Consider the following 144179-nt stretch of genomic DNA (forward strand, 5'->3'; position numbering starts at 1 on the left):
TGCACTTTGACTCTTTAACGATAATTCCATCTTGTACAAAATAACAGTTGTAAGTATCAAGTACTTACCTTCTTACAGGCACTAACATTTTTATGTATAATGCCTCATTGAACCCTCACAGTAACTTTATGATTTAGACACTAATATCCCCATTTCACAGGTAAGTAAACTGAAGTGCAAAGAGGTTATGTAATTTAATCAAGATTACTTAGCTAATATATGAAAAATTAATATGTAAGAAAAATCTTTTAAAAGTTAAGATACATATTTAAATTAGAGCCATGTCTTTTGTTGCAAGTGAATTGAGTTTTGGGGGGGCACACCTTCTTTTTCCCCTAATTATTAAAAATCTGAATTTTTAATCATGTTACCAAATAACTCTACTTAATTTGGGGGTGTCCATTTTTTTTATAGACTAAACATTCCGTTTTACCCAGACTCTTTTCCATCACTAATGTATCTAAGGAATTGATTGTCTACACCTGCTTCATTTATTGGTAAATATTAATATCTTTATTAGCTATAACATGCTGAAATAATTAAACTGACCTCATCATGACACAATTATTTGGTTTTAATAATAAATGCTTTGTACTTTAAATCTTAGTCATTGGTCAAGGTTTGTGTCTTTATTTGGAATCATTTGGAACCAGTAAGTTATTAACATGTCATGCATTGTAGGGCTTTCTATAGTGGTACTAGTTTCTTTGGAATATATTTCACTGTGCTAGTGTGGATATCATCTTGTTCTAGTGAAAGGGAAGCAATTGGTATGCTTACAAGTATGCTCAATTCAAGTTAGATAACACATATTCCATTCTCTGCATGACAAGTTTACAAACCATAGTTAAGTTATCAAAGGCTTCTTCCGGGAGAATTTCTACTCAAGTGGAGAGAGCATTAATCACACTGAGGAGGAGAAGCCCTCAGAGTAAACCAAATGAAATGTTCACTTAAAGCTCTTCATCTTCTAAGAGCAGAATCTCAGGAATAGTATTTCTTCCTATTGCTTTAAGCAATCTCCCAGTAGATGTAATGCACCAAAATATATTTCATTTCTTTTCAAGTCACCTTTAATTTTCTATAAAAGACTTTAAATGTCTACAGTTTTCATTGTAAGTGTTTGCCTTCTAGGAAAAAAATAACATTCTAAGAGCTTTTAGAAAAAGTAATAATTATACATCACATGTGATGTTTTTCTCCTTCCCTGTTTTAACAATAAACACAGCACACATAGCATCTACATCCATATCACAGTTAAAAACAAATGTCTTCTTTGTTACTTATATTTTACTTAATCATATTTGATGTTTTACACTGTTTGAACTCAACTCTATAGCTTAGGCATCTTTTAATATTTTAAATTTTATTTTAGTTTTTTAGATTTTCAGACTAACCCCTGTTTGTCATCCTGGGCCTGGCCTCTTCTCCCCAGGCTCCTTGCAGTCTCATACTTAAGAAACTCCTCTGCCCTAGTGTAAGTAGTCTGAATCCAAGAGTCTATAAATGTCAGTATTAGTTCTGGCTTTATTACTGGTCTTCAGTTTTGCCATCTGAAAAATGAGTGCCTACTTCACAGTGTGTAGTTGTGGTGGTGGTTTTTTTTTGAGAAAGCTGCATATGGCAGTTAATGGACTTCACAGATATGAAGTAGAGATTTTATTACTTAAACTCTATTTTGAAGACTGGGAATATTTGGAACTCGCTTGTACTTGAATAATCAGTCTGAAAAAGCTTGAAGTGGATTAAAAGTCCTCAGCCTCAAGGAAAGCCTTAATCTTGCTTAGTGTCTGTTTGTTTTTCTACCTCCATTTTACTCCCTTTCATTTTTAGTTTTAAGTATAGTTGATTTACAATATTATGTTAGTTTCAGGTGTACAGCATATTGACTCAGTATTTTTTCAGATTATATTCCATTATAGGTTATTATAAGACAATGGCTATAATTCCCTGTGCTATACAGTATATCCTTGTTCCTTATTTTTAATATATAGTAGTTTGTGTCTGTTAATCCCATACACCTAATTTGTCCCTCCTCCATTCCCCCTCACCATTGGTAACCACTAGTTTGTTCTCTTTATCTGTGAGTCTGTTTCTGTTTTGCATATACATTCGTGTTGTTTTTTAGATTCCACATATAAGTGATACTATGTAGTATTTGTCTTTCTGTGTCTGACTTGTTTCACTAAGCATATTAATTGTTAGGTAGGTCCATCCATGTTTCTGCAAATGTCAGTATTTCATTTTTTAATGACTGACTAATATATATCTATCTATCACATCTTCTTAATCCAATTGTCTGCTGCTGTGTGCTTAGCTCACTTCCATGTCTTGGCTGTTGTAAATAGTGCTGCTATGAATATTGCGGTTCATGTATCTTTTTGAAGTAGGTTTTTGTTTGTTCCAGATATATAACCAGGAGTGGAATTGATGGATCAATTCTATTTTCAGTTTTTTAAAGAACCTATATAGTGTTTTCCATAGTTGTTGAACCAATATACATTCACACAAACAGTGCACAAGGGTTCCCTTTTCTCCACATCCTCTCTAACATTTGTATTTGTAGACTTTTTGATAATAGCCATTCTGACTGGTGTGAGGTGATATCTCATGGTGGTCTTGATTTGCATTTCTCTAATAATTAGCAATATTGAGCAACTTTTCTTGTGCCTGTTTCCATATTCTTAGGAAAAATATCTATACAGGGTTTCTGTCCATTTTTTGATTGGATTATTTCTTTTTTCAATATTGAGCTGTATGAATATTATTAAACTCTTGTCAGTCATATCTTTGGCAAATATTTTCTCCCATTCTGTAGGTTGTCTTTTTGTTTTGTTAGTGATTTCCTTTACTGTGCAAATGCTTTTAAGTTTAATTAGGTCCCATTTATTTATTTTTGCTCTTATTTCTTTTGCATTGGGAGACAGACGCAAAAATATTGCTACAATTTATGTCAAAGAATGATATGCCAATGTTTTCTTCTAGGAGTTTTATGGTTTCAGGTCTTATATTTAAATCGTTAATCCATTTTGAGTTTTTTTTTTTTGTATAATATATGAGGAAATGTTCTAATCTCATTGGTTTACATGTAGCTGTTCAGTTTTCTCAGCACCACTTACTGAAGAGACTGTCCACTCTTTGTTGAATAATCTTGCCTCCTTTGTCATAGATAAATTGATTATGTGTGTGGGTTTATTTCTGGGCTCTCTATTCAGTTCCATTGACCTATGTGTCTGTTTTTGTGTCACCATGCTGTTTTTTTTTTAATTTTTATTGGAGTATAGTTGATTTACGTGTTAGTTTCAGGTGTACAGCAAAGTGAATCAGTTACACATATAGATATATTCACTCTTTTTTTTAGATTCTTTTCTCATATAGGACATTACAGAGTACTGAGTAGAGTTCCCTGTGCTATACACTAGGTTCTTATCATTTATCCATTTTATATATAGTGATGTGTATATATCAATCCCAATCTCCCAATTTATCCCTCTCCCCATGCTGTTTTGTATACTATAGCTTTATAGTATACTTTTTAAAATTTTTCTTTATTAGTTTTTATTAAAGTATAGTTGATTTACAATGTTATGTTAATTACCACTGTACATCAAAGTGATTCAGTTATACATATATATACTTTTTAAAATATTCTTTTCTATTAAGGTTTATTATAGGTTATTGAATATAGTTCTCTGTGTCATAGAGTAGGACCTTGCTGTTTATCCATTCTATATATAAAAGCTTACATCATCTAAACTGAAACTCCCACTCTATCCCTACTCCAATCCCCTCCCCCTTGGCAAACAAGAGTCTGTTCTCTATGTCTGCAATTTTGTTTCTGTTTCATAGATAGGTTCATTTGTGTCATATTTCAGATTCCACATATAAGTGATATCATATGGTATTTGTCTTTCTCTTTCTGACTTACTTCACTTAGTATGATCATCTCCAGTTGCATCCATGTTGCTGCAAATAGCATTATTTTGTTCTTTGTTATGGCTGAGTAGTATTCCATTGTATATATATACACCACATCTTCTTTATCCATTCATCTGTTGATGGACGTTTAGGTTGTTTTCATGTCTTGGCTATTGTGAATAGTGCTGCTATGAACATATGTGTGCATGTACCTTTTTGAATTATAATTTTGTCTGGATTTATGCCCAGTAGTGAGATTGCTGGGTCATATGTTAATTCTATTTTTAGTTTTCTGAGGAACCTCCATACTGTTTTCCACAGTGACTGCAACAACTTACCTTCCCACTGACAGTGTAGAAGGGTTCCCTTTTCTCCACCTCCTCTCCAACATTTGTTATCTGTAGTATTTTTAATGATGGCCATTCTGATTTGTGTGAGGTGGTACCTCAAGGTAGTTTTGATTTGCATTTCTCTAATAATAAGTGATGTTGAGCATCTTTTCATGTACCTATTGGCCATCTGTATGTCTTCTTTGGAGAAATGTCTATTTAGTTCTTCTGCCCATTTTTGGATAGTGTTCTCTGTTTCATTGTTGTTGAGTTGTATGGGCTATTTATATATTTTGTAAATTAATCCCTTGTCAGTTGCATCATTTGCAAATATTTTCTCCCATTCTCTAGGTTGTCTTTTCGTTTTGTTTATGGTTTCCTTTGCTGTGTAAAATCTTGTAAGTTTGATTAGGTCACAGTCATTTATTTTTGTTCTTGTTTCTATTGTTTTGGGAGATTGACCTAAGAAAATATTTATGTCAGAGGATGTTTGGTCTTTGTTCTCTCTTAGGGGTTTTATGGTGTCATATCTTATGTTTAAATCTTTAAGCCATTTTGAGTTTATTTTTGTCTGTGTTGAGAGGGTGTATTCTAACTTCATCAATTTACTTGTGGCTGTCCAACTTTCCCAACACCACTTGCTGAAGACTGTCTTTTTCCCATTGTATATTCTTGCCTCCTTTGTCAATGATTAATTGACCCTAGGTGGGTGGGTTTATTTCTGGGCTCTCTATTCTGTTCCATTGATCCATATGTATATTTTTGTGCCAATACCACATTGTTTTGATTACTGCAGCTTTGTATTATTGTCTGAAGTCTGGGAGGGTTATGCCTCTTCCTTTATTCTTTTTCAGGATTACTTTGGCAATTCTGTTTTTTTTTTGTGTGTGTGTGTGGTACGCGGGCCTCTCAATGTTGTGGCCTCTCCCGTTGTGGAGCACAGGCTCCGGACATGCAGGCTCAGTGGCCATGGCTCACGGGTCCAGCCGCTCTGCAGCACATGGGATCTTCCCGGACCAGGGCACGAACCCGTGTCCCCTGCATCAGCAGGCGGACTCTCAACCACTGCACCACCAGGGAAGCCCTACTTTGGAGATTCTGGATCTTTTATGGTTCATATGAATTTCAGGATCATTTGTTCTAGTTCTGTGAAAAATGTCATGGGTAATTTGATAGGGATTGCATTAAATCAGTAGATTGCTTTGGGTACTATGGCCATTTTAACAATATTAATTCTTCCAACCTAAGAGCATGAGATATCTTTCCTTTTCTTTGAATCATCTTCAATTTCTTTTATTAATGTTTTATGGTTCTCAGTTTATAAGTCTTTCACTTTCTTGGTCAGGTTTTTTCCCAAGTATTTTATTTTTTGTGGTGTAATTTTAAACAGTATTGTGTTTTCCATTCTCTTTCTGATGCTTCACTGTTGGTGAAAAGAAATGGCACCAATTTCTCTATGTTAATCTTGTATCCTGCTACCTTGCTGAATTCTTTTATCAGTTTTAGTAGTTTTTGTATGAAGTCTTTAGGGTTTTCTATATAGCATAATATCATCTGCATATAATGACAATTTTTCCTCTTTCCTTCCAATTTGGATACATTTTCTTTCTTTTTCTTGTATGATTGCTGGGGCTAGGACTCCCAGTGCTATATTGAATAGAAGAGGTGAGAGTAGGCATCCTTATCTTGTTCCAGATTTTTGTAGCTTTATAGTATAATCTGAAATCTGGGAGTGTGATACCTCCAGCTTTGCTCATTTTTCCCAAGATTGCTTTGGCAATTTGGGGTCTCTTTTGGTTTCATATGAATTTTATGATTATTTATTCTAGTTCTGTGAAGAATGTGTATTTTGACAGGAATTGCATTAAATCTTTAGATTGCTTTATTTGTTTAGAATGGCCATTTTTACAATATTAACTCTTGCAATACAAGAACACAGTATATCTTCTTTCCATGTATCATTTCCAGTTTTCTTCATTAGTATTTCATGGTTTCATAGTGTAGGCCTTGCAGCTCCTTGGTTAAATTTATTCTTAGGTATTGTATTCTTTCTGACACATTTTTAATTGGATACAATTTGACTTTCTCTATCTGATAGTTTATTATTAGTGTATAGAAAAGCAACATATTTCTGTATATGAATCTTGTATCCAGCAACTTAACTGAATTCATTTATTAGTTCAAATAGATTTAGGTAGAGGCTTTCTGGGTTTTCTAATAAAAATATATGCCATATGCAAATAGTTACAGTTTTACATTTTCCCTTCCAATTTGGATGCCTTTTATTTCTTTTTATTTTCTGATTGCTGTGGCCAAGATTTCCAATAATATGTTATATAGAAGTGGTGAAAATGGGCACCCTTGTCTTATTGCTGAATTTAGAGGAAAGATTTTCATCTTTTCACCATTGAGTATGATGTTAGCTGTGGGTTTGTCATAATGTCTTTTATGATGTTGAGATATGTTCCCTCTATACCAACTTTAATAAGAGATTTTATCATAGCTGGGTGATGAACTTTGTCAAATGCTTTTTCAATTTCTTTTGAGATGGTCATTTGATTTTTACCCTTCCTCTTCTTAATATGATGTATTTTATTGCTAAATTTGTGAATATTAAACCATCTTTGCATCCCTAGGATAAATGTAATAAATACAATCATGTTGTATGATCCCTTGTATATATTGTTGGATTCTGTTTGATAATATTTTGTTGAGAATTTTTGTATGTACATTCATCAAAGATTCTGGCTGGCAATTTTCTTTTCTTGTAGTTTCTTTGGTTTGGGTATTTGGTGACCTTGTAAAATGAATTTGGGAGTGTTTCATTCCTCTTCAATTTTTTGGAATACTTTGAGAAGGATAAGTATTAGGTCTTCATTATATGTTTGGTAGAATTCCCCTGTGAAACCATCCAGTCCTGGACTTTTGTTTGGTGAGAGGGTTTTTTTTTTTAATTATTACAAATTCAATTTCACTACTAGTGATCATTTGTTCTAATTGCCTGTTTCTCCTTGATTCAGTTTTTTCAGGTTATATGTTTCTAGAAATGTGTCCATTTCTTCTATCTTGACCAATTTGTTGGCATGTAACTGTTCATAATGTACTCTTCTGATTTTTTTTTTGTTTGCTTGTTTCTCTATGGTATCAGTTGTTATTTCTCCTCTTTCATTTCTTATTTGGGTCCTCTCACTTTTCTTCTTGATGAGCCTGGCTAACGATTTACCAATTTTGGTTTTCTTTTCAAAAAATAGCTCTTGGTTTCATTGATCTTTTCTGTTGTTTTTGGTTTCTATTTTGTTTACTTCCTTTCTGATCTTTACTATTTTTGTCCTTTTGATGACTTTGGGCTTTGTTTATTGTTTTTCTAATTCCTTTAGATGGTAGGTTTGGTTGTTTATTTGAGGTTTTCCTTGTTTCTTGAGGAAGGCCTGTATAACTATAAACTACACTTTTAGAACTGCTCTGGCTGTATCCCATAGATTTTAGTGTGTCATTTTCCCCTTTTCATCAGTCTAGAGGTATTTTCTGATTTTCTCTTTGATTTGTTCATTGACCCATTGTTTTTTTAGTAGGATATTGTTTAGTCTCCATATGTTTGTTCTTTTCCCATTTTACTTTCTACAGTTGATTTCTAGTTTCATACAATTTTGTTTGATATAATGCTTGATATAATTTCTATCTTCTTAAATTTGTTGAGATTTGTTTTGTGGCCTAGCATGTGATCTATCCTGGAGTTTCTTGTGCAATTGAAAAGAATACGCATTCTGTTGTTTTTGGATGTGATGTGCCATAGATATCAATTATGTCCAACTGTTTTATTGTGCTGTTTCAGACCACTGCTGCCTTACTGATTTATGTCTGGATGATCTGAGCACTGATGAAAGTGGGGTTTTAGAGTCCCCTAGTATTACTGTATTATTGTCAATTTCTCCTTTGATGTCTGTTAGTATTTGCTTTATATACTTATTTACTCCCATATTGGGTGCAAATATGCTAATGAGTATAATATCCTCTTCTTGTATTGATTCCTTTATCATTCACTGATCCATTTATCATTTTTAAATTTGCTTTTCTTTTTGCTGTTCTGATTGGGTGATATCCATTATTCTATATTCCAGGTCACTTATGCATTCTTCTGTATCTCTTTGTCTGCTATTTATTCCTTCTAGTGTGTGTATTTCAGCTATTGAATTACTCATTTCTGATTGGGTCTTTCTTATATTTTTTTCATTCCTTGTTAAAATTATCATAGTGTAGATCTATGTTTCTCCTAATTTAGTTAACATTTTAATCACCAATACTTTGAATTCTTTATCTGGTAAAGAGTTTATTTGTTTCATTATTTAGTTTTTCAGATTTTTCCTCTTGCTCTTTCAATTGAGAGAGGACTGCTTTTACATTGTGATTAACTTTCTCTGCCTCTATGAATTTAGGTGAAAGAGTTACCTTTTGCAGTCTTGAAAGAGTGTTCTTATGTGGGAGTGTCCCCATAGAGACTGCATGGGTGAGATAAATTTGATGTGAATGCAAATCTTGTGTTTTCTCAGGGTTTTCTGGCAGTTAGCACCTTGGTAGGGAGTGCAGTTGGAGATGGAGGTGCTCGACTCGAGCTGGATGTGATGTGGGACTTGCCCTCTGCTCAGTGGCTATCAAGGCCCTTTTAGAGTTGGTATCTAATACCATGTAGCTTGTAGCTGAAACCCTGAGGGTTGGGTATGAGCTCATTGTGTTACCTTTAAGTGTGTGTTTTCCTCTGTCCCTGCAGAGGGACTTATGCCCCAAATAGGGGGGGGGTAGTGCCAAAGCAAATGGAGCCTGTGTGGGGTCTTGGCTCTATTTGGCCACAAAAAGAGTATTAGCTCTCTCTGATGCATTGCTGTGGCAGGTGCCCACATTTCCTCTTTCCACTCAGACACAACTTTGAGTGTGAGTCCCCTTTTTACCCTCACAACTGATCACCATCCCCAGCCTCTGCTGCTTCCACCTTATTGTGGAGCCACACTGCAGGGCTGGGGGACTCCTGTGGACTCTTGGTGTGTATCAGGAGGTGATCTTTTGTGGAGCAGCTACAGTTACCCATCTGTGTTACTTCTGATGTGCTGCTTGAGTAAGTTTCAACAATGGCTGCAGCCAACCCACCCAGGTTCCACCCCAGGACCAGGTCACCTCTGTGTCACACAGTCAAGTTTTCTCCCTGGTTTTGGCAACCCTAGATCTAGTGCCATGCTGTGATGTGGAGTGAGTAGGGCTGGAGCATCTGCTCTGTTCAGGCTGGGGTAGAATCTGAGGCAATGGCAGGAAACCTGGCTGCCCTTAGAGCAGACCTCTCTCTTCCCTGCCTTGGGGGCACAGCAGTATGCAGGATCCTCACAAGTGGAGTCTAGGCTTCCCACAGCCCTCCATTTAGTCCCAGTTGTCCTCCAACCAGCCAACTGGGCTCATCTCCCCCACATAGAACCCTAAGACTGGGGCACCAAATCTGGCTCTCACAGGTAAATTGCCAGGGTGGATGTCTGCCTGTGTATTTTCCCTTTTCTTTTGAGTTCCTTCCATGGGCACAGGCCCTGACCTTATTGATTTTCTTCCATTCCTACCATATTATGTGTCTCTTCCTTACAGCCTTGGTTGTACAGGAGTCTTTCTGCCAGGTTCTAGGTAGTTTTCAGTAAGAATGGTTCTACATATAAATGTATTTTTTAATGCATTCATGGGGAAAGGTGAGCTCCACATTCTCTTATTCTGCCATGTTGATCAATCTCATTAGGGCACTTTTTAAAAAACAACTTATTTGGAAATAATGAATAATAAAAACATCAAAAAATTCTTATTTTATCATCATGCTCCTTGTTTGTTCCTCACTTTCCTTTTATCATGATTTTATTTCCTTCAATTTCTGTATTTATTGTATATAAACTAATGCATAGTTACACACTCTGTTGCTAATAATTGTTACTTAGAAGTGTTGTCAGTTTCTCAAATGAAAATTTCAAAATGGCGCTGCCTTGTATTTAGTGATAACAAAGAAAACTATTTATACACAACATACCTCGACATTTGCCTTTACATGCTGGCATTTCTGAATGGGGTCTCTACTTATGGAACATGCTAAAGAGGATAACTGACGTGGCTTCTTTTGCTGGTTGCACTAGTTTGTTCCCATTGATATTTGCCAATTTTATTTGCAGACCAGAGCTGCAAACTGAATACAAACTTTGTAGAATAAATAATTGTCCAGAAATGAGTTCCATATTTATGGAACATACCCCCACTCTTTTATATACATTTGAATGTTCTATGATCAATCTGAAGCTTCTACATATTTTATAAAAAAATATTAGAACCTAAAAATAGGATATTGCTAATGTCAATTTTATGCTACTTACCTTTCAAACTTTAGGTCCCCTAAAACTCCCAGCATTGCTTATGGAAGCTACTTCAATTGTCCTAATCATTCTCAAATAAAACTTCTGATAAGAACCCTTCAAAATAACAGAGGAGTAAAATGTGGAGATCACCTTCCTCCCCACAAATACATCACAAATACATTTACCTGTGGAATGACTCTTACAGAACACCTACTGAACGATGGCAGAAGACCTCAGATTTCCTAAAATTCAAGAAACTTCCCATGTACCTGGGTAGGGCAAAAGCAAAGAGAAACAGAGACAAAATAATAGGGATGTGACCTGCATGTCTGGGAGGGAGCTGTAAAAGAGGAAATGTTTCCACACCCTAGGAAGCCCTTTCACTGGTGGAGATGGGGGTGGGCATAGGGGGAAGCTTTGGAGCCATGGAGGAGAGCACAGCAAAAGGGGTGAAGAGGGCAAAGCAGAGAGATTCCTGCACAGAGGATCAGTGCTGACCAGCACTCACCAGCCTGAGAGGCTTGTCTGCTCACCCACCAGGGCAGGTGGGTGCTGAGAGCTGAGGCTCAGGCTTCAGAGGTCAGACCCCAGGGAGAGGACTGGGGTTGGCTGCATGAACACAGCCTGAAGGGGACTAGTGTGCCACAGCTAACTGGGAGGGAATCTGGGAAAAAGTCTGGAATTGCCTAAGAGTCAAGAGACCATTGTTTAGGGGTGCACAAGGAGAGGGAATTCAGAGCACCACCTAAACAAGCTTTAGAGACAGGCATGAGCCACAGCTATAAGTGTGGGAACCAGAGAAGGGCTTGAAAAGCTAATGCTGCTGCAGCCAACAAGAAGCCTGTGTGCAAGCACAAGTCACTATCCTCCCCTCCCCTCCTGGGAGCCTGTGAAGACCGCCAGTGCCAGGGTCCTGAGATCCAGGGACAACATCCCTGGGAGAACACATGGCATGCCTCAGGCTGTTGCAACTTCATGCTGGTCTCTGTCGCTGCAAACTCACCCCACATTCTGTACCTCTCCCTCCCCCCAGCCTTAGAGAGCCAGAGCCCCCTAATCAGCCGCTATCTTAACCTTCTCCTGTCTTGGTGAAGAGCAGATGCCAGAGGGTGACTTACATGCAGAGGCAGGGCCAAATCCAAAGCTGAACCCCAGGAGCTGTGGGAACAAAAAAGAAAAAGTGAAATTTCTCCATTTAATCCACTCCAGAAGCAGCGGATTAAATCTCCAGAATCAACTTGATGTACCCTGCATCTGTGGAATACCTAAATAGACAATGAATCATCCCAAACTTGAGGTGGTGGAATTTGGGAGGAACTGTAGACTTTGGGTTTGCTGTATGGAACTGCTTAGTTTCTGTTTTACATAGTTACCTTAGTTTAGTTTTTAGTGCTTGTTATCATTGGTGAATTTGTTTATTGGTTTGCTTGCTCTCTTTATTTTTTATCACTTTTTAATAGTATTTTAAAAGTTTTTATTTTAATAACTATTATTTAATTATATATTTTTCTTTCTTTCTGTTTTTTCTACCTTTTCTTCTGAGCCATGTGGCTGACATGGAATTGATGACGCGTCTGGTGGACAGGCCTGGCCTCTGATGTGGGGAGCCAAGTTCAGGACATTGGACAACAAGAGACCTCCCGACCCCACATAATATCAGTTGGTGAGAGCTCTCCCAGAGATCTCCAGATCAACACTAAGACCCAGCTCCACTCAACGACCAGCAAGCTACAGTGCTGGTCACCCCATGCCAACCAAGTAGCAAGACAGGAACACAACCCACCCATTAACAGAGAGCTGCCTAAAATCATACTAAGTTCACAGACACACCACCGGATGCATTCCTGCTCACCAGAAAGACAAGATCCACTCTCATCCATCAGAACACAGGCAACAGTCCCCTCTACTAGGAAGCATACACAACCCACTGAATAAACTTTACACACTGGGGGCAGAAACCAGAAAAAAGGGAACAACATACCAGCAGCCTGTGAAAAGGAGACCACGAAGACAGTAATTAAGCAAAATGAGAAGACAGAGAAGCATATAGCAGATGAAGGAGAAAGGTAAAAACCCACCAGACCAAATAAATGAAGAGAAAATAGGCAGTCTACCTGAAAAAAATTTCAGAGTTATGATAGTAAACATGATACAAACTCTTGGATATAGAATGGAGAAAATAAAAGAAAGGATTAACTAGGAACTAGAAGAACAAACAAACAATGATGAACAACACAATAAATGAACATAAAAATTTTATAGAAGGAATCAATAGCAGAATGACTGAGGCAGAAGAAGGGATGTGTCCTGGAAGATAAAATAGTGGAAATAAATACCAAACAGCAGAAAAGAAAAAAGAATGAAAAGAAATGAGAGCCTCAGAGGTCTCTGGAACAACATTAAACTCACAAACAGGTGAATTATAGGGGTCAGAGAAGAAGAGAAAAAGAAAGAGACTGAGAAAATATTTGAAGAGATTATAGTTGAAAATTTCCTAATATGGGAAAGGAAATAGTCAGTCAAGTCCAGGAAGTGCAGAGAGTCCCATATAGGATAAATCCAAGAAGAAACACGTCAAGACATATATTGATCAAATTATAAAGTTAAATACAAAGAAAAAATATTAAAAGCAGCAAGGGAAAAGCAACAAATAACATACAAGGGAATCCCAATAAGGTTACCAGCAGATCTTTCAGCAGAAGCTCTGCAAGCCAGAAGGGAGTGGCAGGACATAATTAAACTAATGAAAGGGAAAAGCCTGCAACCAAGATTACTCTACCCAGCAAGGATCTCACTCAGATTTGATGGAGAAATTAAAAGCTTTACAGACAAGAAAAGCTAAGAGAATTCAGCACCACCAAACCAGCTTTACAACAAATGTTAAAGGAACTTCTCTAGGCAGGAAACACAAGAGAAGGAAAAGACCTATAATAACAAATCCAAAAGAATTAAGAAAATGGTAATAGAAACATACATATCAATAATTACCTTAAATGTAAACAGATTAGGTGCACTAATCAACAGACACAGACTGGCTGAATGGATACAAAAACAAGACCCATTTATCTGCTGACTACAAGAGACCCACTTCAGACCTAGGGACACATACAGACTGAAAGTGAGGAGATGGAAATAGATATTCCATGCAAATGGAAATCAAAAGAAAGCTGGAGTAACAATTCTCATATCAGACAAAATAGACTTTAAAATAAAGATTATTACAAGAGACAATGAAGGCCAACACATAATGATCAAGGGATCAACCAAGAAGAAGATATAACAGTTGTAAATATTTATGCACCCAACAAAGGAGCACCTCAATACGTAAGGCAAATGCTAACAGCCATGAAAGGGGAAATTGATGGTAACACAATACTGGTAGGGGACTTTAACATGCCACTTTCACCAAAGAACAGATCATCCATAATGAAAAAAAATATGGGAAGAGAAGCTTTAAGTGACATATTAAACAAGATGGGCTTAATTGATATTTAAAGGACATTCCATCCAAAAACAACAGAATATACTTTCTTCTCAAGTGTTCATGAAACATTCTCCAGGATCAGTCATAGCTTGGGTCACAAATCAAGCCTTGATAAATTTAAGAAAATTGAAATCATATCAAGTATCTTTTCCCACCACAATGCTATGAGACTAGATATCAATTACAGGTAAAAACTGTAAAAAATACAAACACATGGAGGCTAAACAATATGCTACTAAATAACGAAGATATCACTGTAGAAATCAAAGAGGATAACAAAAATACTGAGAAAAAAATGACAATGAAAACATGATGACCCAAAACCTGGGCTTCCCTAGTGGTGCAGTGGTTGAAAGTCCACTTGCTGATGCAGGGGACACGGGTTCGTGCCCCGGTCCAGGAAGATCCCACATGCCGCGGAGCGGCTGGGCCCATGAGCCATGGCCACTGAGCCTGCACATCGGAGCCTGTTGCTCCGCAATGGGAGAGGCCACAACAGTGAGAGGCCCGTGTATCGCCAAAAACAAAAACAAAAAAACAAACAAAAAAAACCCATGATGACCCAAAACCTATGGGATGCAGAGAAAGCAGTTCTAAGAGGGAAGTTTATAACAATGCAATCTTACATCAAGAAACAAGATAATCTAAAATAAAAAAAAAACTAACCTTACACCTAAAGCAATTAGAGAAAGAAGAACAAAAGACCCCAAAGCTAGCAGAAAGTAAGAAATCATAAAGATCAGATCAGAAACAAATGAAAAAGAAATGAAGGAAACAATAGCAAAGGTCAATAAAACTAAAAGCTGGTTCTTTGAGAAGATAAACAAAATTGATAAACCATTAGCCACACTCATGAGGAATAAAGGGAGAAGACTCAAATCAATAGAATTAGAAATGAAAAAGGAGAAGTAACAAATGACACTTCAGAAATACAAAGGACCATGAGAGATTACTACAAGCAACTATATGCCAATAAAATGGACAACCTGGAAGAAATCGACAAATTCGTAGAAAAGCACAACCTTCTGAGGCTGAACCAGGAAGAAATAGAAAATATGAACAGAACAATCACAAGCATTGAAACTGAAACTGTGATTAAAAATCTGCCAACCAACAAAAGCCCGGGACCAGATGGCTTCACAAGCTAATTCTATCAAACATTTAGTGAAGAGCTAACACCTATCCTCTTCAAACTCTTCGATAATATAGCAGAAGGAGGAACACACCCAAACTCATTCTACGAGGCCACCATTACCCTGATACCCAAACCAGACAAAGATGTTACAAAAACAGAAAACTAAAGGCCAAATTCAATGATGGACATAGATGCAAAATTCTTCAACCAAACGCTAGCAAGCAGAATCCAGCAGCACATTAAAGGGATCATACACTATGTTCAAATGGTGTTTATCCCAGAATGCAATGATTCTTCAATATACACAAAACAATCAATGTGATACACCATATTAAAAAATTGAAGGATAAGAAATATATGATCATCTTAATACATACAGAAAAAGCTTTTGACAAAATTCAACACCCATTTATGATAAAAACCCTCCAGAAAGTAGGCAAAGAGGGAACTTACCTCGACATAATAAAGGCCGTATATGAAAAACCCACAGCCAACATCGTTCTCAATGGTGAAAAACTGAAACTATTTCCACTAAGATTGGAACAAAACAGGGTGGCCCATTCTCACCAGTATTATTCAACATAGTTTTCAAAGTTTTAGCCACAGCAATCAGAGAAGAAAAAGAAATAACAGAATCCAAATTGGAAAAGAAAAAGTAAAATTTTCACTGTTTGCAGATGACATGATATTATATATAGAGAATTCTAAAGATGTTTCCAGAAATGTACTAGGACTATTCAATGAATTTGGTAAAGTAGCAGGATAAAAAATTAATGCAAAGAAATTTCTTGCTTTCCTATACACTAATGATGAAAAATTTGAAAGAGAAATTAAGGAAACACTCCCATTTACCACAGCAAAAAAAAAGAATAAAATATCTAGGAATAAACCTACCTAAGGAGACAAAAGACCTGTATGCAGAAAATTATAAGACACTGATGAAAGAAATTAAAGGTGATACAAATAGATGGAGAGATATACCATGTTCTTGTATTGGAAGAATCAACATTGTGAAAATGAATATACTACCCAAAGCAATCTACAGATTCAATGCATTCCCTATCAAACTACCAATGGCACTTTTCACAGAAGTAGAACAAAATATTTCACAATTTCCCAGTAAATACAAAAATATTTCTGAGTAAATACAAAAGACCCCGAATAGCCAAAGCAATCTTGATATAGAAAAAAGGAGCTGGAGGAATCAGGCTTCTGGACTTTGGAGTGTACTACAAAGCTACAGTAATCAAGACGGTCTGGTACTGGCACAAAAACAGAAGTATAGGTCAATGGAACAGGATAGAAATCCCAGAGATAAACCCACGCACCTATGGTCACCTTATTTTTAAGGAGGCAAGAATTTATAATCAAGATGAGACTGTCTCTTCAATAAGTGGCACTGGAACTGGAGAACTACATGTAAAAGAATGAAATTATAACACTCCCTGCCACCATACACAAAAATAAACTCAAAACGGATTGAAGACCAAAATGTAAGGCCAGATACTATATAACTCTTAGAAGAAAACCTAGGAAGAACACTCATTGACATAAATCACAGCAACATCCTTTTGGCCCACCTCCTAGAGAAATGGAAATGAAAACCAAAATAAACAAATGGGACCTAATGAAACTTAATAGCTTTTGCACAGCAAGCGAAACCTTAGACAAGACCAAAAGACAACCCTCAGAATGGGAGAAAATATTTGCAAATGAAGAAACTGACAAAGGATTAATCTCCAAAATATACAAGCAGTTCATGCAGCTCAATGTGAAAATAACAAACAACCCAATCTAAGAATGGGCAGAAGACCTAAATAGACATTTCTGCAAAGAGTATATACAGATTGCCAACAAACACATGAAAGGATGCTCAACATCACTAATCATTAGAGAAATGCAAATCAAATCTACAATGAGGTATCACCTCACACTGGTCAGAATGGCCATCATCTAAAAATCTACAAACAATAAATGCTGGAGTGGGTGTGGGGAAAAAGGAACCCTCCTACACTGTTGGTGAGAATGTAAATTGATGCAGCCACTATGGAGAACATTTTGGAGGTTCCTTAAAAAACTAAAAATAGAGCTACCATATGACCCAGCAATCCCACTACTGGGCATATACCCTTAGGAAACCATAACTCGAAAATAGTTATGTACCACATTTTTCATCGCAGCACTATTTACAATAGCCATGACATGGAAGCAACCTAAGTGTCCATCGACAGATGAATAGATAAAGAAGATCTGGCACATATATACAATGGAATATTACTCAGCCCCAAAATGAAACAAAATTGAGTTATTTGTAGTGAGGTGGATGGACCTAGAGTCTGTCATACAGAGTGAAGTAAGTCAGAATGAGAAAATCAAATACCATATGCTAACCCATATATAAGGAATCTAAAAAAGCAAACAAAAAATGGTTCTGAGGAACCTAGGGGCAGTACAGGAATAAAGACGCAGATGTAGAAAATGGACTTGAGGACAAGGGGAGAGGGAAGGATAAGCTGGGACGAAGTGAGAGAGTGGCATGGGCTGTTATATACTACCAAATGTAAAATAGATAGCTAGTTGGAAGCAGCTACATAGCACAGGGAGTTCAGAACTTGGTGCTTTGTGACTACCTAGAGGGTTGGGATAAGGAGGGTGGGAGGGAGACACAAGAGGGAGAGGATACAGGGATATATGTATACGTATAGCTGATTCACTTTGTTATACAGCAGCAACTAAACAATGTAAAGCAATTGTACTCCAATAAAGATGTTAAACAAAATTATGATAATTCAGACTCTTATGTTTTAACTACAATTAAGTCACCTCTTTTAAATTCTATTTTTAAATAATGGATAGGTAAGACTTGGAATAGCTAATTTATGCACCATAAAAATAATCTCGGTGGCTTGGAATTTGTTCATTAATAACCAATTCGAGTAAGAACTCTCTTTTTACTGTTCCTAATTAAATATATGATTATATCAGCATCTTTCATAGTCTCAAATTTCATTCTACTTAAAATATTCAGAAACTTGAATTTTTAGAAAATTTTCAACTGAAAATATAAATCTGTCTTTAACATTTCCAATTGTTGAGATTCAGACTCAATCATTAGAATAAATAATGTCTTTGTAATTTTTTCAGCCTGCAAAATGTTAGGCTTCATAAGTATTTTCAGGCATATCTGGTGCTGTCAATTAAAATACCAAACACCAGATTTTTGCAGTGAAAATGTTCAAAGACAATCATTGACAACTCTAGTGAGAGGTCTTTCTCCCTCATAGCAAACACCTGCTGCTGTCTCCAACTCTCGCCTCTTTCTCAGGAGTCCAAGCCACCTAGTGTGCTTCCCAGATGACACCTCCCCCTCATCAACCACCTGCAGCTTATGCCAACTGCCTTTTTTTCTTTTTACTCCTCCTTGGGAGAAGCTACCTGCTGTCACAGAAAAAAGAAGAAAATTTAAGTGGGTACGTTTTTTCGGCTAATAATTCTTCCTGCCTTTATAAGGACATAAGTGCTGGACTTTAGTCACTTCAGAATGACTTGATATTTAATGAAAATTTTCTGTCTGAGAAGAATGTGCATTAGCTTACATAATGCTTGATTTTCAAAAGAAACTTCACATTTTATTTAATAACTTTTCAAAAGTAACCTTTTGTAGTTGATTGAGCCAATAACAAAATTATATGCAAAGGATATTTATGAGTATTGGAAATAGAACAGAGTCACCTTGATATTACTTTTATTCATAATTAGGTTTCAAATGAAACTTCAGTTTAAGTATTTATTTTAATTCAGAAATAAAACGTATTCATATAGTTAGACTGAAGAAAGGAAAGAGTTGGTTTACCAAAGAGTTATATGAAGGAAGGAAAGTATTCTGGAGATTTTCTTGTATTTCTATATTGATACTTACTGTGAGATATGTATTAATTTAACCTAAAATCTAAAAAAACACAATTTATTAGTTTAGTAAAGTTGATTATCAAATACTGGATAAAATATTAATACATGCATCAGCAGAGGTATTTTACCTCCTCAGTACTACCATAAAATTTTAAAAACATTTTTAGCAGACATTACAAAACAAAATAATATTATTCTGATTATAAACTGATATGATACCTTTGGTATCACAGCTTGGAGATTTCACATATTATATTGGATATTTTTCCATGTTGTTCAAATTTCTGAAGTCCATTTTATTGGCTATATTTTTGTCAGCTTAATTTATATCAAGTTTGTAACTGTTAGAAAAACTTAATAGATTATACTTGCTTCTGCAATATTTGTTTTGGCTTATATCCCTCAAGGACACTAATTATCCATAGACTGTATCTCTGTTTTTTTGTCATATTTTCTCTTGTAATTTTCATTGTCATATTATCTCTTGTAATTTTCATTATCTTCCTCTGCATTCGGAGAAAGTATCTCTAGTTTGCACTATGTCACTGTATAGAGGTATACTTATTATTTGACTCTATTGATTAAATTCTCAGGTTTACACTGGATGTATGACTTCAGGTGAGGCATTTAACCTGAACATCTATTCCCTGCTCTCTGCCAGATTATTTTGAAGTATACCTCAGATGCCATATCATTTCATCTGTAATTATCTCAATATGTATCTCTAAAATAAAAGGATTGTTAAAATAAATAATCAAAATGTAGTGTTACCACACCTGAAACATTAACAACAACTTCTAAATATTAACACAATCCAGTCCTTCTGCTCATTTATCTCATTGAATTTTAATATTTTAAAGGTTGTTTTTTAGTTCATGTTCAAATAAGTTCATCCTATTTTGACTGGTGGTATATATTTTAAGTTTTCAAAAAATATATAGGTTCTCTTACCATCTCTTTTTCTTGCTCCTTCCTTCACTCCATCCCTCTTTCTTTTTATCTTTATTGTTTTGCTGAAGTAACCAGGTTGTTTTTGCTGTTCAGTTTCCCAATGTCTGAATTTAGCCTCCCCATAATATCGTTTCATGTGTTTCTTATTATAGTCTTTTTCCTGTAAATTATGTGTGTGTGTGTGTGTGTGTGTGTGTGTGTGTGTGTGTGTGTGTGTATATATATATATACACACACATACGCATATATCATATGTAGCTTTTTTCTTCAGGGGAGGGGCAAGACTACCTCATAGGGGCGTTAAATATACACAGATTCCTCAACTCATATTTGGTAATACCGAGATGATGGAGGGTGTATAGAAAAGGCAGAATAAATGTCTTTATTTATTTACCAGGAATCAGGATTTCAAAATAATGCAGTGGTGCTTAGCGTCCTCCACAAGTGATCAATGAGGCTTTTACTTGTTTTTTAAATATAATTATAAACATGACAATATTTGACATATTTAAATCTTTTGTAGTTATTACTCTTATTGATACTTAAATGAGCTCCTCATTTTTGCCCAATTGGACTTTTTTCAGGCTGACTTTTAAGTTCTTTTTTGATATCACCCTAGTAGCTTTTGATAAATTTTGTATTTTATGGAATGACAAGGTATTTCAGGCTCATCTTGTACAGCTGAGGCCCAGAGCCTAATTATTTAGAGCCTATGAAATTCACCTATGCTATCTTCTCTTAATTTTGCTACCATAACTCAACGGTCTGCTATGTATTCTTCTGTTTCTTTAATGACTTCAGAATTCTTTCTATGTTCTTACTTTATCCCTTCCCATGTTATTATCCTTGAGTACTACAACATATCATGTGCACGATCCCAATAACATTTTTACCACATACTTCTTTTCTATTTTAAGTTCCAATTATTCAAATAGAGCTACTACTTAGATTTTGTACCATTCAGCACCTCTTTTCTTTAACAATTAAAAAAATATTCTTCTAATACATCACTAACTTTATGGCTTTTCTTGTTCCATTCCCCATAGAGATTTTCCCAAAGCTTTTCCTGTTTTAAAAAATCTCCAAGCTAACCAGTCTCCATCATAAGGAAGGACAAATCTGACCCCATATTAGGTCTGTTCTGTTCATGTGCTTAGTCATGATGGCTCTGCACCTTTCGTAAAAGAATGTTGCTTATAACCTGAAATATACAAGATAGTTTATCCTCAGGGCTCTGACCTTTAAGAATCCATTCATATAGAGATAAAATTTTCAGAACAGAGAATAACATTTGTTTTATTGGAGGTTTACAGGAACATCATGACCTGACCTACATAGACATCTACAAAAACAAAGGATTCCGACACCAAGAAGTCTGAAACAACTAACCACGCCGCTCCTTCACCTTGCCTTTAAAAGTGCTTTGCTAAAACCCTTTGAGGAGTTCGGGGTTTTGGGGGCACTAGCCATGTGTCTTTTTGCATGGCCCTGCAATAAACATTTCTCTGCTCCAAACTTCAACATTTCAGTTTGTTTGGCCTCACTGTGTGTCATGCACAAGAACTTGCGTTTGGTGACTATATTAACAGATGATTTTTCCTACAGCTTTTCTGACATAATCAAGACCTTTGTACATGAGTCTACTTGACACTCCTCCATTACAATATTTCTGAGCATTTTCCCATAATACTCTTATTTTTCCACCTTCCCTGTGTCTGAGGAATGATTGGCCATCTACATTTAGAACACTGATTCTATGGTCTTGTTCCTCTTCCTTTCCATTTTTTTCCAGACCTGTTTTACTAATTAAAAACTGTTTTTCTGGCACTGTTAATCTCTCTCAGGTACTGATTTTTTTTTTTTAAGAAACATTTCCTTTGGCTCCACAACATTATACTAGCCTGGTTTTCCTCCCACTTTGCTGATTATTTCTACTTTGATGTCTAGTTCTTCTGCATTCTAACTACAATTATTAACAAGGATTTAATTTGAACAATTTATCTTCTTGATATGTTCTATGTTTCACAGTTTCATCTCGGAAAGTAAATATTTTATACTGGTTAACAGAAGAGGCTTTGGATCGAAAGTGCTTGAGCTTGAATGCTTGGTTTCATTGTTTTCTATACCTGAAATATTGTTTTAGTTACTTGTTTTCTCTCTGCCTGTTTTATACCAAGTGTTAACTGGAGATAATTATTACTAGCTTAAAGAGTTGTTTAAAGTTAACATTATATGAATTAGTACATGTAAAGTGCTTAAAGTAATGTGTTGAAACATAGTAAATTATACGCTGTTATTAATATATAGTCCTATGGCTTCAACAAATATTTTTAGGGTACTACTATGTGATAACCACCGTAATAGTCAGTGTAAAGAAAGAAATTAAGAAGAGTGTAATGAAGGCAATATCATAAGTATTAAAAATGGTATAGAAGGGTAAGAACTAGAAGAAGAATGAACTCTGTGTAGGTAGGCTAGGGAAGATTTTTCAGAGGATCTGATGTATGAACTGATGTTTGAAGAATGGATGAGGATTTTCAGTTGGATAAATGGATGAAAACTATTTCACAACGAGAATAGAGCATGTAGATGAGCACAAGGTATTTAAACTGCTGAAGACAGCTTATGCTTATTGGAGCATTACGAGGAACAGTGGAGGGGCAGAAGCTATGCCTAGTGAGATAGGCAGGGCCAGGCCATCTTGTGCTTTGAATCTATATGAAGATAACTCACTAATCATTATCTTTAGTCTTGATCACTTTTTATTCTCACATTTCAAGCTTCCTGTTCCAGGCCCTTAATCCTTCATACTTCAAGTATTTTATTAGCCTGATTATCAGTCATACCTTGTTCAACACCTCTCCATAACCAATCCAGCTCTCTTTATTATTCTTCCATGTTTACAAACATTCAAATCTTCTCTTTAACAAATTAGGTCCAAACTTCATGATCTAACTTCAATCTAACTATTCAATTTATTTTCCCAGTCTCTTATTCATAGCCTCTATTCAAGTCTCTCAAACATCCTAAAAAGGCTGTGTTTTTATAGTTTTATACCATTCCACATGCTTTTCTCTTAATGCAGAACGATATTCTCTTAACTCACCCTGAAAAAATTCTTATCTATCATTCAGATGATATTTTTCTAAATGCTGATTTCATCTACTGAATATGATGTCTCCCTCAGATTCATCTGTATTTATTAAGCCCCTTCTCTGTGCCAGGCACTGTTAGATATTTCCATATAGTATATATTTTAACATCCACATAAATCATTTAAGGAGGCATTGTTGTCTCTCTTTTACATAATTTAAAACTGAGGACCAGAGAAGTTAAAATTAAAAACAAACATAAATTCACACAGTTAAGTGGCAGAGTCCATGTTTAAATCCAAGCATTGCATTATACATCGCTGTTGCCCTACTTTTGAGCTTACCTCTGAATTTTGTTTTATCATATTCTGTAACATGTTATTATTTAAAAATATTCTTATTTGCGTCTAGTTCTCTTTGGTGTCTATCAGAATACAAAGGACACTGTTTTGTACATATTTCTATTCAAGATGAATTGTTGAATGCAAGCATAAATTAATAATGAAAAAAAATATAGCTCCCCAATTTCATATGACCTTGCTTTCTAATAGGCTAAATGTAAGGAAGAAGGGGTAAAACCAGTGAACATTATAGTCCCACCCTCAGTTCAGCACAGATCACATTTTCCCCTGGGAAATTGTGAAAGCAAATTAAATGGTGTCTAAAAAGTACTTAAAGCTTTTTTATTTGAATGGTACTATATACATACAATGATTTTTAAAAAAATCATTGTAGAAATTAGTTAAATCTATTTTGAGAAGTCTTTACTGAGGAAATTAGTTTCATGATCTAGTGACACATGAGTCAATTGGCTTATGAACCAATATTTAAACAACCAGGCCCATTTACTGGACACGAGGGTACCATTGACTTAAAGACTATATTTAGTAAGTACAATATCCTTAGAATTAGTGGCTATTATTTTCTAGAGTTCATAACATTTCATTTGGTCAATACTCAAGCCTAAAAGTATGAGTGTATGTGTTTAAGTATGCTGGACCAGTAAGTCAGCATGTCTTCACCAGTAGTTTCTAATTTTACTCTCCTCCCCTTATAGTTAAACTTCCTTTAAGCTTAATCATTTGATTTAGCAAATTAAGATGAAACATTAAGAGGTAGAGTCAGCATTAGGATAAAATAATTCTGATTCAATTAGAGCATTAGTTTGTCTCTTAGAGACAATTAAATCAGCTACTGAAAACTTTTAAAACAGCTAGAAATCAAACTTCATATTCAAATCCTGTGGGAAAAACCACTATCATTATTGTATGTATGATACACCTCGTTTTTCCCCCCGTTTTCAACGTGCTCCTTTATTTCATGCTCCAAAGGCTTATACATAGTATGATGATTTTTTACAGTTGTCAGGCATTTAATATTAGTCCTTTTACTTTTTGGCTCTCAGGATGTGTTTGAAGACCATTGAACTGTATATAATATTTAATTGTTTTTTCTCCCAACTGGAGAATAGATAAAAGTTATAGCAGCATATTTAACCTATGAGTTCTGACCTATATTTCTGACTCTGTGTGGTACAAAATATTTTGTAATATGTCCTCCAAATCTCATATGTGATTAGAAATGATATTATGAGAAATGCTATTAGTGGTACATTTTGTTGAACTCTGACTCATAAGTGGACAGATTCATCATAAAGGTGAAAAGAGTAAATGGGTGGGAAATATTGAAATATGATTCTGAATGGCTGAGAATAGAACTAGAAGAGAAATAATGGACTAATAAAATGGAACATGAGAATATATTAAAAATGGAAGTTAAAATGTTAGAGAGAAGTTCTTTGACCTAGTTCAAGTCATTTAAACTCTCTCAACCTCAGTCTGCTCATCTGTGGGGATAATAATTACTGTATCACAAAGATTTGATCACTAAATAAGAATGCTGGGAAGGGCTTTGGAATTGGGTTTAAATAATGACATAAGCTTATCTGTTTTTTAACTTTTGAAGTGATATATAGTTCATTTTAAAACTTTTTATATCAACATGTTCTGTCATGGTCAAGTAAACTTTATTTAAATAGCTCCTTTCCATTTATTCTCAAGTATTTTGTTGAGTAATATGGTTACTACTATTAATACTAGCCAACATATTACATTTGACATCCTTTATAAAATCTAAATATTGATAATACCATAAAGAGTTTTTGTGACGATTAAATGAGATATTCAATGTAAAGGACTAAGAACAGAATCAGGTACAGTATAAGAACTCATTAATGATTAATTATTAGTATTACTACTTTCTTCAGGTTGCTGTGAATTTTTTTAACTATAGATCATAAATGCTGTTTGAAATACATTTAAAATAATAATATCTCTAAAAGATTATAATTGGTGAGTTAATAAGAGACATTTCCTTGTGATTTTATCAAGTTTTAATTATACAGGCTATAAACAATTTTGGCAAAGAGTGAAGTGAGGAAGTTGACAATTATGAAATTTTAGTGAGATTTTCCTTCTTATCACCTTATATTTTTACCAGAGATGTACTTTATTTTGTTTCTTTATTGAAGTATAGTTAATTTACAATGTTGTGCCAATCTCTGCTGTACAGCAAAGTGACTCAGTCTTACATATATATATATATATATATATATATATATATATATATATATATACACACTCTTTTTTCAATATTCTTTTCTATTATGGTTTACCCCAGGAGATTGGATATACTTCCCTGTGCTATACAGTAGGACCTTATTGTTTATCCATTCTAAATGTAATAGTTAATATCTACCAACCCTAAATTCCCAGGCCACCCCTCTACCCCCACCCTCCCACCCCACCGGCAACCACAAGTCTGATCTCTATATCTGTGAGTTTTTTTCTGTTTTGTAGGTAGATTCATTTGTGCCATATTTTAGATTCTGCATATAAGTGATATCATATGGTATTTGTCTTTCTCTTTCTGACTTACTTCACTTAGTATGATAATCTCTAGTTGCATCCATGTTGCTGCAAATAGCATTATTTTGTTCTTTGCTATGACTGAGTAGTATTCCATTGTATATATATATATATATATATATATATATATATATATATATATATATATAGTACATCTTCTTTATCCATTCATCTGTTGATGGACATTTAGGTTGTTTCCACATCTTGGCTATTGTGAATAGTGCTGCTATGAACATAGGTGTGCGTGCATCTTTTTGAATTATAGTTTTGTCCAGATATATGCCCATGAGTGGGATTGCTGGATCTTATGTTAATTCTATTTTTAGTTTTCTTAGGAACCTCCATACTGTTCTCCATAGTGGCTGCACCAACTTACATTACCACCAACAGCATAAAAGTGTTACCTTTTCTCCACATCCTTTCCAGAATTTATTGTTTGTAGACTTTTTGATGATGGCCATTCTGACCAGGTGAGATGATACCTCATTGTAGTTTTGATTTGTGTTTCTCTAATAATTAGTGATGTTGAGCATATTTTCACGTGCCTATTGTCCATCTGTATGTCTTCTTTGGATAAATGCTTATTCAGGTCTTCTGCCCATTTTTTGATTTTTTTTTGTTGTTAAGTTGTATGAGCTGTTTGTATATTTTGGAGATTAAGTCTTGTGGTTTAACATTGACTTTAGAAGAGAAGGTATCAACTCTGGTACCACTAATTTTATGTCCTTGGCAAGACACTTGTCTTTTTTTAAGTTTCTGTTTCCCTTACTTCTAAAATTTAGGACATTCACAAATGTCATTAGGTTGCTATGAGAGTCAAAAGAGATGGTGATTGTACATGTATTTTGTAAGGAGTAAGGTCTTATTAAAACAACTAATAATGTACTTAATAGAATATAGATCTATATATTTCTCTTAAGTATGGGAGATCAGTTTCTATTCTCAAGGCTGCTACTAAACTAACTGTAATTGGGAACAAGTAGTGCAGAGTTTCAGAACATATTTCACAGAGCCGAGACATATACATGGGATAGAGTAAATTCTTCAAAAAATGGTTCTGAGACAACTGTATATACACATGCAAAAGAAGCAGTTAGATTCCTACTTCACACCATAGACAAAAATTAACTCAAAATGGATCCAATCAAAGACATAAATTTAAGGGCAAAAACTATAATACTCTTAGAAGAAAACATAGTTGCAGACACTATAGAAGAAAAAATAAACCTGTACATCAAAAAAATTTTAAAAATTGTGTTTCAGAGGACACCATCAAGAAACTGAAAAAACAACTCACAGAGTGGTAGAAAAATTTTGCAAAATATGTATCTGATAATGGAGTTGTATATAGAATATATTTTTAAAAAACCCCTAAAGCTTAACAACATAAAGACAAACCAATTAAAAAATTGACAAAGGACTTGAAGAAACATTTCTGCAAAGAAGATAGGTAAGTGACTAATAAGCACATGAAAAGATACTCCATACCATTATCCATCAATGAAATTAAAATCAAATAAAAAATAATGTACCACTTCACTTACACTATGATGGCTACAACCAAAAAGTCAGATAATAAAAACTGCATGTGAGGATGTGGAGAACTCAGAACCCTCATATACTGCTTCTTTGGATTACAATCTGGCAGTCAATTGATTAAACATAGTGTTACCATATGATCTAGCAATTCCACACCTAGAGAATTTAAAACATATGTCCACACAAAAAGTTGTACGTGAACATTCTTAGCAGCACTATTATTAGTAGCCAAAAGGTGGAAACAGTATACATGTCCATCAACTGATAAATAAAATGTGATATATGAATATGATAAATAAAATACATATCCATATAATAGAATATTATTTGACAATAAAAAGAAATAGAATACTTATACATGCTACAACATGGATGAACCTCGAAATCATTATGTTAAGTGAAAGAAGCTGGTCATAAAGGACTATTAATTCCATTTACATGAATGGTATAGAATAGGCAAATATTTAGGGTTATAAAGTAGATTAGTAGTTGCCTAGGGCTGGCGGTTGGGTGGAGGCATTTGGCAGTGTTTGGTATTCTTTTATGAGATAGTTAAACATGACCACAAGAAGAGACAGAAGATAAAGCATAGCTTATCATACTCACAGGTTCTAGAGACAGGAGGTATGATATGCCAGGCAGAGCCACATGGGATAGACACCAGTGTGGTCAGGAGGCAGAGGTGAGGGGAGTTTCCCAGAAAGTCAAGGTGGTGCAGAGTGAAGAGATTAGGATTGGTTATTCTGAATAATTTCCATGGGTTTTGGGCAACTTGCCTGGTACCTAGTCCCAGAATGAGTAAGGCAGAGGTATGCTGCCTCCTGGGGTACAGAGGCCAGCTAGAGGAGGTATGTCCCTGAATTGGTTAGTTTGCATATCAAAAGCATGCTCACAACTGGGGTCTGGGCCCTTTGTTATCTCTAAGAATTGGCTAACCCAGGGAGGGGCAGTATCTTCCTAGACATAAAAGATTTATTAAGATGTCAAAATATCATAATATACAGAGAGTTACATACACACACAAATACAATACAGGGAGTAATCACTAATGGGTATAGGGTGTCTTTTTAGGGTGAAGAAATAATTTAAATTTGATAGTGATGATGGATCATATTCTGTGAATGTGCTAAAAGTCATTGAACTGTCCATTTTAAATGGGTGAAATGTATGGTATGTGAATGATATCTCATGCAAACTGTTAAAAAACAAAGAATCTATGCCACAAATCTAAATAGTCTTGGTTTAAAACCTGGCTTTGTTACCTAGTAGTTTTGAACAAGTAACAACCACTCTAAGCTTCAGCTTCCCCTTTATGAAGTGAGTATAATCATCATCATCATCATCTCTACCACATGTAATTCTTATAAGTGTCATTTGACATAATGTTTGTAAAGTGCTAAGCATGATGTCAGGCATAAAGGTTAAGCAAACTAAACAATTAACAAGGTATTTGCTTTGGACATTAGTTTCCTTATCTGTAAAATGAAAGACTTGTGCTAAATAGATTCTAAGGTTCCTTTAGAGTTCTAACAATTACATGATTCAAAGCATAAATATCCTATGTTTATATAAGAAAGAATGTCATTGATCAATATATTTCCCAAAGTGATATATATATATATATATATATATATATATATGTTACTGAAAATTAATATTTTAGTCCAATAAGTCATGCTCATGAAAATATGTTTTTACTGCTGGACTTCTCAAGACTACAGAGCATGTATCATTTCCAAATCTGAAATATTACAAAGCTGCCATTTAGGCAAGTAATGATCAGAAGTTTATTCTCTGTTTTGCTACAATCACCACTGTAGACACCATCATCTTGTAATTACTATTAGTAGTAAATTTATTATTATTTTACTATTTATAAAAATTTGTCTTCAGAAAATGCTTAAACTATAGATTCTGAAAGGAACATACTATTATTACATGAAAAATATTTATTTACCAAATATGTAAAAAGCAAAACAAAACATGGAGCATGTGTTAATTTAAATTGCTAGAATAGTTTGAGTCCCAGGGCCATAGGTGTAACAGGGATTTCTAGGCAGTAATAAGAAAATCATTGGAAAGGGCATCTAACACTGAGGCATTTGGAATTAGTCATCATTTTGTCACTTTGAGATGCAGGGAGAGGTTGCTCAACATCCTGTGACCTAAAAGCAGTATTTCCCATAATGCAATTTGCAGTGATTTTAGATGCTTACTTAGTAGGTACAAACTGGGTCAAGGGAGAGATCAGAAAGCCAGCTGCACAAGAAATATAAACACGTTTTCTGATTGTGCTACACAGGATTTCAGAGTTCCAAGAGTACTTGACAGGGGAGGAGGCTCTTTGAAGAAAGCATTGCTCACAGAGGAGAGATTTAATATCTTTCTCTCTAGGTTCCAGAGTATCACATTCTGGGGCTGGAACAATAACACAAATCAGAAGTAATAAATCACGGTAAGAAAGACAAATTATTTCAGGCTTGAGACAGGTAAATGAGTAAACCTGGCAGGTTATAAAATATTAGAGAGTGGTGATGAAATTTACATGCACCATGTAAAGGTATTCAAATTCTAGGGATTTTTTTAAAACACCATGGGGCTGGGGGAGAGTGGCAGGGGAAGATGGCAGAAGAGTAAGATGCGAAGATCAACTTCCTCCCCACAGATACATCAGAAATACATCTACACATGGAACAACTCCTACAGAACACCTACTGAACATTGGCAGAAGACCTCAGACCTCCTAAAAGGCAAGAAACTCCCCACGTAGCTGGATAGGGCAAAAGAAAAAAGAATAAACAAAGACAAAAGGATAGGGATGGGACCTGCACCAGTGGGAGGGAGCTGTGAAGGAGGAAAGGTTTCCACACACACTAGGAAGCCGCTTCGCGGGTGGAGACTGCGGGTGGAGGAGGGGGGAAGCTTCCAGGCCGTGGAGGAGAGCACAGCAACAGGAGTGCAGAGGGCAAAGTGGAGAGATTTCCACACAGAGGCTCAGTGCCAACAGGCACTCACTAGCCTAAGAGGCTTGTCTGCTCACCCGCCAGGGCGGGTGGGGCTGGGAGCTGAGGCTCGGGCTTTGGTTGGAGTGCAGGGAGAGGACTGGGGTTGGTGGCGTGAACAGAACCTGAAGGCATTAGTGCATCATGCTTAGCCAGGAGGGAGTCCGGGGAAAAGTCCGGGCCTGCCAAAGAGGCAAGAGACTTTTTCTTCCCCCTTTGTTTCCTGGTGCGCAAGGAGAGGGGATTAAGAGTGCTGCTTAAAGGAGCTCCAGAGACGGGCGTGAGCCGCGGCTAACAGCCCAGACCCCAGAGATGGGCATGAGATGCTAAGGCTGCTGCTGCTGCTACCAAGAAGCCTGTGTGTGAGCACAGGTCACTATCCACACCTCCCTTCCGGGGACCCTGTACAGCCCGCCACTGCCAGGGTCCCGGGATCCAGGGAAAACTTCCCAAGGAGAATGCACTGCGCGATTCAGACTGGTGCAACGTCACACTGGCCTCTGCCACCACAGGCTCACCCCACATCATGCCCCTTCCTCTCCCCGGCCTGAGTGAGCCAGAGCCCCCGAATCAGCAGATCCTTTAACCACGTCCTGTGTGAGCAAAGAACAGTCGCCCTCCGGCGATCTACATGCAGAGGTGGAGCCAAATCCAAAGCTGAACTCCGGGAGCTGTGAAAACAAAGAAAAGAAAGGGAAATCTCTCCCTGCAGCCTCAGGAGCAGCGGATTAAATCTCCACAATCAACTTGATGTACCCTGCATCTGTGGAATACCTGAATAGACAACGTATCATCCCAAATTGAGGCAGTGGACTTTGAGAGCAAGATTTATTATTTTTTTCCCCTTTTCCTCTTTTTGTGAATGTGTATGTGTATGCTCCTGGGTGATTTTGTCTGTATAGTTTTCCTTTCACCATTTGTCCTAGGGTTCTATCCATCCGTTTTTTCTTAAATTTACTTTTCAAAAAAGTTTTTTCTAATAATTCTTTTTCATTTTAATAACTTTATTTTATTTTATCTTACGTTATATTATTTGTTTTTATCCTCTTCCATTCTTTCTACTTTTTCTCCCTTTTATTCTAACCTGTGTGGATGAAAGGCTACTGGTGCTACAGCCAGGCGTCAGTGCTGTGCCTCTGAAGTGGGAGAGCCAACTTCAGGACACTGGTCCACAAGAGACCTCCCAGCTCCATGTAATATCAAACGGCGAAAATCTCCCAGAGATCTCCATCTCAACACCAACACCCAGCTTCATTAAACGACCAGCAAGTTGCAGTGCTGGACAGCCTATGCCAAACAAGTAGCAAGACAGAAACACAACACCACTCATTAGCAGAGAGGCTGCCTAAAATCATAATAAGTCCACAGACACCCCCAAACACACCACAAGACGTGGACCTGCCCAACAGAGAGACAAGATCCAGCCTCATCCACCAGAACACAGGCACTAGGCCCCTCCACCAGGAAGTGTACACAACCCACTGAACCAACCTTAGCCACTGGGGACAGACACCAAAAACAACAGGAACTACGAACATGCAGCCTGCAAAAAGGAGACCCCATCACAGTAAGATAAGCAAAATGAGAAGACAGAAAAACACATAGCAGATGAAGGAGCAAGATAAAAACCACCAGACCTAACAAATGAAGAGAAAATAGGCAGTCTATATGAAAAAGGATTCAGAATAATGATAATAAAAATGGTCCAAAATTTTTGAAATAGAATAGAGAAAATGCAATAAACATTTTACAGGTACCTAGAAGAATTAAGATGAAACAAGCAATGATGAACAACACAATAAATGAAATTAAAAATACTCTAGAAGGGATCAGTAGCAGAATAACTGAGGCAGAAGAATGGATAAGTGACCTGGAAGATAAAATAGTGGAAATAATTACTGAAGAGCAGAATACAGAAAACAGAATGAAAAGAGCTGAGGACAGTCTCAGAGACCTCTGGGACAAAATTAAACACACCAACATTCAAATTATAGGGGTTCCAGAAGAAGAAGAGAAAAAGAAAGGAACTGAGAAAATATTTGAAGAGATTATAGTTGAAAAGGTCCCTAATATGGGAAAGGAAATAGTTAATCAAGTCCAGGAAGCACAGATAGTCCCATAAAGGATAAATACAAGGAGAAACACGCCAAGATACATATTAATCAAACTGTCAAAAATTAAATACAAAGAACACATATTAAAAGCAGCAAGGGAAAAACAACAAATAAAACACAAGGGAATCCCCATAAGGTTAACAGCTCATCTTTTAGCAGAAACTCTGCAAGCCAGAAGACACTGGCAAGACATATTTAAGCTGATGAAGGAGCAGAACGTACAACCAAGATTACTCTACCAAGCAAGGATCTCCTTCAGATTTGATGGAGATATTAAAACATTTACAGACAAGCAAAAGCTAAGAGAGTTCAGCACCACCAAACCAACTTTACAACAAATGCTAAAGGATCTTCTCTATGCAAGAAACACAATAGCAGGAAAAGACCTACAATAACAAACATAAAAAAATTAAGAAAATGGGAATAGGAACAGACATATTAATAATTACCTTAAATGTAAATGGATTAAATGTTCCCACCAGAAGACACAGACTGAATGAATGGATACAAAAACAAGACCCATATATATGCTGTGTACAAGAGACCCACTTCAGACCTAGAGAAACATACAGACTGAAAATGTGGGGACAGAAAAAAGATATTCCATGCAAATGGAAACCAAAAGAAAGCTAGAGTAGCAATTATCATATCAGACAAAATAGACTTTAAAATAAAGATTATTAGAAGAGACAAAGAAGGACACTACATAATGATCAAGGGATTGATCCAAGAAGAATATATAACAATTGTAAATATTTATGCACCCAACATAGGAACACCTCAATACATAAGGCATATACTAACAGCCATAAAAGGAGAAATCGACAGTAACACATACATAGTAGGGGATTTTAACACTACACTTTTGCCAATGGACAGATAATCCAAAATTAAAATAGATATGGAAACACAAGCTTCAAATGATACATTAAACAAGATGGACTTAATTGATATTTATAGGACATTCCATCCAAAAACTAGAGAATACACATTTTTCTCAAGTGCTCATGGAACATTCTCCAGGATAGATGATATCTTGGGTCACAAATCAAGCCTTGGTAAATTTAAGAAAATTGAAATTGTATCAAGTATCTTTTCCGACCACAATGCTATCCGACTAGATATCAATTACAGGAAAAGATCTATAAAAAATACAAAGACATGGAGGTTAAACAATACACTACTTAATAACAAAGTGATCACTGAGGAAATCAAAAAATACCTAATAACAAATGGCAATGGAGACACAACGACCCAAAACCTATGGTATACAACAAAACCAGTTCTAAGAGGGAAGTTTATGGCAATACAATTCTACCTTAAGAAACAGGAAACATCTTGAATAAACAACCTATCCTTGCATGTAAAGCAATTAGCAAAAGAAGTACAAATAAACCCCCAAAGTTAGCAGAAGGAAAGAAATCATAAAAATCAGATCAGAAATAAATGAAAAAGAAATGAAGGAAACAATAGCAAAGATCAATAAAACTAAAAGTTTGTTCTTTGAGAAGATAAACAAAATTGATAAACCACTAGCCAGACTCATCAAGAAAAAAAGGGAGAAGACACAAATGAATAGAATTAGAAATGAAAAAGGAGAAGTAACAACTGACAAGGCAGAAATACAAAGGATCAGGAGAGATTACTACAAGCAACTTTATGCCAATAAAATTGACAACCTGGAAGAAATTGACAAATTCTTAGAAATGCACAACCTGCCAATACTAAACCAGGAAGAATGAGAAAATATGAACATACTAATCACAAGCACTGAAATTGAGACTGTGATTAAAAATCTTCCAACAAATAAAAGCCCAGGACTAGATGGCTTCACAGGCGAATTCTATCAAACATTTAGAAAAGAGCTAACACCTATCCTTCTCAAACTCTTCCAAAATATATCAGAGGGGGGAACACTCCCAAACTCATTCTACCAGGCCACAATCACCCTGATACCAAACCCAGACAAAGATGTCACAAAGAAAGAAAACTACAGGCCAATATCACTGATTAACATAGATGAAACAACCCTCAACAAAATACTAGTAAGCAGAATCCAACAGCACATTAAGAGGATCATACACCATGATCAAATGATGTTTATTCCAGGAATGCAAGGATTCTTCAGTATATGCAAGGCAATCAATGTGATACACCATATTAAAAAATTGAAGGAGAAAAACCATATGGTCATCACAATAGATGCAGAGAAATCTTTCAACAAAATTCAACACCTATTTATGAAAAAAACCCTGCAGAAAGTAGGCATAGAGGGAACTTTCCTCAACATAATAAAGGCCATATAGGACAAACCCACAGCCAACATCATCCTCAATGGTGAAAAACTGAAAGCATTTCCACTAAGATCAGGAACAAGACAATTGTGTCCACTCTCACCACTCTTATTCAACATATTTATGGAAGTTTTAGCCACAGCAATCAGAGAAGAAAAGGAAATAAAAGGAATCCAAATTGGAAAAGAAGAAGTAAAGCTGTCACTGTTTTCAGAAGACATGATACTATACATAGAGAATCCTAAAGGTGTTACCAGAAAATTACTAGAGCTAAGCAATGAATTTGGTAAAGTAGCAGGATACAAAATTAATGCACAGAAATCTCTGTCATTCCTATAACTAATGATGAAAAATCTGAAAGTGAAATCAAGAAAACACTCCTATTTACCATTGAAACAATAAAAATATCTAAGAATAAACCTACCTAAGAAGTCAGAAGACCTGTATGCAGAAAATTATGACACAGATGAAATAAATTAAAAATGATACAAATACACGGAGAGATATACCACGTTCTTGGATTGGAAGAATCAACATTGTGAAAATGACTCTACTACCCAAAGCAATCTAGAGATTCAATGCAATCCCTATCAAACTACCACTGGCGTTTTTCGCCGAACTAGAACAAAGCATTTCACAATGTGTATGGAAACACAAAAGACCCCAAATAGCCAAAGCAATCTTGAGAACGAAAAACGAAGCTGGAGGAATCAGGGTCTCTGACTTCAGACTATACTACAAAGCTACAGTAATCAAGACAGTATGAAAAAAAAAAGACAGTATGGTACTAACACAAAAACAGAAATATAGATGAATGGGACAGGATAGGAAGCTCAGAGATAAACTCACACACAAATGGTCACCTTATCTTTGATAAAGGAGGAAGGAATGTACAGTGGAGAAAGGACAGCCTCTTCAATAACTGGTGCTGGGAAAACTGGAGAGGTACATCTAAAAGTATGAGATTAGAACACTCCCTAACACCATACACAAAAATAAGATGAAAATGAATTAAAGACCTAAATGTAAGGCCAGAAACTATCAACCTCTTAGAGGAAAACATAGGCAGAACACTCTATGACATAAATCACAGCAAGATCCTTTTTGACCCACCTCCTAGAGAAGTGGAAATAAAAACAAAAATAAACAAATGGGACCTGATGAAACTTCAAACATTTTGCACAGCAAAGGAAACCATAAACAAGACCAAAAGGCAACCGTGTGAATGGGAGAAAATATTTGCAAATGTAGCAACTGACAAAGGAATAATCTCCAAAATTTACAAGCAGCTCATGCAGCTCAATACCTAAAAAACAAAGAACCCAATTCAAAAATGGGCAGAAGACCTAAATAGACATTTCTCCAAAGAAGACATACAGACTGCCAACAAACAAATGAGAGAATGCTCAACATCATTATTCATTATAGAAATGCAAATCAATACTAAAATGAGATATCATCTCACACTAGTCAGAATGGCCATCATCACAATATCTAGAAACAATAAATGCTGGAGAGGGTGTGGAGGAAAGGGAACACTCTTGCACTGTTGGTGGGAACGTAAATTGTTACAGCCACTATGGAGAACAGTATGGAGGTTCCTTAAAAAACTACAAATAGAACTACCATATGACCCAGCATTCCCACTACTGGGCATATACCCTGAGAAAACCATAATTCAGAAAGAGTCATTTACCAAAATGTTCATCACAGCTCTATTTACAATAGCCAGGAGATGGAAACAACCTATGTGTCCATCATCGGATGAATGGATAAAGAAGATGTGGCACATATATACAATGGAATATTACTGAGCCATAAAAAGAAACGAAATTGAGCTATTTTTAGTGAGGTGGATAGACCTAGAGTCTGTCATACAGAGTGAAGTAAGTCAGAAGACACATATATATGGAATCTAAGAAAAAAAAAATGTTATGATGAGCCTAGCGGTAAGATGGGAATAAAGACACAGACCTACTAGAGAATGGACTTGAGGATATGGGGAGGGAGAAGGGTAAGCTGTGACAAAGTGAGAGAGTGGCATGGATATATAATATACACTACCAAACGTAAAATAGATAACTAGTGGGAAGCAGCCACATAGCACAGGGAGATCAACTTGGTGCTTTGTGACCACCTAGAGGGGTGGGATAGGGAAGGTGGGCAGGAGGGAGACACAAGAGGGAGGAGATATGGGAACATATATATATTTATAACTGGTTCACTTTGTTATAAAGCAGAAACTAACACACCATTTTAAAGCAATTATACTCCAATTAAGATGTAAAAATATATATATTATAGATGCACTGAACATAGTTTAAAATTTACAGAAAGAGTTTTAGAAGGAAATTAAAAGCATACAATCGAACCATAGGTAACTATTACTTTCTATGTGTATTATTTCATAAAGAAGACTATTCTATACGTAAAAAAACCAAACAAAGAAACAAAAAAGAACACCGTGGGGTCCAAATTAATAATCTGAATTTAGTTCTTCTCTGACAATAGAAACCTCTATTAACTAAATAAACTCATGGCTTGATTGTCAAATATGATTTAGTTTGACCTTTTTCTGGTTAAACACAAGAATTTTGAGAAATGTAAATAACAGAGTGAAAATTAATATGGGTTTTTGGGCTTGTGCTAAAAACAGGAGATACTCTTATGCAAAATTGTGAGATAGGATAATATTCTTTTTTTCCCTTTATCCTCCTTTCTTTTTCTTCTCTAACTTTCTTCCATTCTACACTTTTCTCCTCACTACCTCTCCTTGTTACCTATCAAAACCTATTTTCATAGGCAACCTCCATGTCCATTCCTTTATTTCTCTTTTCCTCTTCCCTTTACTCTTAGAATCTAGTGGGGGTGGCTTGGCTAGTTAGTATGCAAATAACACTACCTCTCTAGCCTAAACCTTTGATGTCTTATACAAGAGGAGTGAGTAAGTTGTTAAAATTCTGGGCCATGGAATAGATATCTTTAGTTAGAGGAGTGTTTTTTAGTGTTTTACAAGGGTCATTCATTTAACCTGTGATGATGGGTAGAATGCCACAGGAGGTGGGGGGGATTGAAAAGGCATCTTCTCACATTGCATATTATGCTCTGCATTATTTTTAAATTCACTTACTACTTATCTATCCCAAAGCTAGAAAAACTTAAGAGAAAAATGGAGAAAGCTTAGGTTAAACAATACGTTTGAGAGGTAGAAAACATGTAATTTTCACTTTTGTTTTTAGAAGTCTACCACTCTTTGACACAAAGATAAACTAAATAGTTGTTTGCTTGTCATATGTTACAGGGTAAGTAAGATCAAAGTTCCATAGTGAGAAAATTGTAATTCATAAGATTTTTATTCAAAAGTACAAAAAAAGTAACAGATTAGAAGATCCACGTACACAATGTGTGAAGTGCAAAAAACCAATTTGTGGCCAAGTGATAAATGTCATAGTTTGCCTATAGACTTGGGTAACATTTTAACAAAGTCCTTCCTTGTACGTTTCTACACTTTATTTTTCATATCACGTGTCCTGAGATAAAATATTATGTCTGTATTGTCTTAAGTAAATTATACAATATAATAGCTGAGCATTTCAGAAATTAAGTCAATTTTAACTTAAATAGATTAATCCTCAAGGAAATGCTTTCTTTGCATTTTTTTATTTTAAAAAAAACTGAAAGGAAAAGATACTTTGTTGCCAGAATGATCTGGATCAGTTGACATAATTTTTGTTATAACAAAATTAAATTTAGGAACTTAGTCAAATAAATTTTACTTTATAACTAAATAAAATTTGCCTAAATAGCAAATTTTAAAAGAAAGAGAACAGTGGAGAGAAAATACCCTTTATGAGTCAGCAAAATGATGTCTCTATGACAAATTACTTGGTAGCTATTTTGTACTAAGTGGATTTGAAAAAGGTGGCATAAATGTATAGTTGAGTACATGCATATATGTATGTGTGTGGACACACACACACACACACACACAGAGAGAGAGAGAGAGAGAGAGAGAGAGCTATTTTAATAACAGTTAATTGGACTTTTTGAAAAATACTGGAGAGGCCCATATGATAGATTTACCTATGCAGTTAGTAGTCATTATGTTTTATTTTAAAATATTTATATGTGTAAGGCAAATATTTTATAGAGAGAATTGCCAGCTGAGATTTTGTTGTGTGTTCATTTCTGCAGGCATCTTTCTGACATACAAATACACTTCCTTCAGAAGAGCTGTCAACCTTAGTTCTGCTATGATATTTGTTCTTATACAGGATTGCAAGGTGGTGAGAGGCAGGTATTATAATAACTCTCTATTATAATTTATTTTCACAGGTGTAATAAAAAGACAGACTAAAATAACATGGAGAATGATAGTGAAATTGTATATCAGACAGAGATTTAAATAAGCCAAGATAATTGGTTTTATAGATCTTGAATCTAGAGAGTTTTCCATGTGACACAGACAAGCGTGGAAACCAGCAGAAATGACTTCCTAAACACACAGTGTTTAATCAAGAACATAGGTCAGATGCCCTGACATTATGTGCCAGCTTTTAACCACAAGGCTCTTTGACACCTAAAACAAACATATGGTTTTAGCAACTTAGAAAATTCCTTCAAACACACACATTAGATTGCATTATTTTGCAATCTAAAATAATTCTGTGAAGAGTATGACTTTATATAAATTCTTTAATCACTTTGGAATTTTTAAGGAACACAAACAGGCCTGACCTTTGAGCTACTTTTACATTGACCTAGGAAGAGTACCCTATCACTCTGTACAGATAGAACTTCTTCCCCAATGAGAAAGAAACATTGCTTCATACATTGTACCATTTTAAAACCATTTAGGAAGAACAAGGGCATTAATCAGAACAGAAGATTTTAAATATTTATGAACTGACTTGGAAGGAGCAGTACAACTTTTTAATTAAGCATTCTTGTTCAGTGAGTACAAAATGTCCCTTTCATGATAATATCCCACCATCTCTGCTGTGAGACTCTTGCTTCATTGCTTATCATATTAAGACCTACTCCTAAGTCTAGTATTCAAGGCTTTTGATTTACTGACCTACCCATCCCATCTCTCACTATGACCAGTGAAAATCCTTTGCTCTAGTCAGACAAAATATAATTGTTATTAACCAAACTCTTAATTTTTTTCAGAATACATTTTCCCTCCTTTGCCCAGCTTTTCTGTGGTATCTTCATAACTCTGCGTATTTCTTAATTTCACTAGTGCTTGTATTATGAACTTCACATTCAAGCACTGAATGAAATACTGCATTCTAGGACACATATTATTTTTAATAATTATGCTTGTTTCTATACATGTCTTTTATAACCTTGAGACAAGTGTCCTTGTATTATATTTATATTTTTTCTCCCATCTTCTACCATAGTGATCATTTTATAAATATTCAAGATCCTTAAACTGAATCTGAATTCAGCATTTGCTTTATGAAATATAATCAATGATTTGGGGAGATTGAAATTTACCTAACTCAGAAATCAGAAATACCTCCATAAGTGCTTTGTTCACTATGTTATTAACATGACAAGCTTGTTGGAATAGTAATGCTGAAACTTTTAAACTAAATCCCCTCTATTTCAGATCAGTGCTGCTTACTTAGTGGGGTTGGACATGATTTTATATAATATATGCAGATAGAATATGACCATTTAAGAATGGGCTCAGCAAAAGCAACAGTCAGCAATTGGGGCAAACTCTCTTAAGTTTCTGCCATTCCTTCAACAGCTGTTCCAGTGTCTGACTTAGTTCATCAGTTGGAGATGACCAGACATGACTGTTCAAACTCACAGTGGTATTATGTCAACATCTGGAAATTTATAATGTTCACTGTTTTGACTAGTTTTAAGTGTTAGAGTCATTCTGCCTAGAAAATGAGTTATTCCATTATTAAGATAAGAATGCTTATGATAAAAAATAGTTTTCTGACTGATTGCTTTTTTTCTGGGATGGATTTAAAGGGGCATTAAAGTCAGTTTTAATCTATTTTTTAATTTGCCTTAAGACTTCAATGTAAGGAGAGTAAAGGAAGCCACCAAAATGAGAAGGGTTGGAGTTGGGCACACTAGCTCTCATTTGTGGTTAAACCAGCAGAATGGGAAAGTGTGTCGAAATTAAGAGTGTAAAGGTTTGGAAAATGGTTTATTGTACAAATTAATGCATAGAGAGGGCAATAGAAAGATATTAAAAAGGAGATATCAACACATATTGAAATATTTCAATTTAAGACAAAAAAATAACATGATTAAACAAAGAATTTAAGTAAATGAAGCAAAGAGTGGAAGTCTTTTTTTGTGAACTTTATGGTAAATTTTGCTTCTCAAACATGGTTCACAAAAGAATAGATAGATGAAGCGTGGACTATTACCAAGCCAAATAAGCAAGGGGGAAATTATATCCATAGAAAGAAAATAGTTAGTTTGGAATGTGGCCTGGGCAGTGAGGTTATATCTCCTCTTATGTGAAGTTCTGGTGTAATTTAATGCTTAGGAGGAGTTCAGCCATGAAAACATTTTAACTTATTTCGCAGACTCTAAGAAAATCATTATAGGACTAACTCAAAGGGAAGGGTAGTCTTTATATTTAGCCTCCTCAGCAATTGGAGACAAGGTATTTTGGATTAATTGATGCCATTATATGAATATATGATTTTGTGCTAAGGGGAGATTAGATTAACATATAACTGATAGTTGAATAGCATAATTTTACTTATTAAAAAATAAAATAAAAAGGAAATAAAGCATTTCCCTTTTGTAGTGAAAAATAATCATGGGATAAAAAATAGTTGTAAAACAGTTTTGCAAGATGAAGTCCTGGAGTTCTGTTGCACAACAATGTGAATATACTTAACACTACTGAGCTGTACACTTACAAATGGTTAAGATGAAAAATTTAATGCGACTATTTTTTTACCACAATAAAAAATATATATATATTAAAAATAAATATTAAGGTTGCTGAAAATATTGGAAAAACTGAAAACACAAGAAGAGCTACTGTAGGCTGAACATAGCTGGGAGCAAACTCAGGTATGGTCTTTCCTATTTGAGTCAAATATTTGAAAATAAATCATACAGAATGATACAAAATTATTAAAGACAAAAGAACTTTAATAATGAACTAACTTTTTAAAGGCATTTTTGTTCTGCCACTCTTAAATACATTTATATAAACCCCTGATCTAAATTTATATAATTAAAACTGCTAACTATAAACTATAACTATATAAACTGCTATCCATCTGTTTCTGTAATAATAACCTTTCTGAAGGCAAGAAAATACAGATTAAAACTGTAAACTTTACTTTTTCTTAAATTTTATTGAAGTATAGTTGATCTACAATGTAATAAGTGAGTTAATAAGAGATATTTCCTTGTGATTTTATCAAATTTGAACTATACAGATTATAAACAATTTTGTCAAAGAATGAAGTGAGGAAGTTGACAATTATAAAATTTTAGTGAGATTTTCCTTCTTATCACCTTATATTTGTACCAGTGGTGTACTTTTTTTTTAATTGAAGTATAGTTGATTTACAATGTTGTGCCAATCTCTGCTGTACAGCAAAGTGACTCAGTTTTACACATATATACATTCTTTTTTCAATATTCTTTTCCATTATGGTTTATCCCAGGAGATTGGATATACTTACCTGTGCTATACAGTAGGACCTTGTTGTTTATCCATCTTGTATATACTAGTTTGCATCTGCAAATCTCAAACTCCCAGCCCTTCCCTCCCCCACCCCACCTCCCCGCCTTGGCTACCACAAGTCTGTTCTCTATGTCTGTGAGTCTGTTTCTGTTTCATAGATACGTTTATTTGTGTTGTATTTAGATTCCACATATAAAGTGTTATATAAGACCATAAATTTTAAGCAGGTTTCTAGGATTGTTGGAATACAGTTACTTTGAATTCATTTGGCATTTGCTTAAAAGAGACAGTGTTTTATATTTTTAATGTAGTATATTTTAAACTAAGCAATGATAATTTTGAGCTTTTTCATAGAAATTACATCACTGTTTTATTGTAGTAGTTTATTGGTAACACTATATGTTTCCATGAAATTAAATATATACTACAGAGATGGAAGAGTGCTGTTTGCCAATAACATATGTGAATGATTTTTTTATGATGAAATTTCACACTATTTCTGAAATAGGTTAGTAGATTGTATAAGCAGGCCACAGTTGATATCTTCATCAAAAAAAAAAAATGTCAGGGTTCTTCCATCTCAGTCTACTAGGAATTTTTAAGAGCAAGTTTCTTTTAATGATAATAGTTCAGGGGTCAGAAACCTAGAAACCTGATGTTACTTTGTGATTAGAGTAGCCATGTGTTCACCTGAGACGTAGCTCTCACTGTTCAAATATTTGCAGAGGAAAACAAGTCTACCTATCTCTATAGGCTAAAATTATAGAAGCTTACCCTTTAGACCAATGCAATTCAGAGGGAGAAATAAGCAAAGCTGTTTTTTTGGAATCACAGTAGGCCTTAATTGTTCCTGGAAGAATTGCCTGGGGTAAACATACTTCAACCCATCCTATGGCATTTAGACAGGAACTTTTCAGCAACATGTAGTATGGTTTGAATATCATAGTAAGACATTGGGGAGGACAACTTTTAACACTTATGCATTAATGAAAAGAGTTGTTCACTGAAAAAACAGTATTCAGTGACCTGCTTTCCTTTGAGCATGAACAAAGGCTTTTTTCATCTCTGTCAAGGAAAGTGGAAACAGTGTATGTTAGCTTGGAAAAGAAATGTCTTTAAGGAATTTCACAAGCTCATAAATCTGGAAGTGACCTTGAGAGTTCAGCTGAACTTCACTTTTAGACCACACCTAAGCCAATCTTGGAGAGATGAGACTCTGCCCAGACAAATGAGTTCTTGAAATTCTTTGGCAATAGAAACTAAATGAGTTGTGAGATCTTTCTCTCCAAGAATAATATCTCTTGTTTTGAGTGTGGATACCTGGTTCCTTCTTAGGAAATCAATGAAAATTCCACATGTGTTAAGATTTTATCAAACACAAAGTGGGTAAAATATTAACCCATATTTCTTAAACATATATTGTAAGAGATTAACTATTAAGAGTCTTTATATGAATACAATATTTAGGGGAAACAATAAGGAACATAGTATTGTTTTTATCTTCTTGCCTCAATTTTGTTTTTCATTACTCAATGCTAATTTATAACATATTTACATTGGGAATAGTGAATTTTTTTTGTATTTTTCTCACTTTAGCTTTAAAGTGATTCCTTAATAATATTATTGCCATTATAACATTCATGTGTGATTTTTACTTCAAATATATATTTTTTAAATATGATGCCATTATTTTCTCTTAAAAATACAAATCACATGTTCCACCCATCAGTAGAAGCACCGGTTTGGGGCCAATGTTTCTAATTCCCTACAACAAGCCTGCCACAATGCTTTCTTTGATTCATTACTTGCTTTTATACGTTCTGAAGTGAGAATTCTTTGGGGTACTTTAATGTTTTAAGAAATCAAAGGTATATTTCATTTAAGCAGCAAGGATTACAATATTAGCATATCATTTTACAGTTTTTACAAATGAGTCTCCTTCAATGCCCATTTAAAAAAATTTTATTGAAAAAACTTTAAGTCAGAGGGAATTTGTTGTCCTATTTGAAAACCATCTAAGAAACTTTTGTTTACTGTAATGCAAGTTTTATATATTAGGCCAAGTTCAGAAGACACTAACATATACACATTTGTTATGAAATGGCTAGAAATTCCTTATCATGGTAATACTATATTTACAGATTAACTCATACTTAAATTCAGTTAAATCATAATGTTGCAGTGGTTAGTGAGTTTCTTGATTTATAAATTCAAAATAAATGGATGTTGAAACAAAGCCACACATACATATTATATAGTTTTTTTAAATAGGAAAAAATTACAAAAGAGAAAGTAATTAAATCTATATTGGTATTTTATATCATTTACATAGCAGAACTTACTCATGGTACAAAATTGAGTTTAAAATCGTTATGAAGGAAACCATAAACAAAGCAAACAGACATCCCTCAGAATGGGAGAAAAGATTTGCAAACAAAGCAACTGGTAAGGGATTAATCTCCAAAATATACAAACAGTTCATGCAGCTCAAAATCAAAAAAACAAATAACCCAGTCAAAACATGGGCAGAAGATCTAAATGGACATTTTTTCCAAGGATGGCATACAGAGGGCCAAAAAGCACATTAAAAGATGCTCAACATCACTAATTATTAGAGAAAAGCAAATCAAAATGACAGTGAGGTATCACCTCACACCAGTCAGAATGGCTATCATCAAAAAATCTACAAACAATAAATGCTGTAGAGGGTGTGGAGAAAAGGGAACCCTCCTACACTGTCGGTGGGAATGTAAATTGGTAGAGCTGCTATGGAGAAAAGTATGGAGGGTCCTTAAAAAAACTAAAAATAGAACTACCATATGATGCAGCACTTCTAATCCTAGTCATATACCCAGAGAACACCATAATTCAAAAAATACATGCACCTCAATGTTCATTGCAGCAGTATTTACAATAATCAGGACATGGAAGCAACATAAATGTCCATCAACAGAGGAATGGATAAAGAAGATGTGGTACATATATACAATGGAATATTACTCAGCCACAAAAAAGAAGAAAATAATGCCATTTGCAGCAACATGGATGGACCTAGAGATTATCATACTGAGTGAAGTAAGTCAGACACAGAAAGACAAATATCATATGATATTGCTTATATGTGGAATCTAAAAAACAGGGTACAAATGAACTTATTTACAAACAGAAGTAGAGTCACAGATGTAGAAAACAAACTTATGATTACCAGGGGATGGAGGTGGGGAAGGATAAATTGGGAGATTGAGATTGACATATACACACTACTATATATAAAATAGATAACTAATAAGAACCTACTATACAGCACAGGGAAATCTACTCAATACTCTGTAATGGCCTATATGGGAAAAGAATCTAAAAACAGAGTGGATATATGTTTATGTACAACTGACTCACTTTGCTGTACAGGAGAAAGTAACACAACATTGTAAATCAACTATACTCCAATAATTTTTTTTTAAATGTATATAGATGGTGCTTCCCTTGTGGCGCAGTGGTTGAGAGTCCGCCTGCCGACGCAGGGGACACGGGTTTGTGCCCCGGTCCGGGAAGATCCCACATGCCGCGGAGCGGCTAGGCCCGTGAGCCATGGCCGCTGAGCCTGCACGTCCGGAGCCTGTGCTCCACAACGGGAGAGGCCACAACAGTGAGAGGCCCGCGTACTGCAAAAAAAAAAAAAAAATATATATATATATATATATATATATATATATATATATGGATGGATATTTTTATTACTGAAAATGAGAAATTTTCCATTTCACCAGGCAGAAGAGGAAAATAGCTACATGACACAGTGTAGCTACTGTGTTCATCACTTACTAACATAAAAATAAAATTATATTAAAATTCAACTCCATATCTATAATCTTTAATCCACACTTAGTTGCTGGTACACATATTATTTGTATCTAAATATGACTTCTTAATTAATTCATTAATTAATTCCTTAAAAATGTATTTTGTGACTGCAAGCATTGTTCTAGCTCCTGGAAATAGAGAGGGAAAACAGACAAAAATTCAAATCTTTATGGAGTTACCATTGTAGTACTTGGTTGCAGACAGTATACTGGTAAGTGAGTAAAATATGTAATATGCTTGATGGTCACAAATACAATTTTAAACAGGGAACTCCAGGGACAATTAGAAAGCCTCATTGGAACACAGATTTGAGTGAGAGGAGAAACTGAGCCATGTAGATATCTGAGGGGTGAAAGTTCTAGAGAGAGGAAACAGTCAGCACAGGGAATCTGAGACAGGAGTATGCCTGGAATGTTCAAAGGGGAGCAAGAAAGCAGTATGACTGAAGTGAAACAAAGTAGGAGAGTAGCAGCAACTGAAGTCAGAGAGAAGATGGGTTGAAAGAGGAGCAGCTAATGTAGGATCATGTCCATTTTATGAAACATGCTTATATTCTGGATATTATGGGACACCATCAGAGTATTTTGAGTGGCATGATATGATTTATGTTTTAAAAGGATTATGTCAAATGCTGTGTTTAAAATAGATTTTAGAGGGACAAGCGTGAAGGCGAGGAGATCATAGAGAAGGTTGCTGCAATAGTCCAGATAAGGAATAATGGAACAGCATGTGTAACTCTGGAGGTAGTGAAAAGTCATCTAATTCTCATGCAGAACTGACAGTATTTGCTGACAGATTGAATACAGGAAATAAGATTAAAAGTTCACAAAAATGATTCCAAGGTTTTAAGTTTTGGAAATGGATAAAAACAGTTGCCTTTTATTGAGATAGATTATTAACCTTCCCCCTTTCACTCTCAAAAGTACCCATGTTTGAATGATGAGTTGTATAGTCACCCTGGTTATAGGGAATAAAGCAGGAAAATCAAGGGATTGGGGGGAGGAGAGGGAATCAGTTGATTGTTTTTGACCATTAAATTTGAGATGATTCTTAGGTGTCTAAGTGGAGAAGTACAGGTGATTCGAATATAAGTATTCATCTTATGGATGAGGTCCAGGCAGGATATACAAATTTGTGAGTGGTCAGTATATTGATGGTTTTTCAGCTCATGAGACTTAAAGAGCTCACCAGACAATTTACAATCACAAAATGAATATTAATAAAGCAGATTCCTCTTTTTCTGTTATTATTGCATTCTTTTGACAGAAATTACTACTTATGCTATATATTGATGTTTCTATCACCTTAAACTCTAGAACAAACGTATTGAACATTTTTAGTATAAAATAACAATGACCCATTTTGTGTTGAAAAGAGCATTGAATTTGGGATTGCCAACCTCAACTTCTTCCTCAGTAAATTTAGAATAAAAATATACACTAATATACTACACAATTATGCAAAACTACATAATGATTCTAAAATGAAATATTATTTCAGTGTAATATTATTTGCTTCAAAGGAATGTTGTGAGGATGAGATGAGATAATATATATGAAAGTTCTTTATAAACCATGTAAGGGCTGTGGTAAGGGCAGAATAGCAGCCACCTTGTAATTCACTTTTTATTTTTTTACATCCTTATTGGAGTATAATTGCTTTACAATGGTTTGGAGTATAATTGCTTTACAATGGTGTGTTAGTTTCTGCTTTATAACAAAGTGAATCAGTTATACATATACATATGTTCCCATATTTCTTCCCTCTTGCGTTTCCCTCCCTCCCACCTTCCCTATCCCACCCCTCTAGGTGGTCACAAAGCACCGGGCTGATCTCCCTGTGCTATGCGGCTGCTTCCCACTAGCTATCTATTTTACATTTGGTAGTGTATATGTGCCCATGCCACTCTCTCACTTTGTCACAGCTTACCCTTCCCCCTCCCCATATCCTCAAGTCCATTCTCTAGTAGGTTTGTATCTTTATTCCTGTCTTACCCCTAGGTTCTTCATGACATTTTTTTCTTAAATTCCATATATATGTGTTAGCATACGGTATTTGTCTTTCTCTTTCTGACTTACTTCACTCTGTCCATCATCGGATGAATGGATAAAGAAGATGTGGCAAATATATACAATGGAACATTACTCAGCCATAAAAAGAAATGAAATTGAGCTATTTGTAATGAGGTGAATGGCCCTAGAGTCTGTCATACAGAGTGTAATTCACTTTGATTCCCATAGGCTTGCACAGTTCACGAGTAAGGTTTAGAGAAAGAACAAAGTGAGAGACAGAGAATATAGTGGAGAATCAATTGACATTTTAATTTGTTAGTTTTCAAATTCTCAGGCTGATATCTTTCTTCTCATACTGTTGCCTCACCTCTCCTGTTCACTGACTTCATTCTTTGCATGCATTTCATATATTAAAGCAATATTATTTTCCATATAATCATTTTGAAAATTATTTTCTGCTTAGATAAGATGAAAATTGGCAGGTGAATACAAAATGAGATAAGGCTTCTGAAAGAGTTCCCTTAGCTTTGAGAAAGAGTGGAAACAAGGTGATATTGATAACCACTGAAATTCATTATTATTGCATATTAATAGCTGGAAACTGTAAGTTTCATCCTCTTATAGTTTTAACTCTCTACATGTAGGTAAAACTCTTTGTAGTTATTTGTTGTCTGATAAGATTGCTAATTTATGTACCTTTTCAACTCCCCATGGAGGTTATGTAGCCTAGGACCATGATGCTAAGGGAATGACAGAAACAGAATTTACAAAGACATACAATATATATTTAAAAAACTGCAAGTAATCTTAGCTTCCAATATTTTAGGAAGCTAGAACAGAGTAATTTATCACTCAAAACAAATAAGGGAGAAGATTAAAATGCTTTGTAATTTAAAAAGCCATTTTAATCTCATAACATAACTATACTATAATTACACATCTTACTAAAATATTATGATTACATATTATGTATATATTAATAATTACAAAATTTGCTCTTATATATGGCTGTTGCATCAGTACCATGTCTTACAATTTTTTAGCAGTATATGATTTCCTATGTTGTAAAAGTCACTTTTAACAATTTGGCATAAATTGAATACAAAATTATTTCTTTACTATAAGAGCATCAGTAAATAACACATTTATTTTATTAATTGTTATTGCTCAGCTTTTTTCTAGTTGTGGCAATGAATGACCTTAATTTTAAACTTCTCATCAGCAAAGTTAAGTAGTAAGTTTCCATTATCACTATCAATATTGATTTTCTAATACATGTAAGAGGTTAAATAAAATCAATTATTTTTAATATTAGACAAAGTTTAATTGAGGATAGTTTCAAACAGTAGCTTAATGCCCCTAATTAAAATACCCCCAGTAGCAGGTTGATTTCAAGAGACAGTTTTTATGGAGGAACTTTTTAAGCAAGGGAAGATGAGAAGACCAAGTTAGAAGTGTTTACAAGAATCTGTAGGTATGGAGATGAAGAAGAAAATTATCCAAGTTGCCCGGAGTGTATGAGGTGCTTGCAAATGTTTCCAAGAAAGTCCATCAGAAAAGAAGCTCTCTAGTATGTTATAGAAAGAAAAAATGGGAAGTAAAATATATTTTGACATTTGTAAGTTGAATATCAGTTCACTCCTGCTTTTTTTTACTTGTTTAGTTATACGGCCTGTAATGTTTTACCTGTGCAGAAAAATACATGTAATAGGATTTTGCTGTCAATAAAAGAGGTAGATATTTAATTGAATGAGCAACAATAGTGAGATAATTGCCTTCTTATGTTTAGCAACACAAATCAAACCATTATAAAGCATATGAGTGCTGATACGTAAATGAACAACATAGTTGCAAGCCATTTTCCTCCTTTTACTTTTTGGTTTTCATTAACAAACTAACCTGCCAACATTTTTAACCTGTGCAATATCAAACTGGCTCTTTGATGACTCCCATTTCTATCATAATTAAAGATTTAAAGGTTGACTTCATAGTAAAGATCAATCACTTTCTGTAAATTTTGGAGAAGTGGCACTCGTTGCTGTTTTGTTATTTATTTAGGCTATTTTATTATCTCCCAGATATTTTGTTACCAGTGAAGGTGACTACAACTTAATTTTATGGATACATATACCCTCATATGCTAGCAAATGCTTTTAATCTTGGGTGGTACACAGAGACTGACCAATCATCCTGGGAAGGGTTTTCCAGGAGGTGGGACTGTAATTGCTAAAATTGAGAGACTCTTGGGCAAACTGATACCTGTCTTAGCAGATATCATTAATATATTTGAAAGTAGTTATTATCAAAATCAAATCAGGTGTATCACAAGTGAAACTACTAAAGCTAAGTAAGGTAAGGTGTTGCCAGACGTCCAAACTAAAAGATGTATGCAGGGTTCTAATGGCCCCCACAACGCTCGTGACCCTGACAGAAGACCATATAGGTACTGGGTCATTCCTCCCGAACGTCCACCACGTCCATGCCTGGCATATAATAGGTGCTCCACAAATGTACAGGTAAATGAACTTTTTTTTTTTAAATTTAGGAAACGCTGACCTATTGATAGAGAGCACCAAAATAAATAATGTATTTTCTTTAAAAGCCATATTTCTACACAAAATTCCCATACCACTCACTTTTGACAAACTGTTTCAAAAGCTCTACTAATAATGTCATAAAATAAATTTTGCAGAAGCTTAAGTGCAATCTATGCATAAAAGCCTATTTACACACAAAGTAATAACAAGATCACAAAAGTATCTCAGATACATATGGGAAAAGAAATTAGGATCTTAATTTATCTACCTTTAAGTGGACAATTTTTGAGAAAATTAAGATAATATTAGCCTTTATATTATTGAGAAATATTTAATAACTTTAATTTTATAAAGAGCAAATATAAACATCTTTTTAGACTTAATTAGATAATATTTAAATTAACTTTTGTTCTGATACTTAGATTAATTTAAAAAGTAAATGAGAGCTAGAGCCTTATAATTAAATTGGCATCTTATATTTAAATTTAAAAATCTTAATTTTATATTGTTAGTACTCTTAAGCTTTTCAAAGTATAATTCCATTTTATATAACTTTTATGGTTGTGCCAAATTAAGTTTTGTGTTATGTAAGGATTAGTTTAAAAAGTCATTGGAGATATAAACGGGGAGCTATGTTAATTGCATCATAGTAATAAGAGTAATACAGGGCTGGAGATAGTCCAACAGAAAAGTTAGGTTAGAGTGAAATAATATTTTCCATATAAAAAGGAAGTTATCAGCAGGAACATATTTCTTCTTGGATTGTACATTCTGGATGAGTTGTTAATATAGTTTAATAAAATATAGTAAATTCCATGGTAGCAACTACAACAAAAACGTTTGGTTCTTAGACATTGACAAAAAGACATTGATTTTATATATCACTTTTTGATGTTTTGTGGAAGGAAAATGGTATGTTTATTTCTCATTTCTGAGCCTATATCCATTATGTTAGAGTTGGATTGGATATTTAACTCTTCAGAACACTCCTTTGTTGTAGAAGAAATCTAATCATTTCCCTGCTTTCTCTTTGAGTGACTAGAATCAGAAATAATATGTGGAAAATGGGATAAACATGGAAAAAACTAACATTATTATTTAAACTATGGGTATCATGAGCTCTAAATAGAATTAGGTCTTTTTTTATACCATTACTCTCCTGAAATACCTTCTCGTCTCTTTTGTACTTTTCATCTTCCATGAAAATTTCCCTGTCCATCCCAGCCCATTTTGGTCTTTCTTGCAACTAAACTCTAGAAAATGTACTAGTCATTTGAAATTGTAGCTCCTTGAGTAGAGTGCTTAAAATATACCTCCTAGTAGTCAACAAAATACTTTAGTTAACTAATTCTCTAACTCAGCCCTTATTCCCTAAAAATCATTTAAACTAAGAAAATCTGTGTAGTGCTGAAATTTCAGTTAACTGTGAAAAGAGTGAGATACTAGGGTATACGTTCCTAGTCTGAGAGCAAGAATTTCTGAGTCTGGGGGAGAGATTAATACTAACCAAAGGTGTTTTCCCTGCTAATAGGTCCTTTCAGAGCCACACTCTGTCATAGTTTGCAACCTCAGTGCTAGCATAAATGCCCTCTGTATCCCAATAGTTTAGGAAAATCCACCCATGAGATGATGAACTTACCTCCAGATGAAGAAATATCTAACCCTATATGAATTGTCTTCATGTTATTTATTTAGTCTTCTTGTGGTAATTCCATAACTTGAGCAGGTTTTGCTTTTTTTTTTTTTTTTTTTTTAGTTTTTGCTTTGTGATGACCTAGAGGAATCCAATGGGCCCTGATTAATAAAGATAGTAACATGCTATTGTCATCTTTTTGTTTATCTCCCAAAGTGCTTTTTTATTTCTTTATTTTCTTATCACATTATTTTTTCAATTTTTTTCAACTGCAGTATATTGAGTACCTATTTTATTTCAAGCATTGAGGTAAGTGGTGATGAGCAACACACCTGCTCTCCTGGAGGAGCTTAGTGTATAGTTTGGGAAATAGACATCATTCACATAAATACATGGCAAAATTGCAGCTGTGACAAGAGTTTCTGAGAAGTACAAGGTACACAATTGGGGTATATAATTTAAGAAAGTCAGGAAGAAATATCTGAGGAAGTGACACTTAAGTTGAAATCTAAAGGATAACTAGAGGATACCTAGATGAATAATGTTGGAAAACTGTTCCAGTGAAGAGGGATGCACAGTGCAATGGCCCATAGGGAGAATGTGGATGAAGGCCAGTGTGACTAAAATGGAGAGAGTAAGGAAGTATGCAGTGCAAAATAAGGTAGAATAAAGGGAGAGATGTGGATTTAGGCTCAAAGATCATGTAATTTGATCATGATTATATGGAACAGAATCTACATCTTTTGCCTCATCCTGTGCCACAAAGTTCCTTCCTTGCATCCTGTCTTTCTCTTATCACATTATAACCTTATATTTACTTCACTAGACTGCTACCCTGTTGACCATGTTTAGCTCATTTATTTTTGTCCCCAAATCTGAACCCGATATCCATCCTCTACTTGAGACTCGACTCATATTTTTGTGGGAGGCAGAACGAAGAGCTGTATTGAATTTCAAATGTTTTTGTATTTTCAGCGTTTGGCACAGCATTGAACACAAAGACAATAATTAAGACATTTTACTGAATGAAGGAATAGTGGATCTGACACATGTTGTGGGAAGGCTTGCTTGTAATCTGACATCAGCTTTGAAGATGAAATTACTAAATTTCCCTAATGTGTTTCCCATAATAAATTATTTTATTTTTGAATTTTATTTTATTTTTTATATAGCAGGTTCTTATTAGTTATCTATTTTATAACCTATCACAAGACTAGTAAGTATAATAGGAAATAAGATACAGCCCTATTCTCAAAAAGTTGATTGTCTACCTAGAGAAGACAAGCTATAAATGCAAGCAATACCTTGAGCTAAGAGTGAAGTAATACATCAACAAGTGGGAAATAATGCTGAATACACAACATATGTGCTAAAAGAACATAAAGGAACAAGTGTTTAGTGTGGAGTGGGATGAATCAGGGAAGGCTTTTAAGATGAACTAATTTTTAACTCATATCTTAAATGGACGAGGGACATTGATTTCCAAATAAGAAGCTATATGGGAAGGGTCTGGGGAGTGGTAAAGGAGCAAATGCACAAGCTCAAAGGTTTTCCATATATTTGCCTTCAATTTTCCTTTAAAAGCTATAGTTGAGCTTTGTTGTTTTTACAAATGTGCAGCTGGTCAATCTATATGCCTTATTTATAGGCTCTTCATTACCTGTAAAATAAGTTATTTGAGAGCAGAAAGACTTAATATATTTATACAGTCCAAATGATATATCCCAAATTTAAGATAGCAACATATCTATCTAACACATGTGTATTGGAAAAAAAGCGCCCCCCCCCCAGTCGTATACAGACAAGTTTCAAGAGTCTATAAGTCTTGGTATGAAAAAAAAAGCAGGACCTTGTTCTATTCTCATTTCCTATTCTCCATAGACATCTATTTCCAACATCTTTAGCTCATTATTTTGGTTTAATTTCATATTTCGAAGATAGTCGCATTTTTACTTTGCTACTTGTTGATTTACACATTTTAGGAATTTACTTTAAATTTTGTCTTCTTTTATAGTTTCCCCACCCTGTTAAACACACACACACACACACACACACACACACACACACACACACACACCCCTTTCCATCCCTCTCATTTTCCCAAGAGTTATATAATTGTAATTCTAGTTAGAACAGTAATCAGTTCTTATATTATAACTGTGTAAAATCAATTGTTTAACCATTATTATTTCTTTTTCTTTCTCTTGTACAATATTTTATTCATCATAGAATTAAGTATAGTCTTGGTCTCCCTCCTCATTGGTTTGTTTCTATGTACTTTATTAATTGAACTCCACACTCTCCAAGTGTAAACCTCTATTTTTAATACATTCAAATACATTAGGCATTCTATCAATTTCATCTCCCTGAAGAGACTCCTCCTGGAGCCTTATGACCTACTGTAAAATTGACTGCTTGGCTATCATTTTGGAACTGCCCTTCATGAACATCCTGGAGATTATTTTGCTCTTCTGTTTTGTTGGATGCTATTCAGAATCCCATGTCTTCCTCTTCCCAGGGTTTTACTCACTTGTTTAGTGGAACATATTCTCCAGGACCTTTTTTGAGAAAGGTTCCATGGCATGTGACTTATTTTAAGCCTATTGGTCTAAAAGTGTTTCAATTCTCTTTTCATACACGAGTAATAAAACTCTTTGAGCAAAGATTCCTAAGTGGGAAAGCATTTTCATTCACAGCTGAAAGCATTGCTTAACTATTTTACAGCATCTGTGTCTTTTTTGAGAAGCCATTCTGCTTGATCTTTGCTTGAAGCCTTTCCTTTTTTCTCTCTTTTATAGAAGTTTGTAGGTTAATTTATTTTTGGACAGTATTCAGAAACTTTACAATGATTTGCCTTGATATAGATTGATTTTTATCCCATCTCCAGGCATTTGATGATCTTTGGGAATATGCAAGCTATGAATTTCAGCCCTGTGACATTTTCTTAATATTTCCTTTGATTTCCTCTCTTACATTTCTCTCTTCACTCTTGTAACTCTTAAAATTCAATGTTGTAATTATTGAATTTCTCTCTAATTTTATTATCTTTTAACTACTATTTTCATCTGTCTTTTTATTCTACTTCCTGAAAGATAGAATTATTTCTATCTTTCAAAACTTCCATTGAGTTTTACATTTCTACTATCACTTTTCTAATTACCAAGAGTAATATTGGGTTCTCTGAACGTTATTGTTAGAGCATTCTATTTTTGTTTAATAAAAATAATGTATTCTTATCACTTTGAGAATATTATTTGTAGTTTTAATTTTTTTCCTTGCATATTTTTTTGTCCTATATACTACTTTTCTCTGTTTTTACTTTTGTCTTTTATATTAAATAGTTTCCCAAATATCTGGTGATATACAACTTCCTTCTTATTAAAAGTGGGGCACTAAAAATCTGTGTGAAAGTTCTGTACACACAAGTTGGGTTTGTTCACCTTAGTTTTCACTTTTCAGTGATCTGTCAGGCTGTTTCCTTGAGGAACCCATTATATCAATATATTTGCATATTTTTCTCTTGGATTAGTCAGTTTTCCCAGAGAAGACTATCACCCAATTCTGCCAGCATGACATATCCCTGAACACCAGGTTTCCAGGAACTGAGTGGGGGAAAAAGTTGAAGAACATATAATTTTAATATGTGCATTTTCACTTAACCCATTTGTTTTCAGAATGAAACTACTTTCTTCTACTCTGCTTTGTATTCCTGCATTGAGAAACTCTGTTTTACCCTTTTCAGAAAATAACTCTGTGTGTAAGAAATGGAGGAGGTTGTTGGGGAGGGAAAGTGCAAGGTTGATTGAGCAAGTGTTCCTTGCTCAATTTATTTGAAAAAACCTGTTAGGGCTTTGATTCATTTTAAAATGTCACTATAGATCAATTTGGGGAAGATTCCCATTTTAACAAGACTACATTTTCCAATCTATAAATATATCTCTCCTGTTATTTAGGTGTTCTTTAATTTCCCTTTTCAATGTTTTGTGGTTTGCTGTGGACTTTTTAAATTAAATTTATTCCTAATTGCTTCATTTTTGATGCCATTTTGAATAGAGTTTTACATTTCATTTTCTAGTTGTTTACTGTTAATGTATACATATGGAATTGATTTTTATATTGACTTTTTATTATTTCCAGTAGATTTCTGTTAATTCCATACAATCAAATTGCTTGCAAATAAGGACAGTTTTACTATCCCTTACCTAGTCAATACACACTTTATTTCTTTCTCCTGCCAAAATACTGAGTATAATATTAAAAAGAGTATTGAAAGAGGATATCTTTGTTATGTTGTTCAAAGTATGCAGAAAGCATTGATCCTTTCACTATTAAGAGTGATGTTGTCTGTAGATTTCTCATAAATATCAGTAGTCAATATGAAGGACTTCCCTACTATTCCTAGTTGGCTGAGAGTGTTTTTATCACGAAAGGGCATGAATTTTGTCAAATACTTTTTGTGCGTCTTTTGAAATGGTGATATGATTTTTGTCCTCAACTGTATTAAAATGGTATCTGACAATGGTTGATTATTAAATGTGAAACAAACCTCATATTCTCTAGATAAACTCCATGTGGCCATGATGTAATGCCATTAAAAATATTTTTTATTTGATTTGATATTATTTAGATAATTATTTTTGTATCCACATTTATGAGTGATATTTGTCTATAGTTTTCTTGCTGTGTCTTCATCTGGTTTTGGAATCAGGGTAACTCTGGCCTCATAAAATGAGTTGGGAACTGTTCCTTGCTCCTCTATTTGCTGAAAGAGCTTGTCTAAGATTGGTATTATGCCTTTAAAAAACTATTTGATAAAATTCACCAGTGAAGCCATCAGGACCTTTCTTATTGGAAATGCTTAAAATTAAGAATTTGATTTTATTAATTGATATATCTTACAAGTTGAGAAAGTTAGGGTAACTTTTTTCCTCTCTGAATTTTTCCTATTCATCTAAGTTGTCAAACTCATTTGCATGAAGTTGCTTATAATACTTCCTTTTCCTTTTACTGTCTGAAATGTGTGAAGTGTTATCGTATCTTTAATTCTTTATATTGGTTAATTAGTTTTCTGTTTATTTTTCTTAAACATAATGGCAAAAATTTTATCACTTTTGTTGATTTTTCAAGGAATCAGGTTTTGGTTTTATTAATTTTCTCTGTGTTTCTGTTTTCAATTAAATTGATTTCTTCTTTCGATTATTTCCTTTCTTCTGCTTGATTTAGGTTTAAATCATTCTTCTATTCAGTTTCCTAAAGAAGCTGCTTAGGTCATATGTTAAGAACTTTATTTTTTACTAATAGGCATTAAAAGGTATAAATATCTCTCTAAGTCCTGTTTTAATTATATCACATCAATTTTGGTATATTGTATTTTCATTATCATTCATCCAATATAATTACTTATTTTTCCTATGACTTGTACTTGAACAAAATGTTTATTCAGAAATAAATAATTTATTTTCAAACATGGGGGATTTTCTTGATTATATTTATTTATTTTTAACTGAATTACATTGTGATGAGAAAACATATCTGTCTGATTTCAATATTCTTGAACTTAATGGACTTCTTTATGACTCAGAGTGTGGTCTATCCTGCAAATGCCCTTGGAAAGAATGTGTATTCTGCCATTGTTGAGTGTTGGTATAAATACCAATCAGATCAAGGGACTTACTAGTGTTATTTTAATTCACATCTTTGCTGATTTTTTTAATCTAGTTCCAGCAGTTGCTTTGAGAGGACTTTAAATTCTCCAACTCTTATTTTTGAGTTATATTTTCTTTAATTTTGCAAATTTTTGCTTTATATATTTTGAAGGTCTTTTTTTGGGAACAGACACATTGATGATTTTGATGTCTTCCTATTGAATTCACCCTAATGATAAGTGTTTATTGAAACATATTTTATCTGATAAAATATAGCTACTTCAGTTTTTATATGCTAATGATTTGCATGGTAAATTATTTTTCATCCATATACTTTCAATGCATCCAACTTTATTTTTTATGTGAAAAGAATGATATAACCCATTTTTATTAATGTATTTTCTGAAGACTTCCTATATCAAATCTGTGTTTTTTTAAATTAATTTTTATTGGAGTATAGTTGCTTTACAATGGTAAGTCAGAAAGAGAAAAACAAATATTGCTTGTATGTGGAATCTAGAAAAATGGTAGAGATGAACTTATTTGCAAAGCAGAAATAGAATCACAGATGTAGAGGAAAAACTTATGGTTACAAAGGGGGAAAACGGGGTGGGATGAATTGGGAGATTGGGACTGACATATATACACTACTATGTATAAGATAGATAACTAATGGGAACAAACTGTATAGCATGGGGAACTCTACTCAATGCTCTTTGGTGACCTAAATGGGAAGGAAATCTAAAAAAGAGTGGACATATGTATATATATGACTGATTTACTTTTCTATCTTTATATTTAAAGTGTATCTTTTTAAGACAGCATACAATTGAGTCTTATCTTTTATTCATTTTGACAATTTCTGCCTTTTAATTAGAGTTTATTTATGCCATAAATATTTTATGTAATTATTGATGTGGTTATATGTGGGTCTCCTGTTTCATTTTTTTGGTTTTTACCTGTCTCCCTTGTATTTTATTCCTCTATTGACCCTGTCCTTTTTTTGTATCATTTGAATATTTTCAGAATAAAATATTGAAATCTTGCATCCTTATACACCCATATCTTCAACTCTGTCCTTAATGTTATAGTTGCTATGTGTAACACATCTATGTGTATTAAATCCCCATAGAACAATGCTAAAATACTAGTTTTTAAGCAATTATGTGATTTTAAAGAATCTGAAAGGAAATGATAAAAACAACCATCTTTAGTATTTACCCATGTATATACTGTTTCTGGTTCACTTGCTTCATTTTTCTCTGAGAATCTGAGTTTCTACCAATTATCATTTCCCTTTAGCCTAAATATTTTTTTGACAATTTCTTGTACTACAAGTTAGAAGATGATGAATTCTCTTAGTTTTCATTTATTTTAAAATGTCTTTATTTCACTTTAATTCTTGAATGACATTTTTGTTGCATAGAGGATTCTGGGTTGACAGCTGTTTTATTTCCAGTACTTAATTTTTTTTTATTCTACTCTCTTCTTGCCTCTATTGTTTCTGATAATAAGTCAGCCATTAACTGTAACATTTTTACTCCCCTGTGTAGTATGCTGTTTTAATCTTGCTACTTTCAAGATTTGCTCTTCGACTTCATAGTTTGAATACTCTGCCACTATTCATGGACTTTTTTGCATGATATCGCTTGGTGTTCAGAATATCTTGTGTCTGAAAATTTCTGTCTTTTATCAAATTTGGGAAATTTTCAGCCTTTATTTTTTTCAACTATTTTTTATCCTCATTCTCTCTCTCTCCTCTCTCTCTGGTATTTTGATATTCCCATTTCACATGTATTTGACCCTTTGATATCATTTAAAATTTCTCTGAGCTTTATTTCATAGTATTATTTCTCTTTGCTCTTCAGCTTAGATCATTTCAATAGCTAGATTTTCACTCTAACTTACTCTTGCATCTGGCATGTCCATTTTGCTATAAATTTATCAAAACTTTTTTTTCATTTCAGAAATTGTATTTTTGAGTTCCAGAGTTTTCTCCCAGTTCTTCTTTATTGTTTCTACTTCTTTATTGAGAAGTTCCTTCTCTGAGGTTTTCATGCATTGAAAATATGTTTTGTTTCTTTTCATTGAGGATAATCATAATTGTTTTAAAATCGCTCCTGCCAACAGATTGTTGAGTTTCCTTCTACATATTCCACACTTGAACAAGACTGACAAATGTAGTGCAAGGGGTATTAGTCATTACTCTCATTTCTACCACCCCAGGTTTTAGCAGGGCCCAGTGGGAATCTTCAAATCCACTCCCACCAGGCATCAAAGAGGTTGAGTAAGGTGATAGGAAACTGAGATAGCTGGTACTCCACTTCTCCCTCTCCCCATGAAGTCAGGGGGGGACTGAGCTTCTGCCGCTAACTTGAAGCAACAAAGCAGTGCATGTGTCAATCCTCTCCTTTCACTACCCTGGTGGCTGCAAGGCCCAGTAGGGAATTGATCTTACACCTCATTTGGAAACCATGAGACAGTGCAAGTCAGTGTCTCACTTTCACCGGGAAGATGTCAGCAGGCCAAGGTGGTATCTGAATTTCCATGTCACCCATTTGCAATGAGGCAGTGTTATACACATCAAGAGGGGAACTGCCTCTTTAAAAAAGGGATAAATAAGATATAAATTCTCATAAAATATCCAAGATGTCAAAATACAATTGAAAAGCACTCACCATATCAAAAACCAAGAAAATCACAACTTAAATAAGAAAAGGCAATAAACAAAAACTGTGTTAGTTTGTTAGGGCTGCCATAACAAAATACTACAGGGTGGATGGCTTAAACAAGAAAAGTTATTTCTCACAGTTCTGGAGGCTAGAAGTCCAAGATCAAGGTGTCAACAAGTTTGTTTTTTTCCTGAGGTTTCTGTCCTTAGCTTGCAGATGACCACCTTCTAGCTGTGTTCTAAATGGTCTTTTTTTCTGTGTGAGTGTATCCCTGGTTTTCTCATTCTGAGTGTCAAATCTCCTCCTCTTGAGGGCACCAGCTGGATTGGATTAATGCCCACCCTAATTGCCTAATTTTAACAATCATTTCCTTAAAGACCTATCTCCAAATACAGTCACATTCTAAGGTCCCAGGGGTTAGGACTTCAACATATAAATTTGGGGGGTGGGGCACAGTTCAGTCCATAATAGATATCAATATCAATATGAATCATATATTGGAATTACTTAAAAAGGATTATAAAAAAGCCATCATAAAATGCTGCAAAAAGCAGTTATGAATTTCATCGAAACAAATGAAAAAATAGAAAATCTCAGGAAGAAATGAGGTTATAAAAAAGAACCAAATGGAATTTAGAGAACTGAAAAATATAATAACTGAAAGAAAAACTTGCTGAATGGTCTTTTTTTTAATTAATTAATTAATTTTTTGGTTGTGATGGGTCTTCATTGCTGAGCACAGGCTTTTTCTAGTTGTGTTGAGCAGGGGCTACTCTTTGTTGTGATGCAAAGGCTTCTCATTGTGGTGGCTTCTCTTGTTGTGAAGCACAGCCTAGGCACATGGGCTTCAGTAGTCGTGGCACATGGGCTCAGTAGTTGTGGCTCATGGGCTCTAGAGCACAGACTCATTAGTTGTGGCTCATGGGCTTAGTTGCTCCGCGTCATGTGGGATCTTCCCAGACCAGAGATTGAACCCATGTCCCCTGCATTGGCAGGTGGATTCTTAACCACTGTGCCACTGTAGAAGTCCCTTGCTGAATGGCCTTAATAATAAGGTGGAAGTGACAGAGGATAGAGTTAGTGAACCTGATGACTGATCAATGGAATATACCCAATCTAAACAAGAGAGAAAACAGACTTATAAAAATAAAATGAACAGAGCTTTTTTTGTTTTTAACTAGCTTCTTTTGAACTTTATTAGCAGGAGCTGGACTGTTCTCATAATGTCCTGACCTGTGGGACAATAACAAAAGACCCAACATCTGTGTAACTGGAATCCAAGAAGAGGGACAAGAGAGTGAAACTGGAAAAACCTTTGAGGAAATAAGGGCTGAAAGAGTCCTGAATTTGCAAAATCTGCCATAAGTCTACAAATTCAAGAAGCTAAGTGAAACTTAAATAGAATAAAATCAAAGAAATCTACACCAAGAAAAGTCATAATTAAACTTCTGAAAACAAAACACAATGGAAAAACTTGAAAGGAGACAAAGTAATTATACATTACTTATAAAAGAACACCATTTCAAATTGGCAGTTAACTTCAAATTTTATATATGGCAAAACTACCCCACAGCAATAAAAAGGGCAAAAAAGACATTTCTACATTTAAAGAATGACTAAAATTTCTCTAAACAGAAAGGAAATAGAAACAGAAGAAAGTTTGAGAATTCAAGAATGTAAGAATATCAAAATGTGTAAAAATAGAGATACATATAATAACCTTTATTATCATGAATAAAATCCTTCTTTTGAGTTTTTTAAGTCATATTTGTTAGTTGAAGAAAATATAATGCCGTCTAAGGTGGTGCTCCAATGTAGGTAGAGGAAATACCTAACAGAATTATGTTTTAAAACGTGGGATGGTAAAGGAACCTAAATGGAAGTATAAGTTTTACACTTCACTGGAAGTGATAAAGTGTCAATGTCAGTAGTCTGTGATAAGATACATATGCATATTGTAATATCAGGAGCAACTTCTAAGAAAATAAAGTGACATACTCAAAAACAGTATAAATTAAACCAGATATAATCCTAAATATAATCAAGTAACCTACAGGCAGTCAGGAAAACAAAAATGAAGGAAGGAGAAACAGAGGGAACAAACAGAAAAAAAAAAATTCAGACTTAAGCCCTAACATATTGATGGTCTAAATATTTTAATGTAAATGGTCTAAATATTCCAATAAAAAACAGAGAATGAAAAGATGGTTTTAAAAATACCAACGGGGACGAGGGGAAGATGGCAGAAGAGTAAGACGCGGAGACCAACTTCCTCCCCACAGATACACCAGAAATACATCTACACATGGAACAACTCCTACAGAACACCTACTGAACGCTTGCAGAAGACCTCAGACCTCCCAAAAGGCAAGAAACTCCCCAAGTACCTGGGTAGGGCAAAAGAAAAAAGAATAAACAGAGACAAAATGATAGGGACGGAACCTGCATCAGTGGGAGGGAGCTGTGAAGGAGGAAATGTTTCCACACACTAGGAAGTCACTTCATGGGTGGAGACTTTGGGTGGCAGAGGGGGAAAGCTTCAGAGCCGTGGAGGAGAGCACAGCAACAGGGGTGCGGAGGGCAAAGCGGAGAGATTCCCGCACAGAGGTTCGGTGTGGACCGGCACTCACCAGCCCGAGAGGCAAGAATTTCTGAGTCTGGGGGAGAGATTAATACTAACCAAAGATGTTTTCCCTGCTAATAGGTCCTTTCAGAGCCACACTCTGTCATAGTTTGCAACCTCAGTGCTAGCATAGATGCCCTCTATGTCCCAATATTTTAGGAAACTCCACCCATGAGATGATGAACTTACCTCCAGATGAAGAAATATCTAACCCTGTAAGAGGAACTATTAAAAAAATGATGGGCATATTCAAAATCTAATAAAGTGGGGGAGAGAGTAAGTTTGCAGTGTAGAATCCTGGCAGACACCACTCTAGCCAAGTGATCAAAGTTAACATCACCAATTATACATATTGGCACAATGTACCCTCTGATATCATGCACTGAGGAGGGTCTATAACTGTGTTATGCTTCCCAATAATGCACATTTTACTGTAATCACCAGAAACAAACCCATATTGAGGAATATTCTCCAAAACAATTTACAGTACTCTTCAAAAGAATCAAGGTCTTGAAAAACAAGGAAAGTCTCAGGAAATGCCCCAGGGGGGATCCTGGATTGGATACTGAAACAGGAAAAGGAGATTTGTGTACAAACTTGTGAAATCTAACTAAATTCTATAATTTTGTTAATAGTAAAAAATAAAAATAAATAAATAAAGAAAATACAAATGAACTTGATCCAACTGCATGCTATCTACAAGAAACTCACTTCAAACACAATGACATAGGTAAGTTTAAAATTAAAGAATGGGAAAGATATACCATGCAAATATTAATCCAAAAAAAAAATCAGGAGTGGACATAAGAGCAAAGGAAATTACTAGAGACAAAGAGGGACATTACATAATGATAAAGGAATCAACCTACCAGAAAGATAAAATCTTTGTCTGCTAGCTAAAATGTCTCTTTTATCTCAGAATGCATTCCATTTTCTTTATTCATCACACTTTGGATAATTTTGTATATTATCCTGAACACTATCGATGTTAAATTGCAGAGATTATGCAGTATATTATTTTTCTCAAATGAGTGCTGTTCCTTTGGGTTTTAATATATATTTGGGTGGGGGGGCACTGTGCTTGAACTGTAATCCCTGTTTCTGTGCAGAATGCCCAGCTATGTTCAGATTTTTTTTGTTTTTAGCTGTGCTGTGTAGAGTTTCTTTTGTGCATGCATCATTGAAATGGGAGTCAGAGATTCTTGTGGATGGTTTGGAAATCCTTTCTCTGGCTTTTACCCATTCAAGATTCTTCATTCTCTTCAGTGTTCACTATTTCTAAGATTTAGGTTTCTCATTACATAGGTAAGAAAGATTGAAAATTTTCCCCATGCTCTCCATTCCATGCCAAGTAGACAAGAGGAAACTGCTTGTATACTTATTCAACTCAGCTACTCTGAGCCAATGTAACCTTCCTACCAGATTTTGTCTGCTTTTATTCACTCTCTAGTGTTGTTAGGTAGCTATTTTTTGTGTTGTGTATAGTTGTATAAGTTTACTTGGGCGGAGTGGTAGAGGTTTGTCCATTAGAGTCTGAAGCAGACTTCCTATCGATTGGGAATATTTTTCTCCACTGGAACCTGGCAACATTAGCTTGCTTTATTGATGGGGAATTATTTATGATTAATAAAAATGAGGCACTGGAATTTTAAAAAAATTAAAGAAAAATGCTAAACAGAAAAACAATAAAATTTAAATTGATGACAACATCAATAATTTTACTCAAATTCATTATTTGTGGAATTTACTCTTATACAGCTATGTGAGACAAACAAGAACTATGAGTCAGGAAGCAAAAAAAGAGAAAGGCTCTGATCTGATTTCTTTGCCTACAGTATAAAAGAATCAGAATTGTCTTAAAACCTTGTTGGGTAACAATTTAAAAATGTACAGAAAGGACTTCCCTGGTGGCGCAGTGGTTGAGAGTCTGCCTGCCGCTGCAGGGGACACGGGTTTGTGCCCTGGTCCGGGAAGATCCCACATGCCGCGGAGCAGCTGGGCCCATGAGCCATGGCCGCTGAGCCTGCACGTCCAGAGCCTGTGCTCTGCAACGGGAGAGGCCACAACAGTGAGAGGCCCGCATACCTCAAAAAAAAATGTACAGAAAAAGAAATGTTCTTGAAATATTGACTAGAAAGTTTTCCCTTCACTGCACCCCATTTTAATGCATCAAGATATCTTACTATTTCAATGGGTTCTATAGTGAAATTCTTAATTGAATGAAGACTCCTTATTTGAGTATAGTGTAAATCTGTTTTAAGCATTTTTTTTAAACTGGTGTGTACCTGAACTTCATGCTATTTGACAGTTTAAGTCAAATTATTGTACTGCATAGTAGGCAAACAACTGGACTCTTTCTTGTTATAATTCATTACTCAGAGGCAGTATTACTTCTCAGAGAGATCACTCCATTAAGTCTACGTATTTAAAATAATTTCAGTTGCTTCTAGAGCTAATTGTCATGGCACTTTTTTGAATTTTTTTCTTATAGTGAACTTATGTTGAAGAATGCATCTGACCTACAAGAAAACAACACATTTTTCTTCTTTTTCTGTCTAAAAAGGATTTCAGAATAAATTTTATAATAAAAGTGTGTATTCCATACAATTTCAGATGATATTTGTATAGCCTCATATTAACTGTAACTAAAATGATTTATATGATTTTAATTAATTCTTTCTTTGAATAATTCTTCAAGTTGAAGATGATAAATTCAGATAAAATTTAATATGATAAATGAGCTTCTGTGCCTTTTTGCAATAATGTCTTTTTATAATAAATTATAATCAAAAATCTTTTACTGGATCAGTATTTTACTTAGTAGTATGTAACTTTCTTTATTTTTTCCATATTATGAGTTAAAACTAATTTTAACTATGCTTAGAAAAATGATAATTACATTGAATCAAATTCTACATGGTGCATATTTCATGTGAACCTCTCTAAATTTGTCATGTTACTAAATATATCAATTACAAAATTGAGTGGGCCTTTGAAAATTATATGTGTGTTAGGTAGTCATAGGCATATTTTGTTCCTTTTATATTATAGCAAGGTGAACATGAAAATCAGTTTTCTAAATATAGTCCTTTGCTGATTATCTTTAGTAGAATTTCTCTTCAATATTTGAGGCATTTGAAAGTAATTTAATGTTTAACTAACATTGAAATCTGTGACTGTTTTGTACTGCCAAGTTCCTTTAGGGATAAATGGTATTAATTTGGTTATTATCTCTATAGGAGCCCAGTTCAATGGTGTGAAAAAAATTGTCACCTTTTTGTGATGCCAGTGGAAAATAACATCAAGAACTATAATTTAGACTTAATTTAATAGATGATATTAATTTTGGAAAGGAAATTGTTTGCAAACAAATTGTATATATTTTTCACGTAAGCCCCTGATGATTACTGTGTGTGTATGCATGTGTGTGTGTGTTAGTGCATGCCCACAGGCACAGGTCTGTGTGCACTGGAATGAGAAGATCTATAATTCTTTATTTTTGCTAATTTGGAAGTAAAAATTCAGTTTCTACATTTAATGGCCTCTGTGATGACCAGTTTCTACATGCTCTCCCTTTTGTTTTAATTATAATAGCATGAATTTAGTCATGGAAAAGCTATCAAAAACATCTATTTCCAGATAACTGCAATGCCCATTAGATGGGAGGTATGTCACCTTTTTAAGTACCAGCATTGCATAAATAAGTGGCATTGGCAATAGGAAAAAGAGACAATCTGAGCTACAAAAGAGTTAATAAATATTTTGATCTTTGCACAATTGTTCACAGAAAGACAGCATTCTCTGTCATTCATCAGTCTTGATACTATAAAGAGATGGCAGTGTAGCTCGCTGGATGAAAGATGAATAAAAAACATAACAAAAGATGTAGATTTGAACTGCACAAAAACTTGTTTTAAAATAATAATGACAAATATATTCATTAAGAACAGGTTATAGTTGCTGAGTACAATGCCAATCATTCTACACACATACCACATAGACATACACACACACACACACACACACACATGCACACTGACAAGCAAACACACATATCTTTATTTAAATCTCACATCTACCTCTGAGGTAGTTATTATTATTGCTTTATAAATGAGCACACTGAAGAACAAATAGGTTTTGTGACTTTCCCAACTTCCTATGACTTTTAATTGGAAAAATTTGGCATGGTTACCAACCAAGCTATGATTTCACAGCTTTTTCCCATATCAAAATGCTATACTTGAAAAATAAGTGTTATTGTAAGCCTAGAAGATGTAAAGATAGGAAACGCCCTGGGTGTTGGTTAATTTTTCACTCATTTATTGATTCAACAGTTATTGTATTAAATGCCTACTATATACCATACACTGTTCTCAATAACTAGACATACAGCAGTGAACAAAACAGACAAAAGCCCTGCCCTCGTGGAAATTACATTATAATGGAGAAGAAAGACAATAAATAAATAAATTAAATGTCTAACAGATCATGGTGGAGAAAAATAAAGCTAGGGAGGGGGATATAGAGCACCAGTAGAAGGTGAAGGAGTGGGGATGCTAGAGTGATGCAGTTTTAGATTGGGTAGTGAGGGAAAGCTTTACTGACAAGGTGACTTTTGATCTAAGGCTTAAAGAACGTGAGAGGGAAGAAATGAATCTATTGGGGGAAGAGTGTTCTGAACTGTGGAAACAGGAAGTTCAAAATCGCTGAGGAAGTAGTGTGCCTATTGTGATCTAAGAAACAATAAAGTCTGTGTGGCTGGAGAAGAGTGAGCAAGAGGAAAACCAGTGGAACTTGAGATTAGGGAGGTAAGGGTTGAGGGAAGCAATCTGTATTGTGCCTTATCCCATTAAAAAGCCTTGTATTTTACTCTGAGTGAACTGGGACATCACTAGAATTATTTTTGGTACATGATATGATTTATGTTTTAAAAGGATCACTCTGGCTGCTCTATTATTGATAATATAGTAATGGATGAGGAACTAGAAACACTTGTTCACTTTTCTATGCATTAGGCATCCAGCAATTCGCTCAAACATCAAACCCCTGCTTTGATGGAATTTACATTCTAATAGGTGAGAACAACAAATATGAATCATTGTCTAATGGGATCTGCCAGATTTTGATAGGTTCATATGCTCCATAACTTGTGTAAGAGATTCTGAACAGACCTATGAATTGTTTAACTTCATGTTGAAATATTGAGACCAATACCTAAAATAAAATCCCACATATACAAATATTAAAATAAAAATTAAAAAAGAAAATTAGTGTTAAAGAAGTAACTACTTCATTTATTGTTAAATTAGCATTATATTTTTAAACTTTAAAAATACATTATAAAGAATTATAAGTGATATAGAGCAAAATAATGCTTTTCGAAACTGTTATAGGGCTTCCCTGGTGGCGCAGTTGTTGAGAGTCCGCCTGCCGATGCAGGGGATGTGGGTTCGTGCCCTGGTCCGGGAAGATCCCACATGCCGCGGAGCAGCTGGGCCCGTGAGCCATGGCCACTGAGCCTGCGCGTCTGGAGCATGTGCTCCACAATGGGAGAGGCCACAACAGTGAGAGGCCCACGTATCACAAAAAACAAAAAGAAAAACAAAAACAAAACTGTTGTAACATTTGTTAGAAAACTTAATTCTTACTGTGCTAAAATCAAGAAATTGACAAGTCAACACAAAATACATTTTTTTAAACTTTATTTAAATCTTTTAGTGTAAGCTGCTTCATATCTGTTTTGGAAAGATGTGGGATGAAAAAAAATACAAATATATTAACTCTTTTAAATTATTACTAACATCCAGAGCCTAAGAATATTAAATGTACTTTAAAGGTAGCATCAAGGTCTTTAATTATATTGCTCCATTAGAATTCCAAGAATCCCATATCTTATGAAACTTAAAAACTGTGAGTAAGAGATGAGAGGAAGATGGCAGAAGAGTAAGACACGAAGATCACCTTCCTCCCCACAGATACACCAGAAATACATCTACACGTGGAACAATTCCTGCAGAACACCTACTGAACACGGGCAGAAGACCTCAGATCTCCCAAAAGGCAAGAAAGTCCCCACATACCTGGGTAGGGCAAAAGAAAAAAGAATAAACAAAGACAAAAGGATAGGGATGGGACCTGCACCAATGGGAGGGAGCTGTGAAGGAGGAAATGTTTCCAGACACTAGGAAGCCCCTTCACGGGCGGAGACTGAGGGTGGCGGAGGGGGAAAGCTTCGGAGCCACGGAGAAGAGCACAGCAACGGGGTGCAGAGGGCAAAGCAGAGAGATTCCCGCACAGAGAATTGGTGCCGACCAGCACTCACCAGCCCGAGAGGTTTGTCTGCTCACTGACTGGGGCGGGCGGGGCTGGGAGCTGAGGCTCCGGCTTTGGTCGGAGTGCAGGGAGAGAACTGGGGTTGGCAGCATGAACACAGCCTGCAGGGGGTTAGTGCACCAGGGCTAGCCGGGAGGGAGTCTGGGGAAAATTCTGGACTTGCCAAAGAGGCAAGAGACTTTTTCTTCCCTATTTGTTTCCTGGTGCCCGAGGAGAGGGGATTAAGAGCTCTGCTTAAAGGAGCTCCAGAGACAGGCGCGAGCCGCTGCTAAAAGTGTGGACGCCAGAGATGGGCATGAGACACTACGGCTGTTGCTGCCACCGCCAAGAAGCCTATGTGCGAGCACAAGTCACTATCCACACTGCTCTTCCAGGGAGACTGTGCAGCCCACCACTGCCAGGGTCCCGGGATCCAGGGACAAATTCCCTGGGAGAACGCACGGCGCACCTCAGGCTGGTGCAAAGTCACGCTTGCCTCCGCCACCCCAGGCTCGCCCTGCATTCCGTACCTATCCCTCGCCCCGCACTCCGTACCTATCTCTCGCCCCGCACTCCGTACCCATCCCTCGCCCCGGCCTGAGTGAGCCAGAGTCCCCAGAGCAGCTGCTCCTTTAACCCTGTATTGTCTGAGCGAAGAACAGACACCCTCCGGCGACCTACAGGCAGAAGTGAGGCCAAATCCAAAGCTGAGCCCCTGGAGCTGTGAGAACAAAGAAGAGAAAGGGAAATCCCTCCCAGCAGCCTCAGAAGGAGTGGATTAAAGATCCACAACCAACTTGATGTACCTTGCATCTGTGGAATACATGAATAGACCACGAATCATCCCAAATTGAGGAGGTGGATTTTGAGAGCAAGATTTATGAATTTTTTCCCCTTTTCCTCTTTTTGTGAGTGTGTATGTGTATGCTTCTGTGTGAGATTTTGTCTGTATAGCATTGCTTCCACCATTAGTCCTAGGGTTGTATCCGTCCTTTTTTTTTTTCCTTGAAAAATTTTTTTCTTAATAATTATTTTTTATTTTAATAATGTTATTTTATTTTATCTTACTTATTTCATTTTATTTTATCTTCCTTCTTTCTTTATTTCCTTCCTTCCCTCCTTCCTTCCTTCTATCCTTCTTCCCTCCCTGCCTCCCTCCTATCTTCCCTCCTTGCTTTCTTCCCTCCTTCCTTCATTTATTTCCTTATTTCCTTCCTTCCTTCCTATCTTCCTTCTATCCTTCCTACCTCCGTCCCTCCCTCTCCTTCCTTCCTTCCTTCCTTTCTTTCTTTCTTTCCTTCCTTCCTTCCTCCTTTCTTTCTTTCTTTCTTAATACTTTTTCTCCCTTTTATTCTGAGTTGTGTGGATGAAAGGCTATTGTTGCTGCAGCCATGAGTCAGTGCTGTGCCTCTGAGGTGGGAGAGCCAACTTCAGGACACTGGTCAACAAGAGACCTCCCAACTCCACATATCATCAAATGGCAATAATCTCCCAGAGATCTCTATCTCAACACCAGAACACAGCTTCACTCAACGACCAGCAAGCTACAGTGCTGGACAACCTATGCCAAACAACAGAAAGACAGGAACACAACCCCACCCATTAGAAGAGAGGTTGCGTAAAATCATAATAAGTCCACATACACCCCAAAACACACCACCAGACGTGGACATGCCCACCAGAAAGACAAGATACAGCCTCATTCACCAGATCGCAGGCACTTGTCCCATCCACCAAGAAGCCTACACAACCCACTGAACCAAATTTAGCCACTGGGGACAGATACCAAAAACAACGGGAACTATGAACCTGCAGCCTGCAAAAAGGAGACCCCAAACACAGTAACATAAGCAAAATGAGAAGACAGAAAAACACACCGCAGATGGAGGAGCAAGATAAAAACCCAGCAGACCTAACACATGAAGAGGAAATAGGAAGTCTACCTGAAAAAGAATTCAGAATAATGATAGTAAAATGATCCAAAATCTTGGAAACAGAATAGACAAAATGCAATAAACATTTAACAAGGACCTAGAAGAACTAAAGAAGAAACAAGCAATGATGAACAACACAATAAATGACATTAAAAATACACTAGATGGGATCAATAGCAGAATAACTGAGGCAGAAGAACGGATAAGTGACCTGGAAGATAAAATAGTGGAAATAACGACTGCAGAGCAGAATAAAGAAAAAGAACAATGAAAAGAACTGAGGACAGTCTCAAAGACATCTGGGACAACATTAAACACAGCAACATTTGAATTATAGGGGTTCGAGAAAAAGAGAAAAAGAAAGGGACTGAGGAATTATTTGAAAAGATTTTAGTTGAAAACTTCCCTAATATGGGAAATGATGTAGTCAATCAAGTCCAGGAGGCACAGGGACTCCCATACAGGATAAATCCAAAGAGAAATATGCCATGACACATATTAATCAAACTGTCAAAAAATAATACAAAGAAAACATATTAAAAGCAACAAGGGAAAAACAACAAATAACACACAAGGGAATCCCCATAAGGTTAACAGCTGATCTTTCAGCACAAACTCTACAAGCCAGAAGGGACTGGCAGGACATATTTAAAGTGATGAAGGAGAAAAACCAGCAACCAAAATTACTCTACCCAGCAAAGATCTCATTCATATTTGATGGAGAAATTAAAATCTTTAGAGACAAGCAAAAGCTGAGAGAGTTCAGCACCACCAAACCAGCTTTACAACAAATGCTAAAGGGACTTCTCTAGGCAAGAAAAAAAGAGAAGGAAAAGATCTACAATAACAAACCCAAAACAATTAAGAAAATTGGAAAAGGAATATACATATTGGTAATTAACTTAAATTTAATGGACTAAATGCTCCCACCAAAAGACACAGATTGGCTGAATGGATCCAAAAAAAAAGACCAATATATATGTTGGCTACAAAAGACCCACTTCAGACCTAGAGACACATACAGACTGAAAGTAAGGGAATGGAAAAAGATATTCCATGCAAATGGAAACCAAAAGAAACCTGGACTAGCAATTCTCATATCAGACAAAATAGACATTAAAATAAAGACTATTAGAAGAGACAAAGAAGGACACTACATAATGATCAAGGGATCGATTCAAGAAGATATAACAATTGTAAATATTTATGCACCCAACATAGGAGCACCTCAATACATAAGGAAAATACTAACAGCCATAAAAGGGGAAAACGACAGTAACACATTCATAGTAGGGGACTTGAACAATCCACTTTCACCAAAGGACAGATCATCCAAAATGAAAATAAATAAGGAAACACAAGCTTTAAATGATACATTTAAAAAGCTGGACTTAATTGATATTTATAGGACATTCCATCCAAAAACAAGAGAATATACATTTTTCTCAAGTGCTCATGGAACATTCTCCAGGATAGATCATATCTTGGGTCACAAATCTAGCCTTGGTAAATTGAAGGAAATTGAAATTGTATCAAGTAACTTTTCCAACAACAATGGTATGAGACTAGTTATCAATTACAGGTAAAGATGTGTAAAAAATACAAACACATGGAGGCAAAATAATACACTACTTAATAACGAAGTGATCACCGAAGAAATCAAAGAGAAAATCAAAAAATACCTAGAAACAAGTGACAATGGAGACAAGAAGACCCAAAACCTATGGATGCTGCAAAAGTAGTTCTAAGAGAGAAGTTTATAGCAATACAATCCTACCTTAAGAAACAGGACACATCTCGAATAAACAACCTAATGTTGCACCTAAAGCAATTCAAGAAAGAAGAACAAAAGAACCCCAAAGTTATCAGAAGGAAAGAAATCATAAATATAAGATCAGAAATAAATGAAAGAGAAATGAAGGAAATGATAGCAAAGATTAATAAAACTAAAAGCTGGTTCTTTGAGAAGATAAACAAAATTGGTAAACTATTAGCCAGACTCATCAAGAAAAAAAGGGAAAAGACTCAAATCAATAGAATTAGAAATGAAAAAGGAGAAGTAACAACTGAGACTGCAGAAATACAAGATATCATGAGAGATTACTACAAGCAAATCCATGCCAATAAAATGGACAATTGGAAAAATACTTAGAAATGCACAACATGCCAAAACTGAATCAGGAAGAAATAAAAATATGAACAGACCAATCACAAGCACTGAAAATGAAACTGTGATTAAATTTTTTCCAAAAAACCAAAGCCCAGGACGAGATGGCATCACAGGCAAATTTTTGAAACATTTACAGAAGAGCTAACACCTATCCTTCTCAAACTTTCCCAAAATATAACAGAGGGAAGAACACTCCCAAACTCATTCTACAGGGCCCCATCACCTTGACACCAAAATCAGACAAGGATGTCACAAAGAAAGAAAACTACAGTCCAATATCACTGATGAATATAGATGAAAACTCCTCAACAAAATACTAGCAAAGAGAACCCAACAGCACATTAAAAGGATCATACACCATGATCAAGTGGAGTTTATTCCAGGAATGCAAGGATTCTTCAATATATGCAAATCAGTCAAAGTGATACACCATATTAACAAACTGAAGAAGAAAAACCATATGATCATCTCAATAGATGCAGAGAATGCTTTTGACAAAATTCAACACCCAATTATGATAAAAACCCTGCAGAAAGTAGGCATAGAGGGAACTTTCCTCAACACAATAAAGGCCATATATGACAAACCCACAGCCAACATTGTCCTCAGTGGTGAAAAACAGAAAGCATTTCCATTAAGGTTAGGAGCACGACAAGGTTTCCCACTCTCACCATTCTTATTCAACATAGCTTTGGTAGTTTTAGCCACAGCAATCAGAGAAGAAAATGAAATGAAAGGAATCCAAATTGGAAAAGAAGAAGTAAAGCTGTCACTGTTTGCAGATGACATGATACTATACATAGAGAATCCTGAAAATGCTACCAGCAAACTACTAGAGCTAATCAATGAATTTGGTAAGTTAACAGGTTACAAAATTCAGGCACAGAAATCTCTGGCATTCCTATACACTGATGATGAAAAATCTGAAAGTGAAATCAAGAAAACTCTCCCATTTCCCATTGCAACAAAAAGAATACAATATCGAGGAATAAACCTACCTAAGGAGACAAAAGAGCTGTATGTAGAAAATTATAAGACACTGACGAAAGAAATTAAAGATGATACAGATTGATGGAGAGATATACCATGTTCTTGGATTGCAAGAATCAACATTGTGAAAATGCCTCTACTACCCAAAGCAATCTATAGATTCAATGCAATTCCTATCAAACTACCACTGGCATTTTTCACAGAACTAGAACAAAAAATTTCACAATTTGTATGGAAACACAAAAGACCCCGAATAGCCAAAGCAATCTTGAGAACGAAAAACAGAGCTGGAGGAATCAGCCTCCCTGACTTCAGACTATACTAAAAAACTACAGTAATCAAGACAGTATGGTACTGGTACAAAAACAGAAAGATAGAACAATGAAACAGGATAGAAAGCCCAGAGATAAAACCATGCACATATGGTCACCTTATCTTTGATAAAGGAGGCAGGAATGTACAGTGGAGAAAGGACAGCCTCTTCAATAAGTGGTGCTGGGAACACTGGAGAGGTACATCTAAAAGTATGAGATTAGATCACTCCCTAACACCATTCACAAAAATAAGCTCAAAATGGATTAAAGACATAAATGTAAGGCCAGGAGCTATCAAACTCTTAGAGGAAAACATAGGCAGAATACACTATGACATAAATCACAGCAAGATCCTTTTTGACCCACCTCCTAGAGAAATGGAAATAAAAACAAATATAAACTAAAGGGACCTAATGAAACTTCAAAGATTTTGCACAACAAAGGATACCATGCAAGACCAAAAGACAACTCTCAGAATGGGAGAAAGTATTTGCAAATGAAGCAACTGACAAAGGATTAATCTCCAACATTTATAAGCAGCTCATGCAGCTCAATAACAAAAAAAAACAAACAACCCAATCCACAAACGGGCAGAAGACCTAAATAGACATTTCTCCAAAGAAGATATACAGACTGCCGACAAACACTTGAAAGAATGCTCAACATCATTAATCATTAGAGAAATGCAAAAATCAAAACTACAATGAGATATCATCGCACACATCAGAATGGCCATCATCAAAAAATCTAGAAACAATAAATGCTAGAGAGGGTGTGGAGAAAAGAGAACACTCTTGCACTGCTGGTGGGAATGTGAATTGGTACAGCCACTATGGAGAACAGTATGGAGGTTCCTTAAAAATCTACAAGTAGAACTACCATATGACCCAGCAATCCCACTAATGGGCATATACCCTGAGAAAACCACAATTCAAAAAGAGTCATATACCAAAATGTTCATTGCTGCTCTGTTTACAATAGCCTGGAGATGGAAACAACCTAAGTGTCCATCATCAGATGAATGGATAAAGAACATGTGGCACATATATACAATGGAATATTACTCAGCCATAAAAAGAAACCAATTTGACCTATTTGTAATGAGGTGGATGGACCTAGAGTGTGTTATACACAGTGAAGTAAGTCAGAAAGTGAAAGACAAATACCATACGCTAACACATATATATGGAATTTAAGAAAAAAACTGTCATGCAGAACCTAGGGGTAAGGCAGGAATAAAGATACAGACCTACCAGAGAATGGACTTGAGGATATGGGGAGGGGGAAGGGAAGCTGTGACAAAGCGAGAGAGTGGCATGGACATATATACACTACCAAATGTAAAATAGCTAGCTAGTGGGAAGCAGCCGCATAGCATAGGGAGACCAGCTCGGTGCTTTGTGACCACCTAGAGGGGTGGGATAGGGAGAGTGGGAGGGAGGCAGACACAAGAGGGAAGAGTTATGGGAACATATATATGTATAACTGATTCACTTTGTTACAAAGCAGAAACTAACACACCATTGTAAAGCAATTATATTCCAATAAAGATGTAAAAAAACAGAAAAACAGAAAACAATCTGAGTACATTTAATGATGTACATGAACTCACAATTTAATTCTGGCCTCTGGAGTCAGATATATATTTTTTTATTTTTACCAAGCAGAATTTTCCTGTTTGATTGCTAATGTGTCAGGTTCATATACTACCTTATTGTAAACATCTTCAGCTCTCTATACATAAATATATTTAGATGGGCAGAGACTTTGTGGGCCACATGTTTGGAAATATTTTGTAGACTATGAGTTTGGAAAGGAGGAAAAAATTTAGTGATCTCCTATGTTTAAAAAAGACAATATTCTCTATTCTCACTGTTAAATATCCATACTAAACAATTTCAAGATCATTCAACTTTTATCAATTTTAAATTTGCACTCAGTTATTTGAAGAATTGAGATATAAAATAATGGGAGAAATGCCTTTTTGGATTCTCAAAATTGTGTTAAAAGGCAAAAACATTGGCCATGAAAACCCAGAACTGCTGCGTGCACACTTGGAAAGTCCTCCTAGGGCAAAGCTGGGCTGCTGGGCATGCTCAGAAGCTGGGGAGGGCTTGTGTGAAGAGTGGAAAGCTTTGGATTAGCCTCCCACTCTCTCTTGCTGACCCCCGCACCCCTTGCCCCTACCCTGCTTGTAGCAGTTGCCCAGTGTGTTCACAGGGAGACCCAGAAGATGGAGCACCAAACAGTGTAGCAGCTGAGGAGGAGAAGCAGATGAGGCACTGCCACTGTGCTGACAGCCAGCAACCAGAGCATTACAAAACTTTGAGCTATCTGAAAGAAAGAGTGATTATAACCCACTGATCCAGCCTTAGGCACTGGGGGCAGACACCAAAAACAAAGGGATCTCTGAACCTGCAGCCTGCGAAAAGTAGACCCCAAACATAGTAAGTTAAGCAAAATGAGAAGACAGAGAAATATACAGCAGATGAAGAAGCAAGGTAGAAAGCCACCAGACCAAACAAATGAAGAGGAAATAGGCAGTCTATCTGAAAAAGAATTCAGAGTAACGATAGTAAAGATGATACAAAATCTAGGAAATAGAATGGACAAAAACAAGAAACGTTTAACAAGGACCTAGAAAAACTAAAGAGAAAACAAACAATAATGAACAACACAATAAATGAAATTTAAAATTCTCTAGAAGGAATCAAGAGCAGAATAACTGTGGCCGAATAATGGATAAGTGACCTGGAAGATAAAAGAGTGGAAATAACTACCACAGAGCAGAATAAAGAATAAAGAATGAAAAGAATTAAGAACAGGCTCAGAGACCTCTGGAACAACATTATATGCACCAACATTCGAATTGTAGGGGTCCCAGGTGAAAAAGAGAAAAAGAAAGGGACTGAGAAAATAATTGAAGAGATTATAGTTGAAAACTTCCCTAATATGGGAAACAAAATAGTCAGTAAAGTTCAGGAAGCTCAGATGGTCCCATCAGGATAAATCCAAGGAGAAACATGCCAAGAGACATATTAATCAAACTATCAAAAGTTAAATACAAAGAAAAAATATTAAAAGCAGCAAGGGAAAAGCAAAAAATAACATACAAGGGAATACCCATAAGGTAAACAGCTGATCTTTCAGCAGAAACTCTGCAAGCCAGAAGGGAGTGGCAGGACATATTTAAAGTGAGGAAAGGGAAAAACCTACAACGAATATTACACTATCCAACAAGGATATCATTCAGATTTGACGGAAATATCAAAACGTTTATAGACAAGTAAAAGCTAAGAGACTTCAGCACCACCAAACCAGCTTTACAACAAATGCTAAAGGAACTTCTCTAGGCAGGAAACACAAGAAAAGGAAAAGGCCTACAATAACAAACCCAAAACAATTAAGAAAATGGTAATAGGAACATACATATCGATAATTACCTTAAATATAAATGGATTAAATGCCCCAACCAAAAGACATAGACTGGCTGAATGGATACAAAAACAAGACCCATATATATGCTGTCTATAAGAGACTCACTTCAGACCTAGGGACACATACAGACTGAAAGTGAGGGGATGGAAAAAGATATCCCATACAAATGGAAATCAAAAGAAAGCTGGAGTAAGAATACTAATATCAGACAAAATAGACTTTAAAATAAAGACTGCTATAGGAGACAAAGAATGACACTCCATAATGACCAAAGGATCAATCCAAGAAGAAGATATAACAATTGTAAATATTTATGCACCCAATATAGGAGCACCTCAATACATAAGGCAAATGCTAACAGCCATAAAAGGGGAAAATGACAGTAATACAATCATAGTAGAGGACTTTAACATCCCACTGAAGCAACTGACAAAGTATTAATCACCAAAATTTACAAGCAGTTCATGCAGCTCAATATCAAAGCAACAAACAATCCAATCCATAAATGGGCAGAAGACCTAAATAGACATTTCTCCAAAGATCTACAGATTGTCAACAAACACATGAAAGGATGCTCAACGTCACTAATCACTAGAGAAATGCAAATCAAAACTACAGTGAGGTATTACCTCATACCAGTCAGAATGGCCATCATCAAAATATCTGCAAACAATAAATGCTGGAGAGGGTGCAGAGAAAAGGGAACCCTCTTGCACTGTTGGTGGGAATGTAAACTTGATATAGCCACTATGGAGAACAGTATGGACGTTCTTTAAAATACTACAAATAGTTCACTTTGTTATAAAGCAGAAACTAACACACCATTGTAAAGCAATTATACCCCAATAAAGATGTTAAAAAAAACAGAAGCAATATTTTAACAAATTCAATAAAGACTTTAAAAATGGTACACACACACACACACACACACACACAAAATACAAATAGAAGTACCATACGACCCTGAAATCCCACTACTGGGCATATACCCTGAGAAAACCATTATTCAAAAAGTATCATGTACCACAATATTCATTGCAGCTCTGTTTATAATACCCAGGGCATGGAAGCAACCTAAGTGTCCATCAACAGATGAATGGATAAAGAAGATCTGGCACATATATACAATGGGATATTACTCAGGCATAAAAAGAAATGAAATTGAGTTATTTGTAGTGAGGTGGATTGACCTGGAGTCTGTCATTCATAGTGAATTAAGTCAGAAAGAGAAAAACAAATACCATATGCTAACAAATATATGTGGAATCTTAAAAACAAAAAAAAAAGCCTCTCAAGAACCTAGGGGCGGGCTTCCCTGGTGGCGCAGTGGTTGAGAATCCGCCTGCCGATGCAGGGGACATGGGTTCATGCCTCGGTCCGGGAAGATCCCACATGCCGTGGAGTGGCTGGGCCCGTGAGCCATGGCCGCTGAGCCTGCACGTCCGGAGCCTGTGCTCCGCAATGGGAGAGGCCAGAACAGTGAGAGACCAACATACCGCAAAAAAAAAAAAAAAAAAAAAAAAAAAAAAAAAAAAAAGAACCTAGGGGCAAGACAGAAATTAAGATGCAGGCGTAGAAAATGGAGTTGAGGACACAGGGAAGCACAAGGGTAAGCTGGGATGAAATGAGAGAGTGGCATGGACATATATACACTACCAAATGTAAAATAGATAGTGGGAAGCAGCCACATAGCACAGGGAGATCAGCTCGGTGCTTTGTGACCACCTAGAGGGGTGGGATTGGGAGGGTGGGAGGGAGATGCAAGAGGGAGGAGATATGGGGATATATGTATATGTATAGCTGATTTACTTTGTTATACAGCAGAAATTAACACACCATTGTAAAGAAATTATATTCCAATAAAGATGTTAAAAAAAAGGCAAAATCATCAACTTACATTAGTTTGTCCTATCAAACGTGTTTATGAAAAACTACTATTAAATTTAAAGAATTTAAAGGATTTGTCTGGCAAAATATTTTTATTCTTTTGAATCATGAAAGCATAAAATGTCTAATTATTGAACATCTCAGCTACATATGAGTAAGCTAAACTGAATTATTTTTATATTCCACTTTTCTAACCCAAGAATTTAACTTAGATAACTGATATTTGCTAATACAATTGTATTGCTAGGGTGCAAATGATATTAAATCAAAGATTTATGTTAATCGGTAAATTGATTAAAAGTTGCAAGTGGAAATGCTCATACAATTAGAAAATGAAATCAGTACAGACATTCGTTTGCATATACCACAAAACTAAGTTTTCATCTAATGCATGCCAATGACTTAACTAGATGATTCAAACATGTTAATCAAATAGATACTAATTTAAATAGGTGGGCCTTGCATTGAGATATGATGGCCAAACCCTCAGGAGGTTATTGAACTCTTTTTTTTTTTTAAAGAAAACCTTGATGTTCTTTGGAAAATATGGCCTGTTCTCTGAAACTCAGTGCTAGTGCATTTTAATATGTACCAGCATGTATTTTATGAAAGCTAAAGTTTCACTAGTAGCTTCAGAGGACTTTAAGATAGGCTACCCAAACTTCTTTAGAAAGGAAACCCCATTTGGCATCAGCTATCATTGTTACTCTATTTGAATAAGTTGAGTGTCTATATTTGAAGGGGGTATGTATATAGTGGGAACATTATACCACCCTGGCTTTGGTGCTACTAGAGTTCTATTTTATTAGAACGACGTTACCTCGTAGAAAGATTTCCCATGGATTATATTGTGATCAATAATATATTCTTCTGAAAAACAAGATTTGAGGAAAGACAAGCAGAATAATTATATTTTGTACTTTTTAGCTTATTATTGTTGGTATAAATTTGGTCTTCTAGGCACAAATATTAACTCATTAATAAACTACCCCAAAATTGTAAGAATACTTAAGATTATCTAGATTGAAAAGAATATTCCACTAAACTGTCTTTCACTCAGCCTTCTGATTTTTTTCTCATTATTGCTTTTTTTAAAATCAAGTTAAATGTATAAATTGTATTTATTTTTATTTATAAATTTTTAAAAATTGATATATTTTTGATTTATAATATATTATTTTCAGGTATAAAACATAATGATTCAATATTATTATAGATTATACTCCATTTAAAGTTATGGAGTATAAAGTTATAGAGTATAAATAATGGCTGTATTTCCCTGTGCTGTACAATATACCCTTGTTTCTTATTTATTTTATCCATAGTAGTTTGTGTCTCTTAATCCCTTACCCTTATTTAATGTCTGATGCATGCTAGTAGCATGGTTCTAGCAGATAAAATATTATTTCATCTCATAAACAAATGTTTTTTTATTCTCTATTCTTCCTTTTGTCTTTCTCAGGATTATTGTGAGCAATACGTAAGAAATGAAAGTGAAGTAAATAGCATACTTCCTGGTACAGAATAATCTATTAATAAATGGTAGGCACTATTATTATAATTTCCCTCCCCTACTCCTCTCTTTTCCTTCATACGAATGATTATTAGCTACCTGCTCGATGCATAGCACTGTGTTAGTATGTGGTACATACAAAGATGAGTAGGATATAGCTTCTAACTTCCACAGCACACAGCTCATTACTTCTTGTCTATCTTTAAACAATGTTGATCTTGGATATTATATCAAGCCTATCTTGAATGAGAGCTGGAAATCATCATAGTGAACTTAAAAATAATGTATTTTTCATTTGTATTAGAATTTCAACAGTTTGAAAATTAGAGGAAATATGTTGGTAAATAGGCCCAGTGTTTATAAGTATGAAGTACTCTTACCTTCCCAAACTGATGGTATTGTGGACATTGATTATTGATCAAGAGCTCTTTTCACTGAAGTGTACAATGGTCTTACAGCTGTTCTGAGAGGAAATTTTCAAGTAGCAACTATCCTCTGATGAAACAAATGTAACATTTAATTATTAGAACTTTGGGGGAAATCTTTATAATATTCTCTATTCTCTGAATCTCTGAGAAATGGCAGTTAATGAAAATACAGTTATGAATAATTTTTCTATTAATTTAAGTTATTACTTTGGAGGTATTCTGTCATAGAGAATTCTTCCTTAAAGCTGGTAAAATTCACTGATAAATTCTGAAATTCTCTTGAAAAAGAAGCATCAGTGTGCAATTTTTGTCCATAAATATTTCTATAAAACCCTGGATTGTTTAATAAAAACAGTATTTACTCAACACATATATCCATTTAAAGCACATACACACATAAAAATCCAATATATGGTTATTATAAATCATTACTGAATCTGCAGTCTATTTAAACTGGCTATGGAATTGTTTCAGGTGTTCAGCAGAATTCACTTATTGGAAAATCTCCAAACTACTCTTTTGAACAGAAGTACTATATTTGCTTACTGGCAATCCTTTACAGAAATCCACAAAGGGTATCTAGAGATATTTTCGTGTTAGATATTTTAACACAGTTATGTTATTCAGGGCCAGAAGCTTTTTCATTAATATTTAATTCAATAAGGAATTTCTCCAAGATATTTTGGGGTATAATTATCCACCTACTTTCTTATGAATGAGAGTTTCTTAGATGAAATCAAGTATACATGCATATTAGACACTGGTGTTCTTAATCCAGCTTTGAGGAAGATGCAGAGTTAAGGCTCCAGAATAATTTTTTTAGTCTAGGTTCTCTGTTCTATTGGGAGACAACTTTGGTTTTAAAACCTCCTAGCCCAGCAACAAAGTTAGTGTAGGGGTAGGATTATTTGAAGGTTATAGGAGATCAGTAAGGGGCAAATTGGTGAAAGTGTTTAGTCTCTTCTGATATGGCACAGTGTAGTTATTTCACTGCTCATCCATGATGCTTCCTATTTTCATAAACATGAAATTAAAATAAAATAAAGATAGCACAGAATGTCTCCCTTGGGGATCAAGCAAGACTTGGAAGTGAGATAAAATGTGGCTAAAACTGTAGAGATTGATATAGATAGCTGATACTCTGGAGCAACATGTGATGATAGCCAAGTTAAGGGCACTTTAAAAGGTTAGAAAACTTTATAATGGTCAGGCTTTTGAAGCGGGTCTGTTGCTAGTGAGATTTTAGTCTCTACCATACAGATGCGTGCATTTCCAATACAAATAAGATATATAAGGCAAAACCTTGCATTGCCAAGAAGTCCTTGTGAAATACATAGATGTGCAATTACTGCAAGACAAAATGGGAACTCATACTTGATAATTGACAAATGAATGACTAAATAAATGTGAATAAGTTAAAAAACTGGATTCTTGTCATCTTAGCACAATGATGAACGAATGGTTTCTTTCTATAATGTTGCACATTGTGCTTCTATACAGCCAGTTTTCTGGACTTATCAAGACAACTGAAGCATCTTCTATGTACCAGGGGACTAGACAGTGAAGATACAAAGGCAGCTAAGGTATAATTTGTGCTCTTGGTGATATTATAATCTAGTCAATGAAAAACATATTAGCATATAACTAAATTATATTAGGCATAAGGTGAAGATTTCTGTTAAAAAGTTCATAAAACACTGAGAACAGAGTATAAATTCATACTAATTGTGAAGATAATGAAAAAGATCATTAAAGGTAACAGTTAAGTTGGGTTTTTAGTAATGAGTTAAATTTTAAGAAGTGTAACTGAGAAGGCTATTCTTGGCTGAGGTACTTTATTAAGGAAAGTACAGAGGTATAAAAGTATATGCATGGAATGTTCAGGGAATAGAACAAATTATAGTGTGCCAGAAGAATACTGGGCATTGAGTGGAAAGGGTAGATTGTTCAAGGTGAGGTCTGGAAAAGAATGTTGGAGGGTTAGCATATCATACATTTCTTAAAATGCCACAGTAAAATATTTTTTCTTCTGTGATCAGTGAAGAAAAAAGAGAAATATCAAATGTGATAGCAATGTAAACAGTGAGTTCTGTGTTCTAAAAGAATCACTTGAAACCATGCGAAGGACTTGTTGGAAGTGGTAGAGTCTGGACAGAGGAGACCAATCTGGAAGGTGTGAGATGATGATGCCTTGGACCAAATCAGATTTGGAGTTCATATTTCTTGTCAAAGTGCCCTATCCACTACATTCTTAATATACCATGTTTTATATCTGTTTATTTTTGAAGAAATCAAATTATACAGATTTTGTCTCTGGAAATTTTCCAAACATACAGTAAGACTTTTTGTTTGTTTTCATTTGCTTGTTTTTGTTTTAATTTTTATTTTATATTTGAGTATAGTTGATTAATAATGATGTGTTGATTTCAGGTGTACAGCAAAGTTGATTCAGTTATGCATATATATGTATCTATTCTTTTTCAAATTCTTTTCCCATTTAGGTTATGATAGAACACTGAGCAGAGTTCCCTGTGCTATACAATAGGTCTCTGTTGGTTATCTCTTTGAAATACAGCAGTGTGTACGTGTCAATCCAAAACTCCCAATCTGTACCTCCTCCCCCTTTAACCCTGGCAACCATAAGTTTGTTCTCTAAATCTATGAGTTTGTTCCTGTTTTGTAAATAAGTTCATTTATAGCATTTTGTTTAGTTACCAAATAAAAGTGATATCACATGACATTTGTTTTTCTCTGTCTGACTTACATCATTTAGTGTGATAATCTCCAGGTCCATCCATGTTGCTGCAATGACATTATTTCATTCTTTTTTATGGATGAGTAATATTCCATTGTATATGTTTACCAATCTTTATCCACTCCCTGTCGAGGGACATTTAGGTTGCTTCCATGTCTTGGCTATTGTAAATAGTGCTGCAAGAAACATTGGGGTGAATGCATCTTTTTAAATTATGATTTTCTCTGGATATATGCCTAGGAGTGGGATTGCTGGATCATATGGTGAACTTTATTTCTAATATTTTTAAGGAACCTGCATATTCTTCTCCATAGTGGCTGTACCAACTTACATTTCCACCAACAGTGTAGGAAGGTTCCCTTTTCTCCACACCCTCTCCAGAATTTACTGTTTGTATATATTTTGATGATGGACATTCTGACTGGTGTGAGGTGATATCTCATTGTAGTTTTGATTTGTATTTTTCCAATAATTAGTGATGTTAAGCATCTTTACACATACCTCTTTGCCATCTGTATGTCTTCTTTGGAGAAATGTCTATTTAGGTCTTCTGTCCATTTTTTTTATTGAGTTGTTTGTATTTTTGATATTGAGCTGCATGAGCTGTTTGTAAATTTTGGAGATTAATCCTTTGTCAGTTACATCATTTGCAACTATTTTCTTCCATTCTGTGGATTGTCTTTTTGTTTCATTTATGGTTTCCTTTGCTGTGCAAAAGCTTTGAATTTAATTAGGTCCCATTTGTTTATTATTATTTTTTAATTTCCATTATTCTAGGACATGTATCAAAAAAGATTTTGGTATAGTTTATGTTAGAGAGTGTTCTGCCTACATTTTACTCTAAGAGTTATAGTATCTGGTCTTATGTTTAGGTCTTTAATCCATTTTGAGTTTATTTTTGTTTATGGTGTTATAGTATGTTCTATGTTCTAATTTCATTCTTTTACATGTAGTTGTACAGCTTTCCCAGCACCACTTATTGAAGAGACTGTCTTTTCTCCATTGTATATTCTTGCCTCCTTTTTTATAGATTAGGTGACCATAGGTATGTGGGTTTATTTCTGGGCTTTCTATCCTGTTCCATTGATCTATATCTGTTTTTGTGCCAGTACAATACTGTTTTGATGACTGTAGCTTTGTAGTATAATCTGAAATCAGGGAGCCTGATTCCTCCAGCTCCATTTTTCTTTCTCAAGATTGCTTTCACTATTCAGGGACTTTTTTGTCTCCATACAAATTTTAAGATTTTTTGTTCTAGTTCTGTTAAAAATGCCATTTATAATTTGATAGAGATTGCATTGAATCTGTAGATTCCCTTGGGTAGTATAGTCATTTTGACAATATTGATTCTTCCAATCCAAGATCATGGTATATCTCTCCATCTGTGTGTCATCTCCATTTTTGTCATCTTCAATTTCTCTCAGCAGTGTCTTACAGTTTTTGCAGTACAGGTCTTTTACCTTCTTAGGTAGGTTTATTCATAGGCATTTTATTCTTTTTGATGTGATAGTAAATGGGAATGTTTCTTTAATTTCTCTTTCTTATCTTTCATTCTTAATATATAGGAATGCAAGAGATTTCTGTGTATTAATTTTGTATCCTGTGAATTTACTAAAGTCATTGATTAGTTCTAGAAGTTTGCTGGTGATATCTTTAGGATTTTCTATGTATAGTATCTTGTCATCTGCATACAGTGACAGTTTAACTTCTTCTTTTCCAATTTGGATTCCTTTTATTTCTTTTTCTTCTCTGATTGCCATGGCTCAGACTTCCAAAACTATGTTGAATAATAGTGGTGCAAGTGGACATCCGTGTCTTGTTCCTGATCTTAGAGGAAATGCTTTTAGTTTTTCACCATTGAGTATGATGTTAGCTGTGGGCTTTTCATCTATGCCTTTTATTATGTTGAGGTAGGTTCCCTCTATGCCCACTTTCTGGAGAGTTTTTATCATAAATGGGTGTTGAATTTTGTCCAAAGCTTTTTCTATGCTTTTTCCAAAGTATCTATTAAAATGATGCTTTTTATTCTTCAGTTTGTTAATATGGTGTATCACATCGATTGATTTGTGTATATTGAAGAATCCTTGCATCCCTGGGAATTTTTGCAGCTTTTTTGTTAAGTTTTAATTTATTTGAAAATAAAAGTTTACAAACGTTGTGACAGGGCTTCCCTGGTGGCACAGTGGTTGAGAGTCTGCCTGCTAATGCAGGGGACACGGGTTCAAGCCCTGGTCTGGGAAGATCCCACGTGCCACGGAGCAACTGGGCCCATGAGCCACAACTACTGAGCCTGCACATCTGGAGCCTGTGCTATGCAACGAGAGGCCGCGATAGTGAGAGGCCTGTGCACTGCGATGAAGAGTGGCCCCCACTTGCAGCAACTAGAGAAAGCCCTCTCACAGAAACGAAGACCCAACACAGCCAAAAATAAATAAATAAATAAAACGTTGTGACAAATAATGTAGTTTCTCTATTGGAAATCTCCACCAGAGAATATTGTGCTTATAATCTTAAAAAATGTTTCAGATGTAGAATTACCTAAAAATTGAAGTCTATGCCTTCTTCCACTAGCTTTCCTAAATTTCAGTTAGCAAGGAAAATAAACAGATAAAGAAGCAGAACCTGTCTACTTGCAATTATTGCTGTTGTCTCTCTTGAAATACAGCAGCTTTTCATGACAATACGGGAGGTCATGGAAGACTATACATGAAAAAGAAAATAAAAAATGAAATTATAAAATATATTCTTATGAATCATTATATCAGGAAGAACACTACAAAGAGAAAGAATAGTGCATTAAACCCTCTATGTATAACAGTTAAAAAAATCTTAGAATTGTGGAAAACTAAAAGCTAGTGCAGTATTTACAAGCACAGCAGATCATGAAGAACACTCTGTTATTCTGAGTCAGTATATATCAGAGACTCTTCCAACCTATAGGCCAGTATCTGATGTTGGTGACTATAAAAGGAGGTAGGACTGCCTCAGGGAAGGGGATTTATACATTTCCTGCAGGCTTTTTACCAAAGATAAACATATCCAAATGTTTGACAAGAGCCTCCCCACGCATACCTCTAACTTGGCTTCAAACAAACAAGAAGATAATTATTTCTTAAAGTTTAAACATTACTTTATGAACAAGTTTCAGCTCCTAGAGCTCTTTCTTTTTTTCTATGCTTGTGTAATTTTAGGGGAGTCACAATGATCAAAGGGTTCCCACCATATTAAATATCACTCACAGAGTGGGTGATGCTCAAAAGACTGGCCAGAGATGTCAGGAGTCTGTAGGCAGGGAAAGAACTTAATCATTTAGTGACCATATTCTTTATTACATCTCCAATTCCTTTGAACATATATTAATTGAAGCCTTGCTCTTTAAAATGATGTTTTAAGATTTTTGTTTATTAAAAACTTTAAACCAAATCTTAAAAAACTGAAAATCATTACTATTCTATTTGAAGAAGATCATGGAGATGAAATTACATTAGTAATTTTGCTACATTAGTAGTAGTGCATAATTGTAGTAGTAGTGTAATTTCATTTCATTAGTAGTGAAGTGGACCTGAAAAATTTTGACTCTGATAGATTATAACATATATGATATGTGTATTACTGCATTAATGATTGTAAATTTTCAAGGACTTTCCTTCTCTAATAATACTAAACTGAGTTTTATACAAGTAGAAAGATAGAGAAACAAAACTGCATGCATTTTAAAAAATATATTTATTTATTCTTTTAGCTGTGTTGAGTCTTCATTGCTGCGTGTGGGCTTTCTCTAGTTGTAGCGAATGGGGTGTGCACGGATTTCTCATTTTGGTGGCTTCTCTTGTTGTGGAGCATGGGATTCTAGGTGCATGGGCTTCAGTAGTTGCAGCACGTGAGCTCAATAGTTGTGGCTTGCAGGCTCTAGAGCTCAGGCTCAGTAGTTGCAGTGCATGGGCTTAGTTGCTCTACAACATGTGGGATCCTACCAGACCAGGGATCAAACTAGTGTCCCCTGCATTGGCAGGTGGATCCTTAACCACCATGCCACCAGGGAAGTCCATGAATGCATTGTTTTAAATATGTAACTTTAACTAATAATTTAGAGATTTCATGAGCACAGTTTTTTTCTGGAGATTTATTTTAGCAAACTATATTTCAGCATGTCATCAATCCACCTGACAGTAATAAGATGTGAACTGAAATACAATGGCCTGTGAAAAAGACTTAGGTAACTATTATAGATTAAATCATCATAGTGTTCTTTGAATTTAGAATAGTGCATGCTATATTCTCTCAGAAACATATAATTTTATAAAATAATTAACCACATTAGTGAAGAGAATTATCAATGAGCATAGATTCTGGTATTTGGTAACCTGGTCTACATTCCTATTGCTTCAAGAGTATTATGATAGCTATACATATCAGAAGCCTAAGCTAGAGAGAAATTAGTTGACAGACTGAATAATGTTTATTGCTTAATATTTAATAGTAATCAATATCAACAACATTTCTGTTAAAACTAGATTAGTAGTTGGAACTAGAATATTATATACAATTTCTGTTTTGAATGTTGACTTTGTACACATACCAAACTTAAGCTGACATATACATAAAGGTGATGATTCACATCTACATAGAGATGTGAATAGTTTCACAAAGTTGTATCTTATTTTTGTACAGATTTATTTAAACTATCTGAAATAGAACTATCCATTTACTTGCTGTTTACCTTGTCATGTAGTTGAAATAGGGGTATTTCTTTTCTTTTTGTATTCTCTTATATTTTGTTTTATGTTTTTATTTAAGTATAGTTGATGTACAATATTATATGTTTCAGGTGTACAATATAGTGATTCACAATTTTAAAGGTTATACTCCATTTATAGTAATTATAAGATATTGGCTGTATTTCCTGTGTTGTACAATATATCCTTGTAGCTTATTTTATACATAATAGTTTGTATTTCTTAATTCCCCACCCCATATTTCCTCTCCCCTCCACTGGAAACCACTAATCTGTTCTCTATGTCTGTGAATCTGCTTCATTTTTGTTATATTTGCTAGTGTTTTGTATTTTTTAGATTCCTCATGTAAGTGATATCATATAGTATTTGTCTTTGTCTGACTTATTTCACTTAGCATAATACCCTCCAAGTCCATCTATGTTGTTGCAAATGGCAAAATTTCATTATTTTTGATGGCTGAGTAATATTCTGTAGCATATGTGTGTGTGTGTGTGTGTGTGTGTGTGTGTGTGTGTGTGTATGGCACCTCTTCTTTAACCATTCTTCTGTTGGTGTACACTTAGGTTGCTTCCATATCTTGGTAATTATAAATAATGCTGCTATGAACATTGGGGTGCATGTATCTTTTCAAATTAGTGTTTTTGTTGTTTTTGGATATATACCCAGGAGTGGAATTGCTGGGTCATGTGGAAGTTCTATTTTTAGTTTTTTGAGAAACCTCCATACTCTTTTCCACAGTGTCTGCACCTATTTACATTCCCACCAACAGTGTAGATGGTTCCCTTTACTCCACATCTTTGGCAACATGTGTTATTTGTGTCCTTTTTGGTGATAGCCCTTCTGACAGGTGTGAGGTAATATCTCATTGTGGTTTTGATTTGCATTTCCCTGATGATTAGCAATGTTGAGCATCTTTCATGTGCCTGTTGGCAATCTGCTTTTCCTCTTTGGAAAAAGTCTATTCAGGTCTTCTGCCCATTTTTTAGTCAGGTTGTTTTATTTTTTATTTGAGTTGTATGAGCCATTTATATATTTTGGGTATTAACCAGAATAGGGCTATTTCTAAGGGAATCAGAGAACTTCCAGAAGTATATTCCTTTGATTCCTTTGATCTTAGACTCCTGGTCCAAAAAACCTTGAGACAAATTCTGGCTCAAGGTAACACAAGTTTCTAGTTTGTTCATTCAAATCCTAGTTTGATTTAGATTTTCCAGTATCACTAAAAGAAAGAGCTGCATAAAGCAGGTGGGTAGAGAGGCAAGGTTTTCTGCAACCCATCTAAGCAGAAATTTTGGGGAAACTTTAGGTCAGAGCAGTATTTTTGTATAAAGACTCAAACACTCCATTAGTTAGAAAATATTACCCTAAAATCTTATGGAACATGAAGATAGAAGAAAATTGGGAAAATAAGTTCCTGGTAGCATTAGTGGAAAACACTCAACAGCTATCTTTTTCCCCTTCCATTTCACTATTAGTATTAAAATGGAATAATAATATGTTATATTTGTATATCTCAAAATCTGAACACTTTTGAGAATTAAAAACTGAGACTATCCCAGGAAAACTAGGACATATGTTCTCACTATATATTAGACTCTTTTTACATGTCATTCACTGGTGCTAGGATCACTAAACACATTATGTATCTTAATCCTTACAGTAACTATACAAGGGGGTTATTATTATTAACATTTTAACAAATTAAAAAACTGAGGTTCAGGACTATATTGTAATTTACTTATCCTCTCGAAAATAATATGTGTTAGAGCTGGAATTGTTCAGAATCCTTACCATTACCCACTATTTTACACTGCCTTGATGTACTCATTTTTTTTTATTCATGGACTGAGTTCTATAGACATTTGTATTTATGACCTCTGCTCCAAAGTGTAATAAATATATCAACAAGGATACTAGCTATTTACTTCATATGAAAAGAAAGGGAGCCACCATCTTTGTTTTTCTACCAAAAATATTGAACAAAAGTGTTTTAGTGATATGATATGTTGGAAAATCTGATTTTTAGAAAATTACAGTAAAATCATGAGCTTTCCTACTCATATTTTAGTCAGATATTAATATTTCTGGGCAATGAAATTTTGTTGTTGTTTTAAAATTTATTTATTTATTTATTTATTTATTTATTTATTTATTTATTTATTTATTTATGGCTGCATGAGTCTTCGTTGCTGCCAGCGGGCTTTCCCTAGTTGCAGCGAGCGGGGGCTACTCTTTGTTGCAGTGCGCAGGCTTCTCATTGTGGTGGCTTCTCTTGTTGCAGAGCACAGGCTCTAGGTGTGCAGGCTTCAGTAGTTGTGGCACAAGGGCTCAGTATTTGTGGCTCATGGGCTCTAGAGCACAGGCTCATTAGTTGTAGTGCATGAGCTTAGTTACTCCACAGCATGTGGGATCTTCCTAGACCAGGGGTCAAACCCGTGTCCCCTGCATTGGCAGGCGGATTCTTAACCACTGTGCCACCAGGGAAGCCCATGGGCTATGAAATTTTGATTCATAATTCTTTCACTCTACTATTGCAACTTTTGATATGAGAAAATTTTCCTAGCTAAGTATGTGGTGAAGACACCTTTTAAAATATCTTCTCTTCATTAATTTAATGAGAAATTATGCCATATTGAGTTATATTCATATAACTGATTTGCTATGTAAACCTAATTCTTTCTGAAGCATGGAATAAGGCGATCAAATAATTATTTTAGCTAGGATTATGCTTAGTCAGAAAAGTCTAATTTTAACTCTGCTGGATGAGGAAGCAAAGAGCTGAATATCAATGAGTGCAAAATTTGTATGTTTTTGAAGTATATTACTTAAGGAAACTAATTCTAATTCTTATTAAGTGGCATTAATTAATGCTGCAACTGTCATGTTACTAACATGTGGTACTTGAAATCCTGCCACAATGAATGTTAATACTCTTTCTGGTACTTTTAAGTATAAAAAAGCTATGTATTCAATTTAATAAATAAGAGTAGACTTTTGTTATGTGGTACAAAGTTAAAACTTAAAAGGTGAGTTATCTTTGTGTGTGTGTTTTTTTTGTTGTTGTTTTTTTTTTCTGTGCCGTGTGGCTTGCAGGATCTAAGTTTCCCAACTAGGGATTAAACCTAGACCACAGCAGTGAAAGCCCAGAATGCTAACCACTAGGCCACCAGGGAACTTCCTCATTTTGTGTATTTTAAACAACAGTGTAATCCTCCAAAGTTGAGTTTAGTATGAGAGTAAAATTAATAGTATGCTGATAATACACAATAAATTCAATAATATTATTTTTGAAAGCTGTTAGCATTAAATTTGTTTAGATTCAAAGCTCTTCACTAATCTCATATTTCATATAATCCTTAACATGGAGGAGAAAGTTTATCTAAAATATATAATTTGAAGGTAGAAGAGTATAATTTCTCTCTCAAGAAAGAGGTAGGTGCATCTAAAATTCCCTTTTCCAAATTATAAAATTATAATGCCTGCTTTATATTACTCATCATAACATTAGGACATTTTTAGTTTATTAGCAACCCATCATGGATATGGATCTATGCTTTAAGGTTTGAGGAAGCCTGAGAAACATGGCCACCCTACTATAACTGACATTCTTGAGACCAGGCCAGGATTAGAATCATATACTTCTGAAGTTATATATTCATTTAGTTGAGAAGAAAGAATAAAATATATGATTACATATGCAAAGGGAAAAGTAATAGCATAGTACAGAGAGTTCTTAATTTAACATTGTACTTTTGTTTTCTTGTCATTTCTTTTCCTAGTTACCAGTGTCCCTTGTCCTCATACATAAAGAGAAAAAAATAGACAACTCACCATGCAGCTTTAGACCCATGGTCCAACCAGACTATCATTTTGTTTCTAATAATGACCCTAATGATTAAGGAAAATAGAATAAATGAAATCAAGTGCTGCACTGACTGATTTGATTTGGAAAGATGCAGTGTGATATATTGATACAACGTGGTTGGCTAGAGACACAGATGTTGTGTTTATAGACTAATTATCCATTTATTTAATAGGTAGCCTTGAACAACTACTTAGATTCTCTGAGCATCACTTTCTTCATATATACAAATGGAAATAATGATATCACTCATATATTTGTTGAAATGATTAAATACACAATGTATAGGAGTAGGTTTTCAAACTTCAAACTTTAAGGTTCCATACAAAAGACAGTTATGGTACCACATTATCATTTTTTTTCCTCAAATGTTTGAATCAGGCAGAAGGATACCTAGGATGTTTGGACATTTTTATGTATGCAGAAGAAACCCTCTTTTGAAGAAAGGGAAAAAATAAAAGTTATAATTTGCATATGGAAGAGTTAGATTATAAGTTTCAAAAGCAAAGCAGTTTATCTGCCTCTTCACAGAACTATTTTACCTCTCTTTCTTGGAACTGAAACAGATATGCTTTGATGACAGGGCTTTCTAAGCCAACCTCCTCTCAAGACTATTCTAATTCAGTTTGTGGAAAATTCAACATCAAAAATAAAATTGCAATGCTGTTCCAAATTGCTACTAAGAGTTAATTAAGATGAAATAGTAGCTGCATCTCATACTATATCAAATGTCAGACTTCCCAACAAGATTATGAGAATATTAGCAGTTTGTGTTTGATACAATGGGCTATAGAGAAACTTTAGATAGACAGTAGACAGCCTACATTATCTCACTGAGAAAAAAAAATTTTGGTAACTTGACAAATTAGGCAGCTGAAGCAAAGAGATCAAATAGCCCATAATTTGAACTAAGTCAGTAGGAGTACCTAGAGTATCAACAGAAACAACTATATTGCTTTAAACTAAATTATACCACTTGAACTGTAGCTGTTCTAAGTCATAACACTAAATTCAAATCTCTACTACATCTTATATAATATAAAATTATGTTGGGTGTTGTAGACCGTGTTATAGTATGAAGACAAACTGAATCATAAAACAGAAAAGATACACGACTTTATGTACGAAATATAAGGCAATAAGTGGCCTTTCCACTTAATTTCACCATTTTTCTGTGTTAATTTGTATTTGGTTTCTATTTTCTTAGCCTGTACCATACCGAAAAGTGGAAAGGAGCTAAAAAGGATATAATAACTCACGGGTATGGAAAACACATTTATGTTCCCCAATATTAAGACCACACATCTATATGATGGAAAGTGAGTTTTTAAGGGAAGGAATGAGCTAGTGCTTATGGGTGCGGGCAGCCATGTCTTAATGTGCAAACCAGATCCATCCCAAGGGGAGACATAATTCATGAAAATGTTTCTTTCAAACCTGGTGTTCTGTCATTCAGGGAAGGTTTCCAGCTGAAACATTTGCTGGCTTTCAGGAGAAAATAAGAAGCAGTCTGTCAGTTCTTTGCCTTTAGCACCAAGGTAAAAACCCCCGAGATGAAAGTCTTTGGATAGTTCTGGGCCAATGGCTGCTAAAAGGGGTGACAAGATTTGATTCCTTGAGAGAGAAAGAGACAGAGACAGAGACTATGAGACTAGGCTATCTAGTGCTGCTTCTATGCTGCTTTTCCTTGTCCTCTGAGTATGAACTGAAGTAGCAGCAGCTAAAATTGTTCCCCTGTTCTCCAATTCAGCGCCTCCCTGATTCCCTTGTTTTAGAAAACAGGAGCCTGAAAGGCACATGACTTGCACAGTTGCACATGTGCTAGAACCTGTAGGAGTTTCAGAGTTCCCTCTGTTTTACATTTTCTGAAATTCCAGTTCTAGGTATTCTTTCTTTAGGTTCATTTCCCATCAGGGAAGAATAGTCCATTAAACATATTCAAACCAAGTAGTCAGTGATAATGAAATCCTCTTTTGTCCTGACAGCAGAATCCTGGGCAGATAAGAAGCTAAGGAATCTGGGAGGGAGAAAGTACATTGATGAGAGGTAGCAGTAGATGGGGCCAAAAAGGGTAAAAATGACATCGAAAGGGAAAATGAGCAGCGCTGAAGACAAAATTTACCTACTGCTTAATTTAATATTGTTCCTTCCTCTCCTGAAAGTCAAAGGCTCCTATCCCAAAGGGCCAGAAAGGAAAAATCTCCTGAGTCCCTTGGAATAATAAAAGTAATAACCTCAATATAAAGTTTGTGTTGCATTTTGAATTTTTTTAAGCATTTGCCTTTATTGACAAAGCAATAACTATCAATGAAAATTGACATTATTTTATTTGCATTCAAGTTTGCATTTGTATATTAGATCTTGTCTCAATTTAATTACTGATATTTCTCTCCAGAGGCAAAGAACCAGGTAGTGGGGTGTGTTTGTGTGAATGTATGGGAGGAGTTTGGGTGGTGATTAATCATATTCTGTTAACCAAAAGACAGTGAAGTTAAACATATATTGTTTAAAATATTCATTCAATATCAGACTCGGGGAAATCTTTACATTGGATTTTTTTTCTTTCTTGTGATATTTTTTCTAAGAGTTTCAGTGCATGTTGATTTTATTTTAAGGTAATTATTCAAAAATTAGGGAGAGATATGGGGTTCATGCAAGGATATAAATATTCTTTGGAACATTTTTCTATATTTACAATAATCAAAATTAATTACAATAATAATTTATTATTTTTTCTTCAGTTTCCTGAGAAGTCTGAGTAGCATTACTCACTATTCAGAAATGAGCAGAAGGTAGAACCGGGTGATGTGCAGATCTTAGTTTCTTGTCAGAGCCCAGACAGCCATTCAGAACTTGTTCCTAAGTCCTAGACCTTGAAATTTTAATCAAGACTACAGCTTACAAATGGTTTGTCTCTTTGAATTTTATACTTAGAAACTAAAAGTTCTAAAAACAACATGACAATGAACTTTTTCTATCAATATTGCAATCCTACAGTGTTTTGAGCCATTGTCAAAGAAAAACATTTAATCATTCTTCAAAAGGGGATATCTCAGATTTGATTCAATACTACTGTTTTCAGCTTAAGAAAGACTTGCATTTCTTTTCTTTCTAAAGCTGTAGATTTGCTTGAAATATTATTTTATTTTACTTAAATCCTAAATTACATTAATGATGCTTAACCTTATGCTGTTAAACTCATATATTCTGAGCTTAAAACAAAGCATTTTTAGACCAATGTAAAATTCTCATTTCCTTTTTGAATGTTGAATAATAAAAATAATTAAAATTAAGTTATACATTTTATTATATGAAAATATTAGTTATAAGATTCAACATTTTTCATTCAGAAATCAGTCAATTGTACCTAAAGAATAAAAATTAATGCATTATATTTTTAAGCACTGTTTCTATAAATACACTACCTCGCTAACTGAAAAAGTAAAATATTTAATTCTATAATGCTTCTCTTTTTCATGAAAAAATTTTGAGTAAGTATTCTGTATTCTATGTTTGATTTATCTTTGGACATCATTTTTCTCACATTAGGTGAAAAGCAGAGATTGTTAAAACACGTCAGAAAATGAGTAACTTTTATAGGATTTCCAGGCATACATAGCAAAACTTAACAGCAATCACTTTTGACAGACTTTCATAGCTAAAATCTCTCACCTAAATTTCAGAAGGGAGAGGAAAGAGAGAGAGGAGGAGGGAGAAAGAGACAAAGACAGAGAGACAGAGACAGAGTGACAGAAGAGTTAATCATTCTCAGTTAAATATATGAACATCTGGGTACTTATCTCAACTAAAGTTAACTTTGGTTTCACCCAGATACTAATCATAAAAACTTAACACACTTATCAATTTTCTACTTTGATGTGCAATGGGTAATCATAAACATGGAATAGGAAGTTTTTGAATATATAACGTACATATATTCTTTCCCAACTCTACTTCTCTTTTTTTTTCCCTCTTCCTGTTAAATATTAATAAGAGGTATTTTTTAGCTAGTGAAGTCATGGCTGTAAATATTTCCTTTTACTATTGCCATGTGAGTTTTTGACATGCAAGAAAATATTCAGACATGTACCTGGGAAAAGTTGTTGGCTCAGGCTCCGAGATTAAGTCTAAAGTGGTTGCTTCAATAACAAATGGGTCAAGTAGGAGAGATTTTCTCTTTCTTCTCTCATCCCAATGAGGCATTCTAGTGTGTGTGTTTTTTCAAACATAAATATTTATATGATGATAACTTCACCAAAAGTTTACAGAAAAATAAACTTCACCTCTCAAATCACACTATCCAGAGATAATCACTACTCACATTTGAAAACATCCTTCCTGATATTCTATTATGTGTACAAAATGCCATTTTAAATAAGTGGAATCTCATAAACCATGTTTAAATTAGTCATATCAGTAAAATAAATAAAATAGACTTTTATAAATTCAAAATCAGTAAAATGGAACTTCATACATTTTAATAGCTGCAGAGCTTTACATCCTACAAATGTATCATAAATTATGTAATCTATCTTTTACAAAAATTAAATACCGAAATAACTATTGATACAATATAGATTGAGATGGTGCTCTAAATAATGTACTTTTATAACTCAATATCTGGTAGTTTAATCCTCCAATATGGTTATTCTTATTCACAATTTTTATGGCTCTTCTTGGGCCTTTTCATTTCCATATATTTTTGGAATCATAATGATAATTTCTTCTTCAGAAGAAGAAAAGCAAAGAAAACCCTACTGGGTTTGGATTGAGATTGCATTGATTATACATCTCAATTTAGGAAGAAATGACAGTTTTATAATATTTAATCTTCCAATCCACGTATCTGTTTACTTGGCACTTTTTAATTCCTTACAGCAAGATTTATTCAGTATTTTATGTGGCAATGTTGTCTATTTTTGCTAGATTTGTTTCCAGATGTTTGGGAGGTTCTTTTATGCTAGTGTAAATGATTTATTTTTAACAACCACATTCTCTAATTGCGTATTGCTAGCATATAGTAAAACATTTGATTTTGTATACTGATTATATCCTGTGACTTTACTAAATTCACTTTATTATCTCTACTAGTTTATGTGTAGATTTTTTTGACATGCTCTGTACTCATCAATGACAGTACATGTCATTGATGTCAATGTGAATAATGACAGTTTTATTTCCTTTTTCCTAAGCTTTATACCTTTTATTTATTTTTTTGCCTTCTTGCAGTAGCAAGAAACTCCAGTATAGCATTGAATAAATGTTATAATAATATATTTGTCTCATTCCTAATTTCAACAGGAAAGTTTTCACTATTTTACCATTAAGCATCATATTTACTATAGGGTTTTTTTTGATATTTTTTTTAACATCTTTATTGGGGTATAATTGCTTTACAATGGTGTGTTAGTTTCTGCTTTATAACAAAGTGAATCAGTCATACATAAACATATGTTCCCATATGTCTTCCCTCTTGCGTCTCCCTCCCTCCCACCCTCCCTATCCCACCCCTCCAGGCTGTCACAAAGCACCAGGCCAATATCCCTGTGCCATGCGGCTGCTTCCCACTAGCTATCCACCTTACTACGTTTGTTAGTGTGTATACGCCCATGACTCTCTCTCGCCCTGTCACAGCTCACCCTTCCCCCTCCCCATAACCTCAAGTCCGTTCTCTAGGAGGTCTGTGTCTTTATACCTGTCTTACCCATGGGTTCTTCATGACATTTTTTTTCTTAAATTCCATATATATGTGTTAGCATACGGTATTTGTCTTTTTCTTTCTGACTTACTTCACTCTGTATGACAGACTCTAGGTCTATCCACCTCATTACAAATAGCTCAATTTCGTTTCTTTTTATGGCTGAGTAATATTCCATTGTATATATGTGCCACATCTTCTTTATCCATTCATCCGATGATGGGCACTTAGGTTGTCTCCATCTCCGGGCTATTGTAAATAGAGCTGCAATGAACATTTTGGTACATGACACTTTTTGAATTTTGGTTTTCTCAGGGTATATGCCCAGTAGTGGGATTGCTGGGTCATATGGTAGTTCTATTTGTAGTTTTTTAAGGAACCTCCATACTGTTCTCCGTAGTGGCTGAACCAATTCACATTCCCACCAGCAGTGCAAGAGTGTTCCCTTTTCTCCACACCCTCTCTAGCATTTATTGTTTCTAGATTTTTTGATGATGGCCATTCTGACTGGTGTGAGATGATATCTCATTGTAGTTTTGATTTGCATTTCTCTAATGATTAATGATGTTGAGCATTGTTTCATGTGTTTGTTGGCAGTCTGTATATCTTCTTTGAAGAAATGTCTATTTAGGTCTTCTGCCCATTTTTGGATTGGGTTGTTTTCTTGTTATTGAGCTGCATGAGCTGCTTGTAAATTTTGGAGATTAATCCTTTGTCAGTTGCTTCATTTGCAAATATTTTCTCCCATTCTGAGGGTTGTCTTTTGGTCTTGTTTATGGTTTCCTTTGCTGTGCAAAAGCTTTGAAGTTTCATTAGGTCCCATTTGTTTATTTTTGTTTTTATTTCCATTACTCAAGGAGGTGGGTCAGAAAGGATCTTGCTGTGATTTATGTCATAGAGTGTTCTGCCTATGTTTTCCTCTAAGAGTTTGATAGTTTCTAGACTTACATTTAGGTCTTTAATCCATTTTGAGCTTATTTTTGTGTATGGTGTTAGGGAGTGATCTAATCTCATACTTTTATATGTAGCTGCCCAGTTTTCCCAGCACCACTTATTGAAGAGGCTGTCCTTTCTCCACTGTACATTACTGCCACCTTTATCAAAGATAAGGTGTCCATATGTGCATGGGTTTATCTCTGGGTTTTCTATCCTGTTCCATTGATCTATCTTTCTGTTCTTGTGCCAGTACCATACCGTCTTGATAACTGTAGCTTTGTAGTATAGTCTGAAGTCCGGGAGCCTGATTCCTCCAGTTCCTTCTTTCGTTCTCAAGATTGCTTTGGCTATTCAGAGTCTTTTGTGTTTCCATACAAATTGCAAAATTTTTTGTTCTAGTTCTGTGAAAAATGCCAGTGGTAGTTTGATAGGGATTGCATTGAATCTATAGATTGCTTTGGGTAGTAGAGTCATTTTCACAATGTTGATTCTTCCAATCCAAGTACATGGTATATCTCTCCATCTATTTGTATCATCTTTAATTTCTTTCATCAGTGTCTTATAATTTTCTGCATACAGGTCTTTTGTCTCCTTAGGTAGGTTTATTCCTAGATATTTTATTCTTTTTGTTGCAATGGTAAATGGGAGTGTTTTCTTGATTTCACTTTCAGATTTTTCATCATTAGTATATAGGAATGCCAGAGATTTCTGTGCATTAATTTTGTATCCTGCCACTTTACCAAATTCATTGATTAGCTCTAGTAGTTTTCTGGTAGCATCTTTAGGGTTCTCTATGTATAGGATCATGTCATCTGCAAACAGTGACAGCTTTACCTCTTCTTTTCCGATTTGGATTCCTTTTATTTCCTTTTCTTCTCTGATTGCTGTGGCTAAAACTTCCAAAACTATGTTGAATAAGAGTGGTGAGAGTGGGCAACCTTGTCTTGTTCCTGATCTTAGTGGAAATGCTTTCAGTTTTTCACCATTGAGGATGATGTTTGCTGTGGGCTTGTCATATATGGCCTTTATTATGTTGAGGAAAGTTCCCTCTTTGCCTACTTTCTGCAGGGTTTTTATCATAAATGGGTGTTGAATTTTGTCAAAAGCTTTCTCTGCATCTATTGAGATGATCATATGTTTTTTCTCCTTCAATTTGTTAATATGGCTTATCACATTGATAGATTTGCATATATTGAAGAATCCTTGCATTCCTGGAATAAACCCCACTTGATCATGGTGTATGATCCTTTTAATGTGCTGTTGGATTCTGTTTGCTAGTATTTTGTTGAGGATTTTTGCATCTATGTTCATCAGTGATATTGGCCTGTAGTTTTCTTTCTTTGTGACATCCTTGTCTGGTTTCGGTATCAAGGTGATGGTGGCCTCGTAGAAGGAGTTTGGGAGTGTTCCTCCCTCTGCTATATTTTGGAAGAGTTGGAGAAGGATAGGTGTTAGCTCTTCTCTAAATGTTTGATAGAATTCGCCTGTGAAGCCATCTGGTCCTGGGCTTTTCTTTGTTGGAAGATTTTTAATCACAGTTTCAATTTCAGTGCTTGTGATTGGTCTGTTCATATTTTCTATTTCTTCCTGATTCAGTCTTGGCAGGTTGTGCATTTCTAAGAATTTGTCCATTTCTTCCAGATTGTCCATTGCATTGGCATAGAGTTGCTTGTAGTAATCTCTCATGATCTCTTTTATTTCTGCAGTGTCAGTTGTTACCTCTCCTTTTTCATTTCTAATTCTATTGATTTGAGTCTTCTCCCTTTTTTCTTGATGAGTCTGGCTAGTGGTTTATCTATTTTGTTTATCTTCTCAAAGAACCAGCTTTTAGTTTTATTGATCTTTGCTATTGTTTCCTTCATTTCTTTTTCATTTATTTCTGATCTGATTTTTATGATTTCTTTCCTTCTGCTAGCTTTGGTTTTTTTTTTGTTCTTCTTTCTCTAATTGCTTGAGGTGCAAGGTTAGGTTGTTTATTCGAGATGTTTCCTGCTTCTTAAGGTGGGCTTGTATTGCTATAAACTTCCCCCTTAGAACTGCTTTTGCTGCATCCCACAGGTTTGGGGTCGTTTTGTCTCCATTGTCATTTTTTTCTAGGTATTTTTTGATTTCCTCTTTGATTTCTTCAGTGATCACTTCATTATTAAGTAGTGTATTGTTTAGCCTCCATGTGTTTGTATTTTTTACAGATCTTTTCCTGTAATTGATATCTAGTCTCACGGCGTTGTGGTCAGAAAAGATACTTGATACAATTTCAATTTTCTTAAATTTACCAAGGCTTGATTTGTGACCTAAGATATGATCTATCCTGGAGAATGTTCCATGAGCACTTGAGAAAAATGTGTATTCTGTTGTTTTTGGATGGAGTGTCTTATAAATATCAATTAAGTCCATCTTGTTTAATGTATCATTTAAAGCTTGTGTTTCCTTATTGATTTTCATTTTGGATGATCTGTCCATGGGTGAAAGTGGGGTGTTTAAGTCCCCTATTATGAATGTGTTTCTGTCGATTTCCCCTTTTATGGCTGTTAGTATTTGCCTTATGTATTGAGGTGCTCCTATGTTGGGTGCATAAATATTTACAATTGTTATATCTTCTTCTTGGATCGATCCCTTGATCATTATGTAGTGTCCTTCTTTGTCTCTTTTAATAGTCCTTATTTTAAAGTCTATTTTGTCTGATATGAGAATTGCTACTCCAGCTTTCTTTTGGTTTCCATTTGCATGGAATATCTTTTTCCATCCCCTTACTTTCAGTCTGTATGTGTCTCTAGGTCTGAAGTGGGTCTCTTGTAGACAGCATATATAAGGGTCTTGTTTTTGTATCCATTCAGCTAATCTGTGTCTTTTGGTGGGAGCATTTAGCCTATTTACATTTAAGGTAATTATCGATATGTATGTTCCTATTCCCATTTTCTAAATTGTTTTGGGTTCGTTATTATAGGTTTTTTCCTTCTCTTGTGTTTCTTGCCTAGAGAAGATCCTTTAGCATTTGTTGTAAAGCTGGTTTGGTGGTGCTGAACTCTCTCAGCTTTTGCTTGTCTGTAAAGGTTTTAATTTCTCCATCAAATCTGAATGAGATCCTTGCTGGGTAGAGTAGTCTTGGCTGCAGGTTTTTCCCCTTCATCACTTTCAGTATGTCCTGCCACTCCCTTCTGGCTTGTAGGGTTTCTGCTGAGAGATCAGCTGTTAACCTTATGGGGATTCCCTTATGTGTTATTTGTTGCTTTTCCTATGCTGCTTTTAATATGCTTTCTTTGTATTTAATTTTTGACAGTTTGATTAATATGTGTCTTGGCGTATTTCTCCTTGTATTTATCCTGTATGGGACTCTCCGTGCTTCCTGGACTTGATTAACTATTTCCTTTCCCATATTAGGAAAGTTTTCAACTATAATCTCTTCAAATATCTTCTCAGTCCCTTTCTTTTTCTCTTCTTCTTCTGGAACCCCTATAATTCGAATGTTGGTGCGTTTAATGTTGTCCCAGAGGTCTCTGAGACTGTCCTTAGTTCTTTTCATTCTTTTTTCTTTATTCTGCTCTGCAGTAGTTATTTCCACTATTTTATCTTCCAGGTCACTTATCCGTTCTTCTGCCTCAGTTATTCTGCTATTGATCCCATCTAGAGTACTTTTAATTTCATTTATTGTGTTGTTCATCGTTGCTTGTTTCATCTTTAGTTCTTCTAGGTCCTTGTTAACTGATTCTTGCATTTTGTCCATTCTATTGTCCATTCTATCTCCAAGATTTCGGATCATCCTCACTATCATTATTCTGAATTCTTTTTCAGGTAAGCTGCCTATTTCCTCTTCATTTGTTAGGTCTGGGTCATTTTTATCTTGCTCCTTTATCTGCTGTGTGTTTTTCTGTCTTCTCATTTTGCTTATCTTACTGTGTTTGGGGTCTCCTTTTTGCAGGCTGCAGGTTCGTAGTTCCTGCTGTTTTTGATGTCTGTCTCCAGTGGCTAAGGTTGGTTCAGTGGGTTGTGTAGGCTTCCTGGTGGAGAGGACTAGTGTCTGTGTTGTGGTGGATGAGGCTGGATCTTGTCTCTCTAGTGGGCAGGTTCACGTCTGGTGGTGTGTTTTGGGGTGTCTGTGGCCTTATTATGATTTTAGGCAGCCTCTCTGCTAATGGGTGGGGTTGTGTTCCTGTCTTGCTAGTTGTTTGGCATAGGTTGTCCAGCACTGTGGCTTGCTGGTCGTTGAGTGAAGCTGGGTGCTGGTGTTAAGATGGAGGTCTCTGGGAGATTTTCGCCGTTTGATATTATGTGGAGCTGGGAGGTCTCTTGTTGACCAGTGTCCTGAAGTTGGCTCTCCTACCTCAGAGGCAGAGCCCTGCCTCCTGGCTGGAGCACCAAGAGCTTTTCATCCACACGGCTCAGAATAAAAGGGAGAAAAAGTAGAGGGAATTAGTAGAAATATGAGGAAAGAAAGAAGGAAAGGAGGGTAGGAAGGAAGGAAGAAAGAAAGAATGAAAGACGGAAAGAAAGGAGGGAGGGAGGGAGGGAGGAAGGAAGGAAGGAAGGAGGGAAAGAAGGAAAGAAGACAGAAAGAAAGAAGATACAGTAAAAATAAAATAAAGTATAATAAAATTATTGAATTAAAAATTCTTATTTAGAAAAGAAAAAGGGATGGATAGAACCTTAGGACAAATGTTGGAAGCAAAGCTATACAGACAAAATCTTACACAGAAGCATACACATACACCCTCACTAAAAGAGGTAAAGGGGGAAAAATCATAAATCTTGCTGTCAGAGACCACCTCCTCAATTTGGGATGATTCGTTGTCTAACGCAGGGAAGGAAGGAAGGAAAGAAAGAAAGAAAGAAAGAAAGAAAGAAAGAAAGAAAGAAAGAAAGAAAGAAAGAAAGAAAGAAAGAAAGAAAGAAAGAAAGAAAGAAAGAAAGAAAGATCGAAGGTAAAGTATAATAACGTTATTAAAATTAAAATTGATTATTAAGAAAAAAAATTTTTTAAAAAGAATCATGGACGGATAGAACCCTAGAACAAATGGTGGAAGCAAGACTATACAGACAAGATCTCACACAGAAGCATACACATATACATTCACAAAAAGAGGAAAAGGGAAAAAAATCATAGATCTTGCTCCTAAAGTCCACTTCCTTAATTTGGGATGATTGGTTGTCTATTCAAGTATTCCACAGATGCAGGGTATATCAAGTTGATTGTGGAGCTTTAATCCGCTGCTTCTGAGGCTGCTGGGAGAGATTTCCCTTTCTCTTCTTTGGTCTCACAGCTCCCAGGGGCTCAGCTTTGGATTTGGCCCTGCCACTGCGTGTAGGTTGCTGGAGGGCTTCTGTTTTTTGCTCAGACAGGGCGGGGTTAAAAGAGCCGCTGATTCGGGGGCTCTGGCGCAGTCAGGCCGGCGGGGAGGGAGGGGCACGGAGTGCGGGGCGGGCCTGCGGTGGCAAAGGCCGGCGTGACTTTGCACCAGCCTGAGGCGCGCTGTGCGTTCTCCCGGGGAAGTTGTCCCTGGATCCCGGGAACCTGGCAGTGGCGGGCTGCACAGGCTCCGCGGAAGAGGGGTGTGGAGAGTGACCTGTGCTCGCACACAGGCCCCTCGGTGGCGGCAGCAGCAGCCTTATCATCTCCCGCCCGTCTCTGGGGTCCACGCTTTTAGCCGCGGCTCGCGCCCGTCTCTGACGCTCCTTTAAGCAGCGTTCTTAAACCCCTCTCCTCACGCACCAGTAAACAAAGAGGGAAGAAAAAGTCTCTTGCCTCTTTGGCAGGTGCAGACTTTTCCCCGGACTCCCTCCCAGCTAGCCGTGGTGCACTAACCCCTTCAGGCTATGTTCAAGCCGCCAACCCCAGTCCTCTCCCTGCGTTCTGTCCAAAACCGAAACCCGGGCCTTAGAGCCTCAGCTCGCAGCCCCGCCCGCCCCGGCGTGTGAGCAGACAAGCTTCTCGGGCTGGTGAGTGCCGGTCGGCACCGATCCACTGTGCGGGAATCTCCCCGCTTTGCCCTCCGCACCCGTTGCTGTGCACTCCTCCACGTCTCCGAAGCTCCTCCCTCTGCCCCCCGCAGTCTCCGCCCGCGAAGGGGCTTCCTAGTGTGTGGAAACTTTTCCTCCTTCACAGCTCCCTCCCACTGGTGCAGGTGCCGTCCCTATTCTTTTGTCTCTGTTTTTTCTTTTTTTTCTTTTGCCCTACCCAGGTACGTGGGGAGTTTCTTGCCTTTTGGGAGGTCTGAGGTCTTCTGCCAGCCTTCAGTAGGTGTTCTGTAGGAGTTGTTCCACGTGTAGATGTATTTCTGGTGTATCTGTGGGGAGGAAGGTGATCTCCGCGTCTTACTCTTCCGCCATCTTCAAGGTCCCCCCTCCTTGTTGATATTTTTGATGGACTAAAAGCTTTTAACATGAATGACTCATTGAATTTTATTGATTTTTTTCCTGTGTCTCTTGACATGATCATATAATTTTTCTCCTTTACTCCATTAATTTGATGAATTATCCTGATTAATATGCAAATGTTAAACTAACCCTGCCTGCCTGAAATAAATCTAATGATGGAATAATGCATTTTCTATAGATTTCGTATATCACAGTATATGAGTTGGTAATATTTTGTTTCGAACTTTTGCACTTATATTTGTAATGGTAAAGAAATGTTATTTTTGTTTCTTACCAAGGTTATACTGGTTTCATAAAACAAATGAAAAAGTTGACTCTCTCTTTTATTATTCAGTGGAAAAGTTTGTGAAACACTGATGTTATTTCCTCCATATATATTAAGAAGTGTTCACTGGTCAAGATATCTGGATCTGGAAATTTCTTTATGAGAAGGGTTTTCACTTATGCATTCAATTTGTTTAATAACTAGAGAAAAACTAAGATTGCTCTATCTTTTCTGTTATTGTTCATAGTTGGCTTTTTAAAATAAATTTGTCCATTTAATCCAAAGTTTTAAATGTGTGGGAATAAAATAATTCGTAATAACCTATGTTATCTATCTAATATGTAATGATGTCTTGATATAGGTAATTAGGACCACCTCTCTTATTTTTAATGTTATTCAATATTATTTGTTCTTCCAAAGGAAAAAAAAACAGTACTGTTTTATAAATTTTATTGATTTTGTTATGGTGGTATTGTATTATTTTTTATTGATCTCTGTTCTTATCTTCATTATTTCCTTGCTTACATTTTCTTTTGGTCTAATTTGCTGTAATTTCTAGCCAGTTGAGATGTTTGTTTAGATTATGAATCTTTAGCTTTTTTATTTTCCAAAAATTTCTTTTAAAACTATTAAGATCTATGTCTTGATTAGCTATGTCCTGCAAGTTTTGATATGTTGTATTTCATTACCTTCTGGTTCAAAGTATTTTTAATTTCCTTTTGGATTTCTTTTCTGACCCGTAAGTTATGAAAATTGTATTGCTCAATTTCTAAATATTTGTATTTCTTTAAAGCCTCTTCTTATTCATTTTTAGCTTAGTTTTAGTCAGACAGACAGTATGCTCTACATGATTGTATCCCTTCAACATTAGTTGAGAATTACTTTGTGGATTAATATAGTCAATTTTTTGTAAAGTTTCTGTGTGCACTTGAAAGAATCTCTATTTTGTATTTGTTGGATGTTATATTGTATATATGACAATTAGGTCAACTTTGTAAACCTCATTGTTCAAATCTCAAATATCCTTACTGATTTCATTGTTCGCTCAGCTATTAAGTTTTGTAAAAATCTCCAACTATAATTGTGCATTTGTCTGGTTTTATTTTGAGTATTGCTAATTTTGTTTTGTATGTTTTGAAGCTATGTTATTAGATAAAAATTTAGGACTGTATATATTCTTATTGAACTGAGTCTTTTATCAATATAAAATGACTCTACCTCTAATAATACTTCTTGTCTTATTTGCTGGGTATTAATGTTACTATACCACTTTTTTTCATTTTTGATTAGTATTTCCCTGGTAGATACAATCTTATCCTTTTATTGTTTTTCCTTTTCTTTGAAGAAAATGTTTATTTGAGTTCTACTTTTGTTTCTGAAGTTTTAATTTAGTCTTGCAATTATTGTTTTATATATTAGTGCAGTACTGCTGTGTGCAAAACAACCAGGAAATCTCAGTGGCATGTTGTAATAGGCATTTATTTTTACTCACAATTTTACAGGTCCACTGAGGTGAATTTGGTTTAGGCTATGATGACTGCATAGTTTTGTTTTCCATGTCGCTCACTCCCCTCTTGAGAGCAGCAGCCTAGCCACATAGTCTACTCACAGCAATGGCAGATGTACAAACAACCTGCCCAACCACACAAATAAATCTAAAGCCTCTGCTTCTTGCACCTCTGTTAACATCTCATTGACTAAAACCAGGCACATGGCTGAGATTAAAGTCAAGTTGGAGAAAGTCAAGTTATGGAATGAGAGAGAGGTATAGATGCAACCATAGTAGATGATATAAGAATCTTGGGGACTTCCCTGGTGGCGCAGTGGTTGAGAGTCCGCCTGCTGATGCGGACTCTCAACGAACCAGGGTTCGTGCCCTGGTCCGGGAAGATCCCACATGCTGCGGAGTGGCTAGGCCCGTGAGCCATGGCTGCTGAGCCTGTGCGTCCGGAGTCTGTGCTCCGCAATGGGAGAGGCCACAGCAGTGAGAGGCCCGTGTACTGCAAAAAAAAAAAAAAAAAAAAAAAAAAAGAGTCTTGGATACATGCTCAGGCAGCTTACATATGGCATCTAGTCTTACTTAGGAAAGACTTGATCCCTGTTGTATCAATTGCATTTTGATGGATTACTGCTGGACCTGCCTGACCATATCTTTGTGAGTCTGACAGAACTTATGTTATTATGGGTAATTGATATACATTATCAGTTACTAGGTCTTTATTGGGACCCAGCAGCATTTCTGGAGCTATTTTTCAAGTTATTATCTATTACAGACAGCATGACCCTTTCTAGAACACTGGGGTTCGTGTTGTGGTTTTCCTATTAGGGTTATCATCAATTTTTCATGATGTCTTTTCCCACCAGTGATACTCCAATACAATAAGGTCTGCTGTATCACAGGACCCAAGCATTGCAGCCCAGACATGCTGCAGAGCCCTTTCTTGCTCTGAGTTTCACTGAAAGATAGCAGTCTTTCATATCATCTGGTATAGAGGAGGGAGCAGTATTCCTAAGTATGGAATGTGCAACCTCCAATTTCCATAAAGGCCTCCTAGATGTTGTGCTTCCCCTTAGAGGTGGTGAGAGATGCAATAACTTTTCTTTACTTTGGATAAAATGTCCCAATCTGTTGTAGGCCACTGGACCCTCAACATCTTCACTAATTTCTTGAGTCTCTGCAGAGTTGGGATTAGGGTGAAGCAAATGAGGGACCCACAACAGGAATTAAGAGGGCAGCAAAAAACACAGCAATCAAGATAAATAATATTTAATGCAATGTTGTAAAAAGTGAAATTATCCAAAAATTCCATGATGAAAAAATGATCAAGTGTTTAAATAAAGATAGGATCAATTATTTATTTTTTCCTTTGCCTTAGGCTGTAATAAATCTTGTCACAGCACAGTTGTATATCTGTGTTTTAGAGAGGATTGTGACATGCTTGCTCTTTCTCACTTATCTAGGCTAATTAATAAGAAGCCATCGGTATAGTAAGTCAGTGTGATGTTCTGCTGAATATTCAGAACGTCAAGGTCTTTTCAAAATATACTATGATAAAGAGTAGGAGAGTTAACTGTACCATAAATGTATACTATTTTCTATTCCTGGCAAATGTAAACTATTTTAAATCAACATTTCTGAACAGAATGCAAAGCAACATTTTACAGATCAATGGTTGCTTGATATGTACCTGAGACATTTTAATTTACTTTATCAAAGATACCACATGTATTGCAGCTGGAAGTGGGACTACTAATGGATTGAGTTTGTGGTATTCTGCTGTCATCCTCCAAAACATGCCTATTTTCTTAGAGGCCAGGACCAGTGGCCCTGCATGCTTTAGGTCCTTAAAAGTGGCACTAGTGCTGGTCATTTCACTATGATACAATACTGTTTTTGATTTACTGTCTTGTTTGTAGTGTGTAGGCAGGTAAGTTTCAGATACTTCTCATTGATCTTCCTAACTAAGGATGATAGTTCTTATCTCACAGAGCAAAGAACCAATATTTGGAATGTGTCCCTTACTAAGTATGAGATTTCCAATGATATATTTGGGGACTGAAGAAATGACCACTGAGTGGATCGATGGACCCAGTGGACCCACTGTAAGCCTTACCCGGGATGGTACTCCATTTACTTTTTGTTTGCTATACACTACAACTGTAACATCAGGGCCGTTACTATGTTTTAAATGTCTGGATATCAATTTGAATCCTGAATCAGATAGTCCTTGAAATGTTTGGGCCCTTGGTCCCTTAAGAAAGGACTGGGGAAATTAGTAACGTATACACCTGTCATTATGTTGTAGTTTTCATCCTCCTGGGTCCTGGCCTTTCCTTTAGTCACTGGGTTCCAGTCCAGGTCTGAATATTCACTTAGGTTCAGAAACTGGGTGAGGAACTGTGACTTTGAAGCAGCTGTTTTTAGCCTCCTGACCATGTATATCCTTGATTTCTTTTATTTGTACAGGTTGATATACTTGTTGGCTTCCCATCCATCTTGCCATTGATGACACCATATTATCTTAACCATTTCCATCTCTCTCTAAGGATCACGACCCTCTGGCTGCCATTTTGACCTTGCATCTCATTATAATTTTTCCTATCTTGCTTCTGGCACTTAAGCACCATTACCTGTTTTCTGTTATTTGAGGATAGGGTCATCTCTATTGCTGTCAGTGAGCTCAGTTCTGTAATAGCATCGCCTACAATCAGCTTTGCCCTACTGAGAATGGCCATATTTTAGTTTCTCAGTGATGCTAGGGCCCCCTTCAGCAGTGCATCCTTATTGCACTGATAGATGTAGGAGTTCTCTAGGTTGTCATAAAGAACACAATTATATTGTGGGATTACCAGTCTTGTAAAACATATCCACTCTAGTAAGCTCACTTCGCTTAACCATTTGATCTCTTTTCCCACTATTTGCCATTACAGTTCTAGCATTTCAACTTCACCTACTGTGGGCCATTTCTTTCTCCAGGCTTGCAAGAGTCACCTGAGCAGTGGGTTTAACACTGTCTCTTGAGGTTCTTACAACAGTGTTAAATCCTATATCAAAGTAGAGGTCTCTTATATGGAATGACTTTACCTTGTCCAACCTCAAGTTATGTGCCTCTTGATCCAGCAACCTCATGTACCCTCCTAGTTCTTGTATTTGTTGTCTAGATCCTGTAACTCCTGGAAGACCCTTTCCTCTTTCAGTTGACCAATGATCCAAAATCCAGTGAAAAAGCTAAAGAAACAAAGTTCCTTAATAAAGAAAATGGCTTCTTAAGTCACTAGTTCTTCAGCATGCTCATCTGAAATAACTCCTTTACATTGTTATCTCCAGCAAACACAATAGAGGCTGACTTCTGCTTTAGACTATGGCAAAGTAGCTGGCATCAGCCTAATCCTTCTGCTAAGAACAGTGATAAAAGCTGGATTTACTTTTTTGTTTTTATAAAAGATTTATTGAGATATAGTTCACATATCATACAATTCAGCCTTTTAATGTGTATAAGTAAATATATGTTTAGTATATATACTTACCAATGTGTGCAACCTTGAGTATAGTCAATTTTAGAATATTTTCATTACCTCAAAAATAAATCCTGTACTATTTAGCTATTACCATCTATCTTCCCCATTTCCTCCAACCCTAGGCAAACACTAATATACTTTCTTCTCCATAGAATCACCTATTCTTGACATTTCATATAAATGGAATCATATAATATGTGGGTTTTGTGATTGACTCCTTTCACTTAGCATGTTTTCAAGATTTATCCATTATTTTTAATCATGTAACAGAACTTCATTACTTTTTACTGCTGAATAATATACCACAATTTTTCCACTTATCAGTTGATGGACATTTGCATTGTTTCCACCTCATTTTGTCTATTATGAATAACGTTGCTGTAAGTATTCCTGTGCAAGTTTGTGTCTAGACATAAGTTTTCACTTCTATTGGGTAGTTACATAGGAGAGGAATAATTGCTGGACAATATGGTAACTTTAAGCATTTGAGGAACTGCCAGAGTGTTTTCCAAGGTTGGCTGCACTATTTTTCAATCCTACCAGCCATGTATAAGGGTTCCAATTTATCCACGTCCTCAACAATATTTGTTATTATATGACTTTTTTTTTCATTTTAACATCTTTATTGGAGTATAATTGCTTTAAAATGGTATGTTAGTTTCAGCTTCACAACAAAATGAATCAGTTATATATATACATATGTTCCCATATCTCTTCCCGCTTGCATCTCCCTCCCTCCCACCCTCCCTATCCCACCCCTCCAGGCGGTCACATAGCATTGAGCTGATCTCCCTGTGCTATGCAGCTGCTTCCCACTAGCTATCTACCTTACGTTTGGTAGTGTATATATGTCCATGCCTCTCTTGCTTTATCACTGTTTACCCTTCCCCCTCCCCATAGCTTCAAGTCCATTCTCTAGTAAGTCTGTGTCTTTATTCCTGCTTCACCCCTAGGTTTTTCATGACATTTTTTTTCTTAAATTCCGTATATATGTGTTAGCATACGGTATTTGTCTCTCTCTTTCTGACTTACTTCACTCTGCATGACAGACTCTAGGTCTATCCACCTCATTACAAATAGCTCAATTTCGTTTCTTTTTATGGCTGAGTAACATTCCATTGTATATATGTGCCACATCTTCTTTATCCATTCATCCAATGATTGACACTTAGGTTGTTTCCATCTCTGGGCTATTGTAAATAGAGCTGCAATGAACATTTTGGTACATGTCTCTTTTTGAATTATGGTTTTCTCAGGGTATATGCCCAGTAGTGGGATTGCTGGGTCATATGGTAGTTCTATTTGTAGTTTTTTAAGGAACCTCCATACTGTTCTCCACAGTGGCTGTATCAATTTACATTCCCACCAACAGTGTAAGAGGGTTCCCTTTTCTCCACACCCTTTCCAGCATTTATTGTTTCTAGATTTTTTGATGATGGCCATTCTGACTGGTGTGAGATGATATCTCATTGTAGTTTTGACTTGTATTTCTCTAATGATTAGTGATGTTGAGCATTCTTTCATGTGTTTGTTGGCACTCTGTATATCTTCTTTGGAGAAATGTCTATTTAGGTCTTCTGCCCATTTTTGGATTGGGTTTTTTGTTTTTTTGTTATTAAGCTGCATGAGCTGCTTATAAATTTTGGAGATTAATCCTTTGTCAGTTGCTTCATTTGCAAATATTTTCTCCCATTCTGAGGGTTGTCTTTTGGTCTTCTTTATGGTTTCCTTTGCTGCGCAAAAGCTTTTAAGTTTCATTAGGTCCCATTTGTTTACTTTTGTTTTTATTTTCATTTCTCTAGAAGGTGGGTCAAAAAGGACCTTGCTGTGATTTATGTCATTATATGACTTTTTGATTATAGCCATCCTAGTGGATCTTAAGTTGTTCCTCATTATGGTTTTGATTTGCATTTACCTGATTATTAATGGTGTTGGACATGTGCTTATTGGTCATTTTTATATCTTCTTGGAGAATTATCTATTTAGATCTGTTGCCCATTTTTAAATTGGGTCACTGGTATTTTTACTGTTCAGTTGTGAGTATTCTTTATATGTTCTAGTTACAATTCCACACCCTTAGTTATTACCCACACCTTTGTCAGAATGGATACACTTTTAAAAGTTGATTGATTAAAAGCATCAGGGAACAATCAAGGCAGGCAGGAGTTGAGGAGCCAGAGATCACAGACACATGTGGAAACACACTAAGGCAAGCTCTGCATTGTTGATTTACCTTTGGTACATTTATCAATTCCCCATTAAATGTATAGAAACTGAACAGATGTGGCAGCCTATATGTTACAGAAGTCTCACTGGGTTAAAGAGATAAGATTGGAGTTCAGGGCTACCAAGTAGTGTGGACATAGAGGGCCAAAATCCCAGATAATAGAGAATTTCAGAAAACTGAGCCTAATTTCCTGCATAGAATTTCTTGAGACATTTCACAGCTCCTATGTTGGTGTTGTACACATACCTAGGTTAGAAGCAGATAAGAAATGAAGAAATTAGCTTTTAAGACTCAAAATGTTTAGGAAGAATTCAGCAATTGTGTGATCTGGGAAAACCAGAATTGGAATTAAGGGCCTTATTCCTTTTTAAGTCCAGGAAGAGCTTTATCCTAAATATAGAGTCAAACCATATAAAGACCAGCATTCTATGAATCAAAGCTATCTGTTCTGACTTTACGTGCCAGTTAGGAGAAATACAAATCTTTGTGGAGTGAAATAACATCACCAACCAAAATCAACCAAAGCCTTAATGAGTTTTCATACACGTGCGAAATTACATACACATACATAACACTGTATCCAGCATTAACAAATGTCAGAAAGTAAGGACAGATGACTGAAAACCGATAGAAAAAAAAAGAGAAAATAGAATATTGAAGTTATCAGACACAAGCTTAAAAAGAGTTATAACTAATATTTTTCAAGGAAATGGATTAAAAGACAGAGAATTATATTAGAGATATGAAATCTATATCAAAAATAAAATGGAAATTCTAAAACTAAAAAGTATAATAATTGATATTAAGTAGTAACTATTAAGATGTACATAGTAGAGTATATATAACAGAGGAAAGTATTAGTACAGTCGAAGGAGAATGAAAGGATTTGTGAATCCTTGCAGCTGCACGGTTGCCAGAAATAGCAAATAAAAATACATGATACTCAGCTAAATTTGAATGTTATATAAAATATGAATAATTTTTAGTAGAAAAGAAACTTAGAAAATTTCTCATTGTTAATTTGAGATTCAAACTTAATTGGGCAGCCCTCATTTTATCTTGCAGCTCTAATCTGCTGTGCTTTTCATTATATGAACGGCAACACTCTTATATCTTGAGAAATATAGGTTCATGTATACTTTAAAATATATTCACTGCCTACTCATTTGATTACTTTGAAGCATCTTTTCCCATTTGTTAAATTATGAAAACTGTGTCTAACAAGACCTCTGTCTGACTAGCTTAAGGTACTTACTGGATTGGTTTCTTTTTTCTGGAACTACAATGTTTTTCCGTTGTAACTGCAATGTTTTCTCATTGTTACTAAAGCATTTACTTCATCTTATGACTTCTATTTTCTCTAATCTCTTCTGACATTAGTTTAAAAATGAATGCACGGGCTTCCCTGGTGGTGCACTTGTTGAGAGTCCGCCTGCCGATGCAGGGGACCGGGTTCGTGCCCCGGTCCCAGAAGATCCCACATGCCACGGAGTGGCTGGGCCCGTGAGCCATGGCCGCTGAGCCTGCGTGTCCGGAGCCTGTGCTCCACAACGGGAGAGGCCACAACAGTGAGAGGCCCGCGTGCCACAAAAAAAAAAAAAAAGAATGCACACAAGCAAGTTAACATTGACTCTGTCCTCCTCCTCCAATATCTAACTGACTAATTTCATAACTGCTTCAAGCTGGTGAATTTTTGTAAAGTTATTTGTTCTGATTTCATAACGTGTATACAAATTGTAATGGTTTCTGCATGTGCTTATTTCATAAAATGTTTCTTTTAATCGGTTTGCCAGCTGTCCAGTTTGCAAATTTGTGCAACTATCTACCTATCAGGAAGATTCATTTGCTTTCTGAACTAGTCTGATTGTTAGTTCTGACTTCAGAAGTTCAAGGGAAACAGAATATTTATGTAATGGTGACTCATAATGATATATATATATATAATTTATAAAAATCAGGTAAAATCAGAAAAAAACTGAATCACTATGCTGTACACCTGATAATATTGTAAATCAACTATACTTCAATTTAAAAAAGGAAAAATCAATTTTATAATACCTATGTGTCATGAATTACTTCTAACTGATTTCATTTTATTATTCTCTTCTTTTTTCAGGTACCACTATCACTTTTTAAAATGTGTGTTGTTGATATTTTAATGGATTGAAAATGGTCCTTTATTTATTTTTTGGAACTTTGTATGGAACACCAATATAAAAAAAAATAGCTCATTTCAAAATTTGGCTGTAAAATACCCACACAGATACCATAAGGACACACTTTGAACTAAACTCCTCATCTTCCAAATGGTAGTTACATATCTAGGAAAATATTTAAATAACATTTGTTAAAAATATCTTTAGTGCCAGTGATTAGAATACTATTCTGAGACAATATATATTCATGACAACTCTGGTCTATCTAAAAAGCTCTTCTGTTGCATGGTAACCAACATGAACTGGAGTAGTCTGAAAAGCACTGGAGACATGCTGTCTTTCCAAATAAATTTGTTAAGAAGATTTATAGAATTCATGGAAAAGGTAACTATTGTTCCCTGAAAGCACTTATATATTTCTAAAGTATTTCTTGGTACAAACTAAAAGCTTTAAAAATCGTTAAAAGGAAACAAAAGTTCAATATTTATATAATCATATTTCCATGTTATTTTCTGGGCCTTAAATCAAGAACTATAAAGTACTGAATCATGTAACATTCCCAACAGCATTTTCCAGTTTGGAGAAGTTTGGTAAACAGTGAGTGAACACTTATGGTTTGCATTCACTTTTCTAAAGACAGAGTCAATTCATGTGTCAAATAATGTACCCTTGTATATGCTGTTTGGATAGCATATTTTTAGACCAATGCTATATGAACTTTTGTAGTAGAATATAAAAGTCATATCACAAGGATCATGTTGACTAAATGATTTATTATTTCCAAAGAAGCCTGAGTCGGATGTATTTTTATGGTTTTGAGAGAAAAAAATGTTTAAAAGTGGTGAATGAATATATATATATATAAAATATTAGACAGATATAGATAGATACACATAAATGTATATTACTGAATCTACATATATATTTAATTTTCCCCAGGTTTTCACATGCTTATCTTGAATATTCATGTGTCGAAGTATAGAACATGTATTTCATTTCTAGATGCCTGAAACTAAAGGCTTTTCCCACACTCTGTGTGTGTGAGTTATACTCCAGAAATATTTGGAAAATGTACACAATATTTGGTATATTCCCACAATGGAAGATACTGAAATCCATTATTTTTCTGGTGCAATTGACTTTTATACAATTTTATGATCCTATTAGTCGTATGTTTATGTGTATTTTTAAATAATAACTTATAAATAAAATACATCTTAATTAAAATTGTTTAATTGCATATCATATTGGTATTTACATAAACTACTAATTTTTAGTTAAAGTTTTTCTGATTAAAAGTACATACTCATGGTAAAAATGAAAAAACTATGGAATCATACAGACTGAAAAAGCTTTTATCCCCTGACTACAATAATTCCACTCCGCAAACATACTGTTAACAGATTTTGTGTATATGCGTCCATCAGGAAGTGGATTAGGAATGTACAAACTATACAGATAGATAGATAGATAGACATGAATGCACAAACACACACTATAACAGATAGTGTATTAAGCTCTGGGAACTTATATGATTACATCTGAAAATAAATTCCTAGATATGATATAATACTTCAAATAATACTTGTACTTTAAATTCTGATAGATATTGTCAAGTTGCCACCCCCTCCCCCAAGTCACCAAGTTACGTTCCCACCTACAAATGTCAAGGTATTAGTTTCCACACTCTATTCAAGAGCAGACATTATAAAATTTTTAAATATTTACTGCTTTGACAGATGAAGTATGTTACCTCACTGGTGCTATTTAAATGGTTCTATATTTCACATAACCCTTTTGATACTAAAATAAATTGCAGATTGAACAAATATGTAAACATGGAAGGATGATTTTTATAGTTTTGGAAGTCTTGTGCCTTCCTTAAAATAACTAATAACCTGGAAATTGTAGGGAGAAAGCTTGTTCAATTAGGCATGAATCATATTTAAAATCTGATATATTTTTGAGTGTATGTTTGAAATATATGTGTTCTTTATTTGTTAGTGTACTCAAGGAAGAATATCAATCTCCTTAATTACTACCTTGTTTTAAAACCTGAAAGAAAGATTAATGACTAATTATTCTCCTTTTACCAGAGATCTTCTGGATAGTTACAAGGTATATATTAATATAAAATTGTCAAGATCTGCAATATATTATTATTTTAATTTAAATCATATTGAATCTTGATATTAGTTTAGGGAACCGTGATTATCATTATGACATTGGGTCATTTCTATCTAAAAACACAAAGAATATTTGCTCATTGACTCTACCCAAGTTTTTTAGGATAGTTGTTTTTTTTTTTTTTTTTTTTTTTTTTTTGCGGTATGCGGGCCTCTCATTGTTGTGGCCTCTCCCATTGCAGAGCACAGCCTCCGGACGCGCAGGCTCAGCAGCCATGGCTCACGGGCCCAGCCACTCCGCGGCATGTGGGATCCTCCCAGACTGGGGCACAAACCTGTGTCCCCTGCATTGGCAGGCAGACTCTCAACTGCTACGCCACCAGGGAAGTTCTAGGATAGTTTTAAAAGTCACACATTCAATTTGTTAAATTTGTCTCTAAGTGTTTCATTTCTCTTGCTGATGCAAATGATGTATTTTCTCCCATTATATTCTACTTAATTATTTTGTATGTATTGAAAATCTATTAAGCTTTGTATATGTGTTGTAACCAGCTACCTTACTGAATTCTACTATTGATTTTAATTGCTGTGTGCAGAGATTATTTTTAAAAATATAATCATATAATCTACATAAAACATTATTATTTGTATGTGTTTATACCTTTTTTTTTTTTTGCGGTATGCAGGCCTCTCACTGTTGTGGCCTCTCCCATTGCGGAGCACAGGCTCCGGACGTGCAGGCTCAGCGGCCATGGTTCACGGGCCCAGCCACTCCACGGCATGTGGGATCTTCCTGGACCGGGGCACGAACCTGTGTCCCCTGCATCGGCAGGTGGACTCTCAACCACTGCACCACCAGGGAAGCCCCCTTATTTCTTTTATTTATCCAATTTTATTATCTAGTGTAGCCAGAAGAGCATAGTGGTAGTAGTGGTGATGTGCATCCTTTCTTACTTTATAGCTAAAGTTTTGCTAATAAAACTGATCTGTCAAGGAAATGCAAATCAAAATCACAGTGAGATATCACCTCACACCAGTTGGAATGGCTATCATCCAGAAAACAAGAGATAACAAATGCTGGCTAAGATATGGTGATAAGGGAATCCTTGTACACTGTTGATAGGTATGTAAATTGTCTCACCCACTGTGGAAAACAGTATTGAGTTTCCTCAAAAACTTAAATATAGAACTAACATATGATCCAGCAATTTCACTTCTGGGTATATATTGAAAGGAGAAAAAAACAAGAGTTCTCAGAGATACATACTCCCATGTTTATTGAAGCATTATTCACAATAGCCAAGATATGGAAACAATCTAAGTGCCCATCAATGGATAACTGGATAAAGAAGATGCTATGTATGTGTTACGTATGTGCAATGGAATATTATTCAGCCATGAGAAAGAAGGAAATCCTGCCATTTGCAACAACATGGATAGACCTTGAGTGCCTTATGCTGAGTGAGATAAGTTGGAGAAAGACAAGTACTGTAGGATATCACTTCTATGGAGAATCTAAAAATGATTACTAAGGACTATCAGGTGTGGGAACTGGGGATATGTTTTTAAGGGCACAAACTGGCAAGTAGTAGATAAGTCTCAGTAGCCTAATGCACAGCATAGTGATTATAGTCAATAATACTGTATTGTAAACTTCAAAGTTGCTAAGAGAGTACATCGTAATTTTCCCCACCACAGAAATGATAATTATGTGACCTGATAGAAGTGTTAACTAATGGGGTAATCATATTTCAATATGTAAATATATCAAATCAACACATTGTATACCTCAAACTTATACAATGTTATACATCAATGATATTTCAATAAAAATGATGCTGTTTTTTGTTTTGAGATATGTATATCTATATATCTATAATTATAGCTAGAGCTCCTAAAGGAATATCCAGCTACTGATATTTTATTAACAATTTTTTAATCAGAATTTATGTTGTAATGTTGACTTTTGTCAAATATCATCAGGCATTTATTAAAATCATTGTATGTTTTTAATTCCACTGACATTTTAATAGTATGATTAATTATGTCAAATATCTACCTAAGATTAAACTTTTCCTACCTAATATTTTATTTAAGGTTTTGCATCAACGTTTCTGCCTGAAATTGTTCTCTGATTTTCTTTTTATCTGTGTACTTTGTCAGAATTGGTATCACTGTTACGTGGGCCTATAAACAGGAATTTGGAAATTTTACCCTGTGTTCTGGAACTGTATTAGTTTAATAGGGTTGCCATAACAAAACAGGACAGTCTGGGTGACTTAAGATAGAGAAATGTATTTCTTACAGTTCTAGAGGTTATATGTCCAAGATTAAGGTATCTACAGTCAGAGTTCTTGTGAGATCTCTTTGCTTGGCTTGCAGGTGTCCATCTTCTTGCTGTGTCCTCACGTGGTCTTCCCTCTGTGCACATGCACTCTTTTTTTTAAAATTTAATTTAATTAATTTATATTTTTTATACAGTAGGTTCTTATTAGTTATCTATTTTATACATATTAGTGTATACATGTCACTCTTGGTTTCTCTCTTTGTGTCCAAATTTCTTCTTATAAGCACATCAGTCAGATTGTATTAGGGCCACCATAAGAGCATTATTTTAATCATATCTTTAATGGCCCTATCTCAAAACGCAGTCACATTCTGAGGTCCTGAGTGTTAGGGTTTCAACATATAAATTTGTCATGGTGGGGTAATAATTCGACTGATAAAAAGAACCATTTAAAAAGTATTGCACTTATCTGCTCTCTCCAGAATTAAAATAATTCACCTAAGAAAACATTTTGTGACTGGTGGTTTTTAGTAGCAGTTATTGGATGACGTTCTCTAATATTCTTTATCCAAAGGTAACTTGTCTGTTTAGATTTTCTAGCTCTTAAAGGAACTTTGTTATTTTATATTTCCTACAAAACCAGGTATTTTATCTAGATCTTTGATTTTATTTTTATGGACTTGAATAAATTATTCTCATTATTTTTATGTCCTCTTTATCTATGTTTATCTCCATTCATGATTTTAATGTTGTGTATTTATGCATTTCTCTTTTCTCAGTTTTTTAAGCTAATTTGTGAAAAATCTATTTTATTGTACATTTTAAAAGTATAAGTTCTTTTATTTATTTGTCAGTTCCACTTTTTTTTTTAATTTTCTTCTGTGTTTTTCATTGGGAGGGATCAGTGTTCTGACTAAAACTGAATCTGTGATTCCTGAGTTTATTTTCTGGACATATGAGGAGTAAATTGTAAGTTGGAGAGTTAAAGAATTGCTGAGAATTTGAGATTCAGGTTCAGAATCAAATATGTATGTGAATAGTTTCTGAACACATATAATTTAGGGCAAGTTACTTAAACTCTCAATACCTCAATTTTTCTATTCAGAAAAGAAGTAAAACAGCAGCTATCTTATGGTTAATGAAAGGGCTACAGTCCGTCACACTGTTTTTGGTGTTTAAATCAGCAGTTTGCTTACTTTTCTCTGTGCCTGACTTTCTTCATTTGTAAACCAGAAATAATAATATTTACCCAGCCCAATTTTAATTATTAATTAGGATTACATAGTGATTCATAATTTTTAAAGATTAAAGATTATACCCTATTTATAGGTATAAGAATGATTTGAATGTATATGCAAGGGCATAGTTATGGGTTCTCAGTTCCATTCCATTGTTCTATTCCATGTCTGCCTTTAAGCCAGTATCACACTGTTGTGATTTCTATAGCTTTGTAGTAAGTTTTGATGCACAACAGTGTAAGCCCTCCAATTCTTTTCTTTTTCATGTTTTTTTTTTTTTTTCCATTTGGGGTCTCTTGAAATTCCATGCGAATTTTAGGATATATTTTTCTATTTCTGTAAAAATGTTTTTAGGATTTGATAAGAACTGCATTGAGTCTGTAGATTGCTTTGGATTGTATTGACATCTTAACAACATTGCCTTCCAGTTCATGAACACAGGATGTCCTTCTATCTATTGGTGTTTTTTTTTCATTTCTTTCAGCAATGTTTTTTTACTTTTGATTGTGCAAGTTTTTCACTTCCTTGATTAAGTTTTATTCCTAAGCAGTTTATTCTTTTAGATGTTATTGTAAATGCAATTGTTTTAATTTCCTTTTCATATTTATCATTGTTAGTTCATAGAATAGAAACTAATTTTGTGGATTGATTTTCTAGCTTGCAACTTTGGGGGATTTATTAGTTCTAACATTTTTTTGTGGAATCTTTAGCATTTTCTACTTATATGACCATGTTTTCAACAAACAGATAATTTTATTTCTTGCTTTCTAATTTGGAAGTTTTTTTAAATTTTTCTTGCCTAATTGCTCTGGTTGACTTCCAGTGCTCTGTTGAATAGATATGGCAAAAGTGGGCATCCTTTTCTTGTTAATATGCATTTATTATCATGCCTTCTTTAAGATGTCTTCATAATCTGGCAATTAAATATTCAGACTGAAATGTATGCGTCTAATAGGCATAATCTGTAATTGGCATTTCAAATTATATTAAATTTTCTACTAATAGTTGATATACTGTATTTGGATGTTGGGGATATATCATTAACATCATTTTTGCAAAGATCACAAATTAGGGTTTATTCAAGTTAGATCTGCTAGAAGAATATTATAAAAATAATTTTTAAATTCTAAAATATATATATTATGATTGTCCTAATCTATGTATAATATTGCCTTTATATTTAGTTTAAAGTTAATCTGTCATATAATTACATAATTAAAGCTTTAAAGTGCATAAGAACTGAATTATATCTCTTGCATGCATTTTAAGAGATATGCTTGAGTTAAAAAATAGTTTCTTGGAACAAAGAGATAAATTCTGAAATAAATATAAACGACTCAAGAAGCAGCTACATTTAAGTTATGAGTATAAAGTATTGTAGAAATAGTTGTTTCCTCAGTTAACATTGTCATACTTGAGCAATATATAATGACTCTCTCTCAAATTAAAATAATGGATACTGTGTTAGTAAAAAATTATGAACTTGTATATTGTAGAAAGAAAGCTAGACTAGTGCTTTTGTGATATTACCATTAACCTTAATACTTAAGAATATATAAAGACAATTATAGTCACTTTATACATTTATATGTATTTCTATGTCAATGTCTCTTTTAGTAAGTAAACTTCTTGAAGGTATGCATTGTGTTTGTGTAATTTGCATTATAATTACATCCATTAAAGTACCATTTACTAATGTTTACTTGATAATATATTTACTAATAAATCAGTTAAAATAGTATAGAAAATGTTAGTTTCTTTTACAATCAAAATAACTTAATATAGAGCAGTCAACTTTCTCTCATTGGCTTTACCTTTTCCATATCCAGTTTTACCAACAGTTAAGGAATTAAGGTTAAGACATGTTAAAGGGCCACCAAGAATGAAAAGCGCATCCAGATATTGTAGATTTGTGCTGACTCAAAGTTTCAGCTACATTGTCAAATGAAATCTGCTTATTTTCAAAACCCTTAGCTCATCACCTCCCTGAAATGATGTGTAATAGCTTTCTGGATCTGAGATAATAGAATTAAAGCACTGTCATTGTATTGTGGCCAGTAAGTTTTTCCAGTGAGAAGTATCTTGAGGTATTAGTGTTTCAGGCACATTAGCATATTTCACTTTTTTTTTTGGTATGTAGACCTCTCACTGCTGTGGCCTCTCCTGTTGTGGAGCACAGGATCCGTATGTGCAGGCTCAGTGGCCATGGCTCATGGGCCTAGCCGCTCCATGGCATGTGGGATCTTCCCAGACCAGGGCATGAACCTGCATCCCCTGCATCGGCAGGTGGACTCTCAACCACTGTGCCACCAGGGAAGCCGCATATTTCACTTTTGAAATGGTGGTGCTTTTACCAAATTTCAAGTTTTATTTGTAATGAAAGTTAATGCAGTTAGGGTGCCATCACAAGGTAAGTATGTTGTCTCATCCTGCTCCTTCTGACTTAACCTTAACTAGCTGTTTTCTTGGCCTATGACTCCACATGAACCCTAAGAACATCTATTCTTTGTGTGTAAGTAAAATGCTAATATGTATGTTATATTAATATATATATTATGTAACGTTCTAATGTATATCTTACTATATATATTATATATATATCTATATCTGTATCTATATCTGTATCTATATCTATATGTGTTATTTCAGTTTCTCTAAAGAACTAATTTCCCCCAGTAATCCATTGGAAACTAGTTCATGGTAAATTGTTTTTGCCTGTCCCACTCACACAGATCTACATCAATTTGTGTAAAGATGCTTATCTCATTCTTTGACAGCCATTTTAGAATAAAGCTCAGATCATGAAGTTCCTTACAGAGCATGGAAGAAATATTTTTAAATCATAAGTCTGATAAGAGAACTGTGTCTAGCTGCTATGAAGAACTCTTACAACTCAATAATAAAAAGACAATTATAAACAGGCAAAAACATAAATAGAGATTTCTCCAAAATAGATATAAAAATTACCAATAAGCACATGAAAAGATATTCAACATCATTAGTCATTTTGGAAATGTAAAACAAAATGAATATGAGATACCACTGCATACCCACAAGGATGATTGTAATCAAAAATACAGATAATAACAAGTGTTGCCAAGAATGTGTATAAATGCAAACATTTACACATTGCTTGTGGAAATGTAAAATGTTGCAGCTACTTTGTAAAACACTTTCACAGTTCTTCTAATTGTTAAATATAAAGTTTCCATATGACCCAGCAATTCTATATTCTACTCTAGGTATATAACCAAGAGTAATTAAAACCTGTGTCCACTCAAAATGTTGTACATGATTTTCACCTCAATGTTATCCATAATATCCCAAAAAAGTGTAAATAGCCCACTGTCCATCAACAGATGGTTGAAGGAACAAAATGTGTTATATCAGTTGGCCATAAAAAATGGAATGCTACATGATAGACTTTGAAAATATTAAGTAAAAGAAGCCAGCGGTCACAAAGACCACATACACAATTCCATTTATATGATATGTGCAGTGAGGATATGGATCAGATATTTGGTGACAAAAATGACAATCATTTTTAGATTTTTGATATAAAATACTAATAACTTTATGCACATGAAAATTCTGAAAAATATAAATCAAAAAGCTAACATTGATTCATTTTCATTTTTATGTTTGGCATTTTTTAGTTTCAAAATTTTCATCCATAATCATGTACTAATTTTCAAATAAGAAAAATATAATATCAAAAAGTGATATATACTCACCAGATAAAAAATTTAACAATGAAAATAATAATAAATATTTTATAATAACAGTAATTCACTGGGTCCCAATCTTCTTGGGAATGGCCTCAGCATTTGTCCCAGTGGGAATTTCACTAATTGTCATGTTTAACCATCTACTTAAACTGCATTGTGTCTATTAATCTTAACTGACATGTTAAAGAAGAAAGGAATCAAATTTAGTGACAAAATTTGTCGTATGTATAAGTTGATTTGTTTCCCTTTTAAAGGGAAAGGATAAAATTATGTGGTCATGTTGATTCAACAGTAGTATACCTTAGAAGGTGTTTTAGATGAGAATTTAATTTCCTCTAAGCGCTGACTTCTTGCATATTTCTATAGTTTCTGATGGCTTTGTTTTTTTAAAGCAGTCAAAGAAGCACAGACAGGGTTTAAACCCTCTTTTATTCTCCTTAATCAGTTTAACTAACAACCATCACATGCTTTACCTTATTCATATCAAAACTACGGAAATTCAACACTACTAGTATTGTCAGGAAAACTTTTGGAAAAAAAAGAAAAGAAAAATTAAATTGTGCCACCCTCCCCAATAGAGACAGTAATGGAAGATATATATATATATATATATATATATATATATATATATTATCTGCGGGGAAGATATACCTTACAAATTTGTGGTGAAAAAATTGGCAATTTGGGCTAAAAAGTGATATATGTCTTCCTACCATTTTATAAAACAAATAGAAAAACATGGCCCATTCAAAGGAGCAAAATAAACCTCCAGAAACCACTCCTGAAGAATTTCTGGCATCAGTATTACTAGACAAATATTTTGAAATAGCTATTTTAAATATTCTCAAAGAGTTAAAGGAAAACACAGACAAAGGAGTAAGGAAAAATCAGGAAAATGATCTATGACTAAGCTGAGAATATCAACAGAGATAGATTTATAAAAAGGAAGCAAGAACAATTCTGAAACTGAAAGCTATAATAACTGAATCAAAAAATTATTTAGAGGGTCCAACAAGCGAACTATATAGGCAGATAAAGGCATCTGTGAACCTGAAGACAGAGCATAAGAATTTATCATGTTTGAGGGGAAAAAAAAATGAGTCAAGAAAGTGAAGAAAGCGTCAGGAACATAAGGGATACCATTAAGCAGGCACACAATATGAGTGTCCCAGAAGAAGAGAAGAAAAGGCCTGAGAGATTATTTAAAGAAACAATGGCTGAAAACTTCTCAAATTTGAAGAAATACATGGATCTACAAATCCAAGAAGACCGAGTAGGATACACTGAAAGAGACCCACATTAACATGCATTATAATCAAATGTCAAAAGTCAAACATAGAGAATCTTAAAAGCAGCAAGGAAATGTGGCTTGACCTATATGAAGAATCCTCAATAAGATTATCAGCATATTTCCCAGGAGAAGCCTGGAGGCCAAAGAGCAGTGAGATAATATTTTTAAGTGAAGAAAATAATCTGTGAACTGGGAATTTGACATCTGGAAAAATTGTCATTCAAAAATGGGGAGGATGGGCTTCCCTGGTGGTGCAGTGGTTGGGAGTCCACCTGCCGATGCAGGGGACACAGGTTCGTGCCCCAGTCTAGGAGGATCCCACATGCTGTGGAGAGGCTGGGCCCGTGAACCATGGCCACTGGGCATGCGCGTCTGGAGCCTCTGCTCTGCAGCAGGAGAGGCCACAGCAATGAGAGGCCCATGTACCACAAAAAAAAAAGAAAAAAAAAATGGGGAGGAAAGTATGACATTTCCATATAAGCAAAAGCTGAAGGAGTTCATTACCACTAGATGAGCCATACAAGAAATACAAAAAGGAGTCCTTCCAGATGAATGAACAGATGCTAAACAGTAACTTGAAAACATATTAAGATATAAATATCTCCACTAAAATTAATAACATGGGCAAACATAAAAATCAGTAATTTTGTACTTTTGGTTCATAACTCCACATTTATTTTCTGCAAAATATATAAGACAAATTTATAAAAATATAAATCTATGTTAATGGGTACAAAGTAAACAAATATATAATTTATCATATCGATGGCATAAAGTGAGGGTAGCATAGTAGTAAAGGAGTAGAGTTTTTGTGTTACATTGAAGTTAAAATGAATACAATTTAATATAGATGGCTATAACTTTAAGGTATTATATGTAATCCTCATGGTAAAGACAAGGAAAATATCCTTATAAAAAAGAAAATGTATATGTAAACACACTAAAAAAGGAGAAACATGTCAAATTAACAACTTTATGGAACCAGAAAAATAACTTAATCCAAAGGTAGCAAAGAGAGGAAATATAACAAAGATTAGAGCAGAAATAAATAAAGTAGACAATAGAAAAAGAATAGAAAATATCAACAAACCCTAAAATTTGTTCTTCAAAAGAAAATATAAAATTGACAAAATTTTATCTAGATAAAGTAACAGTAAAAGAGAGAAAACTCAAATAAACAAAATCAGAAATGAAAGAGGTGACATTACTATGAAATTTATAGAAACAAAAAAGGCTTATGGAAATAAAAATGGTTATATGAGAGTACTATGAACAATTGTATATGAAAAATTGCATAACCTAGATAATACGTACAGATTATTGGAAACCCACAATCAACCAGGACTGAATCATGAAGAGAAAATCTGAATGTATCTATAACTAGTAATGAGATGGAGGCAGTGATTGAAAATATCCCAACAATGAAAATTCTAGGACTAGATGACTTAATTGGTAAATTGTACAAAGCATTTAAAGAACTGACACCAATCTTTCTCAAACTATTCCCAAACAATTGAAGAGGCAGAGACTTCTTAACTAATCCTATGAGCCCTGCATTACCCTGATACCAAAGCTATTCAAAAATAGTACAAGAAAAGAAATTACAGATGAAAATTCAATATCAGTATTGAAGAAAAATCTTCAACAAAATACAAGCAAACCAAATTCAACAACATATTAAAAAGATTATTCACCATAACCAAGTGATGTTTCTTCCTGGAGTTCAAGCATGGTTTGACATACAAAAGTCAATCAATACAATATATCACATTAACAGAAAAAATATATATATATGATTTCTTCAATTGATGCAGAAAAGGTATTTGACAAAATTCAACACATTTTCATGATAAAAACAGTCATCTAACTAAGGATACAAAGAAATAATTTAACATAATAAAGGAAATATATGAAAACCCCAGAGCTTATATTAAATGGTCAAAGGCTCAAATCTTTTGTCTAAGATAAGGAACAAGGCAAGGATACCCACTTTAACCACTTCTTTTCAATATAGCATTGGGAGTCATAACTAGAGCCTTTAGGTAAGAACATAAGTAAAAGGCATCTAAATTGGAAAGCAAGAAGTAAAATTATCTCTGCCTTTGAAATGAACTTATGTGTAGAAAGTACTAAAGATTCCACACAAAAATCCCTGTTAGAACAAATAAATTCAGCAAAGACATGTGATACAAAATCAACAAACAAAAATCAGTTGCATTTCCATACAGTTATAATGAACAATCTGAAAAGAAAATTAAAATAATTCTATTTGTGATAGCATCAAAAAGAATAAACTATTTAGGGATAAATTTAATCATGGTGCTGAAAGAGTTGTAGAGTCAAAACTAAAAAAAAAAAAACACTGCTGAGAAAAGAGTAAAGACACCAATAAATGGAAAAACATCCTGTGTTCATGGATTGGAAAACTTAATATTGTTAAGATGGAAATATGATTCAAAGCAAGCTACAGATTCAGTGCAATCTTTTATCAAAATCTTAGTGACAGTCTTTTCAGAAAGGGAAAAATCCATCATAAAATTCATACAGAATCATAAAGGAGAGCTAGTCACCAAAACGATCTTGATAAAGAAGAACAAAGAAGTCTAAGTCTTCCTGATATCAAACTTACTACAAAACTGCAGTAAACAAAACAGGTGGCACTGGCAAAAGGCATATAGATCAATGGAATAGAATTGAGAGCCTAGAAATAAACCTCACATATATGGTCAAATGATTTTTGACAAGAGTGCCAAGATTACAAAATGGGGAAAGAGCAGTCTCTTGAACAAATGGTGTTTAGAAAACTCTATATTGACATGCAAAAATGAAATTGGATCCTTACCTCACACCATACACAAAATTAATTCAAAATGCATCAAAGACTTAAACCTAAGTGATAAAACTATGGAACTCTTTGAAGAAAACATGGCAGAAAAAGCTTCAGGACATTGGACTTAGAACTTATTTCTCGGATGTGAAATCAAAAGCAGTGATGCCAAAAGAAAAAATAGATTGAACTTAATCAAATTTTAAAACATCTGTATATCAAAGGACACTATCAGCAGAGTGAATAATCATCCCACAGAGTGAGTCAAAATAATTGCATATCATATATATAATAAAGAGTTAATATCCAGAATGTGTAAAGAACTCCTACAACTCAACAATGAAAACCAAAAAACCCTGAGTAAGAAATAAGGAAAGGACCTGAATAGACATTTTTCCAAAGATATACAAATGGTCAATAAGCAAATACAAAGATACTCAGTGTCACTAATTATTAAGGAAATGCAAATCAAAACCACAATGATATACCATCTCACATTCACTGGGATAGCTATTACTAAAAATAAAAGGAAGAATATAACACATGTTGGAAACAATGTAAGCTTTTTTGACAAAAAACAGTGACAAAAGAGGAAATATTGGATGGTTCCCCTTATATGAGTTACCTAGGGTAGTCAAAGTCATAAAGACCTAAAGCAAAAGACTGGTTGCCAGGAGTTTCAGCAAGGGGTAGTGGAGAGTCATTGCTCAATTTGTATGGAATTTCAGTTTGTGAGGAAGAAAATTTTTTAGAGATCAATAATCGTGATGTTTGCACAACAATGTGAATGTACTAAATACCACTGAACTGTACACTTAAAAACGGTTAGCATGATAAATTTTATATTATATGCATTTTATTACAATAAAAATATTTTTAAATGCACTAAGAAACATAGGGAGACTGGATTTTTTAATGTAATAAGTTAAATTTGTTGAAAAATCATTAATTTCTGAATGTGTTATGTAGAGTGAGAGATGCTATAATAATAAATTACTTCAAAGGGGGCATTCAGCCTTTAATATTACACAATTTAGAAAGAAAAGTCGTAAAGGTTTTATTCCCTTAAGTCACTCAAAATTGAGTTCTGAATCTAACAGATTCCAGAGCCTCTGAAGATAATGAAGAAATTATCTTCCAAAGGGAATTTTTATTTTTTTATATTAAAAAATTAAATTTTCATTGGGGTATAGTTGATTTACAATGTTGTGTTAGTTTCAGGTGTACAGCAAAATGAATCTGATATACATATACATATATCCACTCTTTTTTACCTTCCTTTCCCATACAGGCCATTACAGAGTATCAAGTAGAGTTCCCTGTGATGTACAGTAGTTCCTTATTACTTATCTATTTTATATATGGTAGTATGTATGTGTCAATCCCAATCTTCCAATTTATCACCCCCCCACTTACCTCCCAGTAACCATAAGTTTGTTTTCTACATCTGTAACTCTGTTTCTGGTTTGTAGATAAGTTCATGTGTAGCCTTTTTTAAGATTCGATATATAAGCGATATCGTATTATATTTGTCTTTCACTGTCTGACTTCACTCAGTATGACAATTTCTAGGTCCATCCATGTTACTGAAAATGGCATTATTTCAGGAAGAAGCAAGAACCAGAAGATATGATAACCCAAGTTTTTTAGAGTTCCAGTATATTAAGAAGGCTTTCTAAGGTGACACTATAATGTGTTTTTCTTATCTTTCTTTAAAAAAATAATATTTGTATTGGATGTTACAGTAATTTAACTATATTTTTCACATCACTAGAGATTTGTATGCTTTCTTAAAATAAAGTTTCTTTAAAATCATAAAAAAGAATGTTTGTTGCATATCATTTATGTTTCAGCAGGCAAATAAACCAGTAAATTATAATATATTCAAATAATGGAATAATTGATAGCAGTTTACATGATTGAATTAGATTTCCATGTACCACAGTATAAGGGTGGGGAGGAGGGAGAGTTAGGGAATTTATGATTGACATGTACACACTGCTATATTTAAAATGGATAACCAAAAAGGGCTTACTGTATAGCACAGGGAACACTTCTCAGTATTATGTAACAACCTAATTGGTAAAAGAATTTGAAAAAGAATAGAAACATTTATATGTATAACTGAATCACTCTGTACACCTGAAACTAACACAACACTGTTAATCAACTATTGCCAATATAAAATAAAAAATTAAAAAAAATTAAAAATATGTCACTCATCATTAAAAACAAAACAAAAGAATAAAAGGCCACAGAATGATATATTCCACAGAATATCATAATGTAAAATGTTTGTGTAGTAAAAATGATTTTTAAAACATAAAGGAATATTTTGTGTGTGAACGTTAACTTATATAGTTAAAATAAAAAAATGTGAATCAAAAGCTAAAATTTTCAGCCTAACATTTACATTTGTGGAGGAAGAAAATAAGGCTGGAGGAAGGTGCCAAGCAATTATCAATTATATGTGTATAATAATGTCATATTTATGTTGCTTTAAAATAATACAAATTTGAGAAAATGTTAACATTTTTCCTTCATGGACTACGTGAAATTTGTTATTCTCTGGAAGTATTGGTATTTTATCTTATTCTTGAAAGTATTTGTATTTTTCAAAAATAATTCCACACTAAGAAAAATAAAATAATAGGTATATTCATACTGGAAAAGTTAGGAATCACTATATAGAACGTGGTCTCAATACTCTAAGATGTAAAAAGTTTTAAAACTTGCTTAACCAGATGCCTAATTTATTCATAAAGTAATTCAGTGAACCACCTATAGAATATTTCACTTTGAACCATGTAAATTTTGTGTCCTCCAAAATAAACTAGTTGTAAATGTAAAAACAAAATCTTAATTAATATAATCAACAGTTGGAGATTATATCTGGAAGAAATTTTAAAAAAAACAGAAAATATAGAAAGAGAATATAAATTAATATGAAACACCAGCAATCATTTGAAAAGATACTCGACATGGGGCTTCCCTGGTGGCACAGTGGTTGAGAGTCCGCCTGCCGATACAGGGAACACGGGTTCGTGCCCCAGTCTGGGAGGATCCCACATGCCGCGGAGCGGCTGCGCCCATGAGTCATGGCCGCTGGGCCTGCGCGTCCGGAGCCTGTGCTCCGCGGCGGGAGACGCCGCGGCGGTGAGAGGCCAGCGTACCACAAAAATAAAAATAAATAAAAGATACTCAACATGACTAATCATAAGAGAAATGCAAATCAAAACTGCAATTAGATATCACATCACACCCATCAGGAAGGCTGCTGTCACAAAACCCAAACACACATAAAATAAGTGATGGAAAGGAAGTGGAGAATTTGGAAGACTTGTGCATTGTTGAAGGGAATTTCACTATGCTAGGGAAAATAGTATGGTGATCCCTCTAAAATTTTAAAATACAATTACCTATGATCCAGCAAGGCCACTTCTGGGTATATATATGAATATATTCAAAGCACGGTCTCAAAGATATATTTTGTATACCTGTGTTCATGGCAGTATTAGTTACAATAGCCAAAAGGTGGAAGCAACCAAAGTGTCCATCAATGCATGCATGGATAAATAAAATGTGATATATATGTGTGTGTGTATATATATATACACACACACACACATATATCACACACATATATCACACACACACACACACACACACAATGGATTACTTTTTTTTATGATCAACAAAACTCGTTTTTTCTTACAAAAGCTCTGTTGCTACAAAGTCTTTTTTGTTGTTGTTAGTTTCTGCTTTATAACAAAGTGAATCAGTCATACATGTACATATGTTCCCATATCTCTTCCCTCTTATGTCTCCCTCCCTCCCACCCTCCCTATCCCACCCCTCCAGGCAGTCACAAAGCACCGAGCTGATCTCCCTGTGCTATGGGGCTGCTTCCCACTAGCTATCTACCTTATTTTTGGTAGTGTATATATGTCCATGCCTCTCTCTCGCTTTGTCACAGCTTACTCTTCCCCCTCCCCATATCCTGAAGTCCACTGTCTAGTGGGTCTGTGTTTTTATTCCTGTCTTACCCCTAGGTTTTGCATGACATTTTTGTTCTTAAATTCCATATATATGTGTTAGCATATGGTGTTTGTCTTTCTCTTTCTGATTTACTTCACTCTGCATGACAGACTCTAGGACTATCCACCTCATTACAAATAGCTCACTTTCATTTCTTTTTATGGCCGAGTAATATTCCATTGTATATATGTGCCACATCTTCTTTATCCATTCATCTGATGATTGACACTTAGGTTGTTTCCATCTCCTGGCTATTGTAAATAGAGCTGCAATGAACATTTTGGTACATGAATCTTTTTGAATTATGGTTTTCCCAGGGTATAGGCACAGTAGTGGGATTGCTGGGTCATATGGTAGTTCTATTTGTAGTTTTTCAAGGAACCTCCATACTGTTCTCCATAGTGGCTGAACCAATTCACTTTCCCACCAGCAGGACAAGAGTGTTCCCTTTTCTCCACACCCTCTCCAGCATTTATTGTTTCTAGATTTTTTGATGATGGTCATTCTGACTGGTGTGAGATGATATCTCATTGTAGTTTTGATTTACATTTCTCTAATGATTAATGATGTTGAGCATTCTTTCATGTGTTTGTTGGCAGTCTGTATACCTTCTTTGGAGAAATGTCTATTTAGGTTTTCTGCCCATTTTTGGATTGGGTTGTTTGTTTTTTTGTTATTGAGCTGCATGATCTGCTTGTAAATTTTGGAGATTAATCTTTGTCAGTTGCTCCATTTGCAAATATTTTCTCCCATTCTGAGGGTTGTCTTTTGGTCATGTTTATGGTTTCCTTTGCTGTGCAAAAGCTTTGAAGTTTCATTACGTCGCATTTGTTTATTTTTGTTTTTATTTCCATTTCTCTAGGAGGTGGGTCAAAATGGATCTTGCTGTGATTTATGTAATAGAGTGTTCCACCTGTGTTTTCCTCTAAGAGTTTGAGAGTTTCTGGTCTTACATTTATGTATTTAATACATTTTGAGCTTATTTTTGTGTATGGTATTAGGGAGTGATCTAATCTCATGCTTTTACATGTACCTGTCCAGTTTTCCAAGCACCACTTATTGAAGAGGCTGTCCTTTCTCCACTGTACATTCCTGACACCTTTATCAAAGATAAGGTGACCATATGTGCGTGGGTTTATCTCTGGGATTTCCATCCTGTTCCATTGATCTATTTTTCTGTTTTTGTGCCAGTACCATACTGTCTTGATTACTGTAGCTTTGTAGTATAGTCTGAAGTCAGGGAGACTGATTCCTCCAGCTCCGTTTTTGGTTCTCAAGATTGTTTTGGCTAGTCGGGGTATTTTGTGTTTCCATACAAATTGTGAAATTTATTGTTCTAGTTCTGTGAAAAATGTCACTGATAGTTTGATAGGGATTGCATTGATTCTATAGATTGCTTTGGGTAGTAGAGTCATTTTCACAATGTAGACTCTTCCAATCCAAGAACATGGTATATCTCTCCATCTATTTGTATCATCTTTAATTTCTTTCATCAGTGTCTTATAATTTTCTGCATACAGTTCTTTCGTCTCCTTAGGTAGGTTTATTCCTAGACATTTTACTATTATTGTTGCAATGGTAAATGGGAGTGTTTTCCTGATTTCCCTTTCAGATTTTTCACCATTAGTGTATAGGAATGCCAGAGATTTCTGTGCATTAATTTTGTATCCTACTACTTTACCACATTCATTGATTAGCTCTAGTAGTTTTCTGGTAGCATCTTTAGGATTCTCTATGTATAGTATCATGTCATCTGCAAACAGTGACAGCTTTACTTCTTTTCCGATTTGGATTCCTTTTATTTCCTTTTCTTCTCTGATTGCTGTGGCTAAAATTTCCAAAACTATGTTGAATAAGAGTGGTGAGAGTGGGCAACCTTGTCTTGTTCCTGATCTTAGTGGAAATGCTTTCAGTTTTCAGCATTGAGGATGATGTTGGCTGTGGGTTTTTCATATATGGCCTTTATTATATTGAGGAAAGTTCCCACTATGCCTACATTCTGCAGGGTTTTTATCAAAAATGAGTGTTGAATTTTTCAAATGCCTTCTCTGCATTTATTGAGGTGATGACATGGTTTTTGTCCTTCAATTTATTAATATGGTTTATCATATTCATTGATTTGCGTATATTGAAGAATCCTTGCCCTCCTTGAATAAACCCGACTTGATGATGGTGTATGATCCTTTTAATGTGCTGTTGGATTCTGTTTGCTAGTATTTTGTTGAGGATTTTTGCATCTATGTTCATCAGTGCTATTGGCCTGTAGTTTTCTTTCATTGTGACATCCTTGTTTGGTTTTTGTATCTAGGTGATGGTGGCCTTGTAGAATGAGTTTGGGAGTGTTCCTCCCTCTGCTATATATCAGTAGAGTTGGAGAAGGATAGGTGTTAGCTCTTCTCTAAATGTTTGATAGAATTCGCCTGTGAAGCCCTCTGGTCCTGGGCTTTTGTTTGTTCAAAGATTTTTAATTGCAGTTTCAATTTCAGTGCTTGTGATTGGTCTGTTCATATTTTCTATTTCTTCCTGATTCAGTCTTGGCAGGTTGTGCATTTCTAAGAATTTGTCCGTTTCTTCCAGGGTGTCCATTTTATTGGCATAGAGTTGCTTGCAGTAATCTCTCATGATCTTTTGTATTTCAGCAGTGTCAGTTATTACTTTTCCGTTTTCATTTCTAATTCTATTGATTTGGGTCTTCTCCCTTTTTTTCTTGATGAGTCTGTCTAATAGGTTCTCAATTTTGTTTATCTTCTCAAAGAACCAGCTTTTAGTTTTATTGATCTTTGCTATCATTTCATTAATTTCTTTTTCAATTATTTCTGACCTGATTTTTATGATTTCTTTCATTCTGCTAACTTTGGGGTGTTTTGTTCTTCTTTCTCTAATTGCTTTAGGTGCAAGGTTAGCTTTTTTATTCGAGATCCTTCCTGTTTCTTAAGGTAGGATTATATTGCTATAAACTTCCCTCTTAGAACTGCTTTTGCTGCATCCCATAGGTTTTGGGTTGTTGTGTTTCCACTGTCATTTGTTTCTAGGTATTTTTTGATTTCCTCTTTGATTTCTTCAGTGATCACTTCGTTATGAAGTAGTGTATAGTTTTGCCTCCATGTGTTTGTATTTTTTACAGGTGTTTTCCTGTAATTGATATCTAGTCTCATATTGTTGTGGTTGGAAAAGATGCTTGATATGATTTCAATTTTCTTAAATTTATCAAGGCTTGATTTGTGACCCAAGATATGATCTATCATGGAGAATATTCCAGGAACACTTGAGAAAATTGAGTGTTCGGTTGTTTTTGGATGGAATGTCCTATAAATATCAATTAAGTCCATGTTGTTTAATGTATCATTGAAAGCTTGTGTTTCCTTATTTATTTTCATTTTGGATGATCTGTCCATTGGTGAAAGTGGGGTGTTTAAGTCCCCTACTATGAATGTGTTACTGTCGATTTCTCCTTTTATGGCTGTTAGTATTTGCCTTATGTATTGAGGTGCTCCTATGTTGGGTACATAAATATTTACAATGATTATATCTTCTTCCTGGATCAATCCCTTGATCACTATGTAGTGTCCTTCTTTGTCTCTTTTAATAGTCTTTATTTTAAAGTCTATTTTGTCTGATATGAGAATTCCTACTCCAGCTTTCTTTTGGTTTCCATTTGCATGGAATATCTTTTTCCATCCCTTTACTTTCAGTCTGTATGTGTCTCTAGGTCTGAAGTGGGTCTCTTGTAGACAGCATATATATGGGTCTTGTTTTTGTATCCATTCAGCTAATCTGTGTCTTTTGGTGGGAGCATTTAGTCCATTTACATTTAAGGTAATTATCGATATGTATGTTCCTATTCCCATTTTCTAAATTGTTTTGGGTTCGTTATTATAGGTCTTTTCCTTCTCTTGTGTTTCTTGCCTAGAGAAGATCCTTTAGCATTTGTTGTAAAGCTGGTTTGGTGGTGCTGAACTCTCTCAGCGTTTGCTTGTCTGTAAAAGTTTTAATTTTTCCATCAAATCTGAATGCAATCCTTGCAGGGTAGAGTAATCTTGGTTGCAAGTTTTTCTCCTTCATCACTTTTAATATGTTGTGACAGTCCCTTCTGGCTTGTAGGGTTTCTGCTGAGAGATCAGCTGTTAAACTTATGGGAATTCCCTTGTGTGTTATTTGTTGTTTTTCCCTTGCTCTTTTTAATATGTTTTCTTTGTATTTAATTTTTGACAGCTTGATTAATATGTGTCTTGGCATATTTCTCCTCGGATTTATCCTGTATGGTACGCTCTGTGCTTCCTGGACTTGATTAACTATTTCCTTTCCCATATTAGGGAACTTTTCATCTATATCTTCAAATATTTTCTCAGTCCCTTTCTTTTTCTTTTCTTCTTCTGGAACCCCAATAAATTGAATGTTGGTGTGCTTAATGTTGTCCCAGTGGTCTCTGAGTGTGTCTTCAGTTCTTTTCATTCTTTTTTCTTTATTATGCTCTGCAGTAGTTATTTCCACTCTTTTATCTTCCAGGTCACTCATCTTTCTTCTGCCTCAGTTATCCTGCTATCGATTCCATCTAGAGTATTTTTTGTTTCATTTATTGTGTTGTTCATCCTTGCTTGTTTCATCTTTAGTTCTTCTAGGTCCTTGTTAAATGTTTCTTGCATTTTTTTGTTCTATTTCCAGGATTTTGGATCATCTTTACTACCATTATTCTGAATTATTTTTCATGTAGACTGCCTATTTCCTCTTCATTTGTTAGGTTGGTGGATTTTTATCTTGCTCCTTCATCTGCTGCAGTGATTTTCTGTCTTCTCATTTCGCTTATCTTACTGTGTATGGGGTCTCCTTTTTGCATGCTGCAGGTTCGTAGTTCCCGTTGTTTTTGGTGTCCATCCCCAGTGGCTAAGGTTGGTTCAGTGGCTTGTGTAGGCTTCCTGGTGGAGGGGCCTAATGCCTGTGTTCCGGTGGATGAGGCTGGATCTTGTCTTTCTGGTCAGCACGTCCACGTCTGGTGGTTTGTTTTGGGGTGTCTGTGGACTTATAAAGATTTTAGGCAGCCTCTCTGTTAATGGGTGGGGTTGTGTTCCTGTTTTGGTAGTTGTTTGGCACAGGGTATCCAGCACTGTAGCTTGCTGGTCGTTGAGTGAAGCTGGGTATTCGTGTTGAGATGGAGATCTCTGGGAGATTTTTGCCATTTGATATTATGTGGAGCTGGGAGGTCTCTTGTGGACCAGTGTCCTGAAGTTGGCTCTCCCACCTCAGGGCCACAGCACTGACTCCTGGCTGCAGCACCAAGAGCCTTTCATCCACATGGCTAAGAATAAAAGGGAGAAAATGTAGAAAGAAAGAATTAGTAGAAGTAGAAAGAACAAGAGAAAGAAAGAAAGAAGGAATGAAAGAAAGAAAGGAGGGAGGGAGGGAGGAAGGAAGCAAGGAAGGAGGGAAGGAATGAAGGAAAGAAAGAAAGAAAGAAGATAATGCAAAATAAAATAAAGTAAGATAAAAGATAATAAAGTTATTAAAATAGAAAATAATTATTAAGAAAAAAAGTTAAAAAACAAAAAAGGACAGATAGAACCCTAGGACAAATGGTGGAAGCAAATCTATACAGACAAAATCTCACACAGCAGTATATACATACACACTCACAAAAAGTGGAAAAGGGGAAAAATCATAAATCTTGCTCTCGAAGTCCACCTCCTCAATTTGCGATGATTTGTTGTCTAAAGGAGGGAAGGAAGGAAAGAAAGAAAGGAAGGAAGAAAGAAAGAAAGAAAGAAAGAAAGAAAGAAAGAAAGAAAGAAAGAAAGAAAGAAAGAAAGAAAGAAAGAAAGAAAGAAGATAAAGTGAAATAAAATAAAGTTATTAAAATAAAAAATAATTATTAAGGAAAAAAGAAAAAGAAACAAAAACAACACCAAAAAAAATGGATGGATAGAACCCTAGGACAAATGGTGGAAGCAAAGCTATACAGACAAAATCTCACACAGAAGCATACACATACACACTCACAAAAAGAGGAAAAGGGGAAAAAATCATAAATCTTCTCAAAGTCCACCTCCTAAATGTGGGATGATTCATTGTCTATTCAGGTATTCCACAGATGCAGGGTACATCAGGTTGATTGTGAAGATTTAATCCGCTGCTTCTGAGGCTGCTGGAAAAGATTTCCCTTTCTCTTCTTTGTTCGCATAGCTCCTGGAGTTCAGTTTTGGATTTGGCCCTGCCTCTGTGTATAGGTCGCAGGAGGGCACCTGTTCTTCACTCAGACAGGACAGGGTTAAAGGAGCAGCTGCTTCAGGGACTCTGGTTCACTCAGGCCTTGGGGGGGGGGAGGGAGGGGCATGGAGTGCGGGGCGGGCCTGCTGCGTCAGAGGCAGGTGTGACGTTGCACCAGCCTGAGGCCTGCCGTGCATTCTCCCGGGGAAGTTGTCCCTGGATCCTGGGACCCCGGTAGTGGCGGGCTGCACAGTCTTCCCAGAAGGGGTGTGTGGATAGTGTCCTGTGCTCGTGCACAGGCTTCTTGGTGGCAACAGCAACAGCCTTTGCATCTCATGCACATCTCTGGGGCTGTGATTTTAGCCACGGTTCATGCCCATCTCTGTAGCTCCTTTAAGCAGCGCTCTTAATCCCGTCTCCTGGCGCACCAGGAAACAAAGAGGGAAGAAAAAGTCTCTTGCCTCTTCGGTAGGTCCAGACTTTTCCCGGGACTCCCTCCCAGCTAGCCGTGGTGCACTAACCCCCTGCAGTCTGTGTTCATGCTGCCAACACCAGTCCTCTCCCTGCGCTCTGACCAAGCTGGAGCCTCAGCTGCCAGCCCCACCCGCCCCAGCGGGTGAGCAGAGAAGCCGCTCGGTCTGGTGAGTGCCAGTGGCACCGATCCTCTGTCCGGGAATCTCTCCAATTTCCCCTCCGCACCCCTGTTGCTGCGCTCTCCTCCGCGTCTCCAAAACTTTCCCACTCCACGACCCGCAGTCTCCACATGCGAAGGGGCTTCCTAGTGTGTGGAGATCTTTCCTCCTTCACAGCTCCCTCCCACTGGTGCAGGTCCCATCCCTATCCTTTTGTCTCTGTTTTTTTTCTTTTTTCTTTTGCCCTACCCAGGTACGTGGGGAGTTTCTTGCCTTTTGGGAGGTCTGAGGTCTTCTGCCTGCATTCAGTAGGTGTTCTGTAGGGGTTGTTCCACCTGTAGATATATTTCTGGTGTATCTGTGGGGAGGAAGGTGATCTCCGTGTCTTACTCTTCCACAATCTTCCCCTAGTAGCCTCCACAATGGATTTTTATTCAGCCTTAAAAGGGACGAAAATTGTGACACGTGCTGCAGTATGGATGAATATTTGTGAAATTATACTAAAGTAAATACACCAGAAACACACTATAAATACTGTATGGTCCACTTATATGAGGTATCTAGAGTAATCAAACTTATAGAGACAAAAAATAGAGTGGCGGTTGCAAGGAGCTCAGGGACGGGGATATGTTGTATTGTTGTTTAACAGTACAGAGCTTCAGATTTGCAAGGTGAAAAGGTTTAGTTTAGTTACACAACAATGTGACTAGATTGAACTGTACACTTATAATTGGTTAAAGTGGCAAATTTTATGTTGTGTGTATTTTATACAATTTTTAAAATTAATAAGAATGACATTTTTATTAAGATTGGAACAGATGATTCAGAGGAAAAATACCAATGACAAATTCAAGGAAAATTTATGGATATAAATTTTAGCTGGACATGTTCATTTTACATATATACATTTATAGATTAATATAATTTATGATATATACATATATGTGTATATATATACAAATTAAAAGAATGAAGTAAATTTTTGCTTATCAAATTAGTAAATATTTCAAAAATAATAATGTTTGTGAGGATATAGTGAAATAGGCATTTCTGGCACATAGGTGTTTTAGAAAACATTTTGGCATTCTACAATTTACTTCAAAGATGTTCACATCCATAAAACATTAATTCTGCTTTTAGGATTTTACACAAAGTAAGTAATCAAAGTTTACACATGCACACTGATTTACTTACAAGAATGTTTATCATAGCTTTATTTACATTATTTAAAAGTTTGATAAAACTCAAATGTCTTTAATAAAGTACAATGGTATAATAAACTACAAAATTATATAAACTATTCTGTAAATAAAAATCTGAAAAAAATATACATCAAAACAATGAACACTTAATTTTCATTTTTGTGTTTGACTTATTTTATTTTCCAAATTTTTATCAAGGAATATGTACTAATTTATAAAAAAGAAAATTTTGATATCAAAAATGATCCACTCATTACAGAATGATTAAAAGAATGGTTAAATAATAATGACATATTATACTATTGAAAAATTTAGAACTAAAATTTTTCAGTATATTTAACTATACTAGAAATTATTATGGTAAAATATTGCAATGACTTCTGATACCAACTATGTAGATTTGGACCAAATGGCATAGGTTAAAGGCACAATTCTGAACAAGATTTCACTCACTTCAGACACCAACTGTAAGTTTAGAGGATCCCAGTCCTCCTGTAATTCTGAAAAGCTGGCTATAATATTGGAACATTTTCCCCTCAGATTTGATGATTCACTAGAATGACACACAAAACTGAGGAAAGTGCTGTACATATATGTAATCCTAGCTTATTTTAGCAAGAGGAAACAATTCAGAATCAGGAAAAGAAGAGACATACAGGATGAGGTATTGGAGGGTCTTTTAACCTTCCATTTTTCTCTCCTGAGGGATTCAGGACACGTCACTCCCCTGGCATACCAATGTGTGACAACATGGAGTATTGCCGCGTTGGCAACAAGGGAGCTCATCTGAGTTTTGGTACCCATATTTTGGGGGCAGTTTCTTTAAATAGGCATGCTTGACTGAATTAGTGGTCAGCTGATTGAAGCCAATCTCCGGTCATATTCCTCTCTCTGGAGGTCAGGCAAATATCATATGTTCCAAAGTTCCAACTCTCTAATCACATAATTGGTCTTTCTTCCATGATCAGCCTCCATGCTGTACCACTGCATTACCATAAACCATCTATGGATCCACCATGAGCCATCTTATCAGCATAAACTCAGGTGTGTTTGGAAGGGCTCAAAATGAATATCAAAGACATGTCTATCACTAGGAAAATTCAGAGGGTTTAGAGGCTATTTTCCAGCGACAAAGGACAGGAAACTTCTTCATTATGCAAGTTTTAAATTAAAAAAAAAAAACTAAAAAAAACTGTATATGGAGCATGGGTCCAGCTATGTCAAACATAGTTGAATAGAAATATAATGACAGAAACTATGCCAAATTTTACAAGTGTTAATCTGTCATTAGATTATTATTTTTCACACTTTTCAATTTCTTATTTTTTAAAACAATGTATATTTATTTTAACAATAAAAATGTATATATTATTAGAGATATTTGGAAAAATGCATTGGGAGAAAGACATTAATAAATGTAATGATTTCTTTCTGGGAACCATTTTACATATTTTTCAGGTCACTGAAAATAGACTAGAAAAAGTTTGTAGGCAAAACTTTTTTTTTTTTTAGAAGATGTTGGGGGTAGGAGTTTATTAATTAATTTATTTATTTTTGCTGTGTTGGGTCTTCATTTCTGTGTGCGGGCCTTCTCTAGTTGTGGCAAGCGGGGGCCACTTTTCATCACGGTGCGCGGGCCTCTCACTATCACGGCCTCTATGGTTGCGGAGCACAGGCTCCAGACGCACAGGCTCAGTAGTTGTGGCTCACGGGCCTAGATGCTCCGCGGCATGTGAGATCTTCCCAGACCAGGGCTTGAACCCATGTCCCCTGCATTAGCAGGCAGATTCTTAACCACAGCGCCACCAGGGAAGCCCTGTAGGCAAAACTTTTAAAACTCTATTCCTTAGGAGACATTGACAATGCTGCAT

Source organism: Lagenorhynchus albirostris, chromosome X (assembly GCF_949774975.1).
Source record: "Lagenorhynchus albirostris chromosome X, mLagAlb1.1, whole genome shotgun sequence".
Classification (NCBI taxonomy): Eukaryota; Metazoa; Chordata; class Mammalia; order Artiodactyla; family Delphinidae; genus Lagenorhynchus; species Lagenorhynchus albirostris.